At 33.4% G+C, this 143,066-nt stretch overlaps 15 protein-coding genes, 2 long non-coding RNA genes and 1 other non-coding gene across 25 annotated transcripts; 10 read left to right on the top strand and 8 right to left on the bottom strand.

The window, feature by feature from the left end:
- The first annotated feature begins 6,495 nt into the window (after positions 1–6,495).
- Positions 6,496–6,567, top strand: TRNAW-CCA (transfer RNA tryptophan (anticodon CCA)). Its single transcript has one exon. It is a non-coding gene; the product is annotated as a tRNA-Trp (tRNA).
- Positions 6,568–14,747: 8,180 nt separating this feature from the next.
- Positions 14,748–16,696, top strand: LOC135151554 (uncharacterized). Its single transcript, XM_064090080.1, has 4 exons — positions 14,748–14,760; positions 15,372–15,589; positions 15,672–16,073; positions 16,583–16,696. Exons 1-4 carry the CDS (start codon positions 14,748–14,750, stop codon positions 16,694–16,696), a joined length of 747 nt encoding a protein of 248 aa, XP_063946150.1.
- Positions 16,697–17,636: 940 nt separating this feature from the next.
- On the top strand, positions 17,637–18,281 carry LOC135151713 (uncharacterized). The gene is made up of 3 exons (XR_010290597.1): positions 17,637–17,731; positions 17,818–18,018; positions 18,187–18,281. It is a non-coding gene; the product is annotated as an uncharacterized LOC135151713 (long non-coding RNA).
- A 988-nt stretch (positions 18,282–19,269) lies between these two features.
- LOC135151054 (uncharacterized) lies at positions 19,270–20,179 on the top strand. The gene is made up of 4 exons (XM_064088541.1): positions 19,270–19,366; positions 19,463–19,576; positions 19,664–19,801; positions 19,896–20,179. The coding sequence occupies exons 2-4, from the start codon at positions 19,523–19,525 to the stop codon at positions 20,109–20,111; spliced, it is 408 nt and encodes a 135-aa protein (XP_063944611.1). The 5' UTR covers positions 19,270–19,366; positions 19,463–19,522; the 3' UTR covers positions 20,112–20,179.
- Positions 20,180–21,202: 1,023 nt separating this feature from the next.
- Positions 21,203–25,850, bottom strand: LOC108213573 (protein FAR1-RELATED SEQUENCE 5-like). Its single transcript, XM_064090079.1, has 5 exons — positions 25,817–25,850; positions 23,438–24,281; positions 22,818–23,094; positions 22,166–22,729; positions 21,203–21,811 (listed from the first exon to the last, which is right to left on the bottom strand). Exons 1-5 carry the CDS (start codon positions 25,848–25,850, stop codon positions 21,203–21,205), a joined length of 2,328 nt encoding a protein of 775 aa, XP_063946149.1.
- Positions 25,851–26,892: 1,042 nt separating this feature from the next.
- LOC108210408 (uncharacterized) lies at positions 26,893–33,249 on the top strand. 2 transcript variants are annotated; one of them, XM_064089030.1, is made up of 11 exons: positions 26,893–27,316; positions 27,374–27,441; positions 28,229–28,349; positions 28,441–28,612; positions 29,738–29,810; positions 29,988–30,120; positions 30,217–30,388; positions 31,098–31,148; positions 31,468–31,664; positions 32,238–32,360; positions 32,942–33,249. In XM_064089030.1, the coding sequence occupies exons 1-11, from the start codon at positions 27,089–27,091 to the stop codon at positions 32,954–32,956; spliced, it is 1,353 nt and encodes a 450-aa protein (XP_063945100.1). In that variant the 5' UTR covers positions 26,893–27,088; the 3' UTR covers positions 32,957–33,249. The 2 variants fall into 2 exon arrangements, with proteins under 2 accessions (XP_063945100.1, XP_063945099.1); XM_064089029.1 differs by having other exon boundaries at positions 26,894–27,441.
- A 2,646-nt stretch (positions 33,250–35,895) lies between these two features.
- Positions 35,896–37,686, bottom strand: LOC108214423 (transcription factor HHO5). 2 transcript variants are annotated; one of them, XM_017386413.2, is made up of 5 exons: positions 37,366–37,686; positions 37,054–37,280; positions 36,610–36,958; positions 36,410–36,486; positions 35,896–36,323 (listed from the first exon to the last, which is right to left on the bottom strand). In XM_017386413.2, the coding sequence occupies exons 1-5, from the start codon at positions 37,583–37,585 to the stop codon at positions 36,105–36,107; spliced, it is 1,092 nt and encodes a 363-aa protein (XP_017241902.1). In that variant the 5' UTR covers positions 37,586–37,686; the 3' UTR covers positions 35,896–36,104. The 2 variants fall into 2 exon arrangements, with proteins under 2 accessions (XP_017241902.1, XP_017241901.1); XM_017386412.2 differs by having other exon boundaries at positions 36,610–36,961; positions 37,366–37,684.
- An 8,928-nt stretch (positions 37,687–46,614) lies between these two features.
- LOC108214424 (uncharacterized) lies at positions 46,615–55,831 on the top strand. Of its 4 annotated transcripts, XM_064089024.1 has the most exons (10): positions 46,615–46,750; positions 46,848–46,927; positions 49,099–49,200; positions 49,830–49,875; positions 50,701–50,776; positions 51,692–52,055; positions 52,180–52,429; positions 52,691–52,927; positions 53,436–53,555; positions 55,164–55,831. In XM_064089024.1, exons 2-10 carry the CDS (start codon positions 46,856–46,858, stop codon positions 55,604–55,606), a joined length of 1,710 nt encoding a protein of 569 aa, XP_063945094.1. In that variant the 5' UTR covers positions 46,615–46,750; positions 46,848–46,855; the 3' UTR covers positions 55,607–55,831. The 4 variants fall into 4 exon arrangements, with proteins under 4 accessions (XP_063945094.1, XP_063945095.1, XP_063945096.1 ...); XM_064089025.1 differs by lacking the exons at positions 46,615–46,750; positions 46,848–46,927 and adding an exon at positions 47,409–48,205; XM_064089026.1 differs by lacking the exons at positions 46,615–46,750; positions 46,848–46,927; positions 49,099–49,200 and adding an exon at positions 50,974–51,053 and having other exon boundaries at positions 49,824–49,875.
- A 6,705-nt stretch (positions 55,832–62,536) lies between these two features.
- LOC108213300 (LOB domain-containing protein 36) lies at positions 62,537–64,762 on the bottom strand. The gene is made up of 3 exons (XM_017385080.2): positions 64,440–64,762; positions 64,068–64,141; positions 62,537–63,605 (listed from the first exon to the last, which is right to left on the bottom strand). Exon 3 carries the CDS (start codon positions 63,571–63,573, stop codon positions 62,683–62,685), a length of 891 nt encoding a protein of 296 aa, XP_017240569.1. The 5' UTR covers positions 63,574–63,605; positions 64,068–64,141; positions 64,440–64,762; the 3' UTR covers positions 62,537–62,682.
- Positions 64,763–68,831: 4,069 nt separating this feature from the next.
- On the top strand, positions 68,832–74,096 carry LOC108212537 (uncharacterized). Its single transcript, XM_017384264.1, has one exon. The coding sequence runs from the start codon at positions 68,832–68,834 to the stop codon at positions 74,094–74,096; it is 5,265 nt and encodes a 1,754-aa protein (XP_017239753.1).
- Positions 74,097–91,286: 17,190 nt separating this feature from the next.
- Positions 91,287–93,202, top strand: LOC108211542 (uncharacterized). Its single transcript, XM_017383171.2, has 3 exons — positions 91,287–91,744; positions 91,828–91,957; positions 92,786–93,202. The coding sequence occupies exons 1-3, from the start codon at positions 91,397–91,399 to the stop codon at positions 93,016–93,018; spliced, it is 711 nt and encodes a 236-aa protein (XP_017238660.1). The 5' UTR covers positions 91,287–91,396; the 3' UTR covers positions 93,019–93,202.
- Positions 93,203–94,264: 1,062 nt separating this feature from the next.
- LOC108213638 (uncharacterized) lies at positions 94,265–94,714 on the top strand. Its single transcript, XR_001805333.2, has 2 exons — positions 94,265–94,404; positions 94,482–94,714. It is a non-coding gene; the product is annotated as an uncharacterized LOC108213638 (long non-coding RNA).
- Positions 94,715–99,562: 4,848 nt separating this feature from the next.
- LOC108211961 (patatin-like protein 1) lies at positions 99,563–102,803 on the bottom strand. The gene is made up of 5 exons (XM_017383692.2): positions 102,571–102,803; positions 100,966–101,147; positions 100,664–100,820; positions 100,394–100,555; positions 99,563–100,295 (listed from the first exon to the last, which is right to left on the bottom strand). The coding sequence occupies exons 1-5, from the start codon at positions 102,733–102,735 to the stop codon at positions 99,768–99,770; spliced, it is 1,194 nt and encodes a 397-aa protein (XP_017239181.1). The 5' UTR covers positions 102,736–102,803; the 3' UTR covers positions 99,563–99,767.
- Positions 102,804–110,179: 7,376 nt separating this feature from the next.
- On the bottom strand, positions 110,180–114,980 carry LOC108211060 (patatin-like protein 1). 3 transcript variants are annotated; one of them, XM_064089023.1, is made up of 5 exons: positions 114,696–114,935; positions 111,432–111,613; positions 111,156–111,312; positions 110,923–111,084; positions 110,180–110,828 (listed from the first exon to the last, which is right to left on the bottom strand). In XM_064089023.1, exons 1-5 carry the CDS (start codon positions 114,882–114,884, stop codon positions 110,301–110,303), a joined length of 1,218 nt encoding a protein of 405 aa, XP_063945093.1. In that variant the 5' UTR covers positions 114,885–114,935; the 3' UTR covers positions 110,180–110,300. The 3 variants fall into 3 exon arrangements, with proteins under 3 accessions (XP_063945093.1, XP_017238037.1, XP_017238038.1); XM_017382548.2 differs by lacking the exon at positions 114,696–114,935 and adding an exon at positions 111,720–112,029; XM_017382549.2 differs by lacking the exons at positions 110,180–110,828; positions 110,923–111,084; positions 111,156–111,312; positions 111,432–111,613 and adding exons at positions 113,029–113,784; positions 113,888–114,049; positions 114,130–114,286; positions 114,419–114,600 and having other exon boundaries at positions 114,696–114,980.
- Positions 114,981–115,659: 679 nt separating this feature from the next.
- Positions 115,660–117,577, bottom strand: LOC108213377 (patatin-like protein 2). Its single transcript, XM_017385166.2, has 5 exons — positions 117,344–117,577; positions 117,046–117,227; positions 116,773–116,929; positions 116,516–116,677; positions 115,660–116,406 (listed from the first exon to the last, which is right to left on the bottom strand). The coding sequence occupies exons 1-5, from the start codon at positions 117,530–117,532 to the stop codon at positions 115,894–115,896; spliced, it is 1,203 nt and encodes a 400-aa protein (XP_017240655.1). The 5' UTR covers positions 117,533–117,577; the 3' UTR covers positions 115,660–115,893.
- A 1,101-nt stretch (positions 117,578–118,678) lies between these two features.
- Positions 118,679–123,334, top strand: LOC108212534 (protein FAR1-RELATED SEQUENCE 5-like). The gene is made up of 4 exons (XM_017384260.2): positions 118,679–118,909; positions 119,705–120,620; positions 120,996–121,254; positions 121,995–123,334. The coding sequence occupies exons 1-4, from the start codon at positions 118,834–118,836 to the stop codon at positions 123,171–123,173; spliced, it is 2,430 nt and encodes an 809-aa protein (XP_017239749.2). The 5' UTR covers positions 118,679–118,833; the 3' UTR covers positions 123,174–123,334.
- Positions 123,335–125,165: 1,831 nt separating this feature from the next.
- Positions 125,166–136,304, bottom strand: LOC108211942 (uncharacterized). Its single transcript, XM_017383663.2, has 14 exons — positions 136,101–136,304; positions 135,868–136,008; positions 135,646–135,720; positions 135,429–135,502; positions 135,207–135,318; positions 135,015–135,101; positions 128,633–128,797; positions 128,362–128,549; positions 127,963–128,163; positions 127,697–127,877; positions 127,154–127,309; positions 126,906–127,043; positions 126,562–126,768; positions 125,166–125,646 (listed from the first exon to the last, which is right to left on the bottom strand). Exons 1-14 carry the CDS (start codon positions 136,302–136,304, stop codon positions 125,521–125,523), a joined length of 2,055 nt encoding a protein of 684 aa, XP_017239152.1. The 3' UTR covers positions 125,166–125,520.
- Positions 136,305–136,326: 22 nt separating this feature from the next.
- On the bottom strand, positions 136,327–141,243 carry LOC108212533 (uncharacterized). The gene is made up of 7 exons (XM_064089022.1): positions 140,885–141,243; positions 139,554–139,668; positions 139,301–139,471; positions 139,077–139,205; positions 137,818–138,013; positions 137,038–137,607; positions 136,327–136,815 (listed from the first exon to the last, which is right to left on the bottom strand). Exons 1-7 carry the CDS (start codon positions 140,898–140,900, stop codon positions 136,327–136,329), a joined length of 1,686 nt encoding a protein of 561 aa, XP_063945092.1. The 5' UTR covers positions 140,901–141,243.
- Between the last annotated feature and the right edge of the window lie 1,823 nt (positions 141,244–143,066).

Below are 143,066 nucleotides of genomic sequence, written 5' to 3'. Positions count from 1 at the left end.
ATTAAATCTTGAAGGGGTTTTCTTAATTTTGGTAAGTCCTTTATATAATCTGAAGCATAATTTATTATTCCAAGAAACTGTTGTACTTCTTTCTTGTTTTCTAATGTTTCTTTAAAATTTTTTATTTTTGTTGATATATGATCTTGTAACTGGATTCCTTCGGAGTCTATAATATATCCTAAATATTCTATTTTATTTTTAAATACTTCTGATTTTCTTTCTGATAATAAAATTCCATGTTTCCTAATTGTTTTAATAAAGTCTTCTAGATGTTTTATATGATCTGATAGACTGTCACTAAATATTAGTATATCATCTATATATACTAAACAGAAATCATTCATTTCTCTAAATATTTTATCCATTCTTCTCTGAAATATTTGAGGGGCTGTTCTTAGTCCAAAAGGTAATACTATCCATTCATAATGTCCTTGTGGAACACTGAATGCAGTTAAACATCTAGATTCTTCTGTTAATTTTATCTGCCAATATCCACTCTTACAGTCAAATTTACTAAACCATCTTTTATTGCTTGTTTTATTAATTAAATTCCTTTTGTATGGTAGGAAATATCCATCAAATATTGTCTTTTTATTTAATTCTCTATAATCAATTACCATTCTAGCTTTTCCTCTTTTTGTTTCATTATGATTTCTTACCAAAAATGCTGGGCTACTATGTGGGCTTTTACTTTCCTTTATTAATCCTAAAGTTAACAGTTCCTTTATTTGAATTTCTAATTCTTTTTGATCTGTGGGACTATATCTAATTGGTCGGTTTCTTATTATCTCATTGGGATTTATTAATTTTATTTCGGCATATATTTTTTCCTTTTCCCATAATTTCATTGGATGTTCTCCAAAATTTATTTTTAATGCTTCTAAATACTTTTGTTTTAATAGTTCTAGATTAGTTTGTCGTTCAGTTCTTATATTATTAATACTAATTGATTTTACAGGTACTATTCTTTTTAGTACTATCCATTTTCCACATGGGGTTAATAGACTCATTGTTTCTTGTTTTATTACTTGGGTTTTAAAAGAATCTAAAAAATTATTTCCTAATATCATTTGTTGCTTCATATTATTTTCCTGATAAACTAGAGGTAATTTAAACCTAGTTTTATTTAATATAAATTTCACATTTTCTGCTATTATATCTAACTCCTTCATATGTTCGTTAAATCCTGTTACTCTAATCTTATGTGTTTTTGTTCTTTTCCATTTATGTTGAATAAAAACCTCTTTTTTAGCTAAACAAATATCTGCTCCACTATCTATAAACATTTTTTGTTTTATATATTTTGAAGGCTTATATTCTACATCTGCTTCTACATATATAGCTACCATCTTATTCAGTTTCAAATAGTTCATTACTACTAGTATTATTTTCTTCTATATAATTTATTTCTTCAGGTTCTGTTTCACTAATATAAAATATTTCATCGTTGTACCAGTCATTATCATCGTCTTCTTTTATATATTCTAATTTCATTATAAAATCTGTACTATCTATATATTTTACTCCAGTTTGTTTTAGCTTTGGACATTTATTAGCATAATGTCCTTTTTCATTACAATTCCAGCATCTACAATTTGTTATTTTTGTTTTACTATTATCCTGTAAAGGTTTGGTATATCTCCTTTTTCTAAACTTTCTTTTATATTTAAATCTTTTCCTATTTTCAGGAGTGTTTTTATATCTCCTAAATCTTCTTCTTTTAAATGATTTATAAGGCCTATATGATTTATTTTGTCCCTTATAATATTCATCCCTATTATAATTTGATTTTTTATATTTCCTATATCTATTTTTTGTATTTTTTATCTTATTATCACACCCGAATACTAATTTTCTTTCTGTAAAACCACATATTTCCCTTAATCCGTGCTTTTTATCCTTTTTTATTTTTTGCTGAACTCTATATTCTTCACATTTACGCATTAAATATAATCTTAATACTCTAATTCTTTCTCCTAGCGTATTTTCCTTTGGTTCTAGATTATTATATTCTTTGGTGATTTCTGTGTTATATGGTGAAGGTAAATGATCATAATAAAGTTGTTGGTATACTATACTTTCATCTGGTAAAAACTTTGCTTCATAAAATAATTTTGAAAAGCTTATAGTATACTCTGGTAATTTATTTATCTTACAACATTTCATATTGTTTAGATACATTACTATCTCTATTTTTCTCTCAACCATTACCTGATCTTGTGCTACAAACCATTGTTCTCCTAGAAATTCTCTTTTTATTACTACATCAAACATGTTTAGCATATCCTTCCAAGTTCTAGCATTCTGTGTTGCTTCTTCTTTTAATGCATAATTTATACTTTCAATCCAAAATGCGGCCTTTCCGATTATTGTTTTGGATATTAGGTCATAAATATAATCTATATTATCCAAATTTTTAGCATTCATTAGGGCTATATACATTCCTAGATTCCAGTCTTTAATTCTCCTACTTATTTCCTGCTCATCATATACATTATCTAGATCTAAAAAATATCCATTAATATTGATTCCTTGTGTTATTGATCCTACAAAGTCTTGTACTTGCTCTCTTTGTCCGAGAGGGATATGATCTGTTCCTATATTATTTCTTCTAGTTATTATATGATCTCCTAGTTCTTCTTCTGGATAGTCTTCAGCATCTCTATTAGTAATTGTTTCTGTTTCCATATCATTATCTGTTTGTATAATAGAATTTTTCTCTTGTTCTATATCACTTTCATCCTCTATTATGGCGTTTATATTTTTCATTTTTCCTAAGGCCTCTAATATTTCCTGATTTTCTTTTATTATAATTTCTTGTTCCTTATTATCTGATTCCTCCAGATACCTTATTTCCTCTTCTTCTGTATTACTGCTATCTATCTGTTCTTTATCTGTTTCATTACTACTATCCTGAAATTCTATTTTTTCTTTTCCTTTTAGTTTACTTAATTCTATTTTTAATTGACTTATTTCATTTTTTAAACTTTCTACATTTTCTAATACTTTTATTACTTCTAATTTTGTTTCTCTTAATTCTTTCTTTTGAGTTTTATATTTATTTTTATAGAATTTATATTTATTTAACCATTCTGTATTAGTTTTACTTTTTAGCTTAAAATTTTCCTTTTTTAATTCTTCTAATTCATCTTGTTTATTTATTTGTTCTACCGCTTTATTTTCATTTTTTATAGGTTCATACTTTTTTCTTTCTCTTTCCATAATTTCTTTTCCATGTTTTTTAAGAAAAGTTATTACACTATGTTCTTGTATAGACATTTTCAGAATTTTCCTTTTTTATGGAGTTCGGCTAAACTATTTATTGCTCTCTTAACTCCTGTTGACATCTGAGGTTTTGATTTACTTATATCCATAAGTATAGGGCTTTTAATACTACTTCCTATTATATTTATAGGTACTACTTCTGGTTTTTCTTCATTTTCTAATATTTCTTTCTTTTGTTCTAAACAATTTTGAATTGCTGTTAATTTTCCTAGTATTTGTTTAAAAGTAGGTACTTCGGATACATTCCATAAAGCTGTTATTTCCTCTCTTATAATCTGTCTACTTTTTTCTTGGTTTTCCTCTATTTTTTCTAATATAGTTTTTAATCCTTCTTTTACCAATATTTCATTCCAAATATCTTTTATTCTTTCTTCTGAGTTACTCATCTTTATATATTCTTTTTCTCCATTCTCCTTCAACGATCCAAATTTTTTCATTCTTAGGTTTGTTTATATGTTCTTTCAACTGCTTTATTTGGTCTTCTAACTGTCTTTTTTCTTCTAGATATTCTAAATATTTTTCTTGAGATATTATTAATGTTTCTGTTATTATATTATTTATAATAGTCAATTCTTTTTCTTTATTTTTTAATTCTTTTTTGATATTCATATTCTTTCTATAAATCTTAATTTATTCTGATCATTTATCTCTATTCCTTCGTTTGTTATATTATACTGAATTTTATTAAGAAAATCCATTCCTAATAATAGTTGATAACTAACATCATATTCGATCACTCCTAAAGTTAAATTATATTCTAAATCTTGGATTTTTATTCTTAGTTTTATAGCCTTTGTTACTATTGATTCCCTTGAGTTATTTGGTTCGTTTATTATTTGTGGTTCTATCTCTTCACATTTATTTATATCAACTTCCGTTATATGTATTACACTTGTAGTTGTTCCCGTATTAATTTCTGTTATTATTTCTTTTGCAAATATTCCATTAAATAATATTGTCTTAATTCTTAATTTATCCGATTCGTAGCAAGGTATTTTTATTAGATTTATTTGTCTAGATAAGCTCATACTCCTAATTAAATTTTTATCCTTTCTAAAGCTTAACCTAGAGCCTTCCATTATTGGTTTAATTCTTGGGGTTTGTATTATTTGCCTATTATTAAAATCCATGCTTATCTCCTCTGGGATTGTTATTCTAGATTCCTCTTTATGTTCTATTCTTTCCAATATATCTTCATATAATTTTGGAACTATTGTACATAATTCTGTTTGTTTCTTTACATGATGATTTCCAGTTATAGCGTATACCATTTTTGTTTCTATACTAATCACTTTACTTCCCTTTGGCATATTTATTCCATCTAATTTATAATATAGAGTTAAAGCTCTTTCTTTATTTTCATCTTTTAGTGATATACTAAAATCTGGTTGTATTATAAATTTTAATTTTTGATATATCAAATTTCTTTTTACTACAGCTATTAATGCATCCTGTATATTTCCTAATATTCTATCATCTAGTATATATATTTGTATAGGAGTATCAATATTTTTCTGAAAATATGCCTTTATAGTGAATTCTATTGCTCCAAAATAAATATTTTTTAGTTTACTAGCTTCTTTATTTGATAATTTTGATAATTCCCGTTTTATTAAGTCATCAGTTATTAAATTTATTTTTGCTCGCCCATTTATTGTATTAATGTCTATTATATTTTCATGTTTTTGTGCTATATACCTTATTTGTTTATTTCTTTCAAAATAGTTTGTCTTAAAAATCTTTTTTATTGTTAATTCCTCTGTCTCACTTTGAATTCTTTTATATGTTTCTGGTTTAAAACTTAATGTTTGGGATGTTCCACCTTCATATTCATCCATTTGATAATAGTCTTTTTCCATTACTTCTTCTTTTTTATCCATTAGTAAAAATAAATATATGTCTTCTTATTAATTTCCTTTATATGATTATTTATAGTTTCTTTTACTAAATTTATATTGTGTCTATCTATTTCTTTACCTAACTCTGGATAAGTTTCATACGATTGACTGTTTATAATTTCATTCAAATAATCTAACATTTTCATTTTATTTTTAATTATTTTATATCTCAGTTTTAGTTCATTTTTTATGTATTTTTTATATACAAAATAAGATTTTATTGCTTCGTTATTCATTTTCCTTTTAAATCTTTTAAATCATCAATTATTTTATATTGTTCTCTTAATGCTTCTCTATATTCTTTTTCAGATATTTCTCGTCCTATTCTTTCGATGAAATTTCGTTTTCTTAATTCTAAATTTTCTTCTTGTATCAATCTTATTTGTTCATCTCTTTGCTCTAACATTTCCCTTAATGTTTGTATTTTAATTTCCTTTTGCTTAATAATACTTAAACTTATCCTACAAGTTTCTATATGTTGATTTATATCTTTATTATAAGTTGGTGTTTTATTTGCTATTTTTTGAATTAACTTTATTTCATCTTCCATCTAATTACATAGACTTTTTTCAAGAGTTTTCTTGCACATCTTTTTAGTTTCTATTTTATTTGTTTTGAATAATATTAAAAGATTTGATATTATTTCAGATTTTAATCGGTTATTTATTATTCTTCTTATCTTACTGGGGGGTCTCATTATATATGCTTAAATATTTCTTTCAAGACTGGTTTTGAATATCCTTTAAATCCTGGTAGAGATTTCCAACTTTCTATTGTTCCTCCATCTCTAATATAGGATGTGGGGATTACTTCCTTAGGTGATACTCTTAAAAGAGATTTTATCTCATTATCTACTGATAAACTATTTCTTAGATAATTGTCATAATCTAAGCAATAGAGTTATATCTTCTGGAGATAAAGGTCTAATACTTTATGCTATAAGAAGTTTTGAAAGAATAAGAATAGGTTATAAAGATTTTTATCCGCCTGCGAGCATCTTTGCTTGGGCTTTAGGCCGGGTTTAAAGTCATTTGCTACTTTAAATTAAAGAATATTTGTTTTTTTAGTGAATTAGATTTAAATTCAGCCAATAATTGATGAGGTAGGATTTATTATATTATTAATAATTTTCAAATAATAGCCAATTTCAGTACTTAAACAAATAACCTATCAAACTTATATTTATTATTACATATTTTAAATTATCATAATTTAAGTTGCTCATTTTGAACAGAACCGGATTAACAATTAAGTAGATTGAACAGAATATATAACTGAGATATACATTTATGCTCCTCATATTAACGCATGTGGATCCGTGGCGCAATGGTAGCGCGTCTGACTCCAGATCAGAAGGTTGCGTGTTCGATTCACGTCGGGTTCAATTCCCATTTCTTTTTTCATGCTTCGTCTTCTTTCAGTCCGCTGTTCCTGCTTCATCGCTGTAGATGTATTGGTCAACAGCAAGTCAGCAACTACTCTCCATATTGACAACAAAATGCACATTTTATTAATGATGTTTATGATAATAAAACTACGCATTTTATTACTGAGGTTTATGAGAAATAGATTCAAGTAAAGGATAATGTTATATGAAATGGGCTCTTAACCTTCTCTGTAATATGTGGTATTAGAATATTTTTCAGGATAAAGTAAAAGTGTAAAACAAGTTATGTTAAAATAATATAAACTAAAAATATTAGCTTAAATATATAAAATAATGGGAACTCAAATATACTGGTAAGCCGTTGTATTTTAGCAGTGTTAAATATAATGATTAGTTGGGTTCTGTTCCCTTACAACAGTTTATATAATATACACCATCAGGGGCATCAGATCTATATTTGAAAGGTCCAGATTGAAACTTTTTTTGTTATCGATCCGTTATAATTTTCCGTGTATCGGAACTTTTTGGTTTCGCGGAAAATATCCGCGGAAAGGAAAAACTTTGATACGCAGAAAATTATAGCAGATCGGTAAAAAAAAAAATTTCATCCTGACCATTAAAATACAGATCTAACCGCTCTAAAGCTGTGTGTTGGATAAGCCCTCCATAACAAACAATGATTATGGACCAAAACCCATTTTAAAAATAATATTTTATCATTATTTCAATACCTATATTTTAACGGTTATATTACAGTGACTATACTGCACGGTCACAGAACAAAATTAATTTGGAGAATGACCCCTTATGGCACGGCTTAGTCAGTTATTCTTGCAGTTCATATAGACAACGCAAAATATAATAACTGATGTAAATAAGATGAAAGTGATATATCAAAGTCACGATATTGCAGGGAAAAGATCCAGTGCCTGGTGGTACTGAGCAAAAAACTGCGATTCAAATTTTTCTATAGACGTTCTTCTCAAAATAAATAAAAAGACGAGAAGGAATGTATAGAGCAATACAAACTGGTGCTGAAGCAGCAGAGAGATGAGGAGCAAGAAAAATGAGAATCGGGCAAAAAATGATATGACAAATCCACAAAATCGATCAATAAAAATAACGTCAATAGAAACCACTTCTCGGTATTGGATAAGTAAAATATACGTGATGGGAGAGTTAAAGAGTGATGTTGGAGTTGTGTAACGGAAGAAGGATTTGTATATTTTTTATTGTTGTTTGCTATTGCTGGATAGTTGTGGATGGAACCTATAGGAGTTGCTCTTACATAATAATACATGATCAACATGATAATGCATAACTATAGAAATTGATATTAATTTTGTGGTACGGACGTGAAGAAACTTGTAAAAAGGTTGTAAAAATGTACAAAACTTTATTAAGGTTCAAAGTGTCGAGGCTTCATATCAGGACTTCAAATGAATAGAGTTGTTCGTGAAAAGAACTCGAGCTCGACTCGTTTAAGTGAGTCGATCTTTTCGTTTGTTGAAACAACTTGATCTTCATTATTGAACATATAATTTTTTAATTTCTTAAACGAATCCAGATTTTTTTTTCCCATTCAGCTCGAGCTCAGCTAGCTTAGCTAGGGATCAGCTCGAGTTTGACTCAAACTCGTTTAACTTGATCTACTTGTATAAAATTTGTGATATTTTAATATTTAAAATATTTTAAATGTTTCAAATATTTTAAAACTAAAACCAAACAACTATAGCTAAAAACTTGACATAAAAGATGAGATATAAGATAAAAACAAGTATAAAATAAACATATGATTCTCATAATAATTAAATACTAATCTTACTACTTGTAAAACTGTATGTAAGTCGAATGTAAGTATGAATGTATAATTATTTTGATAGTGTAATTGTAAATTACATTTTATGAAGGGGACTGGTTGAGTAAAAATTACACACGAATTGTTTGTTGGTAACTCAGCTCTGGTTGAACTCAACTTGAGTTCAACTCGACTCGAATTGTTCGTGTGCAAACAATTGTTTGGCTCATTTATGAATGAGCTGATATTTAAAATCACTTTTCGTTCGGTTGTAAAACTCGAATTGACTCAACAGAAAAAAGTTAAACTTGGCTTGACGCGAACAAAACTAAACTCGACTATATTCATTTACAGTCAATAATCACTTCAATTATATAAGTAACTACCATTTTATAATTTAAATTTATTTTCATTACGACTACTTGTTATGTATGATTATTCTAAGTAATTCTAATAATTATATAATGCTTCGTTAGATAATTACTTTTATATGTAAGATTTTGTTCTTATCACAATAACTAGTAAAAAAAACGCGCTCCCCGCGATTAAAAACAACAATTTAATAAAATTTTATCGAAATATTTATATAGTAACAATTTTCAACAGCTTTTTTTGTTAATTATAAAAAATCCTAAAACTTTTAAACATTTCATTATATCTCAATTTAATTCAGATTTTGACTATTATAATTTTTTTATCTAAACAATCTCTTTCACTTTTTCCAGGGCATGTGTCTAGCTAAGACTTAAGAGATAAGATTGTAGGATTAACACTCGATGCAAATAGCTTCATTATAATTGATAACAAACTTTTTATTTTCAGTATATGCCAAAATAATGTGCCTTTCTTTTCAAACTTTCTTCGATGTCTTTGAAATATACCTTTGGTAGGCATGAAGAAAGAAATAACTAACCTGTAATCATATAAACAAAAGTACATCAGCACATATAATTAGCAAAACAAAAATACTGCATAAGTTCTTGCGAGTTGAGTACTTGATAGCAAATCTAATGTTTCTCAGCCAAAATAATCCCATCAATGATGAAAAAATGGAAGCATTGGAGCATTTTACATATAGTTCAGTTTTTAGCAAAATGGAAAGCTGATCCAATATTGTCTCCGAGACGATATCACTTGATGTTCACCGAGAAAAGTCCAAACTCCACATAATTGTTTTCATTGCCTTGGAAACACAATCTGTATAAAGCCATTTCAATTTCTGGGCTCACTCCAACCAGTGTGCTTGACACTGACCTCATCACACCATTCCATTTGAACTTAATTGTCAACAATTGAGTCTCCGAATCTGAATGCAGTGCGATGTACATGATAACAAATTTAATCGGACTGATTGAAAGACAAAAATCAGTATCCTAAAACTCATATAAGTGCATAAAAGCTTGGAGTGTCCAATGTTGCTGCAAGTTTGCAAGTTTAATACAGCTAGTTAGTTGTAACTATTGCAAAAGACTTCCTTATAAACATAAACTGACAAAGGTCCCTTATCTTTCATAGGGTCGACTCTGAACTCAGGAACTACCAGTCTCAGATATTAAGTGGACACCCTGAATGTGATGCCAAGATCGACTTGCTAATGGTTGTACCTAGTTCACATGGCTCTAGCATCAGCAAAATATAAAATGTACGTAACCTTACCCTTTTATCTTTATTAATATATTGTAATGGGATTCAACTTTTGCCTCAAACCTAGGAGTATTATATTAATCAATCGCATACATAAGTTGACATACTTAGAGCAAAAGATCTTTAACCTGCCCTAAGAGGCTAAGACAAAGACATCCATGAAGAAGGCTTGCCTCATTAGGATGAAAACTACCAAGAAACTGACTCCCATAAGAAAATTAATATCAAGTTAAGGCGGTCAAGTTGGCTCTTGATGTTTATATACACTGATATCCAGCTCCAGTATCAGCAGCAGCTAATTATTTTATAAACCTCACAACTCTTCTAGCTCTAGGTTTGGCAAAGCAACAAGTGGAACCATCAGCTCTATATTTAATTTGCTATATCGTTTTCTCGAATATTAAATTCAATTCTATGATCATGGCAAGTGTTTATCCAAAAATCTAAAAGATTGTGAATCAAGTGAAGTCACGGGCACTAAAGTAGGCATTAGTTTAAGTAAAAAAATAACAAATTATACAATCAATTGAATAGAATTCACTCAATTGAAAATTGAAGTCATTGTATATTACCAATTCATAATCTACCCCAAAAAGAGACAAAAATTTAAGCTTATAAACAAAACCAAGCAAGTCCCACTATGATTTATAAGGGATACCCATCATCTAAGGATTAAAGATCCCAGTCTGTCGAAGACCATGAGTTTGATCATTTCGAATATTAACAGCTTGTATGGCTGGCAAAAGAAGCAAGAATATAAGATAAATAGAAAATATACTTTGTAGCAAATGACCTTCCCTGCACAAATTCGTTGTCTTTAGGTCTAGTTATACATTGGCTTCTTCGACTTTCCAATTAAATCACATCTGACCACCTACCAAAACCAAACAACAATAGCCACAATGGAGCTCAAGACTTTGTCAACAAACTTGACATATAAGCTCCTGTACCCAACATTATTATTTAATTTATTGGCCTAAGCTCATACAAGTATAAAATTGAAACAATCATCATAAACAATACAAGTGACCCAACTCATAAAAATAAAATTAGAAATGAACAAACAAACACTATTTAAAAGGAAAAATAATAATTACAAGAATCTGAGCATACCCATTTAAATAAATAAAAATACCTGCCACAGTAACAGGATTACAAGAATCTGAGCATACCCATTTAAAGTAAATAAAAATACCTGCCACAGCAACAGGAGAATCATCATTCTTAGACTTAACCTGATTAAAACTCCCAGAAGCTAAGCCATTTTGTACTGTTTTGCAAAGAGAACATGCCATTTGTATCACCTTCACAGCCACATCCCAGAAACTAAGCCTACTTCTTCTCGTTTCAGCGCAAAACATGATCAAAACCCTAAAAATAATAAACATAACTAACTCAAATAATGAGGGGTCAGAGTCTAACCTCGGAAGAATGGCACTGACAGGATCGGATGAGTGGAATTCAGTGAACAACGTTGAAATTACTTGATCAACGTAATCATTGTAGGAGCAATATCGGAAGCGAAATCATAGCTTTTAGGATCATTATTGTTTTTGTTCGAAAAAGATTCGGCTGCCATGCCGGACAGCTTCGTTGATGTTAGTTTTGAGATGTGAACTTGAAGTTAAAAACTCTCAGTTTCGGCCTTTACAAATTACATACTGAAGTAGTAAAGTAATTAATAATTAATAGGAGACCTCTCGATTTCCGCCGGGAATGCCAAAATTTCAAGAATTTGAGAGAAAAAAGACACGAGATCATGAGAATTGAGGAAAAGTAAAAGAGGAGATGTGAGAGGTTACACGTCATCCTCTCTGGGATCCTCCTTTATATAAATATAAAGAAGATTTGTTCAATATCCATGTCTTAAGTAAACAATGTTATATGTAAATAACAAGGTGCATATGATATAATTTCATGTATGTATAATATTATAATATTTAATATAATATTTATGTATATATAACAAACACAATATAAATATTCATATATAGTCATCTCAAGCTGATATATATATATATAGGCTCATGATCAAATAGAAACCACTCTTAAAATAAAAACTAGAAACCAGTTTCCCTACCACTATTTATAACTAAGGGTATCACTAATTTATACTGCACTAATCACTGTTTTTATATAGTATGTAAACAATGATCTTTATCATCAAAATTGAGAAAATCTACTTATCTAAATTATTGATAATCGATTATAGATTATTAATTTCATCCGTAGGAAGGTTCTTGGTGGTAGGAAGCCGCAAGAGAAGTTGTATGATAATGGTAAGTAGTTGTTAATTTTGTAAGTTATGATGGAAAGTGTATGTGACTATTGGTGATGATAGACAATGGTGGCAAGTCATAGAAACGTTTGGTAATGGTGGTAAGAGGTCCATTATTACGATTTGGGTGAAGATGATGGTCATATACGTTGCATATATGTGTATATATATATTTATATTCGCGAGATATGCTATATATAAATTAGTTATATGTTATGTACAAATTAGTGATTTCTGTAGTTAAATATAGTGATAAAAAATTGTCCAGAAACTGGTTTTTAGTTTTTAGGCTAATTTGGTTTCTATTGGAGTAGGACTCTATATATATATAGAGAGAGAGTCTTACTCCAATAAAAACCTCCTTATTCTAGAAACTAAAAACCAAGCTGAAATATCACTAAATCCTAAAGCAAATACCACTAAATTTTTAAATAAACCTATCTCCACCTCCATCTTCACCACACCCACCTCCACTGCCACCACCTCTGTCGTCGCCTCCTTCATAACCACTACCACCTCTATGCCGCCTGCCTCCTCCATAACCACCACCTCCATCTCCACCTCCACTTCCATTATTTCTCAAACAACACAACCTCCACCTCCATCTTCACCAGGCCCGTCTTAATCGTTATTTCAACCTCCTTCAGCCCCGTTCATACTTCTTTCTCCACCTCGACTCAACTTCAAACGCGGAGCCTCCACTATTCCGGCAACGCTCCAACCCACTTCCTCAAGCCGCCCAAACCTCCGCTACAATCATCTTTCCTCCATCTCCACCTTCACCTCCACCATCTCCACCACTATCACCACCATCTGAATCGAAAACGTGAACAGATCTGGAGATTCTAAGCTTGAACATATCTGGAGATTAAGTTTTCACTAATTTCTGCAACACAGATCACTAAATCCTAAAGAGAATATCACTAAATTGTACTGGGAATATCACTAACCTGTATTGGTTTCTAGTTTTTATTTTAAGATTGGTTTCTATTTGATCATGAGCCTATATATATATGACCATCATCTTCACCCAAATCGTAATAATGGACCTCTTACCACCATTACCAAACGTTTCTATGACTTGCCACCATTGTCTGTCATCACCAATAGTCACATACACTTTCCATCATAACTTACAAAATTAACAACTACTTACCATCATCATACAACTTCTCTTGCGGTTTCCTACCACCAAGAACCTTCCTACGGATGAAATTAATCATCTATAATCGATTATCAATAATTTAGATAAGTAGATTTTCTCAATTTTGATGATAAAAATCGTTGTTTGCATACTATATAAAAACAGTGATTAGTGCAGTATAAATTAGTGATACCCGTAGTTATAAATAGTGGTAGGGAAACTGGTTTCTAGTTTTTATTTTAAGAGTGGTTTCTATTTGATCATGAGCATATATATATATATAGAGTAATACTCCAATAGAAACCAAATTAAAATAGAAACTAGAAACCACAGGCCCAACCCACTTTTTAACACTCCCAGCCCACTAAAATGATCCAGCCCGCTTATACAAAACCCACTTGCACAGTTAAAAACGATACACACCGATACGATACACACGATACACACGTTTCGCGCACAACGGTCGATCACCTCCACTACTCCACTGTTCATCATCGCGCTGCTGCACCGAGCTTCAGGTACGTCTCTAATGGCGGTTTCTTCGACTTTTTCCCTCTTTTTTGTTCTAATTAGGCATATTACAGCTTCTACGAAGAAATTCGAGGCGATTTTTGGATCTCGCAACCGCAGCTCAAGCACCGCGCAAAATCACTTCAACATTTGTTTGAATAGGTACTTTTCTGTAGTTTAGTAGTATTTATAGTTAGTTAATCATCTTAATCAACTCGTATTTTTAGTGTATGTCGGTTTTTTTGAATTTTAAGGGTTTTGTTGTATATTATTGTGAAAACTGACTTCAATTTACTAATGTTCTTTCATAACAGCTGTTAATTAGCTTATTTCACTCTGAAAGCTACTAAAATATGGCTAGAACTAGAGGAGGTATGTTAAATTAGGGTTTTATCACTGTTTTTTTAATTATTTGTGATTTCAAGCATTTACTTGTCTGAATATGTTGATTTATTGAATAATATGTTGATGAATATGTTGCTGATTTGTTTAATTAATGAATATGAATATGTTGTTGATGAATAAGATGTTGATTTAGTGCATATTACTCATGTTAATGCATATTACTAATCTCAGTTTGTAGAGTATGTAGAGTACTGATCTTAGTGTGTAGTGTGTAGAGTACGTAGAGTACTTAGTGCATATTAATCATCTTAGTGTAGAGTACTTAGTACACAACCAGGCTGAGACATATGATTTTATAACATATCTTGATGTTAATCTAGATCAGTTATCCAAAAGCCTAATTGACAGATTTTATAACACTAAGTTGAATCATGATTAAGCTCCCAAAGTAGAAACAAATGCCGTGGAAAAGTACTCTTTATCTTAGCTAATAAACTCAGATTTAGTATTGAAAAGATGCTTAGCAATTAATAACTGACAGATATTAAAGCAAATATTTAATTGGTATCCCTCTGGCATGTTCAAACTCCAAGTTGATTTATGATGAATCAGGCATTTCTTATTAGTAACATGTATAACCGAAATATTTCTTTAATAAAACTCTTGTAGCAGAGCTAAGTGCTAAGTGTTTCTAATCACATAATTTTTTAAGCCTAAATAACAGAACAAGTTAGAATCTATTTTCTTCTCTTGGTAACCTCAATTGAATTTTAATTATAGTATATATCGAATGTCTGTATATTTGTGTGTTTTGTTTGTGAGATATCTATCTGTTTAAAGTAGACTAGTAGCTTAAAATCTTGATTCGTTTTAAAGGATTAGATAGGTGAATATCACTATCACTAAAATATATTAACTATATCACTAAACTATATTAAGTATATCACTAAAGTATATTAAGTATATCACTAAAGTATATCAACTAAGATCACTAAAATACAACTGCTTAGTATAAATTTGTGAATATACTTCTTGTTAAATAGTATATTTTACATGTATTTGCAAGTTTTATGATTTTGCAGGTTACATAGTTCAATGCAGAAGAAGTACAAGACTTCGTGCACATAGTTTGTCAAAGTTTACAAACACTGCAGATACTCCTGTAGATTTAGAATCCGAAGATCAAGCAAACATGAATACCAACAACAGAGGAGACAATAGACCACTTGCAAAAGTCTATCGACGTCCAGATAACAAAGTCATAAAGGCTACTGCTGGAAGAAATATCAAAACTCTTGTTGTATGTGATCAACTACATTATTTCTTAGTTGTATTATTGATTTATAAATTAATCTAAATCATTATTTTGTATGATTTCATAGGGAAATAAACTTGTTGATGAAGTAGAAGGGGATGAACATAATTGTAATAATCTGGTGGATGAACAAGATGGAGATCAAGATAATGACAAACAAAGTGATGAAGATATGCAAGAAGGTGAAGAAGACAGTGCACAAGAAGATAGTGCAGAAGACATGGAGCAAGACGATAGTGCACAAGAAGGTGAAGAAGGTGATGACGATAGTGCACAAGAAGGTGAAGAAGGTGATGAAGATAGTGCAGAAGAAGAAGATGATGAACAAGACGATGTACTAAACGAAAGTGAGGAAGAAAATGAGGATGAAGAAGAAGAGGATGAACAAGAAGAGGATGAAACAGAAAATCAAGCTCAAGTCAACAATGCACAACCAAAGATTAAAATAACAAAATACAAAAGGAAAAAGGTACACTTTCTTCACTTTCTTCACTTTCTTCATTATTAATTATATAGTATATATATCGAATGTGCTTAAATTCGATTTTAAAGCATCGACGTTTATATAGTCTTTAATTATAGTATATATCGAATGTCTGTATATTTGTGTGTGTTGTTTGTGAGATATCTATCTGTTTAAAGTAGACTGGTAGCTTAAAATCTTGATTCGTTTTAAAGGAATAGATAGGTGAATATCACTATCACTAAAATATATTAACTATATCACTAAACTATATTAAGTATATCACTAAAGTATATTAAGTATATCACTAAAGTATATCAACTAAGATCACTAAAATACAACTGCTTAGTATAAATTTGTGAATATACTTCTTGTTAAATAGTATATTTTACATGTATTTGCAAGTTTTATGATTTTGCAGGTTCCATAGTTTTATAAATTTGTGAATATACAACTGCTTAGTATAAATTTGTGAATATACAACTGCTTAGTATATTGTTTTATGTTCTTAACAGGAAGCTGCATTTGAAACTCATATACCAAGAAAAAGGATTGCTGGAACATTATATCCACTATTGAAGTTCATGAACAAGGATGTTAAGGTATTTTTTATTTATTTCGTTACTTAGAATTAGAAATTTGAGCACAATATTTTAGTGATGCCCTGCACTGTCGTTTCTTGTGGTTTTTACAACACTAATTATTTCCTCTTATTTCATTAGAAAACAGAAGGGGCTAAACATATAAATAAGAAAAAAGACGAGGTCAAGATAAGGATATCTCCAAGGCATTTTAGTAAGATGGCAGGTGAACTCACAAAAGAGCAGAGGGACTGGGTTACAAGAGCTGGTTTTGCACTCTTACTGGATTTTGAGCTTGACATTTTGCCAACCAAAATCGCCTACAATGTACTCCAAATCTTTGATCACCACTCAATCTCACTGAAGCTGAAGGATGGAGATATTAATATTACAAGTGAAGATGTTTATGATGTGTTAGGCCTGCCAAATGGAGGACATCCTATTATTCTGGCATCACCTGGAAAGTACAGTCAAAGAATCAAAGATTGGCATGCACAATTCACTTTATCTGATCAAATAACAACACAGATGATTGTTCAAGTGATGAAAAACCAAGAAGTTAATGATAACTTCAAATTAAACGTCCTTCTTGTTATGTCAAATGTGCTTATTGGCACAAAAGGAGCTTCTTATGTGGACAAACAACTGCTGCAACTTGATGATAACCTTGACAATCTGAAGAAGTATAACTGGGCAGATTTCCTCCTAGGCTACCTTGTAATTGGAATGGAGAGTTGGAACAGAACAACAACAACATTTTTCCGAGGATCACTAATCTTTCTCACTGTAAGACAACAATCTAAATCTTTTTTTTTCTCGTCTGTATATTCTAATAGAATATAAAATCTAATTAATAGTTTTACTTGTTTCACTTTGTAGTTGTTATATGTCGACCGTGTGAGGTACAAAGGAATGAACCTGGTTGATAGACAATTTCCTTCCTACAATGGTTGGACTATAGAAATGTTGAGACAAAGACAAGAAATTGAGGTGATTGACGGAGTTTTTGGAGTTGGATCAATCCAACCAAGTTTAAAAGAATATCTACAAAAAATTGATCCTTCTGAACCTCCAAAGACAAAGGTATGATCCTGTTTGTATATGGAATACGTAGTCGAAAACCTATCTTATTCTTTTTATATAAAAATGTGTTTCATCCTTAATTGTAGGTAAATGATAATGAAAATGGAGCCTGGGATACGTGGCAGTATTGGTCAGAGGTGGATAGAATTGAAAAAGATTACCTGAAGAGAAAGGAGTCAACATCACAACCACCTCATGAATCAACTCAGTGCCAAAGTCCACAAAATACACAGTATTACACTCCTCCAACAGAGGCAGCTGATGGAAATGTTGAACAAACTGAAGAGGTACATTATATATGAATTAGTAACATACTACTATAATTCATGCAAATTATCACTAAAAACTATTATATATATCACTAGAGTATATTAGATAGATCACCTATTAAAATATTATAATACTACCATATATATCACTATATTTCAATTCTAAATTTTGCATTGACTTCTCAGGATGTACTTCATGATTTACGTAAAAGGGCAGAGGAACTTGTGGACATAAAGTCCAAATTTGATGAAGATTTAGTGAAAGCAAGGGAAAAGTTTCCCGATAATAAAAACTTTTCTATTATCGGTGAAATCCTGAAAGAATATCTCATTCCTAACCAGGAAACTGGTGATGATTTGGGTGATGAATTATCACCTGAAATAGTCGCCAGCCTAGAAGTTGTTGAACAAATGGACAGAACCGACATTGAGATCCTTGCTGAGCAAGAGAAAGATGATGAGAGATATGTCCCTTCTTTTTCCCTTGGCCTGGATGACATAGAAAAAGAAAGTAATCAAAATTTGGTCACGCCAGAGCCAGAACCACAAGAGAGAGAAAAAAGCAAGCGGACAAAGAAAGTTGGTCCATATCAAAAATCACCTTATGTCAACAGAGTGATTGATATCAAGGAAAGAATGAACAATGAAGACTTTGGATATTGGGTCTTCTTGTTAAAGAAAAAGGGCGAGCTATTGTAAGTATTTTGCCCTTTCTGTTATATACATTTCTTTATCTGCCTAATACTAATTAATATATATAATTACAGGGATGATTTGTTTAGATGGGAGGAAGTTAGATGTATCAAGGAACACTTGTTGACGCTGAAACCAAAAACAAGTGTATACTTAGGGCTGTAATTCGAGTCGAGCCGGGCGAGTTTCGAGCCGAGCTTAATTCGAGCTAAGTTTAATCGAGTCGAGCCGAGCCGACTCGATTAACTAATCGAGCCTAAATCTTTGCCCGAACTCGACTCGGTTAATTTAACGAGCCGAGTCGAGCCGGCTCGTTTAGCTAAACGAGCCAGTTTTAACGAGTCGAGCGAGCCGGCTCGTATAATTTTACACTAAATCGAGCCCAAACCTCCACCCGAACTCGGCTCGATTAATTTCACGAGTCGAGTCGAGCCGGCTCGTTTAATTAAACGAGCCGAAACCTTTGTCCGAACTCGGCTCGTTTAACGAGTCGAGTCGAGCCGAGCTCACTTAAACGAGTTCGAGCCGGGCGAGCTCGCGAGCCGCCCGACTCGAATTACAGCTCTATGTATACTACTCTGTGATTGATACATGGGCAACAATCCTAAATGACAGTGAAAAGTACAAGGCAGATGGGTCACCACTAAGACTTTTCTGCACAATAGGAGATTTGGTAATATATACTGCCTTCGTATATATATTCTAATTAATTTCTTTCAGTTATTTCATAACTACATACAACAGAATCTAATATATTTATATCAACCAGATTTTCAGCATTGATCCAGAAAAGAAAGTCACCGAAACTTATGATTCGTTTGCCAGTGGGATGGACAAGATTCTTCAAACTTTTTCCATCAAAAAAGTGGAAGACGTGGAAATGGTAAATGTCATTTCTCAACTAATTTTGACATAGATCTCAACATTTCTCAAATATCTTTAACTAAAATATCTCTTAATATGATTACAGGTGTGCTTTCCTATTAATAAATATGAGCATTATTATTTGGTATGCTATGGTATCAAAACCATGGGATACTTTATAATTGACAATATTAAACGTGAAGCACAGCCTAAGATGTACTATAGCAGAGTTTTGGAGGTTTTGGTAATATATTTTTTTATCCTTCATTCCACTATTATGTATATAAACATGCACTGTTTTAAGTCCACTATACTAATATTTTACTTCTCTTTTACAGCATTCTCACTTTTGCAATTATATAAGTAGGAATGAAAATCCAAATTTGGGATCAAGAGTGCGGAAAATGAAGCCTCGTTTTGTGAAAATGCCATGGCAGACTACTGACAATTCCACAGATTGTGGTATCTTCCTCATGCGCCATATGGAAACCTTCAAAGGAGATGTCAAAAACTGGAACACTGACTTAACAGAAGAAGGGGTAAGATTAGTTTAATATTTTACATACTTATATACTGCTTTACATTTTAGTGATATAGTTGACATACTTTAGTGATATACTTAATATAGTTTAGTGATATAGTTAATATGTTTTAGTGATATAGTTAATATGTTTTAGTGAAATTGATTAAAGTGTATATAGCTTTGTAATTCAAATGTGTATGCAGCATGCCCTTAATTTCTTTTCAAATTGCTCTGTTTATTAGGCTTAAAAATTTATGTGATAACAAACACTAATAAACAAATTATCATATTGCAGCCAACACATGATAAACAAATAACTAGGCTGAGGTTCAAGTACAACACAACAATCCTATCTTCACACCTGAATGAACTGAAAGAGCCTATCACCACAGAAGCTGTAGGCTTGTACAACACAGCAGAAAAGCATAATATCATCAATGTCGTCCTGGCTGGAAAAGTTGCAGAAAAGTTTCCAACTAAAAAATCCGGCAAGAGAGTGAAATTCGCGGTGAACTTAATAAGTTCTTTCCACGAAGCAGAAAGGTCGTCTCAAGAAGGACCAACTCCTTCTTAGATTTAGTGCATTGTTTTACTGCACTTTTATAGAATATTAGAAACTGATTGAACAGAATTATTAGATGGCTGAAAATTATCAGTCCTGTTGAGACTGAAAATGATTTAGTGGTTTGTTTTTGTAAAGATATGGTTATTTTGTTTTTACCAGCTCAAAATGCAATGGTAAATATTTGGCTTTTTTACTTTTGTTATTGTTTCATTTTAGTTTTATGATTTTTCATTGTTTTCATTACACAGTAAAGCAGGATATCACTAAAAAACCACACATATCACTAAAACTTGGGATGTATACTACTAAATTACACTGATAACACCACTAAATTACATTACCTATATCACTAAAAACCAACTCATTTTCACTCCAAAACTTGACAAATTCAGTTTATATATTCAATATAAACTGACAATGTATCAGTACTAATATGCTTTATAAAGACAATTTATAAACAATCAAAATGTACTCAGAAAACATAAAATCAAAATGTACTTAACAATTTATAAAGACAAGTGCACAAGGTCTTTTAAAATTGAAAATTAAAATCATATTCACAACATATTCGAAACTACAGCTCCTCCATCCTTCTTTTTCTTCGGACAAGTTCTCGAATCATGAGTGGTTGCCGAACATTCTTTACATCTTCGAACTCTTTTATTTGCTTTTGTCATTGCTTTCTCCCTATCACTCACAAGACGCTTGAAATAATTTCCCTTGTTCCTGGAAACAGTTGGTGCAAGAATGGTAACCTCTTCAACCGGCTGTTCACCTACCATAGCTGCCATATGATCCTTTTTAGTAAAATCAACAGAACCTCCATCATACTTTTCAAAATCACTACTTATCTGCTTAATGATTTTGTGAACATAGTCAAGCTTATCCATTTCAACTCCAGCTTTGCTAAGAATCTGACGAAAATCAAACCATAAGTTTGTCAACTTCAACGACACTTGCTCCATTTTAAAATAATCCGAACACACAACATTAGATTCCAATGAAGTGCCACTTTCTGCAACTTTCATCCAATGATTAAGCACGAGACTCCTTGGAAATTTTGTGACACCAATCTGCTTTAAGCCACAGAAAGCATGCCTACAAACAATTCCACACATAACAAATTGTTTGCATGAACATACGGCATGTGATTTGCTAACAGTAACCTGCAAAATGAATCATAAATCACCATTCAAATCACCATTTTGAACCATTACCAATATGAGATATGCTTCAAAAATAAAATGACATAAAAACCAAAGTTCGGCAGGTGGTCCAGTACATTTACTTCCAATCCAGATCACTACTAATGACTACTTGCAATACAAAACAACTACTAATGCCACTACAATTTATCAGAATGCAAAATATTTTAATAATGCATTACTAAAATTATATTATGCATATTTTCAAATATTTTATATTTACTTTCTGTTCCACAATAACAATTACTACTGTAAAAAAAATATAAATCAAAATTAGAATATATAAAATACTACTATAAAGGGGAAAACACATACCTTAAAAAGTTTATCTTTAACTTTGACATCCTTTATTTCAAAATGAGTTACCCCATCAACTTCTTCACTCATCCTCTTGATTTGCATATCCAAGCAAGATGCCAAAATTTCTTCTTGAACTTTGTAAAAAATGGAACGTGTAAATAACTCAGCTGCATCATCTTCAATGAACCATCTTGATAAAATGTTTGGTTTGCTTGAGTTAGACTCATGGTCTAAACGTTCTGTTTCATTCCGCTGCCTATGCATTGCACTCTCAAAACGTATCCAAAACTCACATAAAGTATCACCTTGCTTGTGAAACTGTGAAAAGAAAAAATTTTCACTTTCGGACCTTGAAGTTGTCCTCATCAAACCAAACATAGGACTGTCCCTGAAATAGGCAGGAATCCACGACTTTCTTATGTCATACATATCTGATAACCATTTGTTATCTTCCAACTTAAACTCTCCTATAACCGCTTTCCATCCACTTTCAAACTCATCAATTTCCAAATTCGATGACCATATGTAAGTTTTCATTTTCTCCATAAAGTCTGTTTCCTTACACAAACGATTCCCAAGCTGCAATATTATGGAAAATTACATAAATATATGACAGTAAATTTCAGATGCTAGGAACCAAATTTCTAAAAAACAACTAAAAAACTACCTTAATAGGGAATTTCTGCATTATATGCCACATACATAGGCGATGCTTGCTAGCAACCAAATCATTATCACCACAAAATGAAGCCGGCACAGATACCTTCATTGCAGGGCACTGATCAGTTATAAACACCACTGGATTGCGTCCCATGGCCTTGACAAAATGTTTAAAGGCCCAATTATAATGAGCAACATCTTCTTTTGATAACAAACAAGCAGCAAATGTGACACATCTATCATGTTTGTCAACACCAGTGAAAGGCGCAAAAATCATATTATACCTGAACATAGATAAAACAGATTAAAAACCACATAAACTAACATATACCACTAAAATACACTGCAGACATCACTAAAATATATTTAGGGTATCACTAAAATATACTGAGATTATCACTAAGGTACTGCAAATATAACTCCAGTATACCATTGTCTACTGCACCTTGAGCCTTGTTAAAAAGATTAATTAAAAAAATTACAAATATACGTACTTTACTTCATAGTTCCAGACAAGGTATTGTAGTATAATATAAACCATTATCGACATTCTAACAACATTACATAAAAAGAAAACTAATAACTCTATTACTAAAAGACAACAATTTGAAATGTAAAATAACTAACTTGTTAGTATCAAAAGTGGCATCAAATGACACAGCATCGCCGTATATTTCAAAGTTCCTCCTACTAGTTGGATCAGCCCAGAAAAGCATAGTCAAATGCCCGTCACCATCAAGCTCATAAGCAAAATAAAATGATTTTGATGTCTCCTGTAATACTTTAAACTTGTCAATCAGCATCTGTCCATCCCTTTCACCGACAAATTCTTTTAAATCCCTATTAAAATTCCTGAAATCACGTAATGTTGCCCCAACATTACTATATCCACCTGTCATCTCTTTGACCAAGCTAAATGCCTTGCTGCAGCCGATATTTACCTTCGCAGCATCAAAAACAAAACTTCGCAAACTAACTGTCATCTCTCTACTAGACCTCAGAAACTGTCTACCACTTTCACTAGCAAGCGGATGGTTGTGAAGTTCAACAAAATTGAAAATATAATATCTGTTCTGGCTCCTAATTTTCATGACCACTTTTGCTTTACATCCACACCTCCGTGACACAGTACGTCTTTGCCTAATTCCTTCAGAATGACTTCCATCAACAAAACCTTCCTTACTACACACAAAATGTTTCAAAATTATGGTACCATCAGCATCTCTCTTCTCCGATGTTTTTCGTACATCAAAACCCCCTAGCCTCCCATACTCTCTGTAAAAGTTGTACGCCTTATCTAAGCTATCAAATGACTGATTTTGAAACGGTACTTGACTTCCATCAACAGAACTAGGCATAAAATACTTCATACCACCAGGAGAGACAATGCAATTCGTCACTGATTTTTCGCTTTCTGTTGAAGAAACAGGAATACTAACACAAACATTAGACGAATCACCGCAACTTGAACCTGAAATACAATAGACATACTCAAAATTTATATAAATAATACTATAATACTCTAACAGGATCATACTATAACTGCCTACTGCATCACATTGAAAATAATAAACAAACACTACTAATATACTGCAGCACCTACACACTAACTCAGTCATCAAAAACTTGCAATCATACATTAAAAATCAACAATACAGCAACTACATATCTAAAATCTATCCAAAACACATACACTAAAAAACACACAATTCCAATACAACTAAATTATATTAGCTATATGACTAAAAATCATATATAAACACAATTACTATAACTAACAATCATCAATCCAGCAACTACATGTCTAAACTCTAACTAAAACACAAGCACTAAAATATACACAATTCGAATACAACTAAATTATATTAGACATATCACTAAATAGAAACTACAAGAATATGAGCATGCCTAAACTACAAAAGCAATATGAGCATGAAAACACTGTAATCTGATATAATCATCAAATTATATCAAAAAACAAAAACAGTGAACAACAAACTTTACCTTGATTATCACTAATCTTCGTTAAGTCTGATATAATCATCTTCAGCAATTCGAATCTACTTCAACCACACTTTCTCGAGCTCGAATTATAGACACAAAGCAACAAAGAGAGAGAGCTCCAGAATAACAGAGACAGAGAGCTTCAATCAAACGTCAAAAACAGACAAAAGCCAGCTCGAGTTAGAGAGTCGAAGCTCGAGTTAGAGACACAGAGCAATAGAGACAGAGAGATATCGAAGCTCGAGTACAGAGAAGACAGTAATCGAAGACTACAGTTTTAATGGCGTCGCTAAACTACAGTTTAGAGAGAGAAAGCTGCTAGGCGCTGAAATCATGGAGTGAAGAGAGAGAAACGGAAATCAGTTATGATATTCAATTAAACAAAATCTTTGTTTTTTATATTTTACATATTTTATTATTTGAATGGCTATGATTGAAAGTAAATTATATTAGATAGATGGTCAAGATTAGTTCTAAGTTTTTATTTTAAAATTGGTTTCTATTTGATCCTTGGCCTATATATATATATATATATATATATATATATCATAATCTAATTGTGAAATATCTAAATCCAATTAGAATTTAAATTTTTCTAAAAATTCTAACTCAAATCAAAATTCGAGTTGATACTCAACAATCCTCCGCTTATTTTGTGTTGTGACAAAGATATACCTTTTACAATTATTTATCCATATACATATCGGATCACAAAAGCCTATGTTATAATTATATGCACCAATATCTAACATGAAGAACACGAACATGGTCTAAGACTACCTTTTTCACATACAAAGTGTATATCTACCTCCACTTGTTTAATGTGCTGGTGTTGGACATGATTACAGGATATGTAAACAACATTAATATCATAATAATCAGTCATAATAGGTTTTCACATTTGCAAACCCTGATATCTTGTCTATGCACTAGAGCACGAATATTGTGGTTCTTTCGTAGAGGACCATAATACCAAATTATTACTAAGAAAAAATATAATACCTTGATATAGAACGTTGAGTGTCAAGGCATCCATCCGTGTTATGAATATGATGTTCTTTTATGATTGACACCCTCAAAATAGAACGTTGAGTGTCAACATCTTCTTTTATGATAAGTCAAACACTTATCATAATTTTGTATAAGTGTTTGTAGCTGATTAACAGATAACATAATTTTGCATGTAATATACGATACAAAAAAATATATTTCTACTCAAATATTTTTAAAATTTATTTTTCTGAATAAAATTTTAGATTTTATAAATTTGATATTTTTAGAAAAATAATATGTAGAAATATATCATTTCACCTCAAATTACGAGGGTGGCTTTAAGCTGAAAAATGTCTGTTTATGTAATAAGTCAGAAGCCAACTTAAAGTCAGAAATAAACCAGAAGCTGACTTAAAGACAGAAGTTAGTTTGAGGTATTTTTTTCGGTGGCTAATTTTTTTTGAACTTTTTTTTTATAAAAATTACTCACAAATTATAAGTTACTCATAAATCATTTTATTATTATTACTCCCTCCGTCCCATCGGATTCCTTACAGTTTCCTCTTTTGGATGTTCCACTCATTTCTTTACATTACAAAACTTTCCTAAAATAGTTAATGGGTCCCACCACTTTCCTACTTTTTTTCCCCTTTCACACTACTTTTACTCCACTATCTCTACTTTTATATATTAAAAATCAAAGGGTCCCACCACTTCTCCCACTTTTCTTTCACTTTTCCACTACTTTATACATATTTCTTAACTTCCGTGCACAAACCCAATGTAAACAATTGGGGGACGGAAGAAGTATTATATTTTTAACAACTCATAAATCATTCATAAGTCAAAATTATCAAAACAAACATTTTAATTTGTCTACGATTTCAGACTTTCACCATGTTGATTGATGATGTAACTATTTAGTTTCCGTATATATTCCCATGGTTCAGCTTATAAGAGTAGGCTTCAATAAATGTTAATTTTGCAAAATTCTCACCAAATATGTTGAACTTGCTCAACCCCGCTTTAGGAAAGTACAGTGAAGTAAAGATACCAAAAGAAAAAAAACAAAGGGCCAAGAATATAAAAGCGAGTGGCAAAAACGTGAGAAATAAATAAAAGAAACTGAAAAATGGGCAAGGCGAATCTATGGTGTTCTTGTTAACCCTAAATACAAAACATACCCTAATTAAGGGAGGCAGGCGAAGCGAATCGAATTACAATAATATCCTCCTATTATAATTAGTTCTACATTTTGTTTTAGGAAAGTGGGTGAAGAAAATGGTATCGAATTCGGAGCTGGTGAAGCGGTTACACGAGATACTAAGTACGTCGGACCTTAATACCACTACCACCGGAATTGTTCGCCGGAAACTTGAGGAAGAGTTGGGTGTCAGTTTGTCTGATAAGAAAGCATTTATTCGGGAACAAGTTGATCTTTATCTCCAATCCCATTTTGAGCAACAGCAAGAAGAGGAGCCCAATCAAGAACAGCAAGTTGAGCAAGAACAAGAAACAGAGGAGCAAGGAGAAGAAGAAGAAGAACAAGAACAAGTTGAGCAAGAAGAAGAAGAAACAGAGGAGCAAGAAGAAGATGGGAGTGGTGATGAAAAGGCTCCTCTTACCAGAACTAGGTCTCTCTCCCTTATCTCTATCCCTCTCCCCTCTCTCTCTCTCTCTCTCTCTCTCATATATATATATATATATATATATATATATATATATTTATATATATAGAATGTAGTTTTCAGAATTCTTGTTACTGATTAAAGAAAATACATTTCAAGAAACTAGAATCTATTTTATTGGATCAATATCATTTCCACAACAAGTATATATGTGGAATACAGAAGCTACCACACTTAGGAACCTTTTCCTTACCCCTCTCTGAGAATTGCCAAAAACTAGCTGCTAAATTACACCTTTTTTTTCGTTGGAGGGACTAAAAGCTACACCCTGAGAATGAAAAGATTTTTATTGTAGTATTGTATACCTTTGCTGGAGAACTTTTTTCTCCACAATATTTATAGCGTGCACAGTGGAAAAAACAACCATGTTAGTGTACTTGTGAAACTAAACTATCACGAACAATGTTTCTTATGTTAAGTTTTAATTTTTTTTAATGCCGAGCTTACATTTACAAAAAACTGAAACAGTTTTGGGGGGGACTCATACTATAATTTGTTAGCGGTAAAAATTCCTTACAACTTTTCATGTAAAGAAAGAAATTCAGTTTTTCTGTATTTGTAAGAACACAATCTTGTTTATTTAATTTATTTTTTTGCTAAATAAAATGTTGTTTATTTACTCTTCTTTGTCTATGGGTATCCTATTTGTAGTTTCTGCATATTTTCCTGTAAGGCTGACTGACTAATGCCGTTCAGTCTGACCTTAATGATTGCAAACTTCTATTGCTCTCAGACCTAAGAAGCAGAAAAAGAAAGTCAAAAGAAAAGGGGGTGGAGGGGGATTCGCCAAAGTCTGTAGTCTCTCTCCAGAACTTCAAAATTTCACCGGGGTTTCTAAATTGCCGAGAACTGAGGTACTACTGAAAATATATTTCTTCTATAATTTTTCAAATTGAAGATTATTAGCATCTTGATATTTGATGTATATTATTATCTTTGAGTCAGGTTGTAAAACAGATGTGGAATTATATTCGAGAAAAGGAGTTGCAAGAACCATCCGACAGGAGAACTATAAATTGTGATGATGCATTGCGTGCCCTTTTCAATGTGGATTCTATAAATATGTTTCAAATGAACAAGGCCCTAGCTAAGCATATCTGGCCATTGGAATCTAACGGTAACATTGCTCTTTTATTATTTTTAGTTGCTTGTAAGGTACACATTCCTGTGTGTGAAAGTTTATGGTAATATTGCTCCACGAGCGTCATTGGTTGTTTACCAACCCACCTATACTTGTTTATGATTGTTTATGGCTTAGTTTTCCTAGGATAATGACTGTGTGGTTACTGTGGTAGTTGCCATATACTTTTTCAGCACCCGAACATACATCGAGGACCTTTGGATGTAGCATATAGATTAATTAATGACTTTGAGTCAGTACCTTCACAGAAAATTGTTTCTCAGGATTTACGGGATATCTTTCTATATGTAATTTTTAGAAATAGTATGCAGTTAAAGTTGTAATATGTTAACTTTTCTTGGCTCATGAATGTACGGGATATCTTTCTGTATGTGATTTTCGGAAATAGTATGCAGTTAAAGTTTTAAAATGTTAACTTTTCTTGGCTCATGGATGATCTAGGAAGCCTAATTATGACATTGAGATGCTAGATTGTACTATGATGGTATGATAGCTCTTACACCTACATTATAACCATAATGAATGTGGCCATATGATAACTCTTGCAGTTACATTTCACCCACAAGAAATTTGGCCAAATGAGTAATTGAGTCGTGGATTGGAAAAAGGGCAGTCTCCAAAACAGATTTTGGGGTTGCTATACTACAAACTAGACTATTAAGGAATTTTAAGTGTGTTTTGAGACTTGAGACAATTTATTGTCTGCACTTGTAGGAAAGTTCTCACAGCTTCTTGTAAATAGAAAAGGATGGTAAGAATTGAGTTTGATGGTTCTAACTAATGGCTTAATATGAGGAATATGGTTTTTAGCAGTAGATTCTGCAGTTGATGAGTTGAGAGTAATGGATGCTTTCCAAGTCTTATTGTTTTTTAAAGGAAAGACACAGTATCGATACAGTGAATTGCATGTTTGTTTTTATTACTTAATTCTGGTAAAAGTTTGATCAATTGTGCATATTTTATGTTGTATGCAATGCCATCTTTGATGTAGTTATCATTTTCTCTATAACATTAGATTTCTTTCTTTTTTACCTTGCCTACATATCCATTTATCTAATGTCTAATCTAAATCTCATTTCACTGTTATGATGACTCCTAAAGGAGAAGAGCAAGAAGAAGGAGAAGCGGAGGTGGCAGACGAAGAAGGCAGTGACGATGAAAAAGCTACTATAAAGTTAGTTTATTTGATTGGTTGTAGTATGAGTGGATTTTCTATTGGAGTTTGGTCAATGGAAGTACATGTTATGGCTTATGAGTATCTTAAATTTTGCTTCTGCATTTTTGTCTGTAAGGCTTACTGACTTGTGCAGTTCAGACTGACTCAAGTGTTGAATATATTAACTTCTGTCAGGTCTAAGAAGCAGAATAAAAATGTGAAAGGAAAAGGAAGTGGAGGCAGTGGCGGAGGCGGATTTAAAAAAGTATGTAGTCTCTCTCCAGAACTCCAAAAGTTCACTGGAGTTCCTGAATTGCCAAGAACCGAGGTATTATTGAGAATTTATTTCTTCTATATTATTTCGAGTTCCAGATTATTACTGTTGGTGTTAGATCTTTGATGTATGTTATCATCTTCCTTTTAGGTTGTAAAACAGCTATGGAGCTATATTAAAGAAAATAATTTGCAGGACCCATCAGACAGGAGAAATATAATTTGTGATGATTCGTTACGTGTCCTTTTCAATGTGGATTCTATAAATATGTTCCAAATGAACAAGGCCCTAGCCAAGCATATTCGGCCGTTGGATTCTGATGGTAATGTTACTTTTATATTATTCTATGTTGCTTACTAGTTAGGTACATTTTCCCAGCATTGAGAAATTAACAGTAAAATTGATATATGGTTATAGCTTGTTATTTGCCAACTCACCCCCATTTCATTTCTGAGTTTTCATATTTAAGTTTGTTTAGAATCTATGGCTGTTTTTGTAGTTGACATTTACGTTTCCTGGACTTGCATATAATTAAGACATCAACATATGTATTACTTCAACATCACTTGGCTTGTGGATAATTTAGTAGGCCTGATTATAACATATTATATTGAATTACAATAGCACTTGCATCTGCATAAAGTTAATACTGAATTAAGCCAATGGGTGATTATAGAATTAAGAGTGTTACTCTGTTATGAAGGCCCGAGTGCCTGACGGTGTTTTGTAGGAAAATTTGAACGGCGAATTCAGTCTGAATTTGATGGTTCCAGTAGTTGCCCTAACAGAGAGTCTATTTTTTAGCTGTATATTTGCTAAAGTGAGACGACAATGAATTCTATTTGACCCATGACACATTATGATATCTTAAATTGCTGGTTTGATGTTCTGTCAACTTGACTGGTGGTAAAATAGTGATTGAGGTAGCATTTTATCTTCGTGTATGTTTTCCTTCCGTTACATATCTTTCCAGTGAATACTGCTTTATCAAGGAACTGTAATTTTAACTCACCTGGATCTTGTTGAAACAGCTTCAGTCAATTCTACGCCAAAGGAGAAGCAGCTTAAGCATGAGAGAGAAGGTGAGAATGGTTAAATATTACATAAATGCAATTAATTTGTTCTTGATTAATTGAGCTTATAAAAAAATTAGCGTTTTTACGCTGTCATCATAACTTGCCCACAATGTGATGAGCATTTTCTGGTGTTATTAATTTGTGTCATGTTAATTATATCTTCATATTATTCTATCAACAAAAAGTCTGATGACCTATTATTTTGCACCCTGTTTTTTATTTTCTCTAGTAATGTTCTTATATATTAAAAAAAGTAGCATCTAAACAGAGTTTTGATCTTTTAGGTCTGATATTTCATGAACTTTCTCCATTTTGAAATTTGTAGATTCTGACGTACCAAAGAGAAAGGAGAAGGTACCAAAGAGAAAGGAGAAGCGCCAGAAGAGTTGTGATACAGAGGAGGTGGCCACTATTCCACTTTCAGATGCTCTGGTGAAGTTTTTGGGTACTGGTGAAACTTCATTATCACGATCTGATGTTATAAAGAGGATATGGGAATACATTAATCAAAACAATCTCCAGGTTTGCAAATGCCATCCTTTTCAAAGTAGTGGAAATTATGTTGTTTGTAAGTTAGGGAAGTACATTGGATATTAGTTCTGTTGTACATCGACACAAATTCAAAGATTACATGCTTGGTTAAATAAAAGATTTTGGATTTGAATTTCATTTTAAAATCGAAGACATTCAGTACTAGAATAAAGCTGAGAATTTGAAATGACAACTCAAATCATGTCATTTGAAATTAGGAATTTAAAATAAACTACATTCAAACACTCTCTAGGTTGATTTGTAGTAAAATCATTTTAAATTATATTTGAATTGGGTTATGAAGGATTTTAATATATTCTACAATAAACCAAGGCTTAACATTAGGTTAGCAGGCCCGCTACTCAGAGAGTGTGTTCGAGTATTAATTTAATACTTTCAAAAGATAAGTATTTCCTCACAGAAGAAGTAAAATCATCTTTGTATTATAATTAATTGTTTTGTCTGTGTTGTTTAAGACCTTGTTTGTATTGTTCAGACTGATTTATTTTTTCACCATATTGAACCTAACAGTTACTAAGTCTTTTGTTGACTTGAATTTTGAAGGATCCATTTGATACAGGAAGGATAATATCTGATGAGAAGCTGAAAGAACTTTTTGAAGTTGATACTTTTAATGGACTCGCTGTTACAAAAATCCTAAAGAGTCATTTTGTTAAGGCTGAAAAGTGAGTGCCCCTTGATACTTTATGTCAACAATTTGAAGAAATTTTGCATGGAGATCAAGATCACTTCTCTCTGATTTTGTATATTAGCATCGTTTTAACGTTTTTTGGCTGTCTAACAATGGAGAATTAGAAATCTCGAAATAGAAAAGAAAGGTTGGTTAAAACTGCTCTGGACTCCGGTGTTTTTCTTGATTAGGGTTCGTTGATTCATGAAAGCTGCTGTGTCATTTCATTTCCTTCTCTTTCGGGTTAATTACTTTAATCTGGAAAATTCTACCTCTACACCACCTCTGCAGGTTTACTTAGGACTTGAAGTAACAAAAGCAACCCTATCAGATGATATCTACTTAACCCTCAAGTTATAAAAGAAAAATGATTTGTTTTAATCATAGTTCTGTCATCAGCTTGTAAGGGGTTTGGAGAAGCAGTCACAAAGTTCTCAACCACTTGAATAAGGAACTTTTTTATTGTTTCGATACAGATATAGTTTCGGATAACTATGTGGTCATGTGACGAAGTCCATTGAAGTTAATTTAGAGGTGATGAATGTCAGTTTTTGGGTTTTCTTTTGACTATCTCTGGGAATCAGGAAGATGATGATAAAATAGGTGCCGGTATTTTAAGGAGATGTGCTATCAAAAGACATATGTGGCTTGCTTTGCTAGTAAGAAATCCTGAGGTAGGCTTGTTGTACTTGTGGACATATGACTCTGCTATTTGCTGGATTCTTATTCCAAGTTTTGTACCCATGAGATCTTTGTAGTTGACAAGTCTGACCTAGGTTTTAAATTTCAAGGACGATTAATTGACATAATATATTTTCTGGCTGCAAGAGCTTAAATCAGTTGAGTTTAAATTGTAATCTATTTTCTGTTTGTTTTGAAGAATATCGTGATTGATGGTCGTAAATTCCTGCGCTCTTTCACTCTTTCTATCTCCAGCAATGTCTATTTAGTTTCTCAAAGAAAATCTAATGCCCTGGCTCTTCTAGATTGATGGAGATACTTGCTCTTACTTTGTATGCTCACAACTTTTTCACCACTGGGGTTGCATTCTTATATTGAGGTTGCACATTTTAATGCCTATGATACCACTTGCGCTGATGTGCAATCATCTATGCCTACCTCTAGATTGCTGCCTTGCTGGTGTTGCATCATGATTTTATAATCAAATCAAGGCCATCTCGACAAAGGCCATAACTAGCAACTTTTTTTGGGTTCATTTTTGTAGCATATCTACAGATTTTTAAATATGCATGCAAGCTCGTTCGTTGTTGGACAGATATATCTTTGTTCACGGTTTTTATTTAATTTTGCTTGCATATTAGTACTTGTTTTTTACGTGTTTGTGGTCATTCATTTTGAGGGTGTTTATCTGGTCTGGGAGCTAGTAGATTAATTGCCTTGTTTATCAGCTAGCCTAGTTCTGAGAGAGCTGTGATAAGAATTGAAAAGATCTGTATAGCCTTATACCCTCTATTAGATCTTTGTAAACGTTTCGAAGATTCTCAATTCGAGTTTGAGGAATCTTGAAACAAGTCCAAAACTGTTAAGTTGCAGAAATTTGAAAACTTACTTTCGACCTTTCATCTCCTAGACGAGATAGAATCGCTAGGAAAAAACTGAGGATGAGATTAGATTGTGTTATCGTCTAGTACACACACCTCAGTCCTGTATGAGATATTGGGCTAAGCAGTTGTGTACAATTTCAAGGCTAGAAGGAAGCATCTGGTAAAGTAGTCACTTGAGTGTACCGCAACCTATACGAATTCAAAATGCTATAATTGATTCAACATGTGCATGTATCTTGGTGTACAATAAAGATGGTAGTTTTGGTAAAAGTTGATATGGAAATGGGGTGTGTAGTAAAATGTGGTTATGATTTCATTGGTCATCCACTACATGTCCATCCTCCAAAAGGTAAAAAGATGGAGAGAGTGAAAAAACGCGTAGCTAAAGGGTGGAGAGAATCATAGTAGACACACAGTAGAGGGAGTGCAGCTACTAAGGACTAAGCACCATCCATCACCCACCAAATTGTATGTGGCGAATCGCAAGTTTTTGGCAAGTGCTAGTGGGAATCTCATTCATGTCTCTCTCTCTCTCTCTTAGTTTGGAAATGGAAGACAGCACATTGGTGTGTTTTGGTGACAAGTACACTTTCTGTACGGATCTGTAGCCCTGTTGCTGCAGATAATAACACTATTTTTACAAATTAGGGATAATAGAAATGTGCAGTGTACCTTGTAACGATATGTTATGTTAAGATTTTTGTGATCAACACGTCAATATTTATACTACTATGAGTATGATCTTGTCGGGGCGGTCTTCGTCATAGACAAAACTTGCGCCTAGAACCGCAACACTTAAAGACCTTGCTTATATTATGATCTCGTCGGGTTGGCTCCTGTTATATGTAAGAAATTTTAGATTAGCATGACAGTGCACACTCAATAGTCGTATTTGATCTTAATCTTTATATTTTGATTTAAGAGCTCATTTATAAATCTCTTGTAGGTGATCTTTAAATGAATTTGAGTCGTTCATAATACAATTGGCCCTTCACCGCTGGAATCATTCTAGCCCTTGAAATAGGAAGGATCGTTTTCTTTGAAATACGCACATTTCACAGTATCAATATCATGATCGTAATGCTAGATATTTTCCAGTTAAATTGACTTTTTAACGTCTATGGCCATCTATGTTGGTAAGGATACTAATCTTTGCACTGTTTGATATTTACATTATCACATAAAAAAGTTGCAAATTTCTATTTAATATGGCACATCAAATTATTATTTTCTTCAAATCTGTAAGTTCATCCACTGGTGTTTGGCCGGGCTTAGCCCAACTTCACTTCTGACTTATAAGTCGGAACCATATAATAATATTAGAATAAAGGAGCTTTTTCATGTATTTGGATTTATCCTATATCATGTCATGTTATTTCGAGACTATTTCAGGTTTTTTCCGTGATAATATTGTCATCCTTATCCTTAGATTCTGGGTTAACATGTTCGACATCTACTCTAATCAAGCGTCAGTTAAGTGGGAACCGGGAACACTCAAGTACATCTTAACTCACAGTATCATTCTAGACAGCTTTCTTGTCCAGAAAAATAGCAAGGAGGCCTAGAAATAGTCTGCTTACACTCAAGTATACAAGGTTCATACCAATTATTAATCTCCATATATGTATCCTTTACGCTGAGAATAGTACTGTTCGGGTGCAGCACAGGCATGTTCTTGCGAAAATGATGAAGTTTATAGACCTGCATCAGGGCATGGTAGATAAAGTTTTGCTATCAGTTATGCAACTGCATCTACATCATGATGCATCAACACTATGAGTTTCCAACTTGTATAATTCCCATATAATCTGACACCATCTATATGTAACACACCAGGATGACCCTAAATCACACCAGAGGAGGGCGTGGTCTTGCTTTCTTCGCTAATTCCAATCAGACCATGTTAACGGCCATGTACATATGTCGCTTCATTCTGAATTAGGAACTTGGAGCATGAAGTAAAAACTAAAAAAAAACAAACAGAAAATGTCGCGTTTAGTAGAAGTTAATTCAAACACAACTGTCTAATACTTTCGGACCAGAAAATACTGGTAGAAACCTTTAATCCGCCCTGACTCTTTATGAAGGATATCAGTTATATTCTAATTTATGATATTTTCTATATGTATGTATCTGCAAAATTCAAGGTTGGATCCGTCTAAAGTCTGTCCTCAATTAGTTTGAGGAACCTTTCCAATTACGGCCTTCAGATTTCTCTTCTTCTTCCATGCTGTCACCGCCAGTAGTGGACACACCTTTTCCACACCCTAGAGGGCCTTCTGGTGAACCAGACTGTGAAATGCTTGAATTCGACATGCTAATATGTTGATCTTGGCCGAACCAAGGGCAATTTAGTTTAGCAGCTGGAACTTTTCGAACATGGAGTCTGTACTTCTGTACAATGGGAGAAAAGGATTTTATTATATGAAGGAAACGGAATCTGTACAATAGAGAAGGAAATGAGAGGATAAAGAAACCACCTGCAAATGGCTTTTCACTTCATCGTTGGTGAGATCATTTACTTGCATCACTTCTCTAATTTGCTTTGGCGTAGCCACTGCAAAATCCCAACTATTTAAATTTCAAGCACACAATAAATCCACTAATTAATTTATACCAAAATCAACCAAATTCCAAAAAAGAAAAGGCTTCAAATACAAGATCAGAACAAGAATTTTACCATGAGGACCTCCAAGTTGTTGAAGTGCATTGACAAATCTCCGGTGTAACTCAGGCGACCAGCACCTCCTTCGTTTCCGCTCTGGTAAAGCTGAATCAGACCTACTTGTTCCTCTAACGTTCCCTTTAGAATTCCTATCAATTGAACCAATTTCAACCATAGGGACGCGCAAGGAAAGATTATTAACAGGTAAAGTCTTGTTCTTTTCCTTCAACAAATTGTCAATTTTTTCCTTGACAATCTGACCAGATTGTCTCTTAAATGGCACAAAAGCCCCTCCACTGCTTTGCAATTTGTCGCGTGTCTCATCATATCCTCCTGATGATCTTGATCCATCCTCTTCTCTCACCTTCTGATCATCAAGATATCATAACATTAGTCCATTCAATCGAATAAAAAAACATACAGATTATATATAAGATTGACAATATATATCAGACATACAGATTTAAGGTTGGATAAAAAGTCATGTCCAAAATTGTGAAACTGAACATTAGTGCTCCAAAGCTGAACAGAACTCATCCAGTTCTTCTTCTCACTGCAATCAATTGACTTTATTACCCCTCCATTTTCATCTGATTTACCACCTTTTAATGTCATAAACTCCTCTATCAATGGTCCAGTCTCTATTTCCCCGCACTTCATTTTCTCCTCCTTTAATCTCTCAATAGCTACAAAACCAAGTCAACAAATAAATAAATAAAAAACATATGTAACATAAATAAAACCACCATCATTTACACAAAATAAAAGTACCATCATTTAACAGGAGCATGCAGAGGGGGAGTTCACGTTTAAAGGCATGAACCTTGTTGAGTTCATCTTGTAACTGAAGGACATAATCGTCCATCTTCATTGCTCTTTCGGACACATCAGTGATCACAGAAATTTCCTTAAGAAATTCCGAGATGTTGACAGGGACAAAACTGGAATTTAGATCGAACTCCGGCTCGGACAGCGGAGAATTCACGCCCATTTTATTGTATTTTTCCTTGTCTGAACAACTGAAAAGGAGAAGACAGGAAGTGTAGTGTGTGTTTTACAAAGGCTGGAGGATAAACATGTTGAAACAGACACGGAAATGTATGTGTGACACTTATACACAAAGGTGAGGGTAGTTTCGGTATTTCACGTCAAAAGATTCTACAAGTTTTCACACACTCGAGTCCTCGCGTATATTGACACTGATCGGACTAGAGATACAATTTAAGTATTTTTATATTTTAAAATATTATTTACAAAATGCCTGTATTTATTTATTGAAATAAAATCTTAACAAATTGGGATCAAAATAAGGAAGAAATATTAAAGTTCTAGAATACCAAATCTAGACGGCTTTATTGTTTCTATATTTACTAAATAAAGGAATTATTCCTCTTGTTTCTTTATTTGCTAAAGGAATTATTCGTAATTACTTTCTAAGATTGATGGAAAATTAAATTGTAAAGATTCTGTGCAAATTTGTTTACAAACAGGGAGCTTTCACAACTGGACCATGTTGTCCTTATTTTCTTAACTAATATTTTGAAACATTTAAATGCAGTTCTAAAACATCTGCTATATTTATTCAATAAAAATTTAAAAACATCTGCTATAAATTAAAGAATCGGTTTCGGTAATTAATTCATCTAATGCAGTTATTACCTTATAATTTGAAACTGGCATTATGCTTCCTAAATTCTCTGAATTCTCCGGTTATTCGTGATATAAAACTATTATTTATAAAATTGTAATGATCATGCTTATGCATATTGCAATTGGACGCACCATTTTTCTTTCTTAGCTTAGTGTAATTTGAATTACGGCCCACATAATTATATTCTTTTCAAAATTAATTTATGTTAATAGCTTTAATAATTTATCCTTGTCTTTTTTGTGATAAAAATAGTTATAATAATGGTTTAAGACGATGGAAAAAACAGTTATCTCAAATTTTAATTAAGAAAATACTGATTAGACATAATTATATTCAATAAAATGCTATTCTGACAAATATAAGTTATAAGATATGATTGATCATTTTTTTCCGAATAATACAACCAAATAGATTAAGTACTAATGGTCCCTCCGTCCCCGTGAATTGTATATACTGGGATAGGGACGCGACACACACTTTAATATTTTTGTAAAATATAATTTTATAATTTATATTTAGGATTTTTTCTGAAAAAAATATATTAAAAAGAATTTGAATATAAATTATAAAATTATATTTTTTAAAAATATGTGCCGGACAATAAAAAAATATATAAAAATCGGTGAGACGGAGAGAATGCAATTTTTACACGTACTTGATATAAACAAAAATGCTCTGCCACACGGTTATCAGTATTTGTACTCCCTCCGTTTCTATTTACTTTTCTCGTTTGAAATGTCGGGACTGTTCATAACATGAGACAAATTACTAATTTACGTCTACTCTATAAAATTAAATATAATTATGAGTGATCTTGTTAGATTCGTTTTCATGAGTACTTTAATACAATGTAGCTTTTATATTTAATATTAATACGAAATTAAAGATATTAACGATAAAAAATGTGTGTTGAAAAATATAATAAAAGCAAATAAGAAAAATATCAAGAGGCGGAGGGAGTAGTAATTATGGAATTATGATACGGCACTCAAGCATGCATACAAATAACAATTCAGAAAGCTGTCTTTCTCATCTTCATTCAAACAAAATTGTCGTTTCTATATACATACAAAATGAATGATACATGGTGTATTACTTGTCTTATGGCATATATTATATACATACAATTTATATCATATACATTATTTTAGTAAACTAGTTGAGAAGCCGCGCATTGCGGCGGCCTATAAAAATTATATTGATAGTTCAATATTAATATTTGTAGAATTAAATAATTTTATGGATGTTTATAAAAACTATATTAACGTTTCAAAATTAATATTTGTAGGATAAAATAAATTTTATGTTATAAAAATTTTGATGTAATACCAATACTAGTATATAAAATTGCAAAACTGGACTATAATTCATGGTGAAAAAATGAAAATAAATTTATACAGGTAATTAACAATTTAAAGCACGACGAATCTTAATTTTATCTGTGTTTTTTTCTTAAAAGTAATCATGTTCCTAAATTGTCACCTTCCGCCAATTTTTTTGGATTGATTGTGCACAAAAACTTCTAACTTAAATCCGTGAGGTTATAGTATTGAGAGAGAGGGAGGAGGTTGTGTTTAGATGATCCAGAACCTTACGATCTATAGGGGTATTTATAAGTATAGAGAGACTTGTGTGCTACTCTTTCCCATAATTAAATAATCTGAAACAAAATCAGATTAAAACTTTCAAGCTACTATATTCCGTAAATAATCTGAAACAAAATCAGATTCTGAAACTTGCTTCTAATATACCCGAAACTAAAAAAGGTAGTTCTATTTTTTGATATTTTTCATCCAAAAATTCCAGAAAATTAGAAAAATAGAACGGAGCGATGTGAAAGGCGTCACTTACACGCCCCTCGCTTCTCCACCATATTTTCCTGTATACAAAGTAAATCATATAAAAATTAACAACAATAAACATGTCCAATGAACAAAACAAATATTATAAAAGAATAACCAACAAACATAGATCCCTAATAGTTAATTTATTGATATAACCCATCAATATCATGTCAAGACTATATTGTTTTCCCTGTTTCAATTTGTCGACTCCCACATAACGATCTATAACTAACATTTGCTTGCAATAATCTTTATTTTTTAATATTATATAAACAACCTTCCCTTATCGTTGCAGAAGAACGGCACCATCGAGTTAGAAATAGCAAGAGAACTATCACGAGAGAGAGGTAGAATTGTGGTATTGAGAGAAGAGGTTGTGTTTAGATGATCCAAAACCCTACAATCTTTAGGGGTATTTATAGGTGCAGAGAGATTTGTGTGCTACACTTTCCCATAATTAAATAATCTGAAACAAAATCAGATTAAAACTTCCAAACTATTATATTCCATAAATAATCTGAAACAAAATCAGATTCTGAAACTTGCTTCTAATATACCCGATACTAAAAAAGGTAGTTCTAATTTTTGATAATTCAAAAATTCCAGGAAATTAGAAAAATAGAACGGAGCGATTTGAGAGGCGCAACCTACACGCCCCTCGCTTCTCATTTATATAAGTACTAGTTGAGAAGCCGCGCGTTGCGGCGGCCTATAAAAATTATATTAGTGATTCAATATTAATATTTGTAGAGTGCAATAATTTTGTGGCTGTTTATCAAAAATATATTAACGATTAAAATTAATATTTGTAGGAAAAGATAAATTTATATTATAAAAAACTTGATGTAATACCAATACTAATATATAAAATTGCAAAATTGGAATTTAAAACACGAGGAATCTTAATTTTATTTGTGTTTTCTTTTAAAAGTAATTATGTTCCTACATTGTCACCTTCCTCCAATTTTTTTGGATTGATTATGCACAAACACATTTAACTTAAATCCGTGAGATAGCGATCTATAACTATCCTTGCGTGTAACAACCTTTACTTTTTAATACAGTATAAACACTTAAAAGTTGCTTGAACGGAGCAAACAGATAATGCATGAATAATATTTTCCTATATACAAAGTAAATCATATAAAAATTAACAACAACAAACATGTCCGATGAACAAAACAATTATTATAAAAGTATAACCAACAAACATACATCACTAATAATTAATTTATTGATATCATCGATCAATATCATGTCAAGACTATATTCTTCTCCCGTATTTGGATTTGTCGACTCCCACATAGTGGTCTATAACTACCTTTACTTGCAATAACCTTTATTTTTTTTAATACCGTCTAAACAGCCTTCACTTATCGTTGTAGAAGAACGGCACCACCGAGTTAGAAATCGAGCAAAAAAACTATCACCGTATAAACAACCTTCACTTGTCGTTGCAGAAGAACGACACCACCGAGTTAGAAATCGAGCAAAAAACTATCACAAGAGAGAGGTAGAGTTGTGGTACTGAGAGAGAGTAAGTTGTGTTTAAATGATCCAAAACCCTACAACCTATAAGGGTATTTATAGGTGCATAGAAACTTGTATGCTACTCTTTCCCATAATTAAATAATCTGAAACGAAATCAGATTAAAACTTTCAAGCTGCTATATTCCATAAATAATTTGAAACAAAATCAGATTCTGAGACTTGCTTCTAATATATTTGAAACTAAAAAAGGTATTTTTGATATTTTTCATCCAGAAAATTAGAAAAATAGAACGGAGCGATGTGAGAGGCGTCACCAACACGCCCCTCGCTTCTGCTTTATATAAATATATTGATATTGATGATTTGAAAAGGCAAATAATATTTACGGTGTCCATAGTTATATTTATACTCTTTCATTTTTCTAGTATCATTAATACACGACCAGGATAAATTTTCATTGCGATTTCATTTCTCTGCACTAACGGAACTAAAATTTATAAGAATTCAAAATCAACACATTTTATATTGAAATTTTAATATCAAAGATCCCGGACTCGAATAATAAAAATATAAAAATGATACGGAAGCTGGGAGTATCTGAAGAGAAAGAAGAATCTTCGGAAACACACGAAAAGGGTGGTACGAACTACGAACCAAACCTGTGGTTATTCATGATATATTGTGAGTTGTGACACAGACACTGCATTTCTCTCATCTCTGCATTATTATTATGCATATATTTACTCATATATTTTGTTTTATATATTCTCTGCTCGGGAATTGATCCTTCTTGGATCATTATATATCTACATGATTTTGGATAACTCAAGGAACCATTTTCTTTCTCCTACCATACTCACATCCCTATCTCATGGGGGCCACCACGACCATATTGATTGAGATGGCAACCAAATTTGAACCATTGCTTTACCACCCTCTTAGTCATTGACACGTGTCCTTTTAGTTTTAACAACGAGAAACGGAGAGAAACACTCCGTCCCATTTTAACTGATGTTTGACTTTTTAACACGTATATTGAGGTGTAAAAAAACAATATATATGCTCAATAAAAAAATTCAATTCTTATGTCAAATAAAAGTTTAGATTCTAAATTTTTATTTGATATAAATTTTATAAAAAATAATTATGTTTAGAAGTGATTTTTTTAACACCTTAAAATACGTGTAAAAAAGTCAAAAGCAGTTAAAATAGGACGGAGGGAGTAATTAACAAAAGAAACCATCTTATTAACGGGAGGTTTGGTTGAAGGGTATCTGAAATTAGGGAGTTTTTTTAATCCCTACTTCAAACTCCCAAAATATGGGTTTTGATACCTAAGGAAGGAGGTGGGTATAAGATGCAGGGTATGAGAATCAATTTCATTTTTGATTTTTTGTCGCTATTTCAGTAATATATATTAATTTTTAATACAACAATAATCAATGATGCAAAAATATTTTTTTTGTCGCTATTTCAGTAATAGATATTAATTTTTAATACAACAATAATCAATGATTCAAAAATATATAATAATAATTTTTAATTTTTTTTTAATTAATATAAATTAATAATATAATTTTTTAAAATTTTGAAATATATTGGTTTCAGGACCCAACCAAACACCTGATATCATATATGATACTTTAAATCCATACCACTTTACCCGATTTCTCATTCTAACCCCATACCACTCGGCGAACCAAACGACCAGACATCGCTCTATTCACATATTTGATCCTTTTATTTTTAGCATGTCTAGATTAAGTTTTGGATTTATTTTATTCTGATTCTAGATATTTGAGGTGCGTATTCAAATCGAATATGAGCTCGTACGGTATTTTTCATTTTCTAAAATGGTAGTTTATGATCCACTGAATTTTCATTAACATTAAAAATCATTTTTATTTTAATGTTCAAATTATCATTTAGTCTAAAATTAATATCATATTATAAAAATATAACGATTAAAAATTAAGATTCATATATATATATATATATATATATATATAATTTGTTAAGTATATACGATAATAATTAATGCACGATCACAGTGAATAAATCATATTTTGTGAAAATTTAAACGTAATTAGAATATTAATTATTATAAGAAGATGATTATTTACTTATAAATATAATTGGTTAAAAATATAATCTATATATCAGTTTGAATCAAATACGAACCATAGTTAATATTTGAGTATTAGAGTAGGATCACTTTATAATATATAATATGAGACCTGATCAGACCGAGTTCATGAGTGCTTGTATCTAGGATCATATTTATCCGAGTTCGATATTTTTGCTAGATATGGATCATTTATAAAACGGACATATGATATGTGTAATATTTTCGAGTCGAATATAAGGCAGACTAATGAAGAGTCCGGAATTTCGGCCTATTCTCGAGTCGATGTAACATTATTAAAAACGTGTATTCTTATGTGAGCATATTGTATAAGTTTGGGACAAATAATTCGAACGCATTTTAATACTCTTTTGAAATATAGTTTAATAAACTAAGTTATTTATTATTCATTTAAATACAATTTAAGTGTTTAAATTTTTATTTATAAACAAAACTTTTAGAAATAAGTTATAGACGTATAGAATACTTAAAATATGTGTTAAGCAATGTAAGAAAACTGTAGAGCGAAGGATGGAGTAAATAAAAGTCTCTCTCGCTCTTTGATTACACAATACCTAAGTATTTAATTTCGTACTTTGACATTTATTAAAAAATCAACCCAAGATTGTTTTGTTGGTAGTCGTTAGGTATCAGCTCATTACAATAGTAACATGAACTTGGTTGATTCAAAACATATATGAATAATAATTGTATGTTTATATAATTATTATAAAATATATGTTTTGGTCACAAAATATAAGAAGGATTGTTGGGTATTGATCTAGTATGAATTGGATTCTAATCTGAATATACCCTCGAAACATTGGAACAAGGTAGTAATTGGACTATCCGATTGCGGTCAAACTCACTGTACTTAATTGATACTAATGCCTAAAATCTACAGAATGCTTCGAATTGGTGCGAGTAGTGCATTTATATTCACAAGCAAAGCATCTTATATGGAAGTGTTTCTGTCTACTTCATAATGTACATACACAAAGTAATGCTACTGCCATGGAACAGTAGAGACTCTTAGTTTTGGGTTTGAATCACCGTTAGTGTTTATAGCTGAGTTGAATCGCTGAGTAGTCTGTGTATAGCACCGAGTCACTTGATTTCTTTGAGTTTCGTTTCGTTTGATTTTGTTGCAGAGTCTTTTTTTTTTTTTACTAGTGTTGATTAATGTTCTGAGTTTGTAGATTTGTATGTGCCAGTGTAGTTTGTTTTGCTCTGCTGGTTTTTCGTCTTGTGGTTTCATCGAGTTCAGCTAAGAGTTGTGTATTCTGCAGATTTGCCTAAGTCAGCTGAATTAACCCACTAATAGTGGGTTTGTTGTTTAATTTTTTTAAATGTCATAATTACCCTCAACTTTATAATGGAACCGTTAAGTTTTGACGGAAGGGGTGGAAATTGCCGCGCATAAAATACCTGTGGGTGGCGAAGTGCAATTATCTAAAGTTTGCATACTAAAATGTTTTTGGGCCGAAGTCTAGGGGTGCGAATTGCAATAAGCTCTTAAATTCAACTTCTCACCTTTCAGACTGCTTCATGGAGAGTGTTTGATATGATCAATCTGTAACTTTTGGACAATGACTATGAAATGTTGCACTTTGTACATACACCTTGTTTTCGGCATTTTGGTTCTAGAATAGAATGTGGTTTGAGCGTGGGGATAAAACATGAACATGTGGTAAAATTGCGTCAGATTTGGCTTGAGGAGAAAAGAAGAACATGATGAAGAGTAATATCATGATTGACATTAGGTGTAACTTTTGACTGTTGTGGGTTTAACTTTGGCCACGGGATAATATTAAGGCTGAATAAATAGAGATGAAATTATCCGAGAGTCGTCATTTGTTTTGAATAAATAGATATGTGAATTTGGCTACCGGCCAATATCGGCTTAGAAGAAAGCTATTTGAGGAAAGTCGTAGGGGCAGACATGTGGTGACAAGACTCACGCTCCATGTCTTCTAATATTACAACAAAATATCATTTATCAAAATTACTCCCTATGACACTTTTGACTTGAGCACGTATCTTTAGATGGGTTGACCGGATAGTAAAAAATATTATTTTTAATTGATTTTTTTTGGTGAATTAAAATTTTGATTACATATTTTTATTCAGAAAAAGAAAATTTCAAAAATAATACTTTTAACTACCCGATCAAAACACTTAAAAGTATGTGCCAAAAAGTCAAACGTCATATATTAAAAAACGGAGGGAGTAGAATTGTCATTTATTTGTGTAAGGAGTTACTTAAAATTTATAATTTACTAATATCATTAAAAGTCATATTTAACTTATTGAAAAACAATGATATAATCGCAGTAAATAGAATTTTTATACGAAGCCTGTGCCTTGCACGGGTACTAAGGCTAGTTACAGTCTTATACATAAAAAGTAATATTTTATTGGAGTTTTTTTTAACAACATTTGGCGAGAGTTTTCTTCAATGGCAGATGCTCAGGCATTTAAATTTTGTAATATCATCGAAATCATCCTACTACTCAGAAATGGAAGTTCTATTAAGAAAAGGAAGTACAATACTCTAGTGAACTAATGGGCTTCTTTTACATTCAAAATATAACGATTTCTTTTTCTCTCAAGGAAAAATGGAAAATATGCGATCTAAATCCGAAAAATCGTTTCAATTTTATAGAAATTTTTAGCAACATTTAGCGAGAGTTTTTTCTCAACGGCAGATGCTGACATTTAAATTTTGTGATATCATCAAAACTATCCTACTACTCATAAATGGAAGTTCTGTTAGAAAGAAAAGTTATTAAAATAGTGAAACTAATGGGCTTCTTTACATTCGAAATATAACGATTTCTTCTTCTTTTTTGCAAGGAAAATATAACGGTTTAAATCCGAAAAATCGTTTCATATTCGATGGCATCAACAATAAGAAGCCCAGCCCAATACAATATTGCCCAGTAGCCCTTGTCAGCCCAATTATCCAGTACGCAGCCTTTTGCTCTTTTTTCCCTCCACATTCGAGGCTTGCTGCTGCTACCCCAAAGTCTTGTGTGTATCACTGTATGTATAATTGTATATACACTTTTTAGTTTAATCTTACCTCATTTTTTTGTATGTTTTGTTGATACCAAAGGGTAAATTTGTGGTGTTTGTTTAGGAGAAATAATGAGGGAAATTGTGACTATTCAAGCTGGAAGCTTTGCTAATTTCATTGGTTCACACTTTTGGAACTTTCAGGTTTTTCAATTCATATCATCATTCTGTCAAAAAAAAAAATTCATATCATCATTTACACTTATTATTTTATGTTTCGATCTTTTTATGTTTTGTTTCTTGATTTTTCTCGAAAGTTTGAATCTTTTCATCAAGTTTAATTACTTGCAATTGTGATATGGGAGATGCAATTGATGGGTATTTAGTTTACATGTTTTTTATGATTTGGGGTGAACTCAAATTGATGTATCAGTGATTAATGAGAATAATGGATGTATTAGTAATTCACGGGTACTCAGGAGAGAGTTAACGCTGTGTTCCCGAGTATAAGAAAGAATGGAAAATTAGTACAGTATTTGTTTTTGTTTTTTCTCTCCAAATCTTTCTTAAAGGGGAAGAAATTTTTTTGGAGAAATATACAAGACTCTGGAACATCTCAGGGGTTGTTTGGTTCAAAAGAAGGTATGGGTTGGGAATGAGGAATTGGTTGGGGGGGGGGGGGGGGGGGTTTATGGGTTTAGGATATCATTCCTCATCCCATGTGTTCGGTTAAATTTTTGAAAGAAAATGATTCCGATACCTAGTATTTGGTTTACAATATTCAGGAATCGGGTATCAAGTTATATTATTTTCAAATTAATACAAAATATCATAGAGTATATAGAATAAGCAAAATCAGATACTCCATATGTCACACAAATGCTAAAGAATGATTGTGTTGCTGCAACAAACTAATTACAAAATAAAAAAAGAACAATTCTTTTGAGTACAGGAATTAAACGAGCAAGTAAACATGTTTGTCACCAGTAGATACTAGAACTTGGCGTCTTAAGGCCTGAGACGCTCCACTGGTGCAAATTTTTGCCACTAACTGATGGCTCGAGAGGCCTCATTGGTACGTCATGTGCTGCTAGAAGTGCCTTGATATTGCCTGGGATATTGGTTGTTTGGCTTGTAGCAACAGCAGCTTGAGCTTGCTCAAAGAAAAAAACTTAAATTACTACGCGAAGCGGGAGTAATTCGTTTGGTGCTGCATGTGTGCAGGCTTCTGCAGACAACTTTTTGCAGTCCAGAACTCAGCATAGACGCTTCCTTTCACTCTTATTAAGCTCTGGATGTCCTTGAACATTTTAGCTCTGGATGTTTATTCTCTTTGTTGTCATGGAGCTCTTGTTAAAATTTCTTTTATTGTTTGCTTCTGTCACCCTTTTATGGTACTCCAAATCCCTACCATGCACGCCAATATTTAATTTATGTACACAGGCATGTCACTATGTCCGAAGTTAACAGCCTGATTCAAGTGTAAGTTCACAACTCTCCTTGTAGCATGAATTTTTTCCGTTTCATTTTTGAGATATCGAGGGATGTTTATGGGGGATGTTAGGGGTTTTTATATTAAGCTTGAGAGCTTATTCTCTAGATTTCTTAGAGTGTTCCATTCTGCTCAAGGTGCTTACATATTTCTATATTTGTAAAGAATTAAGTCTATGTAGTCCTATTAGGATCTGCTACCTTTCTCACGTAGAATTTTTTTTAAGTCAGTACTCTTTATTTTCAGGAGCAAGTCACCTAATTGTCGTGAGTTTTTTATATACTTCCTATACTTGTAGTGAGTTGGCCGATACTCATAAGGGATCGGATCTATGTCTCGTGCCAACACCCCCTATTCTAAGGAGTAAAGAGGCTATTTCTGTGGAGTTTTTCAAATAATTCCTAACCTGTGAAATAAATCTTGAGAAGTTACGAAAATATGCAAATATATTTGATCATGCAGCAATTTTATCTTGAATATATAAGCACATATTGTAGAAGTCATGTGCATGTTTATATAGTACTCCCTCCGTCCCTTCTATTTCTTTACACTTTCCCTTTTGGGGTGTCCCATCCAATTCTTTACATTTCAAAACTTACCAAAAATAGTGAATGGGTCCCACCACTTCTCCACTTTTCTTTCCTTTTCACACTACTTCTACTCCACTATCTTCTTTTTATACATTTAAAAATCAATGGGTCCCACCACTTCACCCAATTTTCTTTCTCTTTTCCACTACTTTATACATATTTCTTAACCTCCGTGCCCAACCCATTTGGTAAGAAATGGGAGGGACAGGGGGAGTACTATTATTGTCTACTGATATGAGCATTGTATTTCTTGTTTGCAAATTGCCAATTTACAAGCATCCTCTTTGTTGTAGGATGAATTGCTTGGATTAGCTGAGAATTCCCAGGCTGATTCTGCCTTCAAGGATCAATGCATCGATATGGATGTACTCTACCGGACCGGTGAAACACAACAGGTACAAGTTTTGATATTGTACTTATTAACACAATAAATGCTCTGGCATATGAAGGATGTATCTTGTAGATTTGCATGTGAAACCCACTTTTGATGATTCTTTTTTGTATAGGATCTAAAACTATATCTTTGGCTGCTACGAGAGTATATTGGCAATTTGATTATAATGCATTATATTCTGCCATGCTGTGACATATTTGTGGAAGAGATAAGTACAAAAAATTGGTTGGGCATTTTAGGTTTAGGATGCACGCAAATATATCTTAAACTTTGAGTTAATGGAATAAGTGAATGCTTTTTTTCTTTTTTTGTTGCTAAATTAGTGAATGCTTTTTATATATGATTTGATATATAATCTTAGATGCGCTAAGGTTATCACTTATCATTGTGTTTACAGTTGAATAGGGTTTATAATTTTAGTCTACTTTTGTTGGGTTCACCATCAATTCATGTAGATTGCATATTTCATTGACAAGAAATCAATTTGGAATAATTTAAAACATTCAGTATAATATCTGAAAAGTAATAAATTATGCTAGCACGCGTCTACGCTTTGCCTTTGTGTTTGTCATTATTCCTTCGTAGGTTGTGATTCTTTTGTCTACACTTGTATTTGCTTATGGATTGCAGGGTATTGACACATATACGCCTCGTTTGCTTGCAATTGATTTTAAAGGTATAATGGAGCTGTTTATTAAGAATTATATTATTTGTGCATAAAGTTAAGCATAACAGTTTACGAGGGGTTATTACTTATCTCATATAACTTTAGGGATGTATATTCTAGGCCACCATGGACAATGAATAAGTAACCTAAATTTTGTAAGATATATTTGAATATGTGCTCATATTGATAGTAATTGACATACTGTGAGGAGCTATTCTAACACCTCAATGATCGAAGAAAGACAGAAACATAGACTTACAATCTTAGACATGTGAATGTTAAGTATATCAATAGATAACATTTTGGCGCAATCAGTGTTGTTATCGGCAGGCTTTATATATATTAAAAGAGAAAGCATAAAATTTATTTTATTAAACACAGTTTATAATGAAATTAAGTGGATTCAGCTTTGATCATAGGGATTTGCATTTACCTTTTCATTCCCTGACATCCTTGCTTGCTGATTTAGTTCAAAATAGTTCATAATTAATAGGATGTGTAGTGTAAATAAGATATAATTCGTTCAAGATCTTTCAGCCTTCCCTTTTATTTCCTATCAGTGTAGCTTGTAAATCGGCTTTCATGGTGTGAAAAAAGATGTTATTGTATAAAAGGTATATAGCTGAGTGCATAAAAAAAACCAATACTGTTTCATGCAGTCTAATACTTTTTAAGTTCTTTGGGACTGTTTTAAGCAATTTGACCCATTTGGCATTTAAGCAGGACAGTCTAATTCATTTACAATCGAACAGTTTCATATTTCTTTAGAGTTCTTTTTCTATTACTAAGTGATTTCCCTTGCACACTTTACCTGTTTAAGTGTTTATTCTATAGGATCTCTTGGAACCATGAGCTCACGCGGTACCTTGTACAATGAAAATCAAGCTGACCTGTCAAATATTGTCACTTGGTGAGACTAATATATGTTCATATATCTCAAATCTTCCTATCTTAAAGATGGATCCATTTTAACATATAACTGAAATGAGTTTAAACCAAATGCAACATAAAGCTTCAGCATGATAACATATTTGTTTTACTGTTTGTCACTTCCTTGTTCCACCTTCACAGTTTAAGTTTCCTTTCTTCCTTATTGTGGTGTCCCAGATGTACCTCCCGGCCATTTTCCTTTATCAAATAGAGATGTCCTTCTGGGTCTGTTACAGTTTTTTATCACACTGTTTCAGGTGTGTATGAGGGATTGCTTTTCCATCTCTATCCTTAATAATGAAAATCTTATTGATAATGTTTCAAAATTTCTCATTTTCTCTAAATTCTTTTGGGGCAAAAATGTACATATTTGTTAAGTTGAAGTGTAACTGTTTAACTTTTTCTTTTTGGAAAAAAGGGGAAACTAAATTTGCTTTTTTTTTTTTTTATCTGGACAAATGAAGGTTAACATTTGAAGCACCATTTCCTGTAAAAAAAAAAAGTGCCATCTTTAAACTCAATCATTAACTAGCTGCAAAAAATAAAAGAAAATAAAAGAAAATAAATTGACCACTCAGTATCAATGTAAGCTAGAAGCTGAGCCGAGTCAGCTGACAAGGAAGCAATGATTTAAGATAACAGCTTTAGTAGTTAATTTCCAAGTTACTAGATTGGAACATATCTTCAGCATAGAAAAAGGTTCACCTCAGCTAATTTAGTGAGTATGTTGAGATTATCAGTTTCATTGAGTTGCTTGATATTATCTATTAATTGCTAATTTTGCAGGCATTGTAATATTGAAAGTGGATGTATTAACTTTGTCTTTTATTTTTTTACCTGTAGAAGTATCTGACATAGCTCTTAAATGGATTACTAATTTCAGAAAATTGTGCAGGACGGGTAATGTCTCTAAATCCGTTGCCAAACCTCAGAAAAGGAATCTGTTTATCAAAAGTTTGTATGAGGAGGAGCTGGATGCTCTGCATACAGACAACAATATGGATAATGGGAAGAATGAGCATGAGACTGATATATGTGACAAGGATATAGTTGATAATCTAGACGACACCGTTAAATACTGGACAGACTATTCAAAAGTTCATTATCATCCCAAGAGCCTGTATGAAATAAATGGATTGTGGGTAGACAGTCAAGAATTTAACAATTATGGAATTGGAAGAGATGCATATTCTAGTGGCAGAGGAGAGGAAATATGCGAGAGGCTTCGCTTTTTCATCGAAGAGTGTGATCATATTCAGGTCCGTTTTAGTAAGTATTAATTCTCTTTTCTGCATGCTTGCATGACATCATGCTGGATACTAATTTAGAAGCACACCTTTTGGTCCCTAATCCTGTGTAGGATAACTTTGTTTACGTTTGCAGGGAATCCAATACGTAGTAGATGATTCTGGAGGGTTTTCTGGTGTTTCTGCAGAGTTTTTGGAGGCTATGGCAGATGAATATACAAACATCCCAGTTTTGCTCTATACTGTTCGGGATCCTGCCTCTGATACAAATCTTAAAAGCCGAAAACAGACAGTATCTCATTATGTTCACGATGCAGTATCTTTTTCAAGATTATCATCCTTCTGTAAATTGATTGTGCCTCTCGGTTTGCCATCCTTAAGTATAAGTAAGCATTTTGGATGTTATCTGATGATTTAGACACCTTGGAATTCTGATAAATCAATCGGGATATGATTTACTTAAGTACATGAGATTCTTATTGTGGTCATTAATCAGATATATTAAAAGGTGAAAACAAATTAATGATATGATTTGATTAAACGAAGATGTGTGTGTTGTGTATATCGAGACACTAAATGCATTGACATATTAGATTTTTCAACAACCATTTGTTGTCTTTAATATTTATAAATATCTTTGTTTCTAGATTCCAGATATCTACGTATAAACGACAAAAAGCCATACCATTCCAGTGCTGTTTATGCCTCTGCTCTGCATTCAGTAACTCTGCCTTTCCGGATGAAACCATTTGGACCTACTACTGAATCACGCTATGAATCAGGCTGTTTGAATATTTATGAGTCGATACAAATGTTAGCGGGCCAATCTAGGCAGAACAAAGTTTCTATTTTAGATGTCGCGATGCCTGCACCTTCTCTGAAAGGTAACTATTACTCTGGGCTTTTCCTTATATATTCAAGAATAACCTGTCTGAGCAGGGATGAAAGTCGGCCTATACATGCCTATTTGTTGTGCATATTGTTAACTTATAATAAGGTTGAACATGCAAGTTGTTTTCAACATTTGAATATATGTTATAATATGTTCTGCATAGCTATATATACTTTAATGGTGAGTTCTTTTTCACAAATTTTTAAGCCAGATGTTTTACTAATATGACCTTCATTTCAAATTAATTGTCTAATTTTTAATAGATACTTATAATTTTGTCATGACGTCCAACTAATCATAATATACTCTGTAGTTATTTTGAAAATCATTCAAGTTATAGCTTATTATAATACTAATACACATAATATTCTGATTAAATTTATAAGCATACAAGTCAAACTGTTCCGAACTTTTCTTCCTGGATCACCTATTGTGCACAACTTAAATGACTTGAAAACACTTATGCCGGAATCTAGGTTCCTAATATGTTGATTGGTCAGGGAAAGAAGCAGGGAAACTTTTGTTAAGAAATATGCACACGCTGACCCCAGAGACAGCAACCAACTCGGAAGACTTGCAATCAACAGAGGTGATCACTTTGCATGGAGTACTTGGATCAGGTACATAAATCTGTAATTAAAATTTGTTTCTTAATAAAGTATGCTTAACATGCCTCTGAACAGTATTGTTCAAACTCAATTTGTTTAGACTTGGTTTTTTGTTTACCGTTGTCCAAAACTTCTAGTGCCTTTTATAACTGGACACAAACCTTCAATCATGGTTGTCACATCGATAAGTCGAGTTGAGTCGATAGAGGTCAAGCTTGTCGACTAGTCGTAGACTAGTCACTGACTAATCGTAGAGTTAATAATAATCAATTAAATAATATATATTAATATATATCTTATATATATGGTTTCCTATAATAAAATTTTAACACTCTAATTCTCAAATGTATATCAATTACAAAATAGATATGTTAATTACAAACATACTAGGAAGCACCGACTCGGGTACGGCGACACAGGACACAGGACACGGGATACGGGGATTCGCCAATTAGCAAAGAGTCCTGGATACGGGACACGGCAAAAAATAAATAGTAATATAAAATATAAAATTAATATATGTTGAATGTTAAACAACTTCACACTTGAACTCATTGTCTCACTCGTATATATATATAATCAAGTGATCTTTAGCAAATAGATATATGGAATGTATGTGTATATAGGCTTTTCCGTATGTATATCAGATTGAAAGATGAAAAACAGAGAGAGATAGCTAAACATTTATATACATATAGAATCTGTATACATATAAAAGACGACTGTATTAGGCTATAAACATTACTGGGCCTTTTTTAAAGTTAGGCAGAGGTTTTGGTTACATGCCGACTGCATTTGCGTTCCGACACGCCACATGGCGTATCGGATACGTACTCAGCCGTGTCGGTGCCGTGTCCCCGTATCAGCCGTGTCCGACACGCATACGGCAGCCTTTTTGCCGTGTCCGTGCTTCCTAGCAAACATATCTTTTTTTCCCCTTTCATGTATACACATTAAAACACTACACACATTAACACACTGACTGTACCAATATATAAACAGATTATACATGTCTATTGAGTTTTAATCAACTTATGCATACACAAACACATACATTCATACACACAACGACCTATAAACTTAGATTAACATGTTGATTATTGCTGATTTTGAGCAGGTTCATAGAATTTATTTTTTTAAATTTAATTTTTGATTGAATTGTTGTACTTGTCGACCGACTAGTCGATCGATTAGTCGACCAAGTCGACCGAGTAGCCGACAATTGCAAGTCGACCTCTCCAGTCGATTTTCTTGACTCGACTAGTCGAATAGTTGTCGACTAGTCGCGACTAGGCCTTGAAAGTTGCTTTCTATGTTGGACATGCGCAGACTCCTGGAGGAATTTAACCACTGCGCTCTTAACAAAACAATCTAAATAACAAGTAATTAAAATCTGGAATACTTTGTCTTATAGTTCTGTGAATGAGGAAGTCTACAAACCCCAAGAGAAGTGGGGAGATGATGGACATAGAGTGAACTTGTTTCTAAGCCATTAACAATCTTTCATGTGACAGCATTATGATTATGTTGTGAATGCCTGGTCTCTCTATTTTCTGCTGCTGAATCTGGAAGTCAATCTTTTCACTAGACTTTTTTTTTTTTTTTTTGGATATTTTACAGGAGGTCATCATGCATCAGTTGCTGAAGTCAATGATGCTTTTCAAGCTGCTTATGAGCATTCAACAAGTCCGAAATTCTCTCATGTCTCAGTTTCTCGTTGTCCGCTTCCTATACCATTGCCTTTCCCCTCGATCTTCAGCAACCTTGTTGGGCAGCATGGCGAGCTTCTAAGTGAAACGTCATCATCATCAGCAAGAGGATCACTTGATGTCCATTCCATACCCATGGGCGCAAGACTGCGATCAAGCAGTGACATTTTGCCATTCTTAGAGACTAGACTGCGTAATTTCCGCAGGTTTGGTGTTGAACGAGGAGCTCTTGGAAAGGAGTTGCTTAGGACCTGGGGGTTTGAAAAAGATGACCTGGAAGATTTAGAAGATGTACTGCATAAGATGGTGAATGCACTTGTCCCTGAGTCTCAACTATCCTCTGATTCTGAATAGGAACATAAGATAAACTGTGTATCTGGTTTACTAAACACCATGTAGACAGCCTCAAAGATTAGTTCATATAAGACTTAATTTGTGGGATCATAAGGCTGACATCCGTATCTATACCCGCTCTGTCCCATTCATGTCTATACATTTTCCATTTTGAGATGTCGTATCATTTCTATATATTTCAAAAACTATAACTTTTAATAATATAAAATATTATTACACCTACTACCTTCCTCCACTGTCTCAAATATATAATTAAATATAAATTGATCTTACCACTTTATTTACTTTTCATCTAACTTAAACTTTTTTTTTACACATTTTTTTTAGTTTCCGTGTCCACCCAATATATGCAATTGGTTGGGATGGAGGGATTGTATTTTGTGAAAGCAATTTTGAACAGGTTACTTGCTCATTGAATTCAAGACTTCGCATTATAGAAACTCTTTACAAAAAGATAATTTGAGTATAGGACTACGTATACCAGTATCTCCGGGGATCTTGCTGATTCGGGGGAGGGAATTGATGTTGTATCCGTTAGTGAGTTGTGTTATGGTTAAGAGCATCTCCAGCAGTGTCTTAGTGTCTTCCTTATAAATATTATAAAATATTGAATCCTAGTGATTTAGGACAAGATTTTGTATTTCAACTCCAACAATGATCCTTATAATTCATTCCTTATTATTATTATAATAATAAATTTGGAAAGAGATTGATAAAAGATGGAAGGAAGAGAGAGAAAATAAGTTACAATAAGAGAGAAATGATTTTTTTATTAAAAAAATCAAATAAGGCATGGCTAGTGGTGCCTTATTAATAAGGCATGGAAGGAGGATCCTAGTGATTTAAGGCACCTCTAAGACACTGCTGGAGCACTAATTTATGTCACATTCCTTATAATTGGACTTAGGACATGAAATAGGGAAGCTGCTGGAGTTGCTCTAATGGTAGTGTTAATTTCAACAGGCTAACAACAGACAATCGTATCTTAAAGAATATTATAAAGTTATTCCACATTTTTGTCACCGCAGATACTGAAGATTTAAGAACTACTGCATGACCAAGTAGTGTACTCCCTCCGTCCCACCGGATTCTTTACAGTTTCTTTTTTGGAGGTCTCGTCTAATTCTTTACATTTCAAAACTTACCTAAAATAGTTAATGGGTCCCACCACTACCCAACTTTTCCTTCCTTTTCACACTACTTTTACTCTCTTTCACACTACTTTTACTCCACCATCTCCTTTTTATACATTAAAAATCAATGAGCCCCACAACTTCACCCACTTTTCATTCACTTTTCCACTACTTTATATATTTCTTAACCTCCGTGCCCAAACCAAACGTAAAGAATTGGCCGGGACGGAGGGAGTATAAATTTGTACTACCTTCCTTGTTCTCAACAAATTAGCAGGGTCCACGTGAAAACATCAAGTCCACCCTAAAATCTTGATGGGTTTGGTCATAATCATACTTGTCTGCGTATATAATAGCACTCCGTATATTTAATCCTGATTAGCCCCCTATTTGGTCAAAATCCGCAGTAAAGCGGTCATGCATGTGGTCATCATGATTTTTTTTTTTCCTGGCTAAATCAACTTCCACCGATATTTTAAGGTTTCCCTTTTTCTTAAGTTATACTCCCTTTTCTCCCTCATTTTTTTATGTTATTTTTTAGCACGTTTTTTTATTCTCATTTTGAATATAGTTTCATAATATATTTTTAATTTTTTTTTCTCTAAATAAAAATTTGATGTTTAAACTTTTATTCAGGAAAAGAAAATTTTAAAAAAAAGTTATGTAACTATACTTTATAAAAGTCTCAAAATGCGTGCAAACAGTATAGGTAAACTATTCAGGGGGACGGAGGGAGTACTTATTTTTTTAATTTATATTACTCTCTCCGTTCCATTTTAACTGATTTTGACTTTTTTACACGTGTTTTAAGATGTTAAAAAAAGCACATCTAAACATAATTAATCTTTAGAAAATATATATCAAATAAAAATTTAGAATCTAAACTTTTGTATGATATAAGAATCAAATTTTTTTTATTGAGTGTAGATATTGTTTTTTTACACCTCAATATACGTGTCAAGAAACCAAACATCAACAAAACTTTTTAAAAATATTAAAAAGTTTTATAATATAAAACCACAATACCACCCGCTGTTTTCATCTATTTTTTCAAATCTATCAATTAAAAATATAGACCAAACTTTCTCCGATTTTCTTACTCTTTTTCATTATTTCATACTCCCCCGTCTCATTATACTTTTCCTGTTTCCCTTTTTCACGCTTGTAAATATACACTTTTGATCGTTAATATCTTCAATTTCGTATAAGTATTAAATATAAAAATTTCACCATATTAAATTGTTCGTAAATACGAATCCAATAAAATCACTCATGACTATATTTAGTTTTACAGATTAGACGTAAATTAGTAATTTATTACATGTTATGAACATGGAGGGAGTACTTTATACTCCCTCCGTCCCACCCATTTCTTATCAAATGGGTTGGGCACGGAGGTTAAGAAATATGTATAAATTAGTGGAAAAAAGGAAGAAAAGTGGGTAAAGTGGTGGGACCCATTGATTTTTAATGTATTAAAAGAAGATAGTGGAGTAAAAGTAGTGTGAAAAGGAAAGAAAAGTGAAGAAGTGTTGGGACCCATTAACTATTTTTGGTAAGTTTTGAAATGTAAAGAATTGAATGGAACATCCCAAAAAGGAAAGTGTAAAGAAATGGATGGGACGGAGGGAGTACCATTTTTGAGTCTACGTACCCAACTCAATCCAAAGAATTCGTGAGTAGGATTGGCCGGGTGGGAGTAACAAAACCTATTCCTGTATGATGTGGACAATATAAATACATGTGCTATATAGATCGGAGATTTTCTCACTTTTTTTTTTGACAGAAGATTTTCTCACTTTTAAGTCCATGTAGGCCCTGTCATAATTCGTTGTTGAAGGGGCAAGCCAGGTGCTAGTGATGAGAGTGAGCATAGAAGTCTTTCTCCTTTAAAGCCTTGATGTTTTGTTCATTTAGTTTTTTATTTTTGCAAGATTTCAAAGCTTAGATTTTAGTTTTGATAGCTGGTACATTGAGGCACTTTAATTGTTTAAGCAAACTATGTCATCGTATTGTACACCTTCGATGAATTTATGATCCATATGCACATGCTCATTTACTTTTTCTACAAAATTTTTTCTACAAACTTTAAAGGCCTACTTGAATTTTTGAGTTGACTAATAGGTTAGTTATTTTTTAATTAATAATAAATTTTCAAAATATTATATATTATTAATTTCAAAATATTATATATTATTAAACTAAGTACATATTCTATTAACATCTTGCAAAAATATATTTTAGTGCATATAATATTAATTTTTTGTTATATATAAATTTTAATACTTACTTTTATTTCAAATACACACACATATATATTATAATAATATATGTCTTCTAATAAAATAGATTTTATAATAATTAATAACTACTTTTTGTTAATATATTTTTGTAAGATATATAAAAATTAATATTCTTATTGTATATTTTATATAAATTTCTAATAACTAATATTGTCAAAAGTCTTATAAAACGTACTGGCAGAAGGATATCCGTTAATGTACAAATTTAAATATATTATAGTTATAATCGAAAACAACCATTAAAACATATTATAAATTAAAGATGTTCGCCGAAACACAATACTGATCCATCAAATGCTTAGTTCGTTAACAATCAAAATTTATTTGCAATGTAATTTGAAATTACGAGAAAAATTATAATAAATGAGAAGTTAAAATTTGTATTTGATTGATATATAAAGTTTAGTTTTCAAATTATCAAGAGGGTCGTTTAATATTTCGACACATATTTATAAGTTTTCTGATTATATAGTTAAAATCATTATTCTATAAAAATATAGATTAGTATTATAATAAAAAAAATAATTTAAATATAATAATTTTATTATACATTCAAAAAGTTTTAAAATGTGTTTTAGAAAATCAAATAATTTATATTTCAAAATGATGGAAAAATTAATAGCAGCCTCACTCAAAGAATTTTATCAAAATGTTATTTTCCGAAACAATTCCCGGCCTATCTGAATGTTAACTAAACCACCGTAACTTTCCTAGTATATATGTTATGCATTACATATTTATATTGTTTCATATTATTCTATCATTTTCTTTTTAATAAACAGTTAAATTTATCTTCTGTGTTCTCGTGTTAATAACTATTCTTACTTGATTGCTATTGCTGGATAAATTAAATTTGACATATGTAATATTTGATAATTATATCGACAAATTCTTGATTTAATTTGATAATACTCTCACTTCCTTCACAAGATGTGAGGGTTGCGTAAAAATAATATGAACATATAAGTCAAATTAATAACTTTTCTTTACGCTATATTGTACTCCCTCCATCTCATATCTCAGATCCTGCGTCTTCTTTTGACTATTAGATGGTCAATTTGACCAAACTTTGGTCATTAACTAAGAAAAGATTATTAGTTATTTTAAAAATCTGAAAAATGATTTTAAAAAGGATTAGATATATTTTCTAATAAAGTAATTTTTTTTATCTTTTTAAGTCGGATAATATGTGTAATTTGCGTCAAAATCTAGTCAAACTTGACTTTTAAATAATCAAAACAAGACATATTATATGAGATGGAGGGATTATGTTGATAATTTAAACAAACACACCCGTTTCACAGAAACATACAGAATTGCCTAGTTCTCAACTCTGTCGAACCCTATTCTTATGATCTGAAGACAATCGTGGTTGCCTTCCAATCCTTAAGCTACAGCCTACACTTGGTAGCTAGAACAGTAAAAATGGTTCATACTTTTTACACAGCCTATTAGCTAGTAGTAATAGTATAATTATAGTCAAAGCCTGAGAGGCATAGTATGAACACTCAAACAATAAGCACTTGCTTTAGGTCTAAGTAAATGTCAGCAAATTTAAACTAGTACTCTCAGGAGAGTCTGTACACGAGTAGTAGTTGTAATACTATAACTTAGCGTAAACAAGAGGGAAAGCAGATTATAAAACAACTGCTGAAATAAAATAAATAGCTGAAACCAATGCAGTAGCAGCATTTCCTAAACCAGAAGGTGTGCCTCCCAACGTTCACATACTACTGCAAGTAATGACAAACCACCAAGTAGCATGCAACACCCTTTCAGCCCAGGTCTTTACTAAAATAGCAGTTTTATGATTTTATGACCTACAGTATCTAATTAAAATTATATGATTTTCAGAAAATTAATGTACAATAGACTTATATGTAATATGAAATTTGCACCCCTTTAATTATTTTACGATAAATGTACTTTATATCTAATATTTCCGTAACAAACATTTTGCATCCCATAACTATCGATCGAGTTCGTTATATTTTGAATCCTTTCCGTCATGCTTGACCGTTAACATCAAAGTTGACAATGATAAAACTGTCTATTAAAATTCTAAATAAATCTTTTATGTAATATGAAATATCTGAAACACTCTCCGTTGACTAACAACAAAGGTCAAAATATGACACAAAAACGTATAAATGATTGAAAGTGCCGGGTTTTAAAGTTTGTAGATGCAAAATGCTTGGTGTAAAATTATTAGATGCAAAATGCATTTAGCTAAAACTACATAGATGTAAAATGTATAGTATAAGTTTGAACAATATATGATATAATATAGAAGTCCTATAGACATTGTGGGGCTGTTTGGGTGAGTTTAAAATAAATAAGTGGAGTAGAAGTTAGAAACAAGTTAAGACTTATAAGTGATTAAAGTGTTTGATAAATAAGTAGAAGCCCTAAAACAAAAGCTAGCATTCCTAGCTTTTTATAAATGCTTCTTGACTTTTTATGCAAACAGTATGAAATAAGTACTTCTAACTTATAATCCCAGAAGCCGGCTTTTAAGCCGTTGCCAAACAGCCCCTGTATACGATGACAGGAAAAGAACGTATCTGTATGCAGTAGTTTGAAGCAATGATGATGGCTTTACTTTTGGGATTTGACGGGCTAAATTGGCTATGGTCACTGATTAATTTAAAACCAAAACTGAATAGAAAGATCTTTAACCCTAGAAATAGGAAACAAGTGGAGTCAACACATGAAATAAACATAAATGCTGCATGATTCATCAATGTCAGCTTTCTGGGTCAAATCTCTAATCTCTTTATTAATTTCAGCTGTATTTCCATCCACAGGAATTAGTACGAAATAGATATAAGCGTGGCCGAAAGCCAATATCATATCCGATTGTGACAAAGCAGCTGCTATTCACTACACTGATTTCATACTTGCTGTTGGGCATATACAGTTAATGGTTTTATCAACAAGTTTGTGCATGCATGTATCTCAATTATATATATTCAAGTCACTGCCTGTACAAAAATATGAATTTACTGACCATTATGATACTAGCACTACTTCCAGCTCTCCCTGGCCGATCTCAACACTATTATCCTTCTTGGATCATTTATGAAAAGTAACACGAATTTGGGTCTAGGAAATCAGAGACGAAGATGCTCTTCAACAAACCAAACCAACACCATAAATGCAGAGAAGACACATAAAATGAGCATATAATATGAATATGAATATTCATATTGATGCAGTGGCAGGATTGACTTGGTAGCATAGGGTTAAAAAGAAGGTAGCAGCAGAGTAGAGTTATGATTACAGAAGGTGACATATCTGGGCAGTGAAAAGACAATAATTCTCTTAACCACCACCTGCTACACCCCTAAGCAATTAAGACCGCTACATATATTTTCGCTTACGCACTCATTTTTTATACCGCACAGAATGCGGTGCGACTACGCTCCCATTTTTTCGAATATTATATTCGTTTCGAATTAAATAAAATTAGGATAATTTATGTAGTCAATAATGCACCAAAACATAACGTAGATATGGAATAGTCGCTAGAAACCAAAACTAGAATGAGAAAGTGAAAGGTTACCTTACCTATATAGATGGATAAATTGTGGCAAACAAAACAAAGTAATAATAATAATATCATCATCCGACTTGTTTTTCAACACGATGGACCACCGCTCCGGCCTTCCTCGCTTCCATCTCTATGCTGCGTCACCGCTTGCGGTGGCGCAATCTGCTGCTGCTGTTGGAGTAGGAGTTGAGGCTGGATTTGAAGGACCTGATTGTGATGGATGTGAGGCTCCTGTGGCTGCTGTTGAATCGGATGATGACCGTACTGGTTCTCGTAAGAACCTAAAACCAGAGACATGGTTGAACCGTCTGCGATAGTCTGATTGAATCCACTAGCTGCGGTCTGGCCGCTGGTGTCAAATCCATTGTTGAACCGCGGATGCTGATCAGGAGGCGGCTGCTGCTGCTCATTATAAGTTCTCATTATTTCCGCCTGTTCTCTCTCGGCCGCGGCCAAGTGCTGAGCCTCCAGCATTTGCTGCTGCTGCGGGTCACGGATCATCAACGGCATTGCCCCGTGGGGCTGATTCATGGACAGCCCTAACATCGGCTGCATATTATTGTAGCCCAACACGTTTTGGGGATTACTCGGGTGCTGCTGAATTAGGCCCGGGTGCTGAAGAATCGGTAACATTGCAGAAGGCCCAATGTAACTGGCTAACTCTTTCTTGGCATTGAATAGGTCAACTTGGACTTGCTTCAGCTTGTGTTGTAGAATCGAGATGAGGCCAACGCAGCCATACACCGGGTCTCGGAGCCTAGCGTCCGCCTCATACGCCAGGGAATTCACAGCATCTTCGCGCTGCGCCGCGTTGAGATCATTCAGGAGTTTCGCCACGTTGCTGGCGCCAAACACTTTGTGAACATTGGCGAATTTCTGAGGCTGGTCTGGGGGAAAATACGGCGCAAACACACATTCTTGAGTGCATTTTCTTCGGAGGAATTTGCAAGCAGCACATGGAGAGTTTGACGAAGACATCTTTATTTAGCTCTTTTGTCACTCTTTCAAAACTGCAAAGGTTGAATATATAATCATTTGTCTGTTACAAGAAGAAAAATTCAATGCAGAAAAAGGAAGGTGAATCAATTACTATAATGGTCATTAAAATCTTGATAAATATAACAAAACCATGGTGACCTTGATTTTAGTCTAACAAAATCATGAACAGATTTAGTACAGTAAACTAAATCTTTATAATTAATAATATCATACGGAAAATACAAAAAATAAAAATGGATTACTATTTGGAAGATTTGAATTAATCTTATAGCCTAATTTTGGGTACGCGTCTCAAGGACTGAAGCCCTCTCTCTCTCTCCTCTTTCTAAACTTTATCATTAAACTTGAGGTCTCAAGATTTCTGTGTAGATCCGCTTTCTCTTGTTAAACTGATTTTCAACATTGAATCATATCTGTCTCCACCTATATGGAATGATACATAAAATCTGAAACTAAACGAAAAAAGATCTTACCTTTGAATTATGTATAGGAAAGCAATTTCAGATCACACAAGTACTGTATCGAGCCTCTTCTCTTCCAGTATCATCTGCAAATGAAAAAGATGAGATAGATGTAAAGAATGAAGCATGAGGAAGATAAATATGAGTATTTCATGAGGAAGAAAAAGGCTACTGAAAAGTAGGAGGTTAGTTGATTACAAACTCATTTGAACAGAAAGATCCATATATAGAGATGAACAAAAATACGTAAGGCTAGGGCATACATATATGGGTACATGTGTGTGTATTTTCATGAAGTGTGAAAGATGGATGAGACATTTGATTCTTGAACGTAATATTGAGAGTAAATGAACATAAAAATCAGTGAAAAGTTGTAAGCTATACCATATGAATGCGGTGGACATGAATATGTCGATTGTTCTTGTTAAGGTTGATGAGTGAGGAGTGTGAGAGTCTGATATAGAGGGAGAGAGATGGGGAGAGAGAGAGAGGGGCTAGAGCGAGAGTATTTATTAATTTTGTGCCGTTGAGATTTGAGAAAGGAGTGGTATCGCCCGTCTGATCAAAAAGAAGAAACGAGAGAATAAGAGAGATTTGATAACAGAGAGAGAGAAAGAGAGCTGAGAGAGAGAGAGAGAGAGAGAAAGGCCTCTCCTCCTGTTTGTTATTAAGAGAGACTGAGACAATGGATTCAATGCCTTTCTGAGTTTCCTCTTTGTCCCTGCACTATTTCAAGTAAATGACCCCCCTCTACTCTTTCTTTCTTGACCAGATTGCCCTTACTACTTATTCTTCACACTAATTTATTTACTCCTCTTTATTTTACTAATCACCAAGATTCAGTGTGAATCAATCTGTGTCATGTATACTCCAATAATATCCTTTTTATTCGTTTATTTAAGGATATAAATCAACAACGTCAAATAAATGTTAGGACTTTTTTGGTTAATTACTATAATATTTACTATTTCGCAAAATAATATTGTTAAATAAAAGGACATTTGCGATCAAATTAGGGTCAGTACTCCCCAAACAAGTTGGTGCGCATTTTTTAGTATGAAAACAGAATTACAATTCCGATTCCTACGTGTCTAATTAACAACCAGATAACTAAGTTACCGCCTTCCTAAATAAGTGGCAATTTACCAGCTTCCCGAATAATGAGTAACTGTAAATATTTTTTATAATGAGTATTTCAAAAATCAAATTATTTGCTTACGTACGACGGTGCTGATAATTCTATAGAGTCACAGAGCTTCATATCCACGGGTCTTGCGTTATTTCCTAGCTAAATTTTGTTCTTCCACCACAAAGAAGAAAAGAAAAACTTAAATTTTTTTTCTGCAAATTGAAAACGGAAAATTTGAATTATTCACAGAATAATTTGGTAAATTGAAAAGTTTAACCTCGCTAAGGGGTCGTTTGTTCACGGATATCTAGTATCAGGCATGGATTTTGATGATTTCAAACTCATACCTAATGTTTGGTTGCAAAAAATAAAACTCGAAACTCATGATACCTCAAACCCCTAGAGTATGGGCTTTTGATACCGAAGGGAGGAGGTGAGTATGAGATGGAGGTATGAGAATCAGCTTCATTTTTTATTTTTTGTCGCTATTTCAGTAATTAAATATTAATAATGATGCAAAATATATAATACTAATAATTTTTAATTTTTTTAATTATTATTAATTAATAATTTAATTTTTTTTAAATTTTGAATATATTGATTCCAGCACTCAACCAAACACAAGATATCAGATATGATACCTTAAACCCATACCACCTTAACCTGATTCCCTGTTTCAACCCCATACCATTCCGCCAACCAAACGACTTCTAAGAGAAACTCCGACCATAAAAAACTCTTACCAAAACTAAAAAAATATACATAATCTCGTGAAAATATCACACTCCAACCATACTCCTTTAATTTTAGTCGAACTCCTATATATGACTATTTTTGTCGAATCATTACATATTTGTATCAAATGACACGTCATCAATTATCATATTAAAACAATACCATATATTTATAACAACTTAAAATAATAATACATTTTATATTTGAAATATAGCTCGCCAATTATATCCTTATATGTAACAAGCATAAGTAAGATAATTTGATTATTTGGTATATTATTAGAGAAAAAATACAAACCGTTAGATATTATTATTTGATAAATTATTGAGAAAATAATAACAAAATATATTTATGTATAATATTTAAATATAGAATAAAAAAATATACATCAATGTTTTATATCAAATAGAAATATATTTTGTAAATAAATTATGATTTTTTTAATAAAATACATTCCTTATTCTTTTTATGTTCTAAATAAAATTAAGGTAGGTTTTGTAAAAAATCAAATAAAAGTTGTTTTGTAAAATTAAAATAGAAGCAAATTTTGTAATTAGAATACAACTTTATTCTTTATATGTTCAGAATATCACATTATTAATAAATCGTTAGATCTTATTGTTTGATAGACGGTTATATTTATAATAATAACATATATATATATATATATGTGTGTGTGTGTGTGTGTGTGTGTGTGTGTGTGTGTGTGTGTGTGTGTGTGTGTGTGTGTGTGTGTGTGTGTGTGTGTGTGTGTGTGTGTGTGTGTGTGTGTGTGTGTGTGTGTGTGTGTGTGTGTGTGTGTGTAGTATGTATGTAAAAGTAAAGTTCCTCAGACTCCTCATTTCAGTGGAGTCTTGGAGTTGCTTCAAAATTGGATAAAATATAATCTAGTGGTTTCAATTTTAATTTTTTTGTTCTAAAATATTAATTGTAAACATCCAACAAGCCGAAGATTATGTTCTACAACGTAATCAATATGCACAACGATTAATTTTATACATGAAATATTAAATTATTGTAGAACATAGCGTCTTGCGAGTTAAAAAAGCAATTGTCATGCATGTTGATTACGTTGTAAAATATAATCTTTAGCTTGTCGGATGTTTAAAAATATTGCAGAACAAAAAAAATTAAATTTGAAATCACTAGATTATATTTTATCCAATTTTGAAGAATGAGGACTCCAAGACTCCATTGAAATGAGGACTCCAAGGAACTTAACTCATATATGGTAATTGATGACATGATATTTGCTATAGATCTATAGTGTGGCTCGACATATATAGTTATACAAAGAAGATTGGCTAAAATTATAGACAAGGTGAGAGTATGGTTGGAGTGTGATGTTTTCATGAGATTATCTTCTTCTTCTTCTTTTTTTTTTTTTGGTATGGCAGCCACGAAAAACCATTTGATAAAAAGTTAGTTGAGCATCAAGATGTAGAATTAGTTATCGCATGAAAGTGGATATTTGGGTCTTATTAGGCTTGAACATCATAGTTTGATTAATTGTATTATTGCTGTAGTTTTGATTAATAATACAAGTTAGGACATGTGTTTGCTACGTCATATACATTTTGCGTGTGTTTTGCACAAGTAGGCTAATTTCGTATCTAACCCTAACAAGTGATATCGGAGCTTATGGTTAAAAATTTGATCATGTGGTTGTGGACTGTAATTGTGTGACGTGGGAGGCTCTAGACTTCTTGGACGGTATCTATCGAAAGTCTTCCTGACTAAGGTGGTCTGGTGATGTGTCCAGCAATATGAGAGTTTGTAAATGGGTTGCATCGGTCTTCCTAACTAAAGTGGTCGGGCGGCGTGTCCCACAAGATGAGGAACCACAAATGAGTAGTGATGATATAAGAGTTACAAAATTGGCGGTTCTTGGATTGAGGAGAGATTAAAGGTATAACGACTCATGTGTGGCGTGTTTATACTTTGGTTAATGATTTTTTTTTTTGTAAGGTCTACATACAAGTAGATGAATTGTATCGAATACAATAAACCGCATCCGGGATATCTTTCTTTCAAGAAAGTTTATCATCTAACCGAAAGTCATGCAAGCACAACTCCGAAGAATATCCATGAAGAAGATTTGAATTAGAAAAGAATACAAAGTCTTGTCCTTTGACATGGTGAGAATGTTCTCTCGTTGAGATCTGTCCTTATCATTTATCAATCTGTTTCTTAGCTTTTTCATCGATTTGTTTTTCTTCTTCTTTAATCATAAAGAGAGATACAGTAGAAACTCTTTAAATTAATACTCGGTAAATTAATAAACTCTCTAAAATAATAAAATTGTCCGGTCCCAACTTGGGTCAATGTAAAAAATTGAAAAACTCGATAAAATAATAAGATAATAATTTTTCGAGAGATCCCTTTATAATTTTCGGTCCCAATAAAATCATAAATTAATAATTCATAAAAAGTGAAGAAAAATATATTACACTCTATTGAAATATGATTCAATAGTTGTCTATTTTTCTTTAAAGTTCAAATCTATTTGGAGTTCATCTCTAACTTTTCTTATTGCATTCAATAGCTCAGGTGTTGTATTTCTGTATTGTATGAGAAGCCATGCTGTCATATATGATTTGAATACTCTAACACATTCATGTAATTTATATATGTCAAACTTGCTTAAGAATACGGTACACCGAACACATTTATTTCTCTTTTTACATTTAGAGTAGTTACTAATTTACTTTAAGTCCCAAGGTTCGTTTGCTGCAATGTAATTCTAAGAGGTATAGATGTACAGTATAATCGGTTAAAAACTCTTTAAATTAATATTTATTAATTTATCGATAAATTAATAACTCTCTAAATTAATAAATTTCTCCGGTCCCGACATTATTAATTTATAGAGTTTTTACTGTATGTCGAGTCAGAGTAATATAGTGAATGAAATGGCAGAGAGTTTCGCCAAATTCTCCATTGAAAATGAAGAACTAGAAGAAATTAATTACACAGAAGAGCCAACGATTCTAAGTGAAATTGATACTAGGTGGTGCCTTGTTGGGAAGTTTCTTACTGATTCAACAATTGATTTTCAAGCCATGCAACATAAGATGGCTACATTATGGCGACCGGGTAAGGGTATGTATGTGAAACAGTTAGAACCAAATCGCTTCTTGTTTCAATTCTACCACAAGATTGACATTAAACGAGTTTGTGATGGTAGTCCTTGGACATTTGGGAGCTTCCACTTGATCTTTGAAAGACTGAAGGAGGGTGTAGATCCTAGGGCGATGAACATAAATAATCTGGAGATCTGGGTGCAACTGCATGGTCTGGGGGCTGGATTTATGCCACAACGCGTAGTTACAGACATTGGCAATCACATTGGCAGGTTCGTGGAATCAGATGTAAACAACTTTGTGGGAGTATGGAGAGATCACTTTCGAGTCAGGGTCTCAATTCCCATTGACAATCCGTTGAAAAGAAGAATGAAACTGAGGAAATCGGAGACAGAATGGTGCTGGGTGTACTTCAAGTATGAGGCTGTTCCCACCTTTTGTTTCATTTGTGGTTTAATTGGGCACAGTGACAAATTCTGTGACAAACTTTTTGACGTTCAAGGCAGTGATATTGAGAAGCCGTATGGTGCATGGATGCGAGCAGATCCAAAAAGACGCTCTTACACCATGGGAAATAAGTGGCTGAGGGCAGGTGGTGCAACTCCGGTGAACACCACAACGGAGGAAGACAGTGATAAATCAGTGGCCTTGAATTCAGCAACTGCTAACAATAATCCCGGGAAATCAGGGATTGCCACGACAACCACATCCCTTGATTCCAGGATAGCTGTTGGAGTAAATTTAGGCGTACCAGGTGGAGTTCAGGATAAAAATAAAAAGCAGGTGATTGTTTCTCTAGATAATGATTATATTGAGAATGGGATTTCAGAGGAAAATAAGGAAATTACTTACACGGACCCGAAAAGAAGAAGAGTGGCCCATGAACCAACAAGCCCAGATGCTAATAGAGATCAAAGCCCACATGAAGAGGAAATGGCGGATAGTACTTTAGAACAAGACCAGAACAAAAAAAAACGGAAATATGGCGGGTACTGCTATGCAGTCCCGCCTATCATTATGAGTATTATAAGTTGGAACTGCCAAGGCATGGGGCCGCCTTGGAAGCTTCGGTTCCTAAAAGACGTCATTCGTCAACATCGGCCTTCGTTTGTTTTTCTATGTGAAACTTTAAGTAGTAAAGAGAAGATGGAATGTATTCGTTCTCAGATTGGTTTTCAAGGCATGTTAGTTGTGGAGGCTCAGGGAAGGAGTGGAGGTTTATCTTTGTTATGGAGAAATCAAGATCAAGTCCAATTACGCAGCTTGTCGAGTAACCACATTGATGTCGAAATATCTGTTAGTGCTATACAAACATGGCGCCTAACAGGTGTCTACGGCGAGCCAAACAGGAGCCAGAGGAGAAGAACTTGGGAGCTGTTACGTAATCTCTCCAGAGATGCCAACTTGCCGTGGTGTACTATCGGAGACATGAACAACATAGCTTCGCAGGCGGATAAAAAAGGTGGAGCTGCTTACCCACAATGGTTATTGGATGGGTTCAATGATATGTTAGAAGAGGTTGGTTTAAAAGATATGGAATTATATGGCCATCCGTTCACTTGGGAGAGGGGAAGGGGTACGGATGCTTGGCTGGAAATCAGGCTAGACAGGGCTATGGCAACAAGTAACTGGTTTGAGTTATTTCCTTATTCAAAATTATATAATCTGGAAGGATCACCCTCCGATCACAGTGCAATTTTTCTGGAACCATCTGTCTCCAGTCCTGGCTTGAGAAAGAAGAGATTTCGTTTTGAAAATGCGTGGCTAACGGAACCATTATGTAGAGTCATTGTTCGAGAAAACTGGGAATCTAATGGGGTGTCAACAGTTCAACAGAAAATTCAGCAGTGTGCAGAAAACTTAAGTGTTTGGGGAAAAGAAGTGACGGGTTGCTTTAACAAACGGATTAAAGAATGCCATCAGAAGTTAAAGTTTCTCCGGAGAAAACGTGATGAGCAGTCCTTGAGGGAATACAAGGATACTAAACACCAGCTCTTTTTAATATTGGATCAGAAGGAGATTTTTTGGCGTCAGCGCTCTAAACAGCTTTGGCTCAGTGCTGGTGACAAGAACACGAAGTACTTTCATGCTGCGTGTAATAGAAGGCAAAGGACTAATCGTATTGTTAAGCTAAAAGATGATTCAGGTGAATGGTTAGACTGGGAGAATGGCTTGCAGTACCTTATTCAATCTTTCTATGAGGACCTTTTTACAGCTGGTCGAGTGGAGTACGAAGCTGTTATTGATTGTGTTCCTCAAACCATCACACCAGAACAAAATGGGGCTTTAAGTACAGAGGTGACAAGGGAAGAAGTTAAGCTAGCACTTTTCCAGATGCACCCCGATAAGGCACCAGGACCTGACGGAATGACTCCGGCCTTTTTTCAGAAACACTGGCAAATTGTTGGTGAAGATGTGTATAAGCTTACAAAACACTTCTTTGTCACGGGTGAGTTGTTGCAGGGCATCAATGACACTAACATTGTCTTGATCCCGAAAAAGAAGAATCCAATTGTAGTTGGGGATTTGAGGCCGATTGCTCTCTGTAACGTCATCATGAAAATCATAACCAAGATTATGGCCAACAGAATGAAAAGTATGCTTCATGATGTGGTTTCTGATAATCAGAGTGCATTTATCCCTAATAGACTCATTTCTGACAATATTATGATATCTTATGAGATCATGCACTACTTGAAAGGGAAGAAGGTTGGTAAGGATGGGTATATGGCCTTGAAGCTCGACATGAGCAAAGCATATGATCGTATCGAGTGGGATTTTTTGCGTGAAATTCTCCTGAAAATGGGTTTCTCTCAATGGTGGGTTTCTCTGGTGCTTAAATGTGTCACCACAGTTAACTATACAATCATTCATGGAGAGCACGAAATGGGTCCAATTTGTCCAACCCGTGGAATACGTCAAGGAGATCCTCTTTCTCCATACTTATTCATCATATGTGCTGAAGGATTCTCTGCGCTCTTGAGGAAATATGAAGAAAAGAAATGGATTCAGGGTGTTAAAATTTGCAGGAAGGCCCCGATGGTCACCCATATGCTATTTGCTGATGACTCCTATCTGTTTTGTAAAGCAAACTCAACTGAGGCTCAAAGGATTCTTGAGATTTTGGAATTATACGAAAAAGCTTCAGGGCAACAAGTGAACAGAAACAAGTCTTCAATATTCTATAGCTCGAATGTTCTGCAGTACAATAAAGATTCAATAGCTCAGTGGCTTCAAATGGCAGAAGCAAATGATCACTCGACATATCTGGGGTTACCAAATATTATTGGCAGAAACAAGTCAGCTCTTCTTGGCTTCTTGAAGGATAAGGTTGACTCAAGAGTCCGTAGTTGGGACGGTAACTATATTTCGAGATCTGGAAAGGAAATTTTGGTTAAACATGTTGCTCAGGCCCTGCCATCTTACGCCATGAACGTATTCCTTCTTCCGCTAGATATTACAAGGAATATCGAGAAAAGCTTAACAAGAATCTGGTGGAACTCAGGTCAGAACAGTAAATCGAAGCTCAATTGGATGTCTTGGGAGAGAATGGCGAAACATAAAAATGTTGGAGGCATGGGCTTTAGACATTTTCGAGATTTCAACATTGCTATGTTAGGTAAACAGCTATGGCGATTGGCTAGTATTCCTAACAGCCTTGTCTCGAGATTGTACAAAGCTAAATACTATGATTCATCGGATATATTTCATGCTCGGCTAGGCCACAATCCAAGTTTTATATGGCGTAGTCTTCTTGAAGCTCAACAATTGCTTAAGGAAGGGGCTCGTTGGAGAGTTGGTGATGGTTCAACAATTCAAATCCTTGGCCAACCCTGGCTGTTAGTGCATGAGAACCCTTATATTACATCTATGCCAGAACCTTTACAAAATAATGTTGTTGCTTCGCTGTTTCGCACAGACAAAAAGGAGTGGGATATTGAAGTAGTAAAGGATGTTCTGAATGAAAGGGACCAGGTGTGTGTGCTGGCCATCCCTTTGTCTGAGACAAACACTGAGGATCAACTGTACTGGAGATTTGAAGGAATGGGTAACTACACGGTTAAATCGGCGTACAGATTCTTGCAATCTCAGAGGGGTCACTGGAACGTGGAGGAGAATGACAAAATTTGGCAAACTTTATGGAGTATAAAAGCTCCACCGAAGGTTCTTAATCTGGTATGGAGGGCTTTATCTGATTGTCTCCCTACCTTGTCTCAACTTCATCAGAAACGCGTTCCAGTTCAAGTTACTTGTCCGAGCTGCCAAGAGGAAGAAGAATCGATTGTGCATACGTTAGTGAACTGCAGGTTTGCTCGTCAGTGCTGGGCTACTATGTTCCCTAACATCCAGTTTCAAACGGCCACCTGTTTCAGAATGTGGCTACAGGTTATGTTCAATACCTGCAGCAAGGCCGAATATGCAGAGGTGGTAACTTTGTGCTGGTCAATTTGGAGATCACGGAATGATGTAGTCTGGAACCAAAGACATACGAAATTTAATAAAACAGTGGCGGATGCAAAGCAGTACCTTATACAATGGAAAATAACCCAGTCAAGAAATTTTATTACTCCTCTACAGCCGTTCGCAGAAGGAGATGGAGCTGTAGTATGGGTTAAGCCCCAGCCAAACACAATTAAGGTATCATTGGATGCTGTTGTTTTTGAAGATCGTGGTGGAGTTGGTTTTGGTTTAGTGGCTCGAAATTCTGAAGGTCATCTGATAGAAGCAAAAGCTGTGTTTCACCCTGCCATGGTTTCTCCTTTGGAAGCTGAAGCTATGGCTTTTAAGGAAGCGCTAAGTTGGATGGATGCTCGAGGATGGGGGGAAGCTTCTGTAGAATCTGATTGCTGGGTTCTGGTGCAAGCTGTTAGAAGTACGGCAAAGCTCAGATCATATTTTGGCTTGATCATCGAGGAGTGCCGTAATTACCTCCTAAGTCTAAACAAGGTTAATTTGTTTTTTGTCAAACGGTCTGCTAATACGGTTGCCCATCAAGTTGCTAGGGAATCATATTATTTGTCAGGTCGTATTATCGATAGGAGTTCTGTTCCTAAATCGATTCATGATTGTATTTTGCACGATTTGAATGCTTAATAAAACCCCTGCTTTTCGTCAAAAAAGAAAAGAATACCCATGAAGAATGAAAGAAGTCACGAACACCTAGCTCCAAAGTATCCAGAAAAAAGAAACAAACCAAACAAAACATAGATCAATATACAAGAAAATAATATATATATATATATATATATATATATATATATATATATATATATATATATATATATATATATATATATATATATATATAGGAGGAAGATCCTAAGAAAACTCAGCTTATCAAGAAAACCGAAAAACCCACTTAATCACCGTTGATTTTATAATCATAATATAAATTATGATTTATCAAAAAATCAATCAAATCTAATTCACAAGGGATATTATAGTAATCTTGTACATATATTTAATGCATACAATCGGTAATATATTTAATGCATTTAATCAGTACATTCAATAAGATATGCAATTAATTGATTTCCTTTTCTATATTATCCATATCTCAATCAATCAATCAGTATTTAATTTGAATTTCAAATTTTAAATTTGTCGTAGGTAGGAGATCTTTCAACTGAATCTGATGAAATATTTTCTCATTTAACAAAAGAGAGGTATTTCAGTTTCAGTGTAATTGGATTCCTTGAAGTGTTTATATTCATACTAATATGATTTAACCAGATTTCATTAAGTGTTTTGATGCATATTTTTATGCAGATTCTTTTGATGAAAATTATATATAAAAATTAAAATCTTTCACTCGTATTGTTCTATTAAATGTTTTTCTAAAAATAAATATTCCAAAATTTAACTTATACACGAAAAATCTCAAATTTTACAAGAATATTGCATTGCACAAGTATTTATTATGTAAAATAATAAATCATCTTCCTTGGGGGTTCTTGATTGGTGTTGAGCTAACTATAGTGCAAAGTCGTTTCGCTCCTACATATATTCTTAAAAGAAAATTATATGGTCTTACTAATTATAAGTTACTTTAGAAATATTAAATTTTTTTTGTTACATAAATTATATCTAATTTAAAATGTAAAACTGTCTAATAGAATCCATATTTAAAATATAAGACTGTCTAATAGAATCTCCTACATAAAATAGTAGTTTTAATTAATATTCTTTTGACTCTTCAAATATTTTACATTAATATTAATTTAAAGAATTTCAAACTAATTAATATTAAAGAATTCTAATATAAAAATTATAATAATATTTAAAAGAACACTTAAAGAAACCTTCAAATGTTAAAAGCTATACGTGGAACACTTAATAGAATCTTAATATTACTAATCTATATAGAAGATTCTTTAAAATGTTTTATTATTTCTAGTAACAAATATTTATATCGTGCAAGATTCTTTCAAAATATTTAATTTTTTTTTATAATTTATTCATCCTATAATATATTTTTGACACTTCAAATATTTTTAAATTAATATTATTTTGAAGAATTTCAAACTAATTAATATCAAAGAATCCTAATTAAAAATTATAATAATATTTAAAAGAACACTTCAAGAATCCTTCAAATGTTAAAAGTTATTGGTGAAACACCTCATAGAATCTATACATTATTAATATATATAGAAGATTCTCTAATATAGTTTATTATTTTTAGGAATAAATATTTGTATCGTGCAATATTTTTCTAGAAGATTTTATTGTGAACATAAAACAAATTTTTTAAAGCATTTTTTTGACATAATAGTCTTTAAAGCATTTTAATATAATGAAGATACCAGATTCTCTAAGATATTTACGAAGCTTTTTTAATATATATATAAACAAGATTCTCTAAGATATTTTATTATAAATATTATATGTTAAATGTAAAATATAATCAAATATTTTTGTCATTTTTTTTTATTATATGCATTTCGAAATACAGCTTTTAAAAAAAATTGAAATCGTCAATTTTAACAACCATCATTCTTAGCCCGTAAGAACACAACAGAGACCAGCAAAAAAACTTCAATTATCAAGAACTTCTTAAGGAATCCAGTATTCTTTAATAAATTTCTTTCCACAATATCTCATCAAATGATCTCTATAAGGCTAGATGGGGTTAAGCGTGAAAGGAAATGGAGGAATTCAACAGAAGCGACCTAGTTTCTCACAAGGCTTATTTGGTTAAAGAGTTTGATACATAGATGACACGGCGACACCTCACATCAGATTTAGCGAGCATATCCATACGTGTGTTGATGTAGTCCATCCTTATCCGCTCTATTTCTGAAGTTAAGTGATGCTTTTCACCAAAGTCTAGCATCTCCTAGGTCTCTCTTTTATCCCCAATATCACTTTCTCCCACAAGCTCTCTCCCCTGAACTAAGGGAAAGATTGGCAGCTCTAGTGGTTTATCAGCAAGGACAACAGTAATGAGTTTTCTATTCATTTTTAGGAGACCAAGCAAAGGGGCTAAAAGATGGACTGCAGCAATAGTGTCGATTATAAAATCCATGGTACCGACAGCAGCCTTCACTGTTCTCATGATATCACAAGATTTTGTTTGTTTGTTCTAGGAACACAACTCAGAATTGTGTTTATATTAACTGGATTCTTTAATCTCTGAATTTTGATTTGCATCTATTTTAGATGTAAATAATTTCATTGTATCAATCGATTCTTTAAACAGCTTTAATTGATTACCTTATTTAAAAGATTTGATTGCTTTTACCTGATCCTAAAATCATGCTATCCTCTCATTAATAAAATTCAAAGAAGATTTTGTACAAGATTGCCCTTGAAATTGAAAAGATATTATATATATTCCATTTTAATAATCAACGGTATCTAAGAGGTTCCTCGGTTTTCTTGATAACTCGGTTTTTAAAATCTCAAATTTTAAAAGAATCTTACATGGCACAAATATTTCTTATTAATCATAAAAAAATATCTTAGAGAATCTTTTGATATTTATTATTTAAGACAATATTTTAAAGATTCTTAAGATAAAAAAATTTTGTCGGTAGGTAGGAGATCTCTCAACAGAATCCGAATAAATAATTTCTCATTTAACTATAGGAGAAGTATTTCAGTTTAAGTGTAATTGGATTCCCTCACGTGTTATATTCATACTAACCAGATTTCATTATGTGTTTTGATGCATATTTAAGAGAATCTTAGTAACATAATAGTTTAAAAAGAAAAGATAAATATAATCAAGCATGTTCTATAAATATGTGATAAGATTTATTAAACTTTTGTATAACACTCATATGAGATTCTATAAGTTATTTTAAATTGATAACGACTTAAGAAAACTTCTTTCAGTAAATACATTAGAAAACCAAATAATATTAAAAAATTTATTTTCTCTTAATATTTCATTGATTAGTTTTCGGCCATATCTATTTGGTTCAAAACATACAAGAATTTAATAAAACCAAAGATTCTAGCAAAATAAATAATACTAAATAGAACTTTAATATAATACATGTTAAAAATGAATAAAAATTATTTAGCAATATTTAAATTATAATAAAATATTTTTTTGTTATTATATGATAAGATTTATTATTTTATGTATAGACTAATGTGAGATTCTATAATGTATTTTATATGCATAACATGATAACATACAAGACTTTATTATTTATATAAATTTGTAAATAATTAATGTGGTCTAAAATTGATTGTTGTAGAATGTAACTGACCGTTTTTGACCGTCGATTTTGCCATGTTTTTTTTTAGTGTTGGAAGAATCTTTTATTAAAAATATATAATTTCAATGCTAAGAGAATCCATCATAAATATTTTAAATATTGTTGACATAAGTTATTTAATATTTAAGCCCTTAATTTTAATTTATATATTCTAAAATCACTTTTAAAAACACCTTAGAGAATCTTAGATTATAAAATTTAGCAAAAATGAATCATTAAAAAATTACATCTAATATAATTTTCAAAAATTATTGCTATATAAAACATTTATCAAAACCTTGAATTTTTGACGAAATGGTTTTTTTTTTTAAACTTTTTTAAGGAATCGTAATAGGAATCCAAATATGACACAAAGAATAGTTCCACGTGTGATTTAAAGAGTTACGGTAAAGATTAGAATAAAGAATAATTTAAAGAATCTCCATGATTAATATTATTCACTTTTTATGTCATACTCTTTGTATGTTACTATCTTTTATTAAAGGTTTTATTATGTTTTATTAAAGATTCTTTAAGGTAACATAGAATACTAATTAAACATGTTGAACACACAACAGAACCCTTATAAATTATATACTTAAAAAACAATTTGATTCTAATTAGAAACATAACCGCACACTTTTTTTTATAGTTATATTGATAAGCGAATACAATTGAGAATATAGAGACCCTGGGAAACAACCAGCTAGCCATCAAAAGATGAACAAAAGAGAATCCAGGTTGACAATAAACATAACTAGAATACAAACTAGAACACCTAAAAACTAACTCAAGATCAACTTCCACCTTAGTAAAGAACATAGTATTCTGAGGAGATCATTTAGAATCATCGAGGCTTTCCACCTCGTGGAGAACCTGATCAACATCCATCAAGTCTTTACTCATGTTGCAGAGAATCAAAAGGGAGGACCTTCGAGGAAAACAAAAGCTCTTCAGAACCTAGATTAGAATCCTCTGAAATGTTTAGATCGTGGAGATTCCTGAGCATTTTATCCTCTAGCACATCTTGCGCATTTTATCCTTCAGACTTGGGAACTCATAGAAGAACCAATTTTCTCATCAATCAGTCTTCCGCCTCGTTCTTCTTCTTCCCAACTTCTTCCTATTCCTCTTCCAACAACTTTCAACATTCCTCATCAGCGTCCCGTGCCTTCTTCTGAGCTTCATTTTCCTTCATTGCTTGCAACTTCAAGGGATTATAATATGCAACATCCAAGAAACCCACCCCATATCCGACCAATTTAATCAGACTCACTTGATCCTTATCACCGATCACGAAAAAGCAATCAACAACCAATTCTTACCTACCCCACCAACATTCATGATCAATGCGGACGTATTCTGAACAAGCAAAAACACGGCAAGATCGAGAGCAAATATACAACTTGAATCAGTCCCAAAAATCCAATAATCAAAATGGGAACTCGAAGTCTACCCCAACAATGGAACTCAACCATCAACAAGGCACTTCCTTTGTCCAACTAAAAGATTGCCCACGATTTTCTTTAAGAAGATAGGTTTTACTCGAACCAACAAAAGGCCGGTGTTGTTACGGAGATTCTTCTCCGCCATTGAATTCCTGAAAAAGATTGGACGCTTCTGGAGATTATACGAATGTGATAACAAGTAAATTTTGTAAAAAAGTTCAAAGATTCATGATAATGAGACGTAGTATAAACCTTGAATTGATGGAGCATGGTGTTTTAACGTGGCTGTCTTCTTCTTACGGTGAGAAAGATTCTTTTCAGAGGAAAATATATGTAATGATTTTCAGACTATTTTGTGCTTTGATTGAATTGTGGAACATGCCAAAAATAAGAGATTGTTACTTAATCAGCAACAGATTCTTTACGATTTTGCCCCCGTATGTATTAGATTAGGATATATATTTGATTGATATTAATATAGGAAATGATTAAATATGACAAAAATAATCAACGGTATCAAAGAGGGTTCCTCGGTTTTCTTGATAACATGGTTTTCTCTGGAACCTCACTCTATATATATATATATATATAGGAGGAAGATCCTAAGAAAACCTAGCTTATCAAGAAAACCGAGAAACCCACTTAATCACCGTTGATCTTATAATCACATTCTAAATTGTGATTTATCAAAAATTCAATCAAATCTAATTTATAAGGGATAGTTTAGTAATCTTGTACATATATTTAATACATTCAGTACATTTCCTTCTTCAAAAAGATTCGTCAAAGATTTTTCTTCTTATTCACTATTTCTTTCTACACAATTCACACATACCATACTTGAACAATCAAGCTTCCATATATCAGCTTTATTCATTAACTCTCATTGATTACGTACATTATAATTTATAGCTTATAACGTGCATTAAATACATTACCTAGTTGAATAAGTTGCAAGAAAATTATATTAATAAATAGTTTTTCTTTTGTCAAACATTAGATTCTAGGTGTTCAACAAGATCTTATTAACTATAATATATTTCAAAATATATTAAAATTCAGTATCTCATTTATTTAAATAGTAAGATTTAATTATTAAAAATAATAAAATATCTTAGAGAATCTTGTGTAATAATGGTATGATCATTCGGAAAGAAGAGCAATTAAATAAGACCAATCACACATTATATCATGTTTAAATGGATAATTTTTATGTCAACTAATCAATTAACCAATTAAAATAAATTCAAATTTGATTTCAAACTTCAAAAATTAAAAAATTCATGTCTAAAAGATTTAAAATAAACTTTTTTACATTATACATACATGTTGTATTATACTGTTTATAATTAGATATCATAAAAAATCTTGTGTGTGTATATTTATATTTAAAAAAAGCAAGTAAAAAAAATAAAATTGGTCGAATATCTTAGAGAATCTCACCATTGGGTTATAAAAGCATGTCAAAAAAAATGATCGAATATCTTAGAGAATGTTGTTTATTTATTTTGTGTTATCTTGTGTATGATAACGAATCTCTTACCATTGTTATAACGGATCATCTAATACTTTTGTTTATTACGATCTTTTAAGTGTTTTACTAATAAATTTAATATTTTCCTAAGATTCTCTTAAGTGCTCTATTAATTTAAAATAATTTTTTTTCAAGGATCCTTTCAAGTGTTTTACTAATTTACTAATTTAAATTAGTAAAACAATTTAAAGAATCTCAGAAAATCTCTAAGATATTTAAATAAAATAAATGTTTTCTAAGATTCTTCAAGTGTTTTACTCATTTAAATATATTTAAGATTTTTCTGAGATTCTTTTAAGTGTTTTACAAATTAAAATTGAATATTTATTTTAAGATTCTCTTAGGTGTTTTGCTAATTTAAAAATATTTAAAATTTTCTAAGATTCTCTTAAGTGCTCTATTAATTTAAAATAAATTTTTTCCAAGATTCTTTCAAGTGTTTTACTCGTTTAAATATGTTTAAGATTTTTCTGAGATTCTTTTAAGTGTTTACTAATCTAAATTGAATATTTTTTTATGATTCTAACTAAGTGTTTTTCTAATTTAAAAATATTTTAGATTTTCAAAAATTCTCTTAAGTGTTTCACTGATTTAAAATTATTTAAAATTTTCTAGGATTCTCTCAAGTGCTCTAATAATTTTAAAAAAAAAAATTTAAGATTTTTCTGAGATTCTTATAAGTGTTTTAGTAATTTCAATTGAATATTTTTTTCTTGAATTCTCTTAGGTGTTTTTCTAATTTAAAAATATTTAAGATATTCTAAGATTCTCTTAAGCGTTCTATTAATTTAGAATAATTTTTTTTTTCTATGCTTCTTTCAAGTGATTTACTTATTTAAATATATTTAAGTTTTTCTGAGATTCTTTCAAGTGTTTTTTTGAGTTCAGCTATTCTCACAAGTATTCCTTATTCTCATTGTTTTATTGTATTCGGTATCTACGATTACTCATCTCAGTTGACTTCTTTCCTGAATCCTCAGATGAACTCAGTATGTAGCTTCCTCATTTAGACTAACAAATCTATTCTTCAACACATCGATTATGTTATCAAAATGATATCTTAGACTAGCAGCTGTAAACAATTTAAAATGTTGCAACTGTAGGTTGTCTATTTCATCAACTGATTCCCTCATGTATTGGTATTATACCACAAGGAAAGGAACAGATCCAATAAAGCATTGTCTTGACGGGATTATAATCCACTGATCAAAATTATCACCAAGACATTATAATAGATACCCACACCACTTATATTTGAAGCACTAATCCAAACCACCAGAATAAGATAGAATCTTCAACCACACATAAAGTGTTATGGAACCCTTATTGGAACATTGGCGAGGACAATGAGAAAGTTCAATTTAAATTCCAAGTTAATCAATTCCGATGATTTGAGAGCATCACATATAACTTCTGCAAAAATCTTATGATCATACATATAATCTTTGAACTGTGATCTCCAAACATCTGTATACTCTGTATTGTGAGAATTCTCAAACAGTAACTCCCCTTTTGGCAAGTCAAGTACATTCTGGACATCATCTTATGAAAAGTTTATAATATTCTCACCAATTGAAATGCTTGAATTGGTTGAATTGTAAGACTATGAAATCAAAAAACTCAAGGGTTGAGGGTACTCCTTGATGTTGAAAAGTAGAACCTTTTCGAATCCAGTCTCCAAAACCCATTGCCTTTGTGCTTCTGAAAGATTGTCCATGATTCTCTTTAAGAAGATAGGTTTGGCTCGAACCAACAAACGGTCAGTGTTCTCATGGAGATTCTTCTCCGCCATTATATCTCTGAAAATGAAGCGAGGCTATTTTGCGATAGTTTGAAAAGGAATACAAGAGCCACAACAATTAAATGGTATGAAGAAGATTTAAGATTGATGAGAATGATATGTCGTACAAACCTTCGATTGATGAATCACAGTGTTTACACGACCTCGTAGCTTTCTCTTGCTTACAATTCTAGTGGTTCTTCATCACAATGTATATATGTAATGATCTGATATGTAATAATTTGTGATTGGGTGCTTTGATTGGATTTTGGCAGATGCCAAAATTATAAGATTTCTAATGAATCAAAAAAAGATTCCTTACGATTTTGCCCTTGTGTGTGTTAGATTTTGATTGAATTTAATTTGAAAAATGATTTTATATGACAAAAATAATCAACGGCATCTAAGAGGGTTCCCCGGTTTTCTTGATAATTTGGTTTTCTCTGGAATCTCACTCTCTCTCTCTCTCTCTCTCTCTCTCTCTCTCTCTCTCTCTCTATATATATATATATATATATATATATATATATATATATATATATACTTTGGTTACTGATTGTAATGTCTTATATTATCTGTTTTTGTTATTAAATGTGAAGTTAAAGGTATTTGTGTACTACATGCAGGCAGATTAATCCTAACACTTAGGGAGCTTGTTAATCACTACCATAACTTGAAATTTTTGGTCTATTTCAGACACATTCAAAGCATAAATCAATATCTCAAACTCATACACCTGTTCTTTCATGAATCTATAATCCGTCGGATTAAAGTTAAGAAATCGAGTCACAAAATATTTTTTTCTGACCTTGTGAGTCTATATTATGTGTTTGCTAAAGTTATCCCCATTCTAATTATATTTATCATAATATATTTCACACTTTAATTTTCAATTCTAGATGTTTTCATCAGGGACTAGTTCTGATACATGCCATCAGAATTTTAGTCCTGACCCATCAGGATTTATTTTTTGTGCCCCCATAACATCAATTCTAGCTCTGTACACTACCATTACACATGTAGCTATATAAAATCCTAAAATTGTGTCAGATATAAAGTTAAAAATTTTCTTTCTTTCCAATTTTTTCACAGTCGAATAGTTTTGTTGTAATTCTATTGGACATATATTAAAAATTATATATGATATTATTTTGATTTTATTCTTTTGAAAATATAACTCACAAGTATATACAAACAGATCCATACTGACAGGGACGGATCTAAGATTTAGTTAAGTTGGGGCAAACAATACACAAAAAAAAAAAAAAAAAATCATTTTGAGGAGGCTAAATTATCCAAGACGGTAGCAAAATATGAGCATTGATCTGGTTAAAGTTATGTGATGTGTTTATACAATCTGCAAGTAAATTTGGTATTGATAAACACTTGTAACAGCTGCTCTTGCAAAGATTTAACTAAAATAGGAAGATTTGAACCTGAATCTTCATCTTCTAAGAGAGACCAACACCCGGGACAAAACTAGGGATGGGCATCGGGTCACTTCGTGTCGGGGATTGCTATATCCGGTCCCAATCCCCGAATCCAATCCCAATACCCATCCTCAGCCCGATCTCCATCGGGTATTATTTTTCGATCCCCATACCCGGCCCGATCGGGATTCGGGGATACTCGCGGTGATTCTGAAATTTTTAATTTAAATCAAAATTTATATTTGAATACTTAAATTCATAATTCTGATTAGTTTTTATTATGTCTAATTAATACCTAATTTTTAAATTTAAACAAATCTTCAATGATTTAATTATAACATGATAGAATTAAGTATTAAAAATTATTTCAATAAACAGGTGATGTGAAAATCCATGACGGAAGTTGCACATAAAGGGGTATATAAACATATTAATAAATAATTATAATATATATATAATATAATATAATATAATATAATAATCGGGTCGGGGATCGGGTCGGGGATCGGGTCGGGAATCGGGGAAAATCGGGCAGGGGATCGGGGATCTGGCCGGGGGAATGTGAAAAATCGTACCCGGCCCGATCCCCGATTTTTTTCCAAAGTCGTACCCGTTCCCCGGCCCGTACCCGAAAAAAACTCCGAATCTCCACACCGAATCGGGTCGGGATCGGATGGGTCGGGATTAATGACCATCCCTAGATAAAACTACACATTCTAAAATTTATACAACAGAGATATTAAACTATTGAGCATTCGTTTGGTTCGAAGAGTGGTATCGGGTTGGAATGAGGAATCGGGTTAAGCTGGTATGGGTTTGAGGTATCATATATGATATCACGTGTTTGGTTGAGTGCTGGAATCAATATATGCAATATTTGTAAAAAATAAGTTATTAATTTATATTAATTGAAAAAATTAATAAAATTATTATTGTTATATATTTGTGCATCATTGATTTAATTTTGTATAAAACATTAATATTTGATTACTTAAATAGAGACAAAAAAATCAAAAATGAATGGATACCCATACCTCCATCTCATACCCACCTTCCCACCTAGGTATCAAAAACTCATACCTTGGGGGTTTAAGGTATGGGTTTGAGATTATATTTTCACCAACCAAACACCAGGTATGAGTTTGGAATGAAACAACCCCATACCTGATTCCACATACCCATGAACCAAACGACCCCTGAGAGGCTACTAAGGAACTAGGGATGGCAAAAAAAACCGATCCAAATGGATACCCGACCGTTTCGACCCGAATGGATCTTACCGAACCCGATATTTTGGATTTGGATTTTATTTTTAGACCCGAACGAGTTTGGATTTGGATTTGGATACTAGGTATTCCGTATCGAAACCCGACCCGAAATCCGAATCTGATCCAAACCCGAAACCCGAAAAAAAATCCAAATATATATATAAATATATATATGTATATGTATATGTATACTAATATACTTTTTTTCAATTTTAAATCTGCTAAATTTTGTTTATATATATAGGTAGAGTGTGAATGTATATTTTTGGGTTATAGTGACTTTTTTTATTTAACTAATGAGTTACTTTAAAATTTCATACTCCATATATTGAAGATTTGTGTTTAGAAATTATTAAATACGGTTCAAGATTTTATTAATGTGTAATACTTTATTATTAAAGTAGTTTAGTTTTAAATATAATGAAATTTAAGGGCGAAAAAATCAAAAATAATATTTTTACAATATTATATAAATTTCGGAATTCAGGTTTTGGATAAACCCGAACAAACCCGAACCCGATCCGAAACCCGTGGATTTGGATTTGGATTTGATATGTGAAATCCGATTGGATTTGGATTTTGAAAATAATTTGGATTTGGATATCTCAAATATCCGAACTGATCCAACTCGTTGCCATCCCTATGAGGAACTGCCCAAGCGTGCCTCCGTCCCATCAAACTTTTATATGAGGATGACAATTGAGAAGCTTATATTGTTATTAATGATTTTAAATAAAATGAATAAAATAATAAAATGAACAAAATAATAATATTTATATCCGAACATGGCGCCGCGGATATTATCTGAATCAGCGGATATGTGGAGTATATACGTCAAATCAGTTTGATCAAGTTTTTTTTTTCTCTTTTCTGCTAATGATTGATCAAGGATTCTACACACATTACACTTGAGTCAGGGCCTCAGCGAGACCAACATGTTCTGGGCCGGAGACCTACTAGTATCTCCGGTCGGCACTCGTACGGATTGACCGCACCCCTGCTTTGATGTGTGTGTTTTTGGATTAACTGATTTCATGAACGGTCACTTCCGCCAACTTTTTGACGCTTTTTCTTGATTTAATTTAATGCTACTACTCTCTCCGTCCCCCTGAGTTGTATACATTGGGGGACGGGGACGCGGCACGGACTTTAATGCTCCTGTAGAGTGTAGTTGTGTAATTTATTTTTGAAATTTTCTTTTTCTGAATTAAAGTTTGGATGTTATATTTTTATTCAGAAAAAGAAAATCTCAAAAATAAATTACGGAACTATGTTTTATAAGAGCATTGAAATGCGTGTCGAGCAGTTGAAAAGAAACGTATACAATTAAATGGGACAGAGGGAGTACAACATACTCCCGTCGTCTCGCTCAATAGTTTATATTGGAAGACGGGGGCGCGGCGCGAATTTTAGTGATAGTTCTGTGAATTATTTTTAAGATTTTTTTTATAAAAATATAACATTTATACTTTTAGACAAAAAAAGAAAATTTAAAAAAAAAAATTATAAAACTATGTTTTATAAGAGCCTTAAAAAGCGTGTCGAGCAGTGAAAAAGAAACGTATACAATTGATTAGGGAGTATTATTCTGTAACTTAATTTACGAAAGAAAACTTTAAAAATAAGTTACAGAGCTATATTTTATACGACCATTAAAATGCGTGTCGAGTGGTAGAAAAAAATGTATAGAAATAAATGACACAAATGGAATAATTATTCCCTTACATATTCCGATACGTAAAACTCTTAGTTAAAAATCATTAATACATATTCGTTATGTAAAATATTTAGTTAAAAATCATTAATACATATTATAAATAAAAGATACAGAGATTATGTAGAAAACCTCAAACTCTAATGATAAATTCTCCTTGTCTATACATACAGTGAACCTCTTAATATTAGCTATATTATTCGAAACTCTACATGTCTATAAGAAATCTATAAGAATATTTCATGTCATTTATTATCATATTGAAATGATATATTCTATAGAGTAACAACATAAAATATCAGTAACATACTACCAATATAACTAATATAATGTCTTAAAGTATGTTCAATATGGTTGGTAATAATAGTCGATCAAATTAGACCCGTACCGACATTAGGTAACATTCGCTGAACATGTAAATATGTCGTGATGGTATTGACTATATCGATTGACTATATTTTAAATATAGCATGCTATATATTATCATTTCAAATTTTTATAAATATATATATGATTTCATTATGATAATTGATGACGTAACATTTTCTAAAAATTTAACCATTAAATTAATTTAGAAAAAATATTAGGGTCTCTTACTTTTCGCTCGAAGAAAATGAAAATAAAGTAATTAGGGCAAAAATGAAAAGAAGTATACAAAACAAATTTGAATGTGTGGAGGGAGTGTGTCTACGGGTCCCTGCCATGACGACTCTCCGTCACGAAGCAAGTCAGATGGTGGTGGTGACAGTGTGTTGTTGAGCAATTGCGTGCAGAGAGGCTTATTACATTAAATGTGATACATACAGTACATTTTTGGAGTTACTATACATATCAGAGTATATACTAATCCTTCGATGACATCCCACTGCAACACTATAAATATACATCTATCATATCCTTCCCTCTTGTCTTTTTCTTTTTCAAGCTTTCTTCACTTCTGTCATTTTTACATGAGTTTGAGTACAACAGCTTGCTCAAACTTAGTATATTAATGAGTTAACATCAAAAATATCGTGTGGGCATAGCTCGGGTTTGCATCGCATGTTTTGAACGCAGAAAATATCAAACAAATTCAACCGAAATCACGTGCATTTTTAAGATACAGTCGTTAAAATAAATGGAATCACAGGTTTCTTAGAGGACTGAAAGTTCATAGGTAACCAACATTATTTGACTTTACTAATCAGTTGTTAATTATTTACTGTAACTTATAACTGACTTTGTAAAAAAGATAAACGTGTGCTTGGTTAGCTATTTGAAGCACATAGTATTATGCCATATTAGGTGTGTACGTGTTCCTTATTTGTTTACGGTGTTAGGAGTAAGGACTAAGGAGTATTTTCTTTTAAAAGTTACCTAGCTTGATTTGTGAAGTAACGACAAAATATGTGTAGGACTTGAGAGTTGAGGGTTCTAGGCTTCTAGCAGGAAAAATCAAATTCAACATGCACACTATAAATTGGAAGAAGTCAATGGATGCGAATAGCCACGTAAGAGCAGGGTAGGGAGTTTGTGAAATTAAAAAATAATAATAAATAGATGTGTTGATCATAAATTTTCAATTATTCGATGTTTAAAAATATTATCTAACGAAAAAGTTGAAATTAAATTATTTAATTAGTTAAGTTCTTTAGAGTCCACTTATAGTTAGAGTTCATGGAGTTCATTTATGTTTTGCAGGTGAAATATAGCTTAAAATATTGCAAAATATATTATTTTCTGAATTATGTTTCATAAAGTTCATTATTTAATTAAAAATCTTATGGATCTAATACATTTTACAAGTAAAACATTGCAAAATATAATATTCCATAGTGCTATGCTTAGCTTGCAGGATATACATGTTCATGTTGCGAACACACACATATGATACTTGTAAATATATATGAGATTTGTAAGATTTTATTAAAATAATGATATTTGAGAAACATGTTTTGCAAGATAACATGTTTTGCCTCAACATTTTTTATTGACAGAACATAAATGAACTCTATCTTCTAATAAAATGTGGATTCTATAGATTTTTGCTCTATATTATTTTATAAACCGAGTGAATGTTGTATTAAAACGAGTTGTATTTCGAATGTATCTTAAAACCTTTTGAGACAATTTTAAATTATGACTTATGACTTAATGTGATAAGTATTCTGTTTAAATGTCTAAATTGTCTATTTAGGTAATTTTTATATTATACTCGATTTATGATTTATTAGATAAATAATGCTAATAGTTTGATATTTTTAATTTTTGTAGAAATTGATTTTATTAAAAAATCAAAAAAAATAAAATAAGCTAACATCCTACGAACTTCTGGCGACTGGCAGTAAATCATTTTCTAACTTATTTCTCATTTTAAACTTACTTCTAACTTAATATGCAACAAATATTTTTCAATTTAAAATTGAAAATGTATTAAAGTACGATATAAAAACTCATTGCAAACACGCTCCTAAAAATAAAAGTGTTTTTCTTACTTAAACAGAACTCCTCGATCTTGTTTAATGAAATCAAAAATTTACTTTTGTTGTGGGACCATTTATATCATAATATAAGAGTTTCTCTGTCAAAAAATTTATTAAAATTTTCGAGGCTTTGATTTTCAAGTGGCTTATTAAGAAATTTGAATTTCACTAAAACTTGAAGTAGGATTAAGTGATATAGTTTGAAATTCAGAACAATCATATATCAGAGTAAAGTTTCATCGAGTCCATCTTATTCAAAGTGGAGTTTTGGGGAGTCCGCATTCTTTAAAACTAAATAAATTATAATTTACTGGTTACAATTTTCATTTCTTTCGTTCAACAAAATTTTTAAACATCAAACAATCTAAAAATTATGTTTAGCAAAGCAATTATTTTTATAATTGCATGACACTATGTTTAAGTACAACAAAATTAATAACTTGAGTAATGATCTTAATAATTAAAATGGAAAAATGTTAGTGATGTTTAATATTATTTATAAATAATAAATTATATATAAATTTTGATAATCAAAGATATTATTAATGATTAAATTAAAAAATTATGACTAATATTGCAAGATGTGTACTTTATGGAACCTAACTCTCAAATACTAATATAACTTGAAAAATTTGAAATGAGAATTCAATTTTTTTTAATTTAAAATCTAATATTCAAAATAAATACATATTCCAATTTGATTTTATTATCCCAAAAATAAATGAAACTGACTTAGATGCCGTTTGCTTTTGGTGGAATTTAAAATTGTGACATGTCTTAACGTAAATTAATGTGATAAACTCGAAACTTAAAATATCTGTTTGGATAATTTTGACTTATTAGCGATTTATTAGAGGTCGTTTGGTTCGGGTTTGTCTGATATCAAGTATGAATTTTATTCATTTCAAACACATAATGTTTGGTTAAAAATTCTTTTTCATCAAACTCATTCCTCAACCCGACAAGATATTTGATATCCAAACAAGGAGATTGGTATGAAACATGGATTTCGGGAATAAAATTCTTTTTCTTTTATTTTTATTGCTATTTATATCATTTCATGTAAATTACTAATGCAAATTGAAATAAATGACTCAAAATATATAAAAATTATGTAATGATATTTTAAATTAATTTACAATTAATAACTCATAAATATTTTAATTCAACCACATTCATTCCACCACTCAACCAAACACATAATATTAGAAACGATACTCATGAACCCTATACCATCTCAACCTGATTGGTGATTCCCACCACATACCCTTTTCCAGCCAAACGACCTCTTAGTTTTAAAATTATAGTAATAAAATAAAAATGATTTATCAGTGATTGTTATTCAAAAAAAAATTTGGAAAAATAAAAGAATTTAGATCATTGAAAAATCTAACTCAAACTAATATTCTGATTTTAAATCCGTTCTCGTCTTACATCTGACCCTAAACCCATTTTTTATTTATTACACACACATATATTTTTCGCTTTAAAATCCATAATTTCAATCATGCTTTTGTTAACATTGTTAACATCTAGTAGTTCATCATTACTCACTGCGTGTTCGAAACAGACTCAAAAAGTTTAGCTGATGCATATGGTACACCTGGTGAGGTTTATTTTGGTTCTATTGTCTCAGATTGTATTTCTATAATGAAGCACATTGATCGCGTGCTAGTTAAGTTTACATATAGGTCTGCGAATATGATAGCTCATGTGTTGGCAAAAGTTACGTATTCTATGTCAGATACAGGTGAATGGCATGTCATTGCACCTGATTTCATTGAGCATGTACTACAAACTGATAATGTTTGATTAATGCAAGTACGTTTTATTCAAAAAAAAATAAAAATCTAGTAGTTCATTTGGACGTTGAGAAGCCGAAACATGAAAACCAAGATCTTGGGCTTTTGACTTAAGACCAGCATATCATTAACCCATTTACGCCTATTGTATCCCATCAATCAATAACCAACTTAACAGCCCAATAGCTCCGTTCCTTAAACCCTTTAATCAACCCCACAAAACCCTAATTTCCCCTCGCCGGAAAATGATCTCACTGTGGCGCCGCGCCGCCGGCGATGCTCTAAAACGAGTCGCACACACATCAAGATCCTACCATACTATCGAAGCCATCCCACGAGAATTCACTGGAAAAAGATTAGCTGTTAAAGAGAGAGCTCAAGGTCGAATCCCAGCTGTCGTTTTAGCCTTAGACGACGCCGTTGGCAATGCACTTTCGAGAAAGCACTTGATTACTACTGAGAAAGATCAGATTCAATCGGTGATCGATACTGTACAGCTCCCTTTCTTTTGCTCCACTACTTTTTCGCTTCAGATTCGGGCCGGGTCGGGTTCTTCTACTGTACTTGAATCCGGAAATGTGCTTCCTATCAAGGTAACCCATTTGTTCAATGACTGTAAATGTCTGTGTGTTTGTATTTTGGGTTTTAATTTTGTTGTTTTTGATTGTTTAATTAGGTTCACAGGGATGCTGAAACTGGAAAGGTTCTCAATTTGGTTTTTGTTTGGTTAGACGAAGGTTCGAAATTGAAGGTCGATGTGCCTATTGTCTTTAACGGCGAAGACTCTTGTATCGGGGTCGAAAAAGGTTGGGCCTTTTGCTTCTTCCTGTGTTTTCTTGACATTTCTTAATTGAATTTTGTGCCTTGTTATCTATGAAGGTGAAGTATTCGTAATCGGATAGCATTTAAGCTTGATAAGTTTTTTTATCAATATATGAGGATCGATTAATTGTTAGTCTTATATGATCATACTTGTATCACTTGTTGGTTGTTATTTTATCAACATTTCAAAGTACTTGGTCGTCTGTTGTGGAGGCATATATCATGGCTGCTTAAGAGGGTAATTGTTTCTCAATCTGATTATAAGATCAGGTTTTTGTTTGACACCTTATTTAGAAGGACAAAGGAAATTATAAGTAGTATATACTGATAGGACTTGTCACAGTCGTGAAAATTGCACTTAAGCGTAAAGCCAGGTTATGCGGTAAAAAAAAAAAAAATCAGTATTGCAGAATCCTTAATGCCGTCAATATAGTTTTTACTTAGGTATTAGTTTAAGAGACATTTGGCCAATGTTTTTGTAATGTTTTTGCATATTGAACTTGTCATTTCTGGGTTTGTGTCTTTTCACACAAAAAGCTTTTTGCTTCTCTTTACCGATGATGGTGTTGTATCAACATAGACTTGGAACATATAGGGGAAATTGTTCTGCATTATATCTTCTGTTTAAGCTATCTAAAATTTGCTTGTTCTTATTTATATATGTTTTGCTTATGAGATTTTTTGTGGTGATATAATTTAGCCAAGAAAAAAAATTAGAGAGACCAATGCCCCTCATTTTTATTTTCACACCGTTGATAACTATTACTTACACCCATCATCTAGACTAATTACTGCTGTTCTGTGTGAAACAGGAGGTAGTTTAAACAAGATACGACATAGTCTAAAATATCTATGCCCTTCTGAGCACATTCCTTCTAAAATTGAAGTGGACGTAAGCAGTCTTGATATTGGAGATTCTGTGTCCATGCATGATGCTAAGGTTCATCCATCACTAAAGCTTCTAAGCAAAAATGAGGCCATGCCTGTGTGCAAAGTCATGGAACCACTATCAGAATTCTATCAAACTGCAACGGAGGAAGTGTAACCTATTGCAATTAAATTCCTATATTAGCAAGATGCTAATTTATTTTAGTAGGTTATGTAAGAATGTTTGTATGTCCACTTATGTAATAATATGTTCATTTGTTCTTCTGGAATTTTTGAATATGTTGTGGCATAATCTAAGATTTTAGTTTGACAAGAGAACGTACGAGATGTTTTTTATTCCCCTCTTTCTTCTTGTTCCTTACTCCCTAGTCCCTCCGTCTCAATTTACATGTCCATTTTGTTTTTCGAGATGTCAAATTGACTATTTTTTGACCAACTATTAAAAAATATGTACTGTATTTATTATTTTAGATAATAGAAAGTTACATATTAAAATAGACTAGATTTACTTTTTGATGATATTTTTAATAATTTTCTTTTAAATTATATAATATATATAAATTTTAGTCAAAGGGTAGTCAATTTGACTAGTTAAACGTCAAAAGGGACATGATATATTGAGACGGAGAGAGTATTTCCTATTTTCTTGTTCCTTTTCCTCCTTTCTCTCCTTGTTTCTTATTTGCGATCATGGTCATCATTCTGTATGTCTACTTGTGATGTTATATTGAAACAGATGGGATGTTGGAGTAAGTTAGCAGACAACCAATGTGTTAATTCATTGTATGCCTGAAGTTCACAACAATTTTGGCTTGAGTTTTATTTAAAAGAGGGATGGGGGAAGTAGCGGCTTTTAGGGTTAGGTTATGCTGTTATGTCGCTTTTTCATAGTATTGATAAAGTTTATGTAAAGGTTGTTGACTACTATAGTAATATGAACTTCTCTGGCTTCTGGATATGATGCTACTGGTATAATTTGCACGCAATCTTGTCCAGAAAGGGACAGAGTATTGTGGTCAATATAGAGTTTGTCCTTGGAGTTGGCCGTCTTAAAATTATAGAACTCATGAGAAGTACAATTAAGAGATCAGGTGATCTGGTAGCTAGATCATATGATAAAGGGCTATGATTCTTGATTTCTTTTTAAGGGTAATGAGAGGAATGTTAGATTTAGAATTCAATTTATGCTTATTGAAAGTATGATTAAAAGAATAAGCAAAAACCTTTCAAGCCTTAGTGTCATAGTGTCATGAACATGATGATTGATATATACAGTATATATAAATACAATTTTCACTCCAGTAACGTTTTTATATTGATTTTTATAATTCGTGCTTTAGTGTGAGAGGACCCCCTTCGGCGGCTAACAATAGAATGGGCAACTCATGTATCTTTGGTTGGCATATAAAGAGGGAAAATGAGTTATACGAAGCTTTATATAAACATACAGAGCCGGTGGGATGAAAGCAGCCAATAAGCAGTCCGCGGACAACACTGGCAGCAAATCGGATTCTCCCGGAAAATATAAACTCATATATGACTGGTAAGTAGTAGTCTATATGTGTGCCATATATTTATTTGATGTTTTCTTTCTTAAAATGATTTTTATGTTTCGTGCAGTTGTTCTTGCTTATCTGGTTGCTGGTTGGCCTGCTTCAGTTTATGGTGCTTCTAGATTCATCTTGTATCAGGCTTTTAGACACACTTAATTCTGTCTCTTCATGTATAACTCAGTTTTGTTTGCTATTGCGTTTTGTTACTTTTTATCTCGTGAATTTTAATAGCCATCTCCGATCTAGTGGATCAAATATCAAATTTCCATTATTTTGTTAGTGACATTTTGTTATATTTGAGCTGATAGATGTTCTAAAAAGTTTTCAGTTACATTAGTTTTGACGGTTGATTTCTTTTAATCCAACTTTCAATTTTGTAACATAACGAGGCTAGATCTTATAATTTGACACACGAGGTGAAAAGTCACTGTTTGAGTTTCATTGGCAGACGAACACGAAAGCATACGATAACGAAACGTGCACGTGAATTTAGTTTTGGATATGAGTTCTTATATACAAGTATAACAAATAAGTTGGTATATTTTTTGGTGAAAAAATGTGCGTATACATATAATATAAATTGACAAATTCATGCATAATACATATAAATAATTAACAAAAAATATATTTTTAAAATTTACTTTATTAATATATCTATATTAAATGTAAATGAAATTACTACGAAAAGTACACAACACTTTTGAAGTGATATGAGTTTGAGATTGATATGAGTTTGAGATTAGATCCACAGGATTCTAAACAGAACGGGTATAAGTTAAGTATACAAAACACGAAAGTGCACGATTATACACTACATGACATAGTCATGACATAAAATATAATTTTATTAGAGAAATTATATTCTGTGAGGATAAATTTGAATATGAACTTGATAATATTTTATATGATTGAATTACAATTGTGTATCATCAAAAAATATCTATCCCATCGTCCCATTTTATATGATCTTATCACTTTTTCACACTTTTTAGGTAGGTAAAAGAAGTACTTGCACATAATATTTTTTCATATTTTTTTTTATTAAAATTTAAACCATAAACTTTTATACAAAATAAAAATTATAAAAAAATGTTATATAAAAATTCATCTATCAAACACATTAAAGTATGTGTAAACAGTGAAAAAGTCATATAGAGTGGGACAGAGGTAGTATAAACTATGATAGTCACTTGAAAATTTAAAAGTTCAACTACTTTATTAAAATACATTGATACTTTTGGCCACTAAATTACAAGTTCAAACTATAATCATTACCCTAAAATTCAATACAAATAATTATCACCAAATTTTGCGCCTCACACGATTTTCAAAATTTAAACTATAAGAATCATTTTAAATAGAGTTTGTCCGGTATGTGCCATCACACATGTTAAACATCAAATTCTATAAGTTTAGTTGATTTTGATTGGTTTGGTTGTTGAATCTACAAGGAGTCTATCAAAGTGGGAGCCAACGAAAATCACCCAAACTTATAAATTTGAGTGCTTACCATGTAAGCCCGAACACACCATTGAAAAATCGTTTTAAAATTCGGTAATTATAACTATCAAATTGAAACACATTCTTTTACTAACAGAACACTCACAGTTGCTTTCCTTTTCATCTTCATTCCACGAAATATATTTTGTTTGATTGGGTGATCCTGTCATGATCCTGATCACCCATTACAGATTTGAATATCACGGATATATTTTATTTTATTTTAGTTTCAGCTTACTTAACCTACTTGCACCTAATCTATATGAGGTGTGTTTGTTTAACCGCTCAACTTTTTTTTTTTATTGATGTTACTTCCTTGAGAGATGATTTTGTTCTGATCTTCTTCTTTTTTGCCACATATTTTGTTCTGATTTTAGTTGTTCGAATGCTTGATTTGTTGCTTCGCTTCCTGCTGCTGAGTTGATCGATCTGAAATTTTAATAATATTAAGATGTTTTATCATTTCTTGAAAAAAAGTTTCTTATCTCATGCTTCGGGTGAAATATAGTAACATCCCTCCATACCATGAAAAAGCCATCAGCATTTCACAAACAAAGTTTCAGTGTCAAGGCATTAGGAATTTTCGCAGAGCATAATACTAGTACAAGTAAATAAAACTGAATGCAAACTGATTTAAAGATTATGTGTGAAAAATTACAAGGGTAAGTAGAAGCTTGTGCAATACTGACTCAAAGCATTTTCCTACTATGAGCATTATTTAAGCGGAGATTTGTAGCCTTTTATTGCAGGAAAAAAAATAAATTGCTACTTCTTTGATACATCTGAAACCATTAAAACCATAAAGTTATTTTGCGTACAAGAAAATCTCTTATACGGGCAAACAAAGATGGTTTCTTTCTCCTCACTGTTCGTTTGTGACTACCTGTTGATCTGTCAAATTGTTTTGAATTCTTTTGATTCTTTGCCATTAATTTGGCTCGGGCTAGAGGAAAGTTGTTCGGTCTACTTTTGACTTGGCTTCCAACCTTCACTTTTGAATCATTTGGCTCTTGTGCAACAATTTCATTGACATTTGTGTTCTCATGTGTTTTGGTTAACATGATGTCCCTTTTTTGCGCTTTAAACCGTTTTTGAGTAAGTTTTCGACTTTTCTCAGCTAACATTCTTTCTTCCATGGCCACAGAAACTCGCCAGTCTGCCATTGAGGTCTGCTCATGTGCTTCTTTTCTCAGTGCCTCGTATTCTGCCTGAGTAAGATTGATTACGCTATTGTCTGCATGTGACCGACTGATATGCTGAATTGCATTGGCAGATGAAGCACTAAAAGCTTCTGACTCGGTCTGTGCTGCTCTAAGGGTAAGTTCCAATGCTTGAAGAGTCTGTTTCTTCAGAAGAAGTACCTGCTTAAGCCTAAATCTTTCCCTGTCTTCTTCATCTGTCTCGGACTTTATTTTTTCCATTTCCTCACGTTGGTGATCCAGTGACTGGCTTATTTGGTTGATCAGTTCTGTGAGCTTGACTTCGTCCTCCCTTTTTGTGCGGATGCTAATAATTGTATTCTGGAGCTGAGATTTAAGCCCTGATATGTCATTTTTAACCTTGGTGGCTTGGCTCTTCCTGTCTGAGAGTTCTGTATGGAGCTCTTCAAGCTTGTCAATGAGTGGCCTAGAGTCCAACCATGACTGTGTTGCATCATCTTTAGCTTGCTTCAGCTCATTCTTCGTTGCAAGTAATTCTGCCATCTTGATTTCCAAGACATTAGTGCAAGGATCAAGTGATTCTCCAGCTCTATATTGATAATCGTCCATTGTTTTGTTCAAATGCCCCATTTGATATTTATATAATGTTAGTGTGTTGAGTATCTTGTTCAGATTGTGCTGATGTCTAAATTGCCGTAGCTTGTCCTTGTTTTGCTGTCTACTATCTGATGCGTTTAGGCGATGCAGTCCAAATCTCTCTATTATAATATAGAGGCGTGTTGTGATTGTTTTATTCAATAGCTGAAATGAAAAGAGGCTTTGATCTTAACGGCATCTTTGTGAACATCTCTTATCTACTAATTTTATAAGAAGATGAGGAACATAACAAGCAGATTCCAGTTGTTTGGCCACAAATATTTTATATGTTACCTCATAGTCACCGATACAATATCTGGATGAGACAGCTCTATCCAGTAACAATTGAACTTTCAAAGTAATACAGAAGCTTTCAATTTTTATTAAGAATCTGTTTTTTAAACCACTGTCACCTTCTCCTTGAAAATGTCAGTCCTCTGGTTAAATTTGGAAAAACTTCTATGAGATCATTTTCGTCTCTGTACTAGGTTTTTTTATTCATCACGTCATATTCTCCTTGTCTGCACAAAAATTCCCTAAATACATCAGTTGTTGGCTACTTACACTTTCCTCATGTACTAACTTGGAATCAGCATAACATTTCCGTATCCTCATTTGCTTCTTGCACAAAAATCTCAGCTCTTGTTATTATATCTCCAAATCTGTTTTCCTTTGATATGACTTTAGGCGATGAAGCTCAACAAATCTTTTAAAAAACAAGTCTCGCCTTTTCTGTGTTGCAAATCTTTGTTCTGTGGATGCAGAAACACGCCATTCCTGAAGAAAAGTATTTTCTTCAGCTGCCTTTGTTATTGCATCAAAATCTTCTAGAGTGAGCTGAACTGTGGTACTATCATTCTTTGACTTAGCTATGTGCTGAAGTGCTTCTGCAGCTGATGCCCCAAAACATTCCACTTCTAGTCTCAATGCTCTGTGAGTTAGTTGCAACACGTCAAGAGTTTGCCTTCTAATCTTAAGCATTAGTGTCAGTTCTTCCCTTTCACAACGTTTTTCATCAATTTCTGATAAGATTTCCTCCATCTCTTCCTGTGTTTCTTCTAAAACATCATTTATCTCATTGATCATTTTTGTGACATTGAGTTCCTCATCTCTCATGGACTTGATACTCATTTTAATAGCCTCAAGTTGTGATTGAAGTTCTGAGACAACACTACTAAACATTGCTGACCCTTTTTTTGCAATTTCAGTGTCTGTTTCTAGCTTTTCAAGCACGTGAATCAGAGGCCTGCAGTTGGACCATGAGTCTCTGGCATCTTCTTTTGCTTGCTTCAGGTCTTCCTTTATCTTGTTTAACTCTGCTATCTTGGCCCTCAATTCTACGCCGCTACTAAATTCTTTGAGATATGTTGCTTTATCTGAATAAAGAGATATTCCCTGATGATTGATGGACTCCATTTGCTCTTTCATTTTTTTAGGATCACTATTAAATAATGCTTGCTCTTTTCATGTTTATATAACAACTTTTGCTGGTGTAACTGTATATAAAGGACTGTTTGTTGCAAAGTGATACATATTGTGCTACTTGTTTGGAATTATAAAAAAAGACAACGTTATAAACAAGGGAGATTTGTTCAAGTTCTTCTATCTGAGATTTTCAAGTTAAAAGGCTGGCACGGACCCAAGAAGACACAAAAATTACAGCTAATTGTATTAAGCAGACTTAGTCCTGAGTGCACAGCAGCAACTGGTGCCTATTTCGCCAATAACATGGATATCTACTATATATGCTGATTTCAACTTAAATGATTGGATCTATATATCCACTTCTAATTTGGAAAGATAAGAATCTTTTTTAAGCTTGTTCTTAACTATGTTTACTAAAGTGACAATATACCCTCGAAAATTGTTGCTCATTTAATAAAAGTATGATGCTTGATGCACCAATTTTTATCTGTTACAGAGAACACTACATTGTGAAGAAGGAAAATTACTGGCTACCTAATTGAGTGCTCATTATCCGGAAAAAAACAAGAGAAAAGTACAATAGCCAACCAACTGATATTTTCTCTGAGAGTAACAACTTTCATCCTGTTTACCTATTTAGCTATGCGGATCTTCCTTTCATCAGAAAGCAACTTGGCAAAGCGAGTGAGAGCATCAGAATTAGTACCTTCTCCGACCACAGGCTCAAATGCCCCTGTATCGACATTCACCCTGGCTACTGACTTCTCCAGCAGCTTACTTCCTATGTCAGCGAGCGCCTCCATATTTGTTGTGGTTGCTCCATCAACTGATGTTGTAGTCCCTGTAAGATTATCATCCTGAATACGCAGATAATTTTTCTCAGCTCCAAGGGCTTGAAACATTGATGAAACTTGAATGTCGACCATGTCAGTGCTTGAAGCACTGTAAACATCGATCAAAGGGGTAGCTCCCTTATCAAAAATCCAATTGATCGGACTCCATTCAGCAACCATGGTGGCATTGTACTTCGCCTCAAACTTAGCTGTACCGGTTCCAAGTGATACAACTAGAATTTTCGTAGTGTCCATTGGTTTGATATCCACAGTATCAAAGTGTCCTTTCACAATTTGGTTGAAAATATGGGTTATAGCCACCTGAGTCTGCAGGAGTATAGTTCCAACAAAGAAAAATTTGTTTAGCATCAGTTTGATATATTTTACAACTATAACCAAATCGCACTCAAGCACAGTAATATTACGGGATTGTTTGCAGCAACTCCACCGTCAATGAGATTGAAGCTCCGTGTCTTCCCATCTTCATGTTTAGTCTCAAAGTAGTGTGCTGGTAAAAAGGTAGGAGCTGCAGAAGTGGCCACACAAACATCTGCTAGTAATGCATTCTTTGATGTTTTTATTTTCGCCTGCATCAAAACTTGAATTTTAAACAGTGCCTAATCAATTTATCATAAGCTAAGCAATAGCATATATCAGAATTCAAAAATGACTGGTATGGTAAGAAATCCGCATACATCACTTGTAGAAAACACCATAGGTTGAATCAGTTTAATGTCAAAAGTCGGAATGATCACATCTGAAAGAGTCTGGTTCATGGTCTTGGTGTCTAATAAATCCTTTATTATCGATCTCAGGTACTTTCCATCATACTTTGGCCCAGTCGCGGAGGCACTATAAGGCACAACACAAAATAAGTTCCTTCAGTACATTAATAAGGCTTGAGGATCAGCTCGGTTACTTCTATTTTCCCTCTGATAATACATAGATATAATAATTTTTTTTTTCAGTAATGAGAAGCAATGTGTTAAATATGTACCTGTCCTGTGGGAATATTTTGGGTCCATGTTCAAAATAAAATTTGTTGATGTCTTTGGCAGCAAAGAGAGGCTTGTTATCTTTATCAGGAGCTGCGAGCATTGCAGTGACCAGGCCACCTGTGCTTGTGCCAGATATCACATCAAAGTAGTCTGCTATCCTTGCATTTGGCCCGTCCAGTTCCTATACATAATAATGCATGTAAAAAAAAAGTTTTGTTTCATCGTTGTCTTTGGAGTTTGGAGTCCGTGTGTTCTTCAGCTAATCTTTAGCTAAAATATAGCTTGATATATTAAAATATTGTAAAACATATTATTTTCAAATAATATTTTACAAATATTGATATTTTATTCAAATTTTGCAGATCTCATACATTTTATAAATAGAACATTATTAAATATATTATCATATAAAACACGGTTAGTTTCCAAAACATAAATGTTTAAAACATATATACATATATATGTAATGTAAATGTTTGAGATTTATAAAATTTTATTAAAATAATAATATTTATGAAACATGTTTTATAAGATATTTTATCTGCAGAACAGAAATGATCTCCGATGAAACATGGATTCTATAAAACTTTAGTAAGAAAATCTCAAACATTAATAATTATCCATGTTAAATACAAGATCATACATATCGATCTATTATCGCATACTACTAATTTTTTTTAAAAGAGAAAATTATATATCCGTAATATTTTAATTTTACTATTAATATTTTCTTCTTTTTGAGCATGAGTGCTTAAGAGCAAGTCCAACAATGTCCTAGCAAATGCCCTATAAATATAATAAAATAATGTGTCCTAGTGATTTAGGACATCATCTTCATATATCAACTCCAACAACATGCCTCATTATTGTGCCTTATTATTAAAATATTAATATATTTAAATTGTTATTGGAGGGAAATGAAAAGGAGAGAAGAGAGAGATGTAGTGGAATGGTAGGAAACTATTTTTTTATTGAATAGGGCATGCATATTGGTGCCTCAAAAATAAGGCAATTGTTACATGTCCTAGTGTTTTAAGGCACCACTAGGACATTGTTGGAGCATTGATTTGCTTCACATGCCTTATATTTTGATTTAGGACATTAATATAGGGCACTCTTGGACTTGCTCTAAGAGCAAGTCCAACAATGTCCTAGCAAGTGCCTTATAAATATAATAAAAAATAGTGTCCTAGTGATTTAGGACATCATTGATGTATGAACTCCAACAACATGCCTTATAATTATGCCTTATAATTAAACTAATAATTTTTTTTGAATTAGCATTGGAGGGAAGTGAAAAAGTAAGAGGAGAGAGATGTAGTGGAATGGAGGGAAACTAATATTTTATTGAGAAATTTGGTTTAGGACATGCCTAGTAGTGCCTTAAAAATGAGGCACTTTTTGGATGTACTAGTGATTTAGGGCACTGCTAGGACATTGTTGAAGCACTCATTTGTTTCAAATGCCTTAAATTTTGATTTAGAGCACCAATTTAGGGCACTCTTGGACTTGCTCTAAGCCCCCGAGCCCGGACAGCATCCACCGCTGCTACAATGTACTGCTATTCTGCATAAATATAGCAAGCATAAGAAAGATTAAAGAACCTGAAGCTTGGATTCGAGAAAGGCGAGAATGGTTCCAGGAATGATGCCTCTGATGCCCCCTCCATCGATGCTGAGTACAGTTACGATCTTACCTTTTGTTGTTTGATGACTAGTTGGTTTATTTGCACAGTGAAGAGCAGTTGCTATTGGGCGTAACAATGCCATTACTAAAACTGCTGTTTAGCTTACCAGCTTCCTAACATACTCTTCCCTGTTTTATACTCTTAAAAACAAAGAGTTTAAATGTTTGGGACTCGTATGTAAATAATTAATGCAAGGCAGGTACAGCTACTCTGCAGAGTCATTTTCAAATGTGTAAAGTCCAGTATTTTTTTGTTACTCCCCGTATGCTCTTTTGACAGACTACGAGAGGTTTATCTTTCCATCCTGATTTAAACCCAAAAATATATATTTATATGGGTCTTTCTAATGTGTGCCCAAGGGCACACAATAAACACTAACTTTGATGAGTTTGGTGGGTTTTTATTGGTGGACTTGGTGCAAATGCAGGGGGGCCATCCATATTTATGATTGGAGGACCAATAAAAATGCATCATACTCATGAAAGTTAGCGCTTAGTGTGTGCCCATGGGCACACCACAGAAAAACCGTATTTATATAAGGGTCTAGGTCGTGACATAACTCACAATCTCCTGACTGTCGGCCACGATTATAATCTATGTTCAGCATTTTTTAAGCACAGAACAAAATTATTTTCCCCGTCCAGCGATTATAAAACGCGTGATGTGCTAAATTTAAGTTACAATCCTGGCCATTGGATATTCATCCAACGGCCACAAAACTGTATGTTGTTTAACCGGTCTCTTATGCACGGACCTGGATCCTTTATATAAATTGATATAATTTTAAGATTGGATTAAAATTGATTTAAACTTAAAAATTGAGAGGATGTAATTTTCCGTGCAACTTTTTATTTATAAATTTTTAATAAAAATTAATTTGTCACGTATTATTTTTATATGATTTTGAAGCCTTCTCAAGGAATAGATTGCTTGGAAACAAATGAACTATGACCCGACAATTTTTCATACGATACGAAAATATGACATGAAAATGAGAAAAATATTTAGGTTGTGTTCACTTGGAGTGAATGGAATGGAGGGAGAATGGAATGAATTTTATACTCTAAAATGGTGTTGATCAAAAAAATGTATATAATTTTTATTCCTTCAATCATTCTAACCTTACTATTTTAACTATAATTCTAACTCACATGTTTTGGAAGGAATGCTCATTCCATTTCAACATCATGTTTCTTCACAATCTTTCTCACAAAAAAACTAACTACATTCATATTTTGTCGTCATTATCTCATACTTTCTTCTTTCTCCTTAAAACTACTATATAATTTTCCATTTCATTCTCTCCTCATTTCATTCCATGAAGTGAACACAACCTTAATATTTATGTTTTCATTTTGAGTAAACGACACGAAATACATGACTAGACTAGATGTAGTGTTGGTTTTTTGTTTATCCTTTGGGTACACGACACGAGTTACACGAAATAAATATAATTTTATGATTAAATATTAATATGTAATTATAAATATGTATATTTATAATAAATATATGTATATTTTCTTTAAAATATGCATAGTTTATAATATTGTAACTATAAATGATTTAAATGTATATATTTCATATAATTTTATATATATATACCTAGAAATTTAATATTTATATTAATATATGTATTTATTTAAAATCAATTTTACATTAAACACGACTCAAAATAAAGATACACAACACGAAAATAAATGAACCCTAAATAAATTGCTTTTGTGTTTATTCTTTTGGGTACACGACACAAAATGATATACTCCCTCCGTTTCAAAATAGATGTTCACCTTTAAAAAAATCACACAGTTTAAGAAAAATGGATGTTGATAAATTAGATGAATTATATGACTATAACATGTGGTATGAGATTGATCTAGGAAATATAAATAAGAGATATGTGGAGTAGAATTGACTTTGGAAATATGATTTTGCATTGAAAGTTGAAATGGACAACTAATTTGAAACCAAAAAATTTCTTTAAAGTGGACATGTAAATTGAAACGGAGGGAGTACCACATAAAACTATTATATACGAACGAATTAAATCACTCGGAGGTATGAAATTAACCTTTTACTTTTGTTGAACCTAGATAAAACTTTGTCTTGCTCGGATTACTCGGGACTTTGGAGGAAGAGAAGAGGATAGGAACGGACCTGTCACGGAGATGGCTTTCGAATTCATTATTATTATGGAGAAATAACAACCATATTCTATTACCAGTTGTTACTAAATATTAGCCACGTTCTTTAAGTCAAGAAAAATAAAGATTATAACTTGCCTTGCTCGCAGAACATGATAGATCCGCGATTCGAAATTATAATAATCGAGGGAAAGATTAGGTAGAAATGATAATTAGTTTCAATATATGAGCTGTGGACCTGTGGTTGCTGTTTTTCTTGAATTAGAGCATCTTCAACGGTGTTGGTTATAATTGTTGGCTAAATTGAACTTGTAAGACATAATGTAAAATTTGCTGAACCTGCAAGACATTTTGCTTCAATGGTATTGGCTATACTGCTTGGCTGTAATTTAAAAATATTATGTTATTTTATTTATTTTTTTTAAGAAAAAATATTATGTTATTAATATTTTAGATTGTTAAAATAAAATATATCAGTTTAATATGGTAATAAATGATGTGTAATCTTCCTACAGATTTCTTACAGACCTGTAGAGATTCGACAAATATAGTCATCCGTAGGAGGTTGGTTAAAATTATAGACAACATATTAGTGTGGTTGGAGTGCTATTTTTTGAGGACGCTGGCTATATTTTTTAAATTTGGAATGCCAACTCATTTTTTAGCCAAAGATTTTGCATGGTTTGAGATGCTCTTAGCCGCCTGCATCCGCATCGTTCATATACATTTGAGGAGTAATTATTTATAAATAATGATCAAATTGTAGAATCTGATTACGTGATCTATGACAACAAGTTGCCAACGTCAGTAGTAGAAAAACCTCCGCTTAATTTACGATGGTCGACCCTATACATAAATTTAGAGCAGGTCCAGTAAGTTAATTAAAGGGTTAATTATCAAGTTGGTCACTGAAGTGGATTTAATGTATCAAGTTGATTATTGAACTCAAAACGGTATCAAGATGGTCACTAAAGTTATTATAAATATCAAATAAGTACCTTAAATTATGAGTTCAAGCAGTAAAAATATTATTTATAAAGTTTTACACATTGGGGGTGTTTGGAAGTTAGAGGTTTGGGGTAAAATTAGAGGTTTGGGGTGTTTCAGAGGTTTGACCATTTCAATCCGCTAATGTTAGTGTTTGGTAGTTAGCGGATTGAAATAGAGGTTTGGGCTCAAAAAGCTAATTTTTTTTTACTAATGTGGCTTATAGCCTTACAATTTGAGTATCTGTTCTAAGATATTCTCGAGATGAGCCAAAGTCGAACTCAGGATCTGGCCCAACAGAGGATAAGCCCTTAACCACTTGGATTATCCAATCGTGCTCAAAAAAGCTAATTTTCAAAAAGATAGTTTGAGGAACTTTTTGGGTTAGCGGTTTGGGTATGTGTCACAAAAAGCTCATCAAACAGCTATTTACCAAACAGTTTTACAAGAAACCGCTAATTCAATCCGCTAGTCAAAACATCTATTTAAATCAGCTAGTCAAAACATCTCATTCAATCCGCTAACAACTAACCGCTAACCGCTAATTCCCAAACAGGGCCATTATTTTTAAATGTTATCACAAACAACTAAAACGTTATGACTTCTAGTATTTAAAATAATATATTTATATTAAATCAAATTTATTTATTATCTATATTTTATTATATAGTTATTACTTTGTTTTAATTTAAAATAAATAATAAATAAACTTGATAAAATCTAAATATATTATCATAAATATTAGAAGTCATAACATTTTACTTGGCTTTGGTAACATTCAAAAATAATATGTAAAACTTAATAAATAATATTTTTACTGCTTGAACTCATATTTTAAGGTACTTGTTTGAGATTTATGGCCACTTCAGTGACCATCTTGATATCATTTTGAGTTCAGTGACCAACTTGATACATTAAGCCCACTTCAGTGACCAACTAGATAATTAACCCGTTAATTAAATGAGTCCTTAAAATCATATATACTCCCTCCATTTTGAAATATATGTCGTTTGACTTTATTGCACGTATTTTTAAGTCCTTTAACTGCATGTGAAAAATTATTATTTTTTAAAATTAATTTTTTTGAATAAAAATACAAATCATATATTTTTATTCAAAAAAAGAAAATATCAAAAATAATGATTTTTGACATGCGGTCAAAAAACTTAGAAATACGTGCAAAAAAGTCAAATGACCTAAATTTCAAAACAGAGGGAGTAGATAATTTATCAATAAAGAGGCACTTTAACACTATCCTAATGATAACCTATCTCAATACTCTCTCTGTCCCTTTTTAGTTGTCACATTTCTATTTTTGTTGATCAAATTGACAAACTTTTGACCAAAGATTATAAGTCACTTTTCATTATTTTAAAAACTAAAAATTACATCTTAAACTAGATTAAAAGTTATCCTCAATGACATATTTTCTTTTCTTTTTTCTAACTGATAAAAAATTAATAAATTTCAGTCAAACTCTGGTCAATTTGACCAGCACGAAACCAAATGTGACAACTAAAAGGGACGGAGGGAGTAGCATATTCTTAAATATTTTAACCATTACTTATTTTTTGATAACCTCTGGTCATTACCTATTTAATATTTATAAATAAAATATTCATTTTCTTCCTTCTTTCTTTGTCTTTTTCCTTATTTTCCTCTTCTCTCTTTCAAATTTATTATTAAAATATTAATAATAGACAAATATAAGAATTGTTATTAGAGTTTATACTAAAAGTAAATTATCTGAATCATTAAGATTCACTAACATTTATTATTTTATAATATTAGCAGGGATTGAGATATATATCGCTCGTTTGGTTTAGTTTAAAAAAAATGACTTCTTACTTAAATTAAAAAAGTTGAGTTGAATCAAGGAGCAAATAAGTTAATAAAATGTTTGGAAAAAAAGCAGAAATTCTGGATAAAAAAAAAAATAGCATTCTCGATTTTTTAAAAGTACTTTTATTTATTTGCATAAATAGGTTATAGGTCAAAAAAACAGAAGCGATATGCTTCTCCGGCTTCTACTAATCTATTGAACTTGCCGCCAGATCTATACAGGATTCACATCACACATGCCTCTGCCCGGTTTTGGACGAAAAAATGAAGAAGAAATATTACTCCACCCGCACGCCACATTAATCCAAGGGCCGCCTGCGCACAAATATGGGTCAAAGATTCGAAAAGTCGCTAGAATAATCGGATTTATTGATATATATTAAATTGAGGGGAAATTTGATTTTTTTACTCACTCAATTTATTGGGTTTTCAGAAACTTATCTTTCAATTATATATTTTTTTTACCTACTATTAGGTTTAGATTTTTTCTTTCATCACTAAAGTTAGGTTCAGATATGATTATTAGCATTATATCAATTCTTTGTAGTATTTTTAAAATATACTAATAGTTTATAATATTTTGATGACTTGATATATGTCTGTATAAAGATATAAATATACTTCACATAATCAAATATTACAAGTTATCACTATGTATAAAGAGCAAGTCCAACGGTGTTCTAGGTGGAACTCTAAATATAATATAAAAAATTACTTATGTCCTAGTAGTTTATGATATATTCTACTAACTTCAACTCCAACAATGTGCCTTATTTTCACTATATGTTTAATATTTTATTATCAAAGGTTCATTTTTATCATTGAAACGTAATATAAAGTAAAGAGAGAAATAGAGTGTTGGTAGGAATTTATTATAAAATATGAGATAGGGCAAGGAGAGAGAGTGCTTCAAAAACAAGGCTTGAAAGGGTTGTACTAGTGATATAAGGCACCACTAGGACATTGTTGGAGCAACTTTTTTTATCAAATGCCTTAAATTTTAACTTAGGACATGATATAAGGCTTCTCTTGGACTTGCTCTAACGATGCTACAAAAAATTATCATAATGCTAGTAATCAAATCCGAACCTAAGTCAGTAACTAAGAGCAAGTCCAACAGTGTCCTAGTTGGAGCCCTAAATATAATATAAAAAATTATGTCCTAGTAGTTTAGGACATATTCTACTAACTTCAACTCCAACAATGTGCCTTATTTTTACTATATGTTTAATATTTTATTATTAAGTTCACTTTCATCATTAAAACATAATATAAAATAGAGAGAGAAAGAGAGTGTTGGTAAGAATATATTATAAAATATGGGATAGGGCAGGGCTTCAATGGGTTGTCCTAGTGATATAGGGCATCACTAAGACATTGTTGGATCAAGTTTTTTCATCAAATGCCCTATATTATGATTTAAAACACTAAATAGGGCAACTGTTGGACTTGCTCTAAAAACAATAGCAAACCTGATATTAATGTGCAAAAAGAAAAAAAAATTAGTTGAGTGACAAATTTCTAAAAACACAATAAGTTAGATGACAAAAATATTTATTTTTCCTAAATTAAAAGCAAACATTTAAATGTGAGAAGAAAGACAAAATATAAAATATCGATTAAATTGGGTAGAGTTATTAGATACAAGTATAGAAGAACAGAATGAAGGTTTTAATTTGTGTTTCGTAATTCTTTTTATTAGATACAAGTATAGAAGAACAGAACTGAAGGTTTTAAAATAGAGATCGTTTGACTTTTTGACACATATTTATAAATTTTCAATTTTTTAAATTAAAATATTAATTATATAATTTTAGTAAAAAGTAAAATTTTAAAAATAATTTTTAAATTTGAATTTAGTATTAATATTTCAAAAAGTCAGAATATTATGGACTCACGATCAATAAAAATAGCTAACATTTTCCCATAAGTACTCCCTCCGTCTCAAAATATATAAGTTCTTTTTGACTAGTCAAATTGACTATATTTTAACTGAAATTTATAGATATAGTATAATTGAAAGTTTTTTTAAAAAAATATCATCAAAAGGTAAATCAAGTCTATTTTAATATGTAACTTTTTATTTTGTAAAACAATAAATAAATATTTTTCAATAATTTGTCAAAAATTTGTCAATTTGACTCTTGGAAAAAAAAAGACTTGTAAATTGAGACGAGGGAGTATAATTTTAACCAAAAGGTGAGATAACGTGGTATATATCATTATCATTACACATCCATCAAACAAACAATTACTGAGGTAAATATATATATAGGAGAAATGTGTCAACATTTGTATTAGGAAAAAAAAACAAAAATATTTTTGATAATAATCTCGATAATTTTACTTGCACCCAAAGTGAGATGTTATTGTGCTGCTATAATTATCCAGATACGATTTCCTGTTCTTTTTGCCGTTGCTTAGCTTGACAATGATTCCGAGACGTTTACTATTTATGCTTTGATTAAAACCTGACTAATTGAATTTTATCTATATCTTTAATCTTTGTTCTGTGCGCTGAAGTGACCATATACATCTACATGAGGAAACTTTGCAGTAGTGAAAGCATAGTGCACCACTTTTTATTTATCAATACCAATGAAAAATTGAACAAGAGAAATGAAGTAAATAATTAAATTGCTAATTTGTTCGAGAGAAACAACAATGATTTAATCGACTAATTAGCTATGCGGATCTTCCTTTCATCAGAAAGTAGCTTGGCAAAGCGAGTGAGTGCATCAGAATTAGTACCTTCTCCGACCACAGGCTCAAACGCTCCGGTATCAATATTCACTCTGGCTACTGACTTCTCCAGCAGCTTATTTCCTATATCAGCAAGTGCCTCCATATTTGTTGTGGTTGCTATATCAGCTGAAGTTGTATTCCCTATAAGATTATCATCCTGAATACGCAAATAATTTTTCTCAGCTCCCAGGGATTGAAATAGTGAAGAAACTTGAATATCGACCATATCAGCGCTTGAAGCGCTATAGACATCGATCAAAGGCGTGGCACCCTTGTCAAAAATCCAGTTGATCGGACTCCATTGAGCAACCATGCTTGCATTGTACTTGGCCTCGAGCTTGGCTGCGCCAGTGCCTAGTGAAAGGACTAACATCTTTGTAGTGTCCATGGGCTTAATGTCAATAAACTCAAAGTTTCCTTTCAATATTTCATTGAAAATTTGTGTTAACGCCACTTGAGTCTGAAATTTAGTTTCAAAACAAGAAAAAATAGTTTAGGAAGATCAATCTATTTTTATGAAATTAATTAAATTGCAGTCAAGTAGGAAAATATACTGGATTGTTTGCAGCGACTCCACCATCGATAAGATTGAAGCTACGTGTCGTCCCATCTTCATATGTGGTCTCAAAGTAGTGTGCTGGTAAAATCGTGGGAGCTGCAGAAGTGGATATGCAGACATCCGCCAGTAATGCATTCTTTGAAAATTTTACTCTGGCCTGCAGAGAAATATTTTCCGATTCAGAAATTATATCTGTAAATTGTAAAAGCATTAAAGAGAATGGCTTACATCACTTGTAGAGAATATTATTGGTTGAAGAAGTTTGATGTCGAAAGTTGGAATGATCACATCAGTAAGGGTCCGGTTCGTGGTCATGTTGCCTAATAATTCCCTTATGATGGATCTTAGGTACTTTCCGTCGTACTTTGGCCCTGTAGCTGAGGCACTGTAAGATATATCAAAAAATTGATTCCATCAGTTCACAAAAACATGGCATGCGAGTCAAAATGAGTACTTTAGCCCTCTCAAACGAAAATGACTTGAATGTGGTAAAGAGAATTATACTTGTCCTGTGGGAAGATTTTGGGTCCATGCTCAAAATAAAATTTGTTAACGTCGCTGGCAGCGAAGAGAGGCTTGTTATCTTTATCAGGAGCCGCAAGCATTGCAGTGACCAGGCCACCTGTGCTTGTTCCAGATATCACATCGAAGTAGTCTGCAACTCTTGCATCCGGTCCATCCAGTTCCTGTACACAAAATGTATACATAATCAAACTATTAGTCTATACTAGTTTTCTAGCACACTACATAAATTTGTATAGAGCATCCATGTGGTGGAAGAAGAGTGAAGACCTGAAGCTTGGACTCGAGAAAGGCGAGAATGGTTCCAGGGATGATGCCTCTGATGCCACCTCCGTCGATACTCAGAACAGTGACGGTGTTCCCTTTTGTTGTTCGAACAGCAGGTGGTTTAGTTGCACATTCATGAGCACTTGCTAATGCAAGCAGTAATGCCAATACCAAAAATCCTGTGGCCTTCATGTATATTTTCTTGTTTTATAGTCAATATCAAAAAATGTGAAGAAGAAGCAGCTTAATTTATATTGCTAGGACTTATGAGTAATTGAAGCTAGAAAGGGAAATACAACCATACAAATTTATTTTACATCTCTTTAGTTTATATAAGGGTGTTGTGCGTGTGAATATAGTAGCTACGCAGTTTGTTCTTGGGACATACATATCTTGAATTGAATCAAACGTGGAAGTCCTGTTTTCTCTTCTGGCAGCCCAAACAAATTTTGAACATCTTATTTTAATATACAAAATATGATCCGGACGCTATTGACCGGTGCGAAGCAATTTACTGTTATTTACGTAGTTCAAAGTCACGTGGTTTCTGTCTTATTTCGTTAATTATAGGAGTAGCAATCACGTTGTCATTTAAGTCTTGATAATACTCACAATTGAGTTGACTTCATGCGCAACACAACAAAGTCAGAAAGCCTACCAGCTCCATTTTTATATTACCGAGTTCTAACCGAGCGCATTTTCAACGCGCTATGAGTTTTTAGTTTATAGTACGAATTTTCAAGTACAAAAATAAAAAATATTATTTCAAATAGAGTTTCAAAAACTTTTCGAAGCAAGCTGCACAAACTCACACGATAACTGTCAAAGGAGAATACTTGGCTTTGTATAGCAAAACACTTATGCACGTGTGTTACCAATGTATTGCTCCAACACCCACGCGTGCAGGGGTGTAAATCATGGGCTTCCGAGAACTATTCCGAGACTTTGGAAAGCTAAAGCTGAAGGTGTTGCGTAGCATCGCCAACCGTTTTATCCTGAGAATTCGGATTTTGGTTTGTATCATCCGTTTAATTTGTCTGCATTCGTTCTTATACACACACAAACACATATATTGTTTTGTCTTCTTTCATTCTTATACACACACAAACACATATATTGTTTTGTCTCTTTTCGTTCTTATATACACACAAACACACATATTATTTTGCACATATTGGACAACAATAACAGCCGACCATATCATGTACCAAAGGACTCCATCGGCTGAATGGACTCTGCTGCCCAAGAATCTGATTTCAATACACATGCTTTCAGTCTGTTGCATATGGATCGCTATTTATTTATCACAATATGCGGAAATAATGAATACTAGCTCTTATTTCATGCGTTAGTAAACAAGAAGCGACGCCAAATTTACTGCAAGCTTATCAGAATCACACAACGAGCATTCAGCTGACTACTAATCAGCTAGCCGGTGTGACTGTTTATCATGCTTACTTTATTACAACAATTGCTCAAATACAAACAGAAACCACGGAGTAGAAATGCTTACTTATTATGCATTACAGCTATAAGTATATATCCTCACGCCCTCTAAATGTCATCATCCCTAGTTAGCTAGCCGGATCTTCTTTTCATCGGAAAGTAGTTTGGAAAAACGAATTAGAGCATCAGAATTGGTACCTTGCCCAGCCACGGGCTCAAAGGCTCCTGTTTCTATATTCACCCTGGCTACTGACTTCTCCAATAGCTTGTTTCCTATGTTAGCTAGCGCCTCCATATTTGCTGTGGTGGCCAGATCAGTCGAACTTGTATTCCCGATAAGATTATCATCCTGAATACGCAGATAATTCTTCTCAGCTCCAAGGGCTTCAAATAGTGAAGAAACTTCAATGTCAACCATATCAGTGCTTGCAGCACTATAAACGTCGATTAAAGGCGTGGCACCCTTGTCAAAAATCCAATTGATCGGACTCCACTGAGAAACCACGCTTGCATTGTACTTCTCCTGAAACTTAGCTTTACCAGCTCCAAGAGATACCACTAATAACTTTGTAAATTTCCCTTTTAGTATTTTGTTGAAAATGTGTGTTATGGCCACCTGAGTCTGTGAAATGTGGATTAGTTTCGACAATGAGACTTTATTCAGCTACGTTAGTTGGATATTGCAATTCTGGGAAATTGTAGTACTGAGAGCACATAAATATTACCGGATTGGTAGCAGCAACTCCGCCATCTATGAGATTGAAATTGCGTGTCTTCCCATCTTCATATTTAGTCTCAAAGTAGTGTGCTGGAAAACCAGTAGGAGCTGCCGTTGTGGCTACACAGACATCGGCTAGTAATGCATTCTTTGAAGATCTTGCTTTTGCCTGCAAAATCAATTTAGCCACTAGAGAAAACATAAATTATAGGCTGTAAATAATCACTACTTCTTAAAATATTGGCATACATCACTTGTAGAAAACATTATTGGTTGAAGGAGTTTGATGTCAAAAGTTGGTATGATCACATCGGTAAGTGTCTGGTTCATGGTAATGTTGCCTAATAATTCCCTTATTATCAATCTTAGGTACTTGCCGTCGTACTTTGGCCCCATGGCGGATGCACTATAAGGTACAGCAGAAAATTTTTCATCAGTACCTTGGTTGAATATGAAAGCTAGTCAAGTTATTTCTTTTTGTCCTCTCACAAATGGATAATAAATAAAATTACTAAAGAGGAGAAAGGTGATAATGTACTTGTCGAGTGCGAAAATTTTGGGTCCATGCTCAAAATAGAATTTGTTAATGTCTTTGGCAGCAAAGAGAGGTTGGTTGTCTTCATCAGGAGCTGTGAGAATTGCTGTGACTAGGCCGCCTGTGCTTGTTCCAGATATCAAATCAAAGTATTGTGCTATTCTTGCATTTGGTCCATCCAACTCCTACGCATATATAACATTGTAACCAGATTATTAGCCTATATTATTGGTTCCCATCCCAATTCATTAGCATACAGCTTATGAAAGAAGAAGAAAACCTGAAGCTTGGACTCGAGAAAGGCGAGAATGGTGCCAGGGATGATGCCTCTGATGCCCCCTCCATCGATGCTCAGCACTGTCACGGTCCTTCCTTGTGTTGTTTGAGTAGTCAGTGGTTTATTTGCACATTCGAGAGTTGTTGCAAATGAAATTAGCAACGTTAGTACTAAAAATCCTGTTCTCTTCATCTCTTTTCTTGTAGTCCAAAACAGCAAAGACGTATACACTATGAATATGTAGCTATTGTTAGATACCGATATATATGATGACTTTCGCTTACATATCAGAGTTCATAAAATATATTTGACCAACTATTTTATAACAGCCAGAGTTGTAAAGATCTTGAGCAGATTTTCTGTAACATGGGTGCATGTTATGAATTAAGTAGTGGTCAATCGACTTCGTTTTGTAAATGACTCTCGGCACTGTCAAACCTCATATGCAGATTCAAATAAATAAATAATGTTGATTAATATAGACATCATGTGTTTAGTTTTAGTGTTGGAGATACCAACTTTCGTATCACCAGACATCTGAGAAGTATTTTGGTTACAAAATTGAAATCCCTATCATTTTTCTATAAAAATTTAGCAAGTTTAAGTATAAACATGTATCATTCACTCACAAATCTCACTGACGATCGCTCCCACATCGGTTATTATCAAATGACATTAAGATATTTTAGAACCTGCAGACTGCAGTACTTCAATTTTAAACTCTGACAATTTAGTTAATTAACTTGGCTTTAGGCGCAAAACATGGCAGTCCGCGAAAACCTACCAACCTTTTTAGTGGCAGTTGATACTAATACAATGTATACTCTGATTAGCCGCGTATATTATATGCGAGTTACACATCTATCAAATCGAACTGAGTTCAAGTTAGTTAAACATCAACTAATCCAACTGAGTTCGACTTTAAGTGTTATTCGAATTGGACTTTTGTTCTTCAGAAGTTCAAAACTATAGAAAAACATACTGTATTATGATATGGAGAAGTTCACTACTTATGCTATGAGCCAGATTTTCTGTTCCCTCAGGTGACGTTATGGTGCATCACTTTTCATTTATTAAATAACTCGGATATAATTTTTAGAAAGACAAAAAAAAGGTATCGCTTATTTTGTTGAAGCCAAGAGAACAGAGCAATTGAGTCCAGCTGCATTTTGTCTGAGTGAAACAACAATCATCCGGTTAACTAATTAGCTGTGCGGATCTTCCTTTCATCTGAAAGTAGCTTAGCAAAACGGATCAGAGCATCGGAATTGGTACCTTCCTCCTCCACGGGCTCATATGCCCCTGTATCGATATTCACCCTGGCTACTGACTTCTCCAGCAGCTTGTTTCCTATGTCAGCAAGTGCCTCCATATTTTCTGTGGTTGCCAAATCACCTGAAGTAGTATTCCCTACCAGATTATCCTCCTGAATGCGCAAATAATTTTTCTCAGCCCCGAGGGATTGAAAGAGCGATGTTACTGCAATGTCAGGCAGATCAGCGCTTGAAGCACTGTAAGAGTCGATAGTGGGATTAATCCAATCGCGGGGACTCCATTGGGAAGCCGTGCTTGCATTGTACTTCTCCTCAAACTTGGCTGTACCAGTGCCGAGTGATATTACTAATATTTTTCTAGTGTCCATTGGCTTGACATCCACAAACTCAAAGTTTCCTTTCACTATTTCATTGAAAATATGAGTTACGGCGACCTGAGTCTGAGCGGAAAAAAATTAGTTTCCAAGGATTAAAAACGGTTTCAAGTAACGCTGATTTGATATTAGGTACAAATTAACTTAATTCGCACTCAAGTACAAAGGATTTTACCGGATTGACTGCAACCACTCCACCATCGATCAGATTGAAGCTGCGAGTCTTCCCATCCTCGAATTCAGTCTCAAAGTAGTATGCTGGTAAAAGAGTAGGAGCTGCAGATGTACCTATGCAAGCATCTGCTAGTAATGCATTCTTAGAAGTTTTTACTTTTGCCTGTAGTAAAATTAGAATAAAATAAAAAGATTACATAAATTATTTGTCATCATAAACAACTTTGAAAAAGACTAGTACTGTTAAGACAGGCATACATCACTGGTAGAAAACATTGTTGGTTGAAGCAGTTTGATGTCAAAAGTTGGTATGATCACTTCTGTAAGGGTCTGGTTCATGGTTATACTGCCCAATGATTCCCTAATGATCGATCTTAGGTACTCCCCATCGTACTTCGGCCCTTGAGTGGAGGCACTATAAGGTACAACAAAAACTGTTATCCGTCAATACTTCAATTCATGTGAGCTAGTCATCTAACAATTTGAAATAGTAATGAGAAGTAAGGTATTATTAGCTAGGAAGAAATATACTTGTCCTGTGGGAAGATTTCGGGTCCATTCTCAGAATAAAATTTGTTAATGTCTTTGGCAGCAAAACGAGACCGGTTATCTTCACCTGGAGCTGTGAGCATTGCAGTGACCAGGCCACCTGTGCTTGTACCAGATATCACATCGAAGTATTGTGCAATTCTTGCGTCGGGTCCATCCAATTCCTAAAAAAATATTTGTATATAATCAAACCATTAGTCTAGGCAAGTTCACAATTTAGTAGTTTACTAGCATACTGCATACATTTAAAAAGCATGCAAATTGTGGGAAAAAAAAAGACCTGAAGCTTGGACTCGAGAAAGGCAAGAATGGTGCCCGGGATGATGCCTCGAATGCCACCTCCATCGATACTCAGCACCGTCACGGTCTTTCCTTTTGTTGTTTGAGTGGCAGGCGGTTTATTTGCACACTCGAGAATAGTTGCTAAAGAAAGTAGCAACGACAGAACCAAAAATCCTTTTATCTCCATGTGTGCTCTCTTGTTTGCAGTCTATATTTAGTCCAGCAAGAATGCCACAACTGGTACTTCATACATTATACATCCTTCACTATATATAGGCATGGCTGACCGGTCTGACTTGGATCGGTATTCGGTTATTGTTAATTCAGTCAGAGAGGCATATGTGAAATCCGAGCTTTAATAAATTACTACTCTCTGTCTCCTTTTGCATGCCCTAGTTGAAAAAAATAATTATCTCAAAATACTTGTCTCATTTCTTTTTTCATTCGAATGTTTTCCCAAATACATGGGTATAATTTGTAATTCTACTTTTTGTTCACGTTTTTTAGTTTGGTCTTTTTTTATTCCGTCACTAGACTATTACTTAAAAAACGACTCCGATTTGAATTCGATCTTCTGCTGGACATTGGTTTTACAAACTAAAGCAAATACTAAGAAAAAGACACCTTGAACCACCGCCCTATGTCTTCCTCTCCGTCTCGGCGAACTGACATTTATTCTAATGTTCCATCTCTCAAGAACTTCATCTCCCCTAAAGTTTGTTCTTCATACATACATATATATATATATATATATATATATGAATATGAGTTTTCTCTCTTTTAATTAACTAGCTCTCTTTGTTATTCATTGTTTATATATCTTATCAGTAATTTAATTGCTTATAAAAATTGATTAATTTGATCTTTGTTTTTAGTTGCTTATAAGGATTGATTAATTTAATCTTTGTTTTTAGTCACTTATTATATTATATTGGTAAAACCTTAATTTTTGCACTTTCTTTGGTTCCTGGTAGCGAATACAAGTTTTCATTTAACCACATGTACACATAGATAATTTAATTTAATACATTTACTGGGCAGACAATAAAATCAATACTCAACTAGTTTTTTCTTAATATATGTAATGTTTTCAAAAAGAACTGTAAAAGGGACATGAGTAATAGCTTACTCATACAATGCACCCATGTCATTTTGAAATATATATATATATATATATATATATAGGGCATTGCTCAAAAAAGAACACCCTTAAAAAAAGAACATCACAGAACACCTCAAACAAATCTTAACCGTTAATTTAGTTTTTGATCCAACGGTGTCTGGTAAACCCGTTATAATACACATAACTGTTCGAGCTCGAGGTTGAGCTGGAGGTCGAGCTCGATTTCATCTCCGGCGCGACTCGATTTCTTCTCCGGCGCGACGCGATTTCTTCTCCGGCGCGACCTGATTTCTTCTTCAACGATCTTCTTGTATCTTCTCCGGCGCGATTTGATTGCAGTTAAAGTGGGATCTTGATATTATGCCATGTCTTCTTCTTCAAATCAAGCTTTGTTGTCTATTTTCAGTGTCGATTCTAATGGAATCATTGAACGCACATCAGGTATCATGGATTTTGTACTAATGTCATGGATTACTTTGTTTTGTTACAATTTTATGTTTATGTTATAATTAGTTTGATTCCATGTCAGATTCTAATTATAATCTAGAATAATTTTGCCTTATCAAGTGATTCGAAATTCATCGAATAGATTTTAGTTTCTATGTTATAATTATGTTATAATTAGTATGATTCCATGTTAGATTCCAATTTTGGGTTTGTAATGGTAAAATTGATTAAATATAGCAAGCCGGAAAGCAGTAGTAGTAGTCTAATTCCCACACAAAGCAATTTCTGTTTTGAATGGTCTAAAATTAATTACATTCAGGCTGTAGATACAGAGATTTGCTGCTTGTGATTTGATAGTGATCTCATCCGTGGTGCTTCTGTAACCAGGAACATTGCATTCATGATTTGAGCTTCTTATCAATCTTGTCCTGTATAAATTCTCTATTGGATTCTCTCTCACACATTCGATTCCGTTGATTCCTGCTACTTCTAATTTGTATATCCCATTCTTGTTGGTTGTTCTGTTCACGCAAAATGTTATCTGCTCTCTTGTTCTCGGAGAAGTTGCTTGAAACCTGCACTCTATTTTCACTTCAGCACCTATATGTGAAGTTGCTTGTAAATCAGCACCATATATCTATATATAAAATTAATTTGACAACAACAACAATAATAATAATAATAATGACCTGGTAGGAAGTAGCTGTTCCTGTAGATATGTAATTAGCATGATTGTTTCATACAAAATTCATTAATATTTACTGATGATATTTTAATTTTTTAATGTAGGTAATATTCCTCAAACTGGTGAAGGCAACAATATATTGATTGATACTGGGTGTGATTCCACTGCAAACAATGAGGTTGAAGAATTTATAGAAGGTTTTGATGATTCTTTTAGTAAGAATATTCAGTTGTGGATACCAAACGTAGCTAATACAGATTTAAAACCTTATCCTGGTCAACGTTTCAAAGATACTGAAGCTGCTTACAATTTTTATGCCGAGTATGGAAGAAAAGCAGGTTTTGATGTTCGCAAAGATACACAAAGGGTTAGGAATGGGATTATTATCCACAAACATATTGTTTGTTCAAAATCGGGTAATCTAAATCAGTCAACAAGTATGAATTCTGATGATAATGCAGAATTGTCTCGTATATCTAGTAGTGAAGGTAGCACAGTTAGAAAAAGGAGGAAAACAGCTACAATGAAATGTGATTGCACTGCAAAAATTGTGGTAATGTATGATGGGAAGAAGGAATATGTTATTGATCGTTTCATTGAAGGTCATAATCACTCAATGGCATCTGATTATGCGAAGCAATTCCTACGTGTTAATCGCAATATGAATACTGTTCAAAGAAAATTTGTTGTTGATGCTGCTAAGTCAAATATTGGGGCATATAGGGCACATAGTCTTTACAAGTCGTTGTGTGGATCCTATTCAGATGTAGGAGCAACTGCGAAAGATTTTCAAAATTGGATGAGAGACGTTAAATTGTATATCGGAAAGAGAGATGCAGATATGTTGATTGAGAAGTTTAAAACAAAAAAGGAGACAACTAATGGTGGTTTTTTTTATGAGTATGAGACTGATCCAAATGGGCATTTGACTCGAATTTTTTGGGCTGACGTGGAAGGTCGTCAAAGTTATGAAATTTTTGGAGAAGTGGTTTCTTTTGATGCTACATATCGTACAAATAAGTGAGTTCTCAAAATTCAAATTATCTATTTATGTGTTTATTTTGGTATTGTTTAAAAGGTTTTTTTATTGTTAATTCAAATTATCTACTATAAGAAGTCGAGTGCCATCTGTTATGCGAGCTTTATGAGCAACATCTTGGCTGCATTATAGCTCAATTGGCCTTAATATCCTTCGACCATTAACTTATGGTTAATCAGTTCACAAAGATGTAGCATATAATAGTCTCAAACGATCCAGGAAATTGCTAGAACTGGATAGATATAATATTACAACAACTACCTTATCTCAATTTAAGTCCTGATGTGTGAGATTAAAGTATAATGAGATAATAGTTATGTTTTAATTAATAGTAAAATAATGTTTGCTTGTTACAGGTATGGTATGGTTTTTGTACCCTTTATTGGGGTTGATAATCATTGGAAAAGTGTGACATTCGCTGCTTGTTTGCTTAATCACGAAGATACACCAAATTTTTCTTGGGCCTGTGATATGTTACTAAAAGTTTTCAAGCGGCCTCCAAAATGTATAATAACAGACCAATGTCCAGCAATGAAAATTGCAATTGCTGAAAAGTTTCCAGATTCTATTCATCGTTATTGTATGTGGCACATTATGCAGAAGTTTCCTGCCAAGGTACATTTTTTTGATTCTATTCTTGATGCTTCTTAAACACGCACTAATTGCACTTAGATATCTCATTATGCCTTGCTTAACTCAGGGTTCTCGCTTAACTTATGGACTTAGAAACTGATACTTTCTGTTCTAAATTAATCATTATATCTATGTTTTATTTGTCAAATAGTTACCCTACAATTTCCATATCATAATATGACCTCCATTTTTATCATATTTTCTTTTATTTTCTTCCATAAATTTAATGGAATACAATTATTTAAGTGGTTTAAATCATCTTCTACTGAGAAAGATACTACTGACAATTGTTATGTTCATGCTTGATGTTGGACTTAGAGAAAAGTTTGCAAGAGTTGAGCCATTTAACCATATTTGAAAATATCTAGCAATTATAAAAGAGACCATTATGATCTGTTGTCGATTAATGTACAAATTATCTTAAATTATCTTAATATAGAAAATTGAAAAAGAGTTATGTTTCCTTTTTCATATGATTTGAGCTTGCTTTCGTTAATATTATAATCTGTTACAACTTTTTAGTATCAAATATGCTATTTGTTGCTTGATTGAGTAGTTGACAATAAAGTTTGGCAACCAGTAGTACCATTCCCCTGTTTAGAACTTAAATAGCATTCAAAACTTTATTATAAACAACACCCGATTAATTATTGATATTAAAAATAGACTGCACCATATACATTATTATTTTAACTAACAATTTTCTTTATTTTTACATGCAGATTGGTGTTCTTTTTTGTGCAGAGTCTGAATTTATGAAAAAGTTGAATAAGTATGTGTGGTCTTCTCATTTGACAGTTACTGAATTTGAAGCTGGATGGTCTAGTATATTGAAGGAGTTTCAATTGACTGAGCACATTTGGCTGAATGAGATGTATGAAATGAGGAACTCTTGGATTCCTGCTTTTTTCAGGGATAAACCGATGGGAGGGTTATTGCGAACTACATCAAGGTCAGAGAGTTCAAATATTTACTTTAATCATTTTGTGCAAAAAGGGGACACACTTTCAGAGTTTTACATGTGCTACGAAAGTGCGATTGATAAACAGATTCATGAAGCTAAAAGTCTAGACAATAGAGATACTTCCGTCCCGAACCTTACAACAGAAAAGTTAATCGAAAAATATGCAGCTCGACTTTACACGAGATCGATATTTCATAAGGTTCAAAAAGAAATTAAAGCAAGTTGTTTTCATATTCAGTTGGGTGGACAACCAATCATAGTTGATGGAGTCAACAAGTATGTTGTCAAGGATAAATTTTTTCAGGATAGTTTGTTTGAGGTTCGATTGTCATTTTCAACAAATGACGTATCATGTTCTTGTCAGCTTTTTACAAGAGTTGGATATTTGTGCCGCCATTGTTTTTTTTGTCTTGCCCTTTGGGGTATTGAAGAGATTCCACAACAATTCTTGTGTAATCGATGGATGAAAAATGCAGTAGATAGATTTTGTACCTTGAACTTGGGTGACGTGGTTGGAAGTAGTGAGGGGTGGAAGACTAGAGACACGTCAAAAAGAATTTGGAATGTATTTCAACGATGTCTCGGAGATGCATGGAATGATAATGATTGTATGCAGTTTTTACTAGAAGAGATGGAATCATTGAGTATTAGAATGAAGAACAAGGTAAAGAATCCATGCTCATCAAAGGATGACATACTCCAAGAAATGTATGGTGTTAGACCTTCAAGCTCAGTGACTGTTCATCCACCATTGCAAAGCAATGACAAAGGCTCCCGCAAGAGAATTATGGGTGCTGCTGAAAAAAGTTGGGACGGCAAAGACAGGCCAAAGAGGCTTTGCAGAACATGTAATTCATTGGGGTACCATGATTCCAGAACCTGTCCGTTGAAAGCTCAACAACTTAAACAAGATAAATTACCAACTCAGAATCAGTAGCATCAATATGATGCAAATTATGTGTTTTCAAATTGAAAACAGACGCCACTACACTATACATTCTGGAAATGGATTTTAATTAACTTTTGCTATTGTCATTTATTACTTTCATTTTGTACATTGAAAAAAGTTTTTGATAATTTTTATTCATATTATGCAGTTCTCATCACAATAGAAGCAAAGTTCTTTCTATCTCCTCCCTTCCCTTTGACTATAAGTGAAACTTTTAGGTTTTACTGTAACTTCACTTGATTTAAATGGTGCCAGCAATGTAGCTTTTTTGGTACTGGTTGTAATCTGTTTTAGTACTATCCTTGCGAGTTGTTGGCTTAGAGAATCCAAACATAGAGTAGGTACCTTCTTTAGCTGGCTACGTAATGAATACTCATAGGATCTTGCCAACTTCAGGGCTTGTTCCAATGTTCCAATGTAGCTGGTTTAGTAGTCTGATTATGAACATAGAGTAGTTGTGATTCTTTAAGTGTATGACTCCATGTTTGATTCTAAATTTTGTCTATCTGTGTAGTTTTATATATTTGATTCTATTTATGATTCTACATTTCATATTAGACATGTATTTTAATTATGATTCTATTGTAAATGAAGTTTGAATTAGTTGATTTTATTCATGAATCCAGCTTCTTTAAATTCATTTAGTACATAGAGTACAAATGTTGTAATCTCCATAAAACTTTAAATCTTCTGTCTTCCTTTCATATATTCAATGTGAGGGTGTAGGACTGGTAGGCCCTACTCCCTCGAGCCTAAACCCTAATTAAGGCGAGGCTGAAGGGCCGAAGGCCCTGAAGCCCAGACGTAGGCGGAATAAATTAACTTAAAAGCGTTAACATTCAGGGTTTAGGTTTGGGTTTTAGAATAAGTAATTCCTACTGTATGTTAAATTGGCCGACGGTTAGGGTTTAGGATTGAGGGTGTAGGGCCGGTAGGCCCTACTCCCTCAAGCCTAAACCCTAATTAAGGCGAGGCTGAAGGGCCGAAGGCCCTGAAGCCGAGACGTAGGCGGAATAAATTAACTTAAAAGCGTTAACATTCAGGGTTTAGGTTTGGGTTTTAGAATAATTAATTCCTACTGTGTGTTAAATTGGCCGACGGTTAGGGTTTAGGATTGAGGGTGTAGGGCCGGTAGGCCCTACTCCCTCGAGCCTAAACCCTAATTAAGGCGAGGCTGAAGGGCCGAAGGCCCTGAAGCCGAGACGTAGGCGGAATAAATTAACTTAAAAGCGTTAACATTCAGGGTTTAGGTTTGGGTTTTAGAATAACTAATTCCTACTGTATGTTAAATTGGCCGACGGTTAGGGTTTAGGATTGAGGGTGTAGGGCCGGTAGGCCCTACTCCCTCGAGCCTAAACCCTAATTAAGGCGAGGCTGAAGGGCCGAAGGCCCTGAAGCCGAGATGTAGGCGGAATAAATTAACTTAAAAGCGTTAACATTCAGGGTTTAGGTTTGGGTTTTAGAATAACTAATTCCTACTGTATGTTAAATTGGCCGACGGTTAGGGTTCGGCCCTGAAGCCGAGACGTAGGCGGAATAAATTAACTTAAAAACGTTAACATTCAGGGTTTAGGTTTGGGTTTTAGAATAACTAATTCCTACTGTATGTTAAATTGGCCGACGGTTAGGGGTAAATTGCCCGACGGTTCGGGTTTAGGCTCGAGAAAATTGGCCGACGGTTTACAATTTAACATACAATTTGTTTTGTTCTTTTTCTTCAAATTCACTGCATCTTTATAAACAATAAGTTATATTTTTTTGTAGTTGTGTGTTGTGTATGTTGTTAGAATCAGTAATAGAATCCCCCAAAAACTTTCAAGATAGAATCATTTTAACATTTTCCCAAGCAAATTATAGTGGAATCAGTAATAGAATCCATAAATTATGTTTCTACAATTTCTTCTGAAAAAATCATTAATAGGAACATACAAAAATTTGATCACCATAACTATTAAGCTATTAAAAATCCAAACAAGAATATCATATTAAGAAATTTTATATGTAATTGCCATAAGTAGAATCATTTACAGAATTTACTCCAAAAATATCATTTACCATAAGTAATATTATATGTAATTACCATAAGTAGAATCATTTCCAGAATTTACTCCAAAAGGAACAAAGTTGTATCACTTCTGTTATGACCTCCAGTCCTCCACCAGCTTTATACAAATTTATCATTGATATTTACTTGTTAATTTCTTGCTAAAGTGCAATTAATGTCTAGCTGCATCATTTCCAGAATTTACTCCAAAAGGAACAAAGTTGTATCACTTCTGTTATGACCTCCAGTCCTCCACCAGCTTTATACAAATTTATCACTGATATTTACTTGTTAATTTCTTGCTAAAGTGCAATTAATGTCTAGCTGCATCTGATTTCGCAAGGAGTTAGCAGTTGATGAAATGATTTTGTGAGCATAGAGTTGTCTGGCCTTGTGTATCTGTCTCGCTTGAATTTGCTGAAAAAAGTTGATTGAAAATATATTAGTGCCAAAATATAACAAATAATATGTTTATGGTCCTTTAAATGAGGTAGATGTAGCAAGCAAAAGCTTAGAGTAGGTGGACTAAACATAAACTGATTTGTTGCTAAAGTGGTTGTCAACAGCATGTAATCAAGCTTAATGCTTTGGTACTGTGTTTTATACTATCCAAATAAGATTAAGCATCTGCTTGTTCTAGAGTATATACTACCTAAAGGCATTTTTAGTAGATAAATATTGAAATGCTACCTAAAGGCATTTTTAGCAGTTACATAGTTGTGAAAATGTGAAATCCCAACAATAGTAAAGATAAAAACCAGATCCGCTGCTTTAAGAGCACACAAGAAACACCAAGTTAAAATGAATTGATTCTTACAACATATTAGTGAAAAGATCACCCTTAAGGACCAGAAGACCTTTGATTTTGACTTTTTAAGAAAAGGATGTAAACATTAACACAATCTAAGATATTTAGTTGACGTATTTATGTTACCTTCATTGGCTTTATGGGCATGATGTTTTCATAATATTTTATTTTATGTTAGGAAAGTATACAAGTTCAACTTAAACTACATGTCTCTATTTTAATTGAGGCAGTGTGGCTAAATGTTATGGCAGAACAGACCTATATCACGTGTACAATGTTGATGCAACTCATGATTTTCCAACCTAACATGTTCATAGTCTTACCAAGTAAGCTGCTAAAAATCATTTCATGGAGCAAAACTGAAGGTAAGTAACTTCCAAAATAATATCTAATGTGTAACCAATAAAATTACTCAGAATAGCTTCTTCTTTTCTGTAGTACAACACTGTATATTGTATTAAAAATGATAGAGTAGTTGGAGAATGACTTAAATTTGGAACATATGCTAAAGTATCCATATTTACCTTTTGAGTTTCAGGAGCGAATTTTGAATCCCAGCTACGGACTCCATTCCCTTTATAGGTCTCCATGTGGCGCATAGCAAAGATTCCACAATCAATAGAATTGTTTGTCGTGCGCCATTTCATCTGAAGTCGTGTGATTTCAACATTCAACAAATGTCTAGCTTTCACCTCACTAACATTCATCATGTATTTGACAAAATTCTCTTTCTGCAAAGAGGGTTTACAAAACCAATTAGAATGATTTTTGTGTATTCGAATCAAAATCTAATACATGAATTAATAAGGATATACATGATACAAAATATATTGCATAAAAAATAAAGAATATCAAGAATATGCCATACCAAGCTTTGCGGGTAACCATCATAAATGCTTGTAATTGAATCTCCTAAACAATTGTTGTCCAAAATCTCAATTGCAGGGTTTTTTAAATCGAAGCACACCACATAGAAATGGTTGATATAATGGATGGGGAAGAAGACCTGCATTTCATTTTGACATCTTAAATATAGGCAAAGAAATAAAAAAAATTAAAGCATAGTGATAAAATAAACACATAGTAACACAAGAAATTTAATGAATAATGAAATACCAGATCAACATTGCTGATGCTCACAGAAAATTGAGCAAGTACTTCATTAAAATTTGAACAAAACCTCTTGTACTTCATTTCACTCGAACTTAAGCAATCATGATCTTTTTCATTATGAGGAGGGTTGATTTCGTTTGTTCTGGTCATTGTGTTAAGCTGTTGACAATAAATTTAAAGAATATGAGCAAAAAGAAAAAAAAGACAATGGAGATAAATAATTATTTCCATTACTGATAAAAACATTACTGAGCCAAAAGAGATAAATGCACAAGCAACAACAGTTTTATTAGCTAATGGACTCATGGAGCAGCTGGTTTATTAACTAGGAATATGAGTAATCTGTTCTTGAGGTTTAGCTAGGATTGCAAATTCCAATATAGCATCCTACTAGGTAACAAATGCATGATAATATGTATAAACATAAGGTCCTTTTATTTTTTCAACTCTATTGTATGGAATTGTAATAGAATTTAAGATAAAACATTAAATATGAAAAAATCAGGACAATAGAGATTATTACTAATTTTAAATTCTTTTTAATACCGTTGTGTATGTATTGCAAAAAAATCTCCTCGGAGAATCAAGTGATCTGAACCTCTCATCATCATTCAAGACACAGGTGAAAGTATCCACAACAGCAGTATATATTTGACAGCCATCACGCAATGATTGAAATTGTTGCTTCAAACATATATAATGTCCATTCCAAGAGAAAATTTGTTGACTGCAATGCAAGAAAAAATATATATTATAATCCTATTTTGTAGACTAAATTAACATTATTATTATAAATCATAAATTCAACTTACAGTGGCAAAAAACTGTTTGCATTAAGCCAACACCAAGTGTCTTCCTCCACTTTTGACAACTTTAACTTGTCAATGTCAATGGTTCGCTGACGAAACGGTGATTTCTGAAATTCACCTATTTTCATTTCCCTCCTTGGCCTTTGTCCAACATTCATTTGATTTATGTTAGATTTTGCATTTTCCAAATCATTGCGTTCACAACTGTCAGAATAGGATTTTCTAATAGTAAGACAAATAGTAATAGGATTTTCTAATATGATAATTACCTCACTTCACTTAAAGTTTTTAATTGGGGGGTGGGGTTCTGAACACCAAACCTACTAGTTCATTCTATATTTTTGTTATCTAATTGGGCAAATAAAGTGAATAAAAAAGAAAAAAAACAGAAACTAATTAAACCTTTTATCCACGGTTGCTGGTGGTTTTTTGATGCCAGAAAATTGATGCAACCTCTCAAATTGCTCTTCAAGTTTCTCCAATTCTGAATTGGAAGGGAATAATGCCCGTGCAATTTTTAAATTGTTACAGCAGGATGTTTTCAAAGTTTCCATTTGCTTAAGTTCTTCTTTGATCAGTTGCATTGTTTCCTACAAGATTGAACAATAAACGATTGTTAGAAGAGAATAATTTGAAAGTGTTAGAATCCAACTATAAATGTATGACTACTTACATATTCCTTTATAAAATCTTCATCAACGTAATCAGCACTTATGTCTCTAGCAACCGACATGATTGCTATGTCTACTGTTTGGTTAGTGCTACCCATTTGAAATAAATCATCAACTCCTTTAATTGTTTCCATTGGGGTATGAAAGTGCTGACTTGTTACCAAACTCTATAATGCAAAGTACCACTAGGTAAACATAATTACAAAAAAAATGACACACAAACATTTCTGTTGATAGAGGAATTTGGTAATCAACAAAGATGAGGTTCATAGCCGGAATCAAGATCTGTGACGGTGGTTTTAGCTGCCGGAGTGTGGTGGTTGTGTGTTTTAGGGGGTGGCTGAGATTAGGGTTTTGAGTTGGTCTCACGTGCTCTCAACTCATGATCCCCCAATGTGCCTACGTACCCCTATTTATAGGGGATCAAGCCATACGTAGTTCTATTGGACCAGGAGTCCTAGTTTGATCAGGACTAGGCCTCTTGGCGATAAGGTCGGAGATAGGCCGAAGGCCCATCTTGGAGAATCCTACTCCTGTTAGAATTAGTCTTGAGTATGACTACCCCAGACTCCTAATCCAAATAGATCACGGATTCAACGATATCTCCACTACGAGAGATAGCATCTACCACGACTCTTATGGAGAAGTTATCTGGGAGAGCCATGGCTAACCCCTCGAGGTGCAGGGACATGTCCTCACCTCTCGGTGAGGTCTTCATCTTCAAACAAGGTAGACAAGGAGCCGAATTACACGATCGTCTCAATCCCCCGATGAGGGCTAACTCACCAGAATACAGGATCCAGACATATGATCGGCCTTCGTGTTACCCCGGAGGGCCTTCAAGAGCCATGATCACCTCAAGCCCCCACACGAGGGTTAACTCGGCAGATAGCAGGATTGAGGATTGTAGATCATGCCCGGATGAGCCCGGGAACTATCAGATGAGCCTGATAACTACCAAATGAGCTTGGTAACTAGTCTTCATATCCCTCGGAAGGGTTGTCACGGAGACTCACTCATCCTCTTTCTTTCATCATGTATTTCATAACTATGCCTCTTCTGAGTCAAAGGACGCGCCCTGATAGGGAGGACGTGTCCTTCCCAATTCCCGTCTTCATCCCTGTTTACTGGACAAGAGACCGCACCTCCCGGGCCATGTCTGGGGAGGGCGCGTCCTTCCCTTATCTTGTCTTCAATCCTCCTTACTGGACAAGAGACCACACCTCCCGGGCCATGTCTGGGGAGGGCGCGTCCTCCCCTCCACATGATATACAAAAACGGCTACAACACCTCGGAAGAGTCGTCGTATCCCCCGGAGGGGTCGTCATATCCCCCGGAGGGGTAGGTCTTCCTATCCCCGGAGGGGCGGTCTTCGTCTCCCTCGGAAGGGTTGTCTCAGCGAATGTACGCTCTCCCATAGGAAGAGCCTTCTCACAATATGTGTTTACATGTGGGAGCGACCCCTGAGGGCGCGCCCTTGCCTTCGCCGTCTCGTCCCATCGACCACTCCAACAACACATCAGACAGGTCCTTCTTTAACATGAGGTCGCGCCCCCGGGGAGGCGAGGACACCCCGTTAAAGGCACGCCCTTGGTCTTCATCTCATGGTCAACTTCTTACAAGGGACGCGCCCCTCGGTCACCTCCGAAGAGGGCGCGCCCTCCTCCATAGATTACACGACGTGGGTGGACGGAGGTCGGTCGCGTCTCTCCATCAATACTCTCAAGTAAGGCGTCCCTCCTTGTGACTCGGAAGACGCGTCCTCTTCACGCAACACCAATGGTCGGTCACATCCTCCCTTTATAAGCAGGAGGACGCGTCCTCTTCACGCAACACCAAAGGTCGATCGCATCCTCCCTTTATAAGCAGGAGGACGCGTCCTCTTCATGGGACACGTGTGACCTGGAGGACGCATCCCTCCTTCCGACGCGGAGGACGCGTCCTCTTCATTAAGATACGCAACATCGGCGGATCAGTCATATCACGGAGGGCTGCGCCCTTCCGTTCAGACTAGTCTCTTCAAGGGTCGGTCGCGTCCTCACTTTATAAGCAGGAGGACGCGTCCTTCCTTTATATAGGACTCTTAGCCCAATTCATGTCTTACTTAGTTAAACTAAGTACATACCTGGCCCAACAAGGACCTAGCCAAATTTGGCTATAACAAGTACTCCCCAAATTTTCTTGATATTGGAGATATCATGGAAATTTTTACTCCATACCACACATCCTCTTCCGAGAGCGCGTCCGCGCATAGAGGCGCGACGTAAGCCACTTCTATTCCTCGACATTCCAAGATGCAGGCTGTGCACAAGCCTTGCATGTATATAATGTCGGTGTCTTTGATCATTTAGCAAAGTTGCTAAGCATGAGGCTGTCGCGTCTTCTTGATGTGTTCATAAATAATAAGCAATCTTTATGTAGACAAAAGAAAACAGGGGGCGCGGCCTATCTGTCGTTGACAGTGGCGCAGCTTCGCTTATTCCTTCCAAATGACACATTCAACCATAACATTCGCGCCAATGAACTTCAACAAAAGAAGGGCGCGCCTTCGCTGTGCGAAGGTTTGTGGCTTTTTTTTCAGCCTTACTGTGTCCATGGTATCTGGGAATAGTAAATATAAGGCGCGACTTACAGAATGGCGCCGCCTAGTTATAACATGACCCCTTTTAATTCTTTTTGTTAAAGAATTGCCTAAGCAGAGGGCGCGGCTGATGGCGCTGCCTTGCAATATTTCTTTTCTTTCAAGGACTGTATAAGCAGAGGGCGCAGCCTTACTTGTAAGGCTCTTTTGATCTTTTCCAAGGATTAAGTAGAGGGCGCGGCCTTTGGCGCAGCCTTACTTTTTCACGCGTGAATCACTTGCTTAAGAAATTCAAAAGGACCACTCCCCAGTCCATACATCATCCCATACGAGGCATCACGAATCTTATCGTGGTTTAAAAAACTCCGGTGCATCGCACGGGTCCCAGAGCTTATGGCTCATATGGGGAATCATAGATAGGTAAATAATCATAGCATCTAGAGTAGATCGTGGATGACATCCAGAGCGTATCATAGATGGTTAAAATTCATAGTACCCAGAGCTGGTCATGGATAATTTGGTAACCTTTGAAAGGCCTTAAGTGTACCTTGATCAAAGACCTTGCAGGTATCATGCCACGTTCCTGTAGAATGGAGGGCGCGCCCTCATCAAGATGGACAGCTCCTTTAGCATGTTGGACTTGACCTGCACTTTATCATGTGTACGACTTAATACTGATGGTCAGTGTTACCTCACGACGCGCCCTGTTAGGGGAAGACGCGTCCTCCCAAATTATCAACCCTGGAAACATGACTTTGGAACTCGGGGTGCGTCCAACTAGGAGGAGGCGCGTCTTTGAAGCATCTCCCTTCTCAACCTTATTATCTTGGGGGGGCGCCCTCATGTGCTTCCTCAAGTGATGAGTACTTCCGAGAGGACGCGCCCTAGGGAGGGACGTGACCTCTTCAAGACTAGTGAGCTCCTTCCTGAGTATGTTTGTCTCTTCGGGAGGGCGCGCCTTGTTGGAGGAAAGTGCGACTACTCCTCATGGAGAAGAGGTGTACTCCTCTTAAAGGTAACACCATATTACCTGTGAATTTACACATGTAGTAGTCTTAGGGAACCAAATACTGAGGGAGTTTAGTATTTACCTGAGGGCGCGCCCGGTCAGGGGAAGGCGCGCATCCTTACGACTTTTCGAGCTAGGTTCCATCTCAATAGCTCGCCCTTCGTAACTTTCCCGTTCATATCATCACATGTGGTCAGGCCTTCAACATGCGCCTCTCGCGAACCTCAAATTACTTGCTCTGGGGAGGGCGCGCCCCTTCAGAAAACCGTTGAGGCTTCCAGGGAGGCGATCTCCTTCTCGTAAAGACTCAAACCACAACAGACTTGTTAGCAATAACATGCGAAAGCATTGTGAGAATCTTACCCGGAGGTGCGCCTTCTTCGGAGGTGTTAGGGAATTCGTTCCTCACGGTGGTAGTCGAGCACCACATCACTTGGAGGCGTACCCTGTCAGGGGGAGGTGTACCCTGTCCGGGGGAGGTGTACTCTGTCCGGGGGAGGCGTACTCTGTCCGGGGGAGGCGTACCCTCTTCGTAGGTGTCAGGTCTCCGAAAATCACATCCTTCGCTGACTTCCCGGTCCAGAAAACCCTGATCGCAAATTAGGTTACCTCCTAGAATTTCGTTGATGATCGTCCTCCTTCAAACTCCCGATGGAGATATCGTCCTTTTCCTGAAAAAGTAGATGAAGGTCTCCTCCTCTTTTGTGCTCTAGCCATCGCCCTGCCGGAAAACGCTCCTCCTCTACGTGCGAATCTCCGTCGTGTGACATCTCTTCCTCCTAAGATGAAGATCTTGAATAGCCCCTCCTTCTAGCGCCAATTTGTTGATAGAGGAATTTGGTAATCAACAAAGATGAGGTTCATAGCCGGAATCAAGATCTGTGACGGTGGTTTTAGCTGCCGGAGTGTGGTGGTTGTGTGTTTTAGGGGGTGGCTGAGATTAGGGTTTTGAGTTGGTCTCACGTGCTCTCAACTCATGATCCCCCAATGTGCCTACGTACCCCTATTTATAGGGGATCAAGCCATACGTAGTTCTATTGGACCAGGAGTCCTAGTTTGATCAGGACTAGGCCTCTTGGCGATAAGGTCGGAGATAGGCCGAAGGCCCATCTTGGAGAATCCTACTCCTGTTAGAATTAGTCTTGAGTATGACTACCCCAGACTCCTAATCCAAATAGATCACGGATTCAACGATATCTCCACTACGAGAGATAGCATCTACCACGACTCTTATGGAGAAGTTATCTGGGAGAGCCATGGCTAACCCCTCGAGGTGCAGGGACATGTCCTCACCTCTCGGTGAGGTCTTCATCTTCAAACAAGGTAGACAAGGAGCCGAATTACACGATCGTCTCAATCCCCCGATGAGGGCTAACTCACCAGAATACAGGATCCAGACATATGATCGGCCTTCGTGTTACCCCGGAGGGCCTTCAAGAGCCATGATCACCTCAAGCCCCCACACGAGGGTTAACTCGGCAGATAGCAGGATTGAGGATTGTAGATCATGCCCGGATGAGCCCGGGAACTATCAGATGAGCCTGATAACTACCAAATGAGCTTGGTAACTAGTCTTCATATCCCTCGGAAGGGTTGTCACGGAGACTCACTCATCCTCTTTCTTTCATCATGTATTTCATAACTATGCCTCTTCTGAGTCAAAGGACGCGCCCTGATAGGGAGGACGTGTCCTTCCCAATTCCCGTCTTCATCCCTGTTTACTGGACAAGAGACCGCACCTCCCGGGCCATGTCTGGGGAGGGCGCGTCCTTCCCTTATCTTGTCTTCAATCCTCCTTACTGGACAAGAGACCACACCTCCCGGGCCATGTCTGGGGAGGGCGCGTCCTCCCCTCCACATGATATACAAAAACGGCTACAACACCTCGGAAGAGTCGTCGTATCCCCCGGAGGGGTCGTCATATCCCCCGGAGGGGTAGGTCTTCCTATCCCCGGAGGGGCGGTCTTCGTCTCCCTCGGAAGGGTTGTCTCAGCGAATGTACGCTCTCCCATAGGAAGAGCCTTCTCACAATATGTGTTTACATGTGGGAGCGACCCCTGAGGGCGCGCCCTTGCCTTCGCCGTCTCGTCCCATCGACCACTCCAACAACACATCAGACAGGTCCTTCTTTAACATGAGGTCGCGCCCCCGGGGAGGCGAGGACACCCCGTTAAAGGCACGCCCTTGGTCTTCATCTCATGGTCAACTTCTTACAAGGGACGCGCCCCTCGGTCACCTCCGAAGAGGGCGCGCCCTCCTCCATAGATTACACGACGTGGGTGGACGGAGGTCGGTCGCGTCTCTCCATCAATACTCTCAAGTAAGGCGTCCCTCCTTGTGACTCGGAAGACGCGTCCTCTTCACGCAACACCAATGGTCGGTCACATCCTCCCTTTATAAGCAGGAGGACGCGTCCTCTTCACGCAACACCAAAGGTCGATCGCATCCTCCCTTTATAAGCAGGAGGACGCGTCCTCTTCATGGGACACGTGTGACCTGGAGGACGCATCCCTCCTTCCGACGCGGAGGACGCGTCCTCTTCATTAAGATACGCAACATCGGCGGATCAGTCATATCACGGAGGGCTGCGCCCTTCCGTTCAGACTAGTCTCTTCAAGGGTCGGTCGCGTCCTCACTTTATAAGCAGGAGGACGCGTCCTTCCTTTATATAGGACTCTTAGCCCAATTCATGTCTTACTTAGTTAAACTAAGTACATACCTGGCCCAACAAGGACCTAGCCAAATTTGGCTATAACAATTTCTATTATTATCAGTGAAAACAAATGACAAATACCATTTCAGTGGTCTTTTTATCATCCCGACTAAGAACGTGTTCAACTCCTGCAGTTGTAGTTGTAGTTTTTGTTGAGACTTTAACATCCTTAAACAACAGACAACAAATTGTTAGTATCATCAATAGATGCACCGAATTTAAAGCTATGATACACACGAGAAATAAATAAATAAGGAAAAGGAATGATATTACCGGAGGAACCAATGCTTGTTGGTGTGGAATTGAATTTTTTCCTAATGTCGTCCTTACATCACCTCCAATTTCAATTGAAAAACCACCAGATGGCAGAAGGGAAGCAGGCATACTACAAAAAATTTAATTACACGCACAAATATATACAAATTGATATAACATTGACTCATGAAAGTTATAACTTGTTTCAATTTTGAAAGGGTGAAGAACAAATAAAATTACCTGTTGGACGTAGATGTTTTGTTTCTATCTGCTTCTACTTTTTCTTTGCACTGACCCTTCAAATCTTCAACTTGCTAAAAAGGTGTTATCATAATTAAAGGAATAATGATCAAAACAGGTATGAAGATTAAAACATGTATGAAAACAGGTATGAAGATGAAAACAGGTTTGACCGTTTTCCAGGGTCTCTATTTGCAGGTTATTTCCATTTTCTCACCTCAGTTTCTTGCTCCCCAATATTTTTAGTACCACCATCATCCTGAGAATTGTCTAATTCCTCACAATCCGCCTTCTGTAAAATAGATTATATAATTCATATTTATATAACTATAATATGACATTTATAAGTTTTTCAAAGTAAAAACGCAAGAACAAACAGAAGTAAGGAAGCAATAATACCAAAGTAAGAAAACCAAGTACGAATCTGGTTAACACTTACAATAATTCCTTGGCCAAAAGAATTATCCACATCTTCAGTGGCTTCTCTTTGCAATATTATAGAATTTTTCCATCCTATAAATGAAGGTCTTGTCTTCTCAGCTTTTATGAGATCATTTTCTACTTTCTCAAGATAGAAATACTGAAATATTGGAAAATTATTCATGCATGTAAATGATTGTACTAAAAACAGAACGGAATTAAAATATAGAGAAAAAGGTTTAGAAGACTTACAATCAAGAACACCAATGATCCTGTGTAATACTGTTCTATTGGATCTTGTAGCCAAGCTGTTGACGCGTCTCTCAACCCTTTCACAACCAACTTGCACCAGTTAAATTTCACGGCATCATCAAACGATCCAACAAACTCTAAAATTTCTTGATTCACATAAGAACCAGTGTGGGACCTAAAAAAAAGATTAGACAACAAAACCATGAAGTTTTGTTTGAATTGTATATCAGCATCCCTGGTTTTTTTTCATAGCAGAGAACACCATCTTCTCTGTCACTTTATGTGGAGCTATTTTCTCTGGAAATTGTGATCTCCACGCATCCAACTTTTCTTTATCAGCAGCAAATACAACATCCCTGTTGCCTTTTGGAAACCCTAGAACATCATGTACATCGTCCTCCTTTATTCTAATTACTTGGGGTCCCTTGAGATGTAGCACATTTTCATAAGGGTCGTAATACCAAAGAACATTTACTGCCATTTTTTTTGGAATTTTATTCATACAAAATAGCAGTAAATCACCAAATCCCGCATTTTGAATCCATTCCTTTTGAGCTTTTGAAAGTTGACTTATAACTTTGGAGAATGTGCTTGCACGAGCTCTTATTTTTATCTTCTTTGGAATTAAATTTCCAGGTTCATCTTCTCCATCTGTTTCATCCTCCAATGAGTTATCACTTTCATCAGGCAGCTTTCTCTTTTCTTTCTTGTTAGGCTGCAAAATATATTTATACAAGAGTGTTAAATGAGTCAAGTTGACTTGGCAGCAGAGGGTGTAATATTTTAGCATAAGAGGAACAATATCCATATAGGAAAAATTAACATGCATCATAATATATTTTCTATTTTCACATTCTCAGACCATATAGAAATAATATTAACAATTAGGGACATATGCACTTGCACATTCTTTTAAAGAAATAGTGAAGTTGCTGACCTTATTTCTTTTCACTTGATTTTTTTTGCATTGGACTCGTTTTTTGTTTGCCTGCGATTCAATTTTCCTCTTTTGGCCTCTTGTCATCCTCCTTCGATCATCTTCTTCCATTTTCTGTTTGGTACGTCTTGCAGATTTACGTTGACGAACTTGCTCCATAACAGAATCACATGGACTTTCAAGTTTTTCAACTCTTGCTACTGTCTGTTGCTGAATAGGAGATTGTTCTTGTCCGTCATCTTCTTCCATTTTTTGTTTGGTACGTCTTGGAGATTTACGTGGACGTACTTGCTCCGTAATAGGAGATTGTTGTTGTCCATCTGGTTTTTCAAGCTCTTTTCTCTTTTTTGATGATGAAGCAGGGGTATGAAGTTTAATGACTTCATCATGTGCTTCCAACTCAACTTTATCTTCAACATGGATGATTTGAACTTCAGAATCTTCCTTATCTTCATCCTTTATTTGAACTGCAGAATCATCCTTATTTTCTGATCCAGAGGCTTTGAAAATGTTAAAGTTATTCTCATAGAATAACTTATATTCATCTTCCTTGAACCAGTACTTGCTTAGCTGTCAAAATCAAAATAAGTGAGTTCTCAAAATTCAAATTATCTATTTATGTGTTTATTTTGGTTTTGTTTAAAAGGTTTCTTTATTGTTAATTCAAATTATCTAGTATAAGATGTTAAGTGCCATCTGTTATGCCCTTGACATCTTATAATAAGTTATAATAAGTTGTAATAAGTTGAAGCAGCATAGAGAATGAAAATGATCACTTACAAATCCGGGATAATCCTTATGGATATTAAACCATATTGGACTATCCATCAAGAAACGATACATGTAGTACAGAACATAATAGCCACATTGAATTCCATCCTTCTGTTGTGAAACTTTAGGACATTTGAATGGAATATTTGCTATATCATCATCATTCAATTCTGGCTTCCATTTTTTATACAATGCAGAAACGAATCTGTTACATCATAAAAGCACAATAAATACATATTAATTAGATGTGTGGAACTGTACAGTTTGTTTTTGCAGTCAAAAGAAAAGTTTTATATCGCAACAGAGCAAACAAATCATCTTTGAAGGCCTTCAGTTATAAAATGCTTAACTTAAAATGCCTGAACAAAGATATAATAACATTGAAACAACAATCCCTTTCATTTCTTATCAGCTATGTAGATTAAAACTAGAAAAACTTAAAGGATTAATAGCTCTATCACCTCAGATTGCAAGTCATACATATCTCAGATTAATAGCTCTATTACCTCTAGGTTGCAAGTAATATTTACAACCACATGGTTGTAACATAAAGTGTGGCAGGTCAACCAGAGCAAAATAATTTCTTAATTCTTCGTATTTTATAATCCTTCTTAGTGTACCCTTCTAAACAAATGACCCTAGAAACATGTATATTATCATACAATACTGCTAGTCTATCCAAAGACAGTGGTACAACAATCTAACAAAGGTACCAAATATTCAATCAAGCATAGAATCATTAATTACTTGACACAAATATACAAATTCAGCAAAATAGAACATAGAATCAGACGGGAGCATTAAAATCTATAAAATCATATATATCAACAATCATCTCAACTTATCTTCTTTAACCAACTGTCTCACAGTTCCACAAGTAACAAAGTATTAGATCCCAATTTCACCCCTCAAAGCAACATTATATTAATTAAAGTATAAAACTACACTGGATATTAATTGCACAACACAAACACACATACCCTAACGTGTACTAACATAAAATCATACAATCAACCACCTATTTGAGTTATCCATATTAGGAACACACTCCATTATGAAAACAAAACTCAGAGCTATAAGCCTTATAACCAGTAAAAATGATCAGAATGCTCATACTCAGTCCAAACCAAAGGTACAACAAATGCAGCCTAGACAACATAATTAAAATGCATAACTAATAATGTAGAATTATAAACAGAACAATATATATACCACCATACACATACAAAAATTTTATTACTACTAGTATAAATTAATAATTAACTAACCTTCTAATTTCTGGTTCCATGTTTTCCTCTCTTATTCGCAGAGAGTCCAAGAACAACATACAAGGACTCTTGGATTCTGAATTGAAATCCTCTCCCAAATTGCAGAGGATTAACAAAGTCCAGTGGTTCCTGATCAATGTACATTTTAAATTAGTTTAGGAATTCAAATATTCAAAAAATAAAAATAAAGCAAAAAAAACACATATATAATTTTTTTAACTTACGATTTACAAATTGGAACAAAGATGTATCTGTTTTCCAATCTGTCATTTTTCAGCATCCAACGAACAACTTTTTCTTTATATTTATCTCCTCCACAAAAAATACTATACCAGATTGAGTCCACAACAGAGCAATTAAAACCGCACGAGACAGCAATTTTATCCCACACCTCACTACACAAACAGTTGTGGCACAGTTAATTATCGGAGTAAGAAATACTAAATTTACACTTTAAATTTGAATACGATTCAGAACCTGGCATATCGATCAAATTGAAATGTGGTTAATTTCTCAGTCCGTCTAACAATATTTCTTTTACTGCTTCTTTGACTTCTGCTGCTTGATCTCAATTTTATTTTAGATTGTGTACCTAATTAAAAACAAAATTTATCATTAATAAAGAAAAAAAAAGCTAATGGAATCATTAATAGAATCAAATTAATTCAAAATTCATTTTAAATAGAATCATAATTAAGATACATAACTCATATGAAATTGTAGAATCATAAACAGAACCTAATTTATAAACATAGAATCAAACATATATTCACAATTAATCCAGAACACCGTATAAGTCTATTTGGACGCATATACTTTGGAATCACATAGATACTCGGTTGGAACAACTTTTGACTTGGAAATGAAACTGAGATCACTAGGCCCCATGTCCAGCTATTTTTTAATCTTCCCTGATAAGTTTAAGTGTTGTAAACAGCTATCTAACTTAGCTTATGTTCAAGTTTTACTTCAGCTTATGTTCAGCTTATGTTCAGCTAGCTAGGTGTAGTTGGCCTAGCTTATGTTCAGCTTATGTTCTCCTGATTCTGGCTTTTAAGTTCTCTGCATTCTAAATCTATACTGTATAAATGATGGAGTTCTATAGTTAGGTAATCACCTCTAAGAAAAAGTCTGTTCACTAAATTGGATAGCTATTCTGGTTTAACACTTTTTTTGACCTGTTGAACACCCACACACACACCCTCGACCTCTTGCACAGAGGATTAGAGCAACATCACTAGCCCCAGAGGCCTTTACTATATTTCCACTCGCTATTTGTGCAAATTATAGACCCCAAATCCAGAGAGGACACAATCAATGGCATATCTAAAGATATTCCCAGAATTTATGTACTGTACATTTCTTACTATATATTTTAGCACTTAATAACATATATTCTCTTCTTATAATAGAATCAATACATTGAATCAACAAAACAAAGCATTTCAATCAACAAAACTGATTCAAACTTCATTTACAATAAATCGAAACCAAAATATATAGAATCAAAACATAAACTCTATAGAATCAAAATCAACAAAATAAAATCGCATAGAATCAAACATTCAACCAAGCATAGAATCATTAATTACTTGACACAAATATACAAAATCAGCAAAATAGAACATAGAATCAGACGAGAGCATTAAAATCTATAAAATCATACATAGCACAGATTATATATACATTAAAAACTATAGAATCACAGATTATATCACAGATCGAAGAAATAAACATTAAAGACTATAGAATCACATATAAAATCAAATATATGTACAAAATCCATACAATCAAACATAGAATCATACCTATATGTCGATGCATCTTATATAGAGAAAATTGAAGGGGAGAGAGGTGCTGAGAGAGAAAAATGAAGCGGAGAGAGGCGGTGAGCTCAGAAAAATGGAGCGGAGCGAGGCGGCGCAGAGACGGTGATGAGGCGGCAAGAGAGAGGCGGTGAGAGAGAGGCGGTGAGAGGTGCTGAGGCAGTGCTGAGAGAGTCGCTGAGCGGAGAGAGTGACGGAGCAGAGAGAGTCGTGCGAGGGTTTAGAGAGAGAAACAACGGTAATTCTCAACTGTTTTTCTTTTTCATTAATGTCTATTTAATCTCCTACGTACACGTGTTCATTTAAATTAAGGGCTCAGATTTGTTCTGTGTTGTTCTTTTTTTAAAGTGTTCTTTCTAGAGTGCAACCCTATATATATATATATATATATATATATATATATATATATATATATATATATATATATATGTTTATAATCTACGGAATATACGGATATTTTTAATAAATTATATTTATAATATTATTAATATTTGATTTTTTTTATAATTTATCTCGCTAATATTTTATATACCGATTTACACAAGATTAAAGTCATGATGTGTGTTTCTATTAAAATAAAATAAAATTATAACCATTTCACAATTATATTCCTATTTAAACAGATTACAGGAAATATAAAAAAATATTATGAATTTTATATTAAGAATCATATTTTATTTACAAACTCCCTTTTGTTTGATTTTAGACATAAAAAATAAAAGTCTTGTTCTAGTAGTATAAATTATAAATATTATATAAATAACTTATATTATTATATGATCATAATTGTTTATCAAATAATAAAATAAAATCTAGATGTTCGTATTTATTTGAGAGATTTAGAACACATAAAACAGATTTTACATAATTATTTGAGTAAACTTTTATATATTGCTTCCTTTATTTGGATATATTATTTTTTGACCTTTTTTCATCCTTGTTTAAAATTATTTTTATTTAACTTTTTTGTGTCAAATATACGTGCAATAAGAAACTAACATAAGGGTAACATTCTGTTGGTACGGTCCAAAACTGAAGCCAACTGAATAGGCCGAGAACTGAAATTCCAATTTTTTCCGGACTGAATCGGACCAAACTCTATTATGGATCGAACTGAAATACTTTCGGTCCCGTCCGACCCGAAAGAACCAAAATTTTAAAACTACAATAAAAATTATATTATAAATAAAGTTAAATTATATGAATTATTTTAAAGATAATATTTAATAATCATCATCACTTCATCAAAGAGAGATTTAATTAAATTTACAAATTATATATTATTATTGTAGTATATATATATAATATATATTATATAAATATAAATATATATTATATATTGTTTGGACTATTCTGTCTATATTTATTCCGGACCCAAATATTTTTTTTAGGACCGATCGAACCGAATTTCATTTTGGTCCATTCAGTCCGGACTGAATAGACAGAATTCTCAGAAAATCAAGACCAAACCAAACCAAATTTACACGGTTTTGTTTTTCGGTTTGCTCACCCCTAAACTAACATATTTATCACAATTTATTTTTAGTTTTGAGATGAGTTTGACCTGACTCTGAATTTTTCAAATTTGTGTCAAGCTTGTCCCCAATCTCAAAATTATTGGTTTGAATCCTTCTTATATTCAACATATGCCTGTTTTGCTTTATTCCTCCTCAAAAAGCAACTTAAATGCGTATTGCATCTCCCACATGACATGTGCATATACACGAAAATTTTGTATCCATACAAGGCCACTTCTGTTGAAAATTTAGGCTCTAGAGTTCAGACAATGGGACCGTTTGGGTTAGCTTAAAAGAAATGACTTCTTGCTTAAATTAAAGAAGTGGGGTAGAAGTGAGAAGCAAATAAGTGAATAAAGTGTTTGGAAAAGAAGTAGAAGCTCTGAGAGATTAGATAACAATCTCAACTTCTTAAAAGTGCTTCTACTTATTTACACAAACGGGTCACGAAAAGCAGAAGCCTGAAGCAGCTTCTACTCCGGCATCCAAACAGGCCCAATGCCTCCGTCAATTTAAAATTAAGCTTATGATCAACTGACATGTTAACAGGAACCTAATATGTGTCAGCACTTAATTAATTCATACTATAAAAAATTTGGTTAGATGAATGAAAATAAAATGAGTTTGAATAAAATTTGAACTATAAT

This window comes from Daucus carota, chromosome 3, assembly GCF_001625215.2.
Source record: "Daucus carota subsp. sativus chromosome 3, DH1 v3.0, whole genome shotgun sequence".
NCBI classification, from domain to species: Eukaryota; Viridiplantae; Streptophyta; class Magnoliopsida; order Apiales; family Apiaceae; genus Daucus; species Daucus carota.
Note: the sequence above shows the minus strand (reverse complement) of the source record. Positions and strands in the feature narration are given on the sequence as shown.

Coding starts and splice junctions, on each gene's coding strand:
- LOC108213377 (XM_017385166.2), bottom strand. CDS start 117,532: ATGGAGATAAAAGGATTTTTGGTTCTGTCGTTGCTACTTTCTTTAGCA. Junction 116,678..116,772: donor CAATGTTTTCTACCAGTGAT/GTATGCCTGTCT, acceptor ATTTTACTACAG/GCAAAAGTAAAAACTTCTAA. Junction 116,407..116,515: donor GAGTGGTTGCAGTCAATCCG/GTAAAATCCTTT, acceptor TTTTCCGCTCAG/ACTCAGGTCGCCGTAACTCA.
- LOC108213300 (XM_017385080.2), bottom strand. CDS start 63,573: ATGTCTTCGTCAAACTCTCCATGTGCTGCTTGCAAATTCCTCCGAAGA.
- LOC108214423 (XM_017386412.2), bottom strand. CDS start 37,585: ATGGGCGTGAATTCTCCGCTGTCCGAGCCGGAGTTCGATCTAAATTCC. Junction 37,281..37,365: donor CATGCTCCTGTTAAATGATG/GTACTTTTATTT, acceptor TTGGTTTTGTAG/CTATTGAGAGATTAAAGGAG. Junction 36,487..36,609: donor ACAACTTGGAGGTCCTCATG/GTAAAATTCTTG, acceptor GGGATTTTGCAG/TGGCTACGCCAAAGCAAATT.
- LOC108213573 (XM_064090079.1), bottom strand. CDS start 25,850: ATGGATGCCTTGACACTCAACGTTCTATATCAAG. Junction 24,282..25,816: donor ACTCAACGTTCTATATCAAG/GTATTATATTTT, acceptor ATTGTATTTCAG/GTTCAAGTTGCGGTGATTCG. Junction 22,730..22,817: donor TGCAGAAATTCCCTATTAAG/GTAGTTTTTTAG, acceptor ATAATATTGCAG/CTTGGGAATCGTTTGTGTAA.
- LOC108212534 (XM_017384260.2), top strand. CDS start 118,834: ATGTCTTCTTCTTCAAATCAAGCTTTGTTGTCTATTTTCAGTGTCGAT. Junction 118,910..119,704: donor AATCATTGAACGCACATCAG/GTATCATGGATT, acceptor TTTTTAATGTAG/GTAATATTCCTCAAACTGGT. Junction 121,255..121,994: donor TGCAGAAGTTTCCTGCCAAG/GTACATTTTTTT, acceptor TTTTACATGCAG/ATTGGTGTTCTTTTTTGTGC.
- LOC135151554 (XM_064090080.1), top strand. Junction 15,590..15,671: donor GAAATATCAAAACTCTTGTT/GTATGTGATCAA, acceptor ATGATTTCATAG/GGAAATAAACTTGTTGATGA. Junction 16,074..16,582: donor CAAAATACAAAAGGAAAAAG/GTACACTTTCTT, acceptor TGTTCTTAACAG/GAAGCTGCATTTGAAACTCA.
- LOC108210408 (XM_064089029.1), top strand. CDS start 27,089: ATGGTATCGAATTCGGAGCTGGTGAAGCGGTTACACGAGATACTAAGT. Junction 28,613..29,737: donor CTGGCCATTGGAATCTAACG/GTAACATTGCTC, acceptor TGACTCCTAAAG/GAGAAGAGCAAGAAGAAGGA. Junction 31,149..31,467: donor GCTTAAGCATGAGAGAGAAG/GTGAGAATGGTT, acceptor TGAAATTTGTAG/ATTCTGACGTACCAAAGAGA.
- LOC108211542 (XM_017383171.2), top strand. CDS start 91,397: ATGATCTCACTGTGGCGCCGCGCCGCCGGCGATGCTCTAAAACGAGTC. Junction 91,745..91,827: donor GAAATGTGCTTCCTATCAAG/GTAACCCATTTG, acceptor TTGTTTAATTAG/GTTCACAGGGATGCTGAAAC. Junction 91,958..92,785: donor TTGTATCGGGGTCGAAAAAG/GTTGGGCCTTTT, acceptor TGTGTGAAACAG/GAGGTAGTTTAAACAAGATA.
- LOC108212533 (XM_064089022.1), bottom strand. Junction 139,472..139,553: donor CAATTTGATCGATATGCCAG/GTTCTGAATCGT, acceptor CTGTTTGTGTAG/TGAGGTGTGGGATAAAATTG. Junction 136,816..137,037: donor ATCAAGTGAAAAGAAATAAG/GTCAGCAACTTC, acceptor TATATTTTGCAG/CCTAACAAGAAAGAAAAGAG.
- LOC108211942 (XM_017383663.2), bottom strand. CDS start 136,304: ATGGTTTTGTTGTCTAATCTTTTTTTTAGGTCCCACACTGGTTCTTAT. Junction 136,009..136,100: donor GATCATTGGTGTTCTTGATT/GTAAGTCTTCTA, acceptor CCAATATTTCAG/TATTTCTATCTTGAGAAAGT. Junction 125,647..126,561: donor TCGCTCCTGAAACTCAAAAG/GTAAATATGGAT, acceptor AACTTTTTTCAG/CAAATTCAAGCGAGACAGAT.
- LOC108212537 (XM_017384264.1), top strand. CDS start 68,832: ATGGCAGAGAGTTTCGCCAAATTCTCCATTGAAAATGAAGAACTAGAA.
- LOC108211961 (XM_017383692.2), bottom strand. CDS start 102,735: ATGGCATTGTTACGCCCAATAGCAACTGCTCTTCACTGTGCAAATAAA. Junction 100,821..100,965: donor AAAATATTCCCACAGGACAG/GTACATATTTAA, acceptor TGTGCCTTATAG/TGCCTCCGCGACTGGGCCAA. Junction 100,556..100,663: donor TGGTGTTTTCTACAAGTGAT/GTATGCGGATTT, acceptor GTTTTGATGCAG/GCGAAAATAAAAACATCAAA.
- LOC135151054 (XM_064088541.1), top strand. CDS start 19,523: ATGGACAAGATTCTTCAAACTTTTTCCATCAAAAAAGTGGAAGACGTG. Junction 19,577..19,663: donor AAGTGGAAGACGTGGAAATG/GTAAATGTCATT, acceptor ATATGATTACAG/GTGTGCTTTCCTATTAATAA. Junction 19,802..19,895: donor GCAGAGTTTTGGAGGTTTTG/GTAATATATTTT, acceptor TCTCTTTTACAG/CATTCTCACTTTTGCAATTA.
- LOC108211060 (XM_064089023.1), bottom strand. CDS start 114,884: ATGAAGAGAACAGGATTTTTAGTACTAACGTTGCTAATTTCATTTGCA. Junction 111,085..111,155: donor TAATATTCTCTACAAGTGAT/GTAAGCCATTCT, acceptor ATTTCTCTGCAG/GCCAGAGTAAAATTTTCAAA. Junction 110,829..110,922: donor GAGTCGCTGCAAACAATCCA/GTATATTTTCCT, acceptor ACTAAATTTCAG/ACTCAAGTGGCGTTAACACA.
- LOC108214424 (XM_064089024.1), top strand. CDS start 46,856: ATGAGGGAAATTGTGACTATTCAAGCTGGAAGCTTTGCTAATTTCATT. Junction 49,201..49,829: donor GGACCGGTGAAACACAACAG/GTACAAGTTTTG, acceptor TATGGATTGCAG/GGTATTGACACATATACGCC. Junction 52,430..52,690: donor TTTGCCATCCTTAAGTATAA/GTAAGCATTTTG, acceptor CTTTGTTTCTAG/ATTCCAGATATCTACGTATA.